Raw genomic sequence first — 104,064 nt, 5'->3', positions numbered from 1 at the left:
CTTAAATCAAACAATTTTGATCTCAGTCTCACTTTCCACTTTTAATTCCTTTGGTAAATGTGGGACTGATATCAAAAGCATGAAAGGTCTTGAGGAAGGGGTCGGGGGGGGGGGTCCCGGTATTTGCAGTTATTAAAAGTATATATATATATATATATATATATATATATATATATATATATATATATATATATATATATATATATTAGGGATGGCAACGAATATTCGAACATTCGAATATTCATTCGGTGAGTTGATATTCGAATATGAATTTAAGATTCGAATATTCGGTGTTTTTCAGATTTCATAAAAAGAAGTACTGTGATTAATAAATTTTGATTAGAACAGTGCTGGAATTATCCCTCTTTAATTTAATTTCACTACTTTCTTATCTTATAGAATTACTAAATTACATGGATTTTGTTTTGGGTGAGGTGTTAAAGAATTGTACAATAATGCTTAATGTATAATACAAAACGTACTTTCCTAGTTTTTATTAGTTATATACGATCGGGTCTAGAATCGAGGACAACAAAATGAAAACCTTCTTAGAATGTCTAAAAGACGTGAAGAGTATACTTATCAAAACAAATTTAATTGATCATTCAAATGAATGTCCACTGTAATTAATTTTGTAAAGTGCTCAGAATTTCAGAATAAATGATTATATCTTGGGTTGTACATAATCCTGAATTTTATACTCATTATCGGGAAATTAATTAATTACCTAGGAAAATTGTCTTTGGAAATATTTGTTTATATTTTAAAAACATTGTATCAAAGATTATAATCATATCTCTTATTAGGCAGATAATTGTAATTTATTACACGTATTGAAATCTGAACAGTATACCGTCTTGCCTTTGGTAAGACGACTGGTTCCTCAGTTGGAGCTGCTATAAATACATATGTTTTATTTGTTAAAATTATTAAATTATATATCAACTGGAATTTCTTATTGTACAACTACAAAAGTCTTCATACAATTTTACTTCCAATATAAAGTATACCTACGCTAAACCTTTCGTGAGAGTAGGATGATGCATATTTAAAATAAAACAGAATTTATTTATTTTATCGAATATTCGAATATATTCGAATACTTTCATTGAATATTCGAATATGAATTATTGACAAAATTGACATCCCTAATATATATATATATATATATATATATATATATATATATATATATATATATATATATATATATATATATATATATATTGCTTGTCAAGAATTTTTTTTGACTGGGGTGGATTCCTCTGGAAAAAATTCCTGGCTCCGCGCATGGAGAGTGAGCATTTTTTTAGCCTTATAACTCCGGAGCTAGATCCTTAACTTAACAGTCCTTAACAGAACTCAATATCTTTCAAAAAGGCTGTTACACAGAGTTTTGTTTTTATCATGATATTATAGCAAAAACTAGAATCAAGGTCATTGCACCCTTTACTCATGAAGTAGTCGCCAATGTGGAGCAGTGGTTAGAACGTTTGCCCTAGAGTCGCGGAATGAGGAGTTGATCCTTACGTCGCTGGTTTGAATCCTAATGCGGGATGTGGAGACGGGTGCTTCGGATGAGACCGTATAAACCGAGGTCCCGTGTCGCAGTAGGTGCTGGCACGACAAAGATCCCTTACTGCTCAATGGCCCGAAGTGCCGACTAATAGGTATAAATTTGAAGCCCTCCACCGGCAAGTGGTGCCGTCTCTATATGAGTGAAAAATTCTCGAAAGGGACGTTAAACAACAAAAATAAACAAACTCCTGAAGTATCTATGGTTGACATATGATCCAAATTCGGAGATCGAAGGGGATAACATGAACTTCGGACAAGTTATACTGAAGGAACATACTGATCATTACAGCTCGCATGATAAAAAAAGTGCTCAATTAAGGTTAGTAAAAAAAATCAAAGTAATTTTACTCACCAAAACAGTATGCTGAGTTGCACAGATCCAATGGTGTCAATTCATATACATAGAAATTCCCACAACTCTTAACTCTTATGGTGCGGTCCTTTGAACAGACACTACTAAAACCAACCTGGCAGACTTTCACATTTTTTATTTGTCCTGAGTCTGGTAGTGAATCTATTGAACAGGAAAAGACAACGAAGTAGATATAATTTGGGCTTTATTGTGCATTAAAAAATTAATGTTTTCAAAAAGTTATGAAATTGGCATAAATAAGAGCTGAGTATATGAATGTGATAAATCATAAAAGATGAAAGAAAAAATGAGCACGCTCACTTACACCACGCCCCCCCCCCCCCCAAATTTGACAATGCAACACAAAATGAATGGTACGGTGCACTTTAAATACACAGTATAATTCTAAAAGGGGCATTTTACTTGCAAAAAATCATCACATCAAAACTTCTTGCAAATAAAGACATTCAAATCTTTGTCTGTTACAAATTTAATTGGGCTGACGTTTCTAAATAAATAATGTTATCAACATTTCTTGGTAATATATAAATCACACATTATATCTGAAATACCTAACAAGTTTTGGGAAATTCAGTGCAGGAGCTATGCTAACAAACTGTTATTTAAATTCCTCAGTGATTTTGATTTGTAAATGAGTGTAAGTCCATGTCCAACGTATGACAATTTTCAAATTTAAATAACTGATGTAGTCATATAAATTTGTTTATATACTGTACATATGAAATTATTGAAGGCAAGGCACTAATTCGAGATGTGGGGGGGGGGGGGGGAGAAATTTTGTGTACTTCTATCCAAGATTCTGTGTGGGTGTATGTTGAACCATTAGTATTTTGATCTTAAAATCAATAGGGGTTTTTAAGGTCATAAAATATTTCACAAAAAAATTCATTACTAAAGCTAATTCCAATGGATTTCCTTATAACTTAGCTGGAAAGTTTCTTCAATAATATCCAAAACTCTAAGGGAAAAATAATGGAATTGGAATTTCCTGGCAATATGCACATCTATATACTGTGTCCTAAATATCTGCAAAGTATGGCGAAATTCTGTGCAGCGGTTTAGGAGGAGTTGTGCTGACAAACTGTTCCTCTCTATATTCAAGTTTTGGCTAAAAATCTAAGTTGAAAAGTACCGAAATTCCAAGAAAAATAACGGAGTCGGAAATTCCTGGGAATATGCATAACTACACACTGTGTCTTAAATATCTGCAAAGTTTGACGAAATTCTACAGGCGGTTTAGGAGGAGTTGCGCTGACAAACTGTTCCTCCCTATATTCAAGATATAGCCAAACATCCAAGTTGAAAAATGCCGAAATCCAAGAAAAATAAAGGAATCGGAATTTCCTGGGAATATGCATAACTACACACTGTTTCCTAAATATCTGCAAAGTTTGACGAAATTCTGTGTAGCGGTTTAAGAGGCGTTGCGCTAAGAAAACAGGACTGACGGACTGACTGACTGACGGGTCAGAAACATTATACCTCACGCAACTTGTTGCGTGGGGTATAAATATGGCGTCGCCCGCGTGGCGCAGTGGTTAGAGCGTCTGCTCTAGAGTCGCGGAGTAAGGATTTGATCCTTACGTCGCGGGTTCGAATCCCACTGTGGGACGTGGAGACCGGATGAGACCGTATAAACCGAGGTCCCGTGTCGCAGTAGGTGCTGGCACGAAAAAGATCCTCATTGCTCAATGGCCCTGAGTGCCGAGTATAGGTCAAAATTTGCAGCTCTCCACCGGCAAGTGGTGGCGTCTCCATATGAGTGAAAAATTCTCGAGAGGGACGTTAAACAACATACAATCAATCAATATTATCCTGGTTTTGTACTGTTCAACCCATTCGATTTCTGAATAATGTCCACTAGGCCAAGGTTAAAATGAATATGTGGCCGAAAATGATTGAAAAATGTATTCTTCAGGTTTTCCAATAAAGACGTAACGTCTGGAGCTGAGGTGAAGTAGCAATCCCTGGCGACATCTTTTATGTGGAATGATAGCTAGCTAGAAGTATTCTGTAATGGAACATTCATCAGAGATACAAACGTCATGAGCTGTGTAAAAAAAACTGGATGGCATATGTTTTTCTTCATATTTTTCCAAAGCAATATTTTCCTGTTGTTGTAGGGTAGGAACATGAACTATCTGGATGACTCGTGTCTGATATGCAACTGGTGCAGAGTGTGTTGAATCATCATTGGTTGTACCGTTGGAGGTGATCGGTGGCATTTACTGTATATTTGTTTTTATCTAAAGGAGATGGGTGAACAAGGCGCGCAGAATGCATTTAGCTTTACATATAAAAATCATAACCAGTTTGTGAATTTAGTATTTAGAGTAAAGTTCTCATTATTGAAATTTATGAAATTATGATAAAACTTTTCTGAGGAAAATTTTCTCGGAAAACATTGTGTTTTTGAAATAAATAATGTGGTATTCGTGGGGTTCGAGGGGTTCGAACCCTGGCAATAAAAATCTCGAGTACCATTTTCCTTGGAGACTAACACGCTAACCCTTACGCTACACAGCTCTTGACGAATTGCGGCTTTTAAATCATGTTTGTGATATGACACTTGAATGGTCATATTGAATGGACTGAATGGACTTCCAAGTTTTTCTCTAAAAGATGCGAATGTTGTGTCATAAAAGTGTACTTTTAAGGTATAGTGGGTCTTTGCTCCATGTTTTTGTTGACCAGGAAATGTATATTTTTTCGCAAACTTTGAAGTAAACCTTTGAAAAATATGGAGCGAAGACCCACTCATATCGAAAAATTGTGTTTTAGTATGAGAAAATGATCATTTTTGCCATCTCTAGTGTGTGTGTGCTATTTCATAGGCATATAAATTCAATCTTAGTGAGATTTTTTGTAAATTGTGGAGGGATTACATAAAGTTTACTTTAATTTTAAATGAAATATCCAAGAAGATTTTGTTTTGAGATTTAATTTTTCACCTTCATGCTTGTTGCATTATAGGCACTGCGCTCGCCTTGTTCGCCCATCTTCTTTGTATCACATTCAGTTATTCTGTAGGGGACCTACATATGTATTGGACATTCCTAAGAGTTATGGTTCAACGCTTGGTCAGCCGCCAACAGTGGCATCATATTAGAGGCATGAGACTCGGTGATGGGTAGCGTTGGTGGCTGTAGCTGTAACATTTTGATTACTCGGAGATTAGGATTTGGAGTCGAATGTCTCAGAAGTGTATTGTTGATAATTTAATGGTACATTACATGTAGGTTTATAGTTGGAACGTCCTGGCAGGTTTGACGATTGATTTCTTAAAAATGGCATTTTCACTTCTTCACGTATTTTATTGAGTTCTTTTTCTTGATATTAGGGAATTCTTGTAGAGGTGGGGGATCAAATGGTAGAGATTGCTAGGCTGTGAGAGGTTGAGATCGAAGACATATGTATACGCCACCTTGTCTCATACGATTCGATATGTTTAACCACTTCGGTAATGAGACACATATTTGTTCTTGTCAATTAGATTGTCATCGTAATGATTAATCCTTGACCTAGAAAGAGACGATGTGTTGGAATAAGTTATGAAGTTATTGTACAAGCGCAATCAGATAGCCATGCACGTCGCCCAACTCTTGCCTGTCGACAAAATTAAGTTCATTAAAAGTTGACCAATGAAAATTCTATGAAATTGCGGAATACTGAAACAAAAAAGAATAAATGGACGATTGACGCTTTATGATAAAACCAATTATAAGTGTGAATCTATTTTTTCCTAAAGGGCTCAACTTGAAACATGACACTTGTTTTTTTTATAACCAAGTAATCGGCATCCTTGACCACAAAGAAAATGTACACATCAAAAGAAAATCAATGAATCGATAATTCTATCTGTTGACACAGAGTTTACACCAAAAAATTCCACAATGTAAAACATTTGAAGTAAAACAAGAAAAATATATAATAATCTGTAAATAACTTAATGTTATGAATGTATTTGCATCATAATTAAAATCAGAGCTTTATAGCGAATGAATAAAAATGGCAACAATTCAAAAACCCTCAAAAGGCGAGTGTTACACTAGTATTCGATTATATTACTTTTTACATCTTCAAATACAGAGATCATATGTTCGAAGGTGGTAGCCTAACTTTCAAATTTATGGAGACGGATTCAAACAAAAAATATTCTCAGAGTTATGTTAGATAAACATAGATTAGGTAAACAGCAGGTGATTTTTCAACACAGAGATTCAGTAAGTTGGGTCTGGGGATGGTGATCAATTCTTAACAGTTTTTGTTCTTCAGATGCTCATATCTTCAAAGGCAGTAGCGTAGCTTTCCAAACTAACGGAAAAGGATTTTGAACAGCATTTTCTTATGATAACCAACTTCATCATTTATACAAGAAGGGTGTAGTTTTTAAAATAAATCACACATCAATTAATTACATATTTTTGATATTCTTTTAGATGATTTTGCAAGTCTCTTACAGAGACGCATGATAACTTTGCATAACGCAACACTCTCAAAACGCGATCTCTGAAGGTAATTGATGGTTTAATTCTTGAGTGGGTGCGTTTTCTTTTTCAAAGGATTCAACAGCCTAAAATTATATTATGTATTATGTGTCAATGAGATTTTACTTTAATAAACAGTTATTTCACATTTAGGTTTATTAATTACTTTTCAATATCTACCTACATAAATAAAAATTTCTGTTGAACTACAGCATTATACACTATATATCATAATGTCTGTTTCAACGTTTCACTTTGTATTACTGTCGGTGTTGGAGATTGCCTCTGGTTTTCTAGGTCCTCCGTAATTTTGTGCTGTACAATGTTATATAGCAGAGAGATGCAAAACATGGGTTGTGTATTTGCTAGAAATTGTACAGGTATTTTTTAAGTTGCCTTTGTGATTTGTCATTATCTTATTTTTCTTAGTCTAATCTTCTCCTATATAAATGAATAAATGTTGCCTCCCCGGTTGAAGTATACAGACAACCTTTAACATGTTCTTATATATATTTTTAATTATATCAGCCATGTCTAACAATCCTGTTTCCTTTAGTATTGGTATGATTGATGCTTAAATTTATTGGATTGGCCACGAAAAACAAAGAATCGGTCATTTCTTTCATCAGTGGCTGCGGCTGTAAATAGGCAACATGAAATTGAGGTTCTATCAAATACATTTTTTTCGGTCACTTAGGTGGACGAATCAAAAAAATCTTGCGCTCATCTTCACCTTTTAATTGTTTTACATTTAAGGAGGTCAGAAATCTGTGTCCTTCATCTCCGGTCCAGTGACCTAACCATTTCCTGAATTGTCTGACTGATGTTTTTGAGGACCAACAATTTCAACTGTATCTTCAGACCAGATTTTCCATGTATATTTTCAAGGATCCAGTAAAGAGTGTTCAACCTTCCTCCACCAGGAAAGCGAACATTAATAATGCATTTATTCATAACTGTAGCAAAATCGCAACTTTCAACAGCTACTTTTGTCAATGGGCAACATAACACAGTAGTCACAAAAATAAAAGTTGATGTTTCCATAGTTTATGCGCAATGTGTATCCTTCTCAAATAATGTTAGTCATGCACTTTTCTACCTTGAAATGGCAATTCCTTAACAGTTTTTGTATAGTTTAAAAACATATTTGAATATAGAGAAGAGAAAAAAAAGAAAATAGACATACTAAAACTAAAGTAAATATGTTATCTTCAGATGTTGGCATATTAAAAGAGACGGGGCTATTCTTAAAGCAATTTGAAACAAATGTTTTCAATTGATGCAAAGATACTTAGACACTCATTTGTCTTAAATTTGCTCTGTGTTGAAGGTACCATATCTGTACACAAAAACTGATTTTAACAAACTGTTTCAGCTTATGTTTAAATTTACAACCAATGATTGCAATGCCTCTTCATCTTCAAGAAGTGGATAGGCCTTATAGGACAAAGACGTACACTTTTTAACTAAAGTGTCAAGCCTTGTAGCACTTCCTAATTGGCAAAACGTACTTTAGGTAATGAACTACATTAACAATTTGAACAAACTTTCAGCAAAATGCTTGAATCGAATCCCAATCAAATTGAGTATAACCAGTTAATAGTTTGTTAGATTATTTCGACCACTCAGTAAACTCTACTATACATATTTCAATGGAGAAACTTTCAATCTTTTTCTCCTGATGAAACATTGAACCACTGATTGGTGAATGAAGAATAACATACCTGTTAAAAGTTTCTTTTCGACCACACATGTGAACTGAGTGATATCACAAGAATATTTTTATTTTACAAATACATCATGAACACATAATCTGATATGAATTTTTGCAATGTCTTGAAAATTGCTCTTATTATACATAGCATAACTTTGATTTCGATTACAACAAAGATAATAAATATAATGTACCCAAAAAAGTTAAGGTCTTTTGTCCATTTTCCACTACTTTTGGTGTTGGTGGCTCGGGTGTACTTGGTATTTCCTGTGTGTACCATAGAAGCCTAGGATGCACACCAGTCTCCATATCGAGAATGGTCCCCTTATACACGTAATGGGATAGCCCTTAAATTACTCTAAAAGGATTGATTCCCTCTTTATGCAAGTGGTTTTCAGCACGTTACATTCCAATAATTTATCTTTGCAAAGTTACTGGAAAATATTGAATAATTATTGATGGTCACTTCTTTACCTGGAGTCCTTTCCGTGTATGAGGTCTTCTAACATCGATAATAAAACTTGCGTATTATTTTGCTTCTTAATTACTGCATCTGACTAAAAGAAATTGTTATTGTTCTTATTTCATAATAAATGCATTTTCAGCATTATGTACATTAAATATGCAATTCACTAGTATTCATCTTCAATCTTATGAAAAAAGTCTTAAAAGAAGCTTTACCTCTATTGCCATATCAGCTTGAATTGTTTTGGATGACTTGTCCCAATATTGCTGCATTCATGTCCTTTAATATGTTCATCATTAGCACTTTGACAAAATCTACACGTTTTGTACAAATTTGAATAAGCCAGGATTTTCCCTTATTCATGCCGGTCATACTTTCATGAACCAACCCCCCTCCCCCCCCCCAAAAAAAAAAAACCAAAATGTGCAAAATATTTTGAATTTTTTGTTTTATTTCATTCATATATTCCCAGTCAGTGTAGCCTAGTGGTAGGGCGTTCGCTTCGTGCTCGTGAGGCCCGATTTTGATTCTTGTTCGCCGCGTAACATCAAATCTAAGACTTAAACATAGGTTTTGACTGTTGCTCCGCTAAGCGCCCGGCATTAGCAGTGAAAGATCACGGGTCTTTCGGATGAAACTTTAAAATCGAGGTCCAGTGTCACGGTAGGCGTTGGCACGATAAAAAAGCCCTCTCTGCTGAATGGCCCTGCGTGCCGAGTATAGGTGTTAACTTGTATAGGTCTTAACTTGAAGCCCTTCACAGGAATATGGTGACGTCTCTTTATCAGTGAAAAATTCTCGAATGGGACGGAAGACATAATCATTCATTCATCCTTATATTGTTTGATTGATTGGTTGATTGTATGTTGTTTTACGTCCAATTCGAGAATTTTTCACTCATATAGAGACGTCACCATATACCGGTGAAGGGCTTCAAATTTTGACCTTTACTCGGCACTTAGGGCCATTGAGCAGTGAGGGATCTTTATCGTGCCAACGCCTGCCGTGACACGGGGCTTCGGTTTTTAAGGGCTCATCCGAAGGACCCGCAACTTTCACTTCAAAGTGCCGAGCGCATTTCGAAGGAACAGTTGCTACCCATTTTTTATCGACTTAGGTCAGTCGCGGCCGAGATTCGAACTCGCGACCTCCCGATCACGAAGCGAGCGCTCTACCGACTGAGCTACCGTGAACGGTGCCTTATATTGTTTGACAAATGAACTTATGAAGTCCAAAGTGTATTGCTTTCACAATGTTGAAATACTTATTTTAAAAAAGTCATATACTAGTCACTAAAGGGGTTGTTCAAGTTATTTTTTTGTAATTTCTTTTTGAAATAGGTTTTCCTTGCACGAGGAAGCAAGTCCTAGTGTCAAAATACTGTGTATTTAAAGTTTTCTTGAAGAAAAATATACCAACCGTATTTATCAAACATGTTTGTATGGCCTTGCGCCATCTGCGACATATTTAGTAAGTGTTCAAGAGTAAGAATTCCCGATTTCGTTTCAAATTCACGTTTTCATGCAAAAACAGCTGATAATCAATGTTATTCAAATGTTTGAGTAGTGAGAATGAGAGCATATTCGGTGTCTTATTACAAGGTTATTTAATCTAATAAGTTGTTTAATGAATAAACAGTCAGTCAAGGTAATAAGCGCAAGTAACACAGAATATATAGTTAAAATCCTTGACAGAATATAAATGTTAGGTGCCTCAATTCCATTTCTACAAATATTTCGGTATAATTCTAATATTGTAGATGTAAGTCGCTGTGGCTAAACGGATAAGGTAACGGGACCATCAAGAAGTTGGAAAAACAAAAAAGGGAGAAGATAACGTATAGTGATCATCTCTTCAAGCCTAAAAATAATACAAATTTGTGAACAGGGATTTGTGAATAAAATTTGTGATTTTATTTAAGGCATGCAAGTACATGGATGAAGACTTTCATTAAACAGAAAACCTTCACAGGTGTTGAATAATGGAAAATAGAAACGCCACTGTCTAGTTGTTGGGCATGCCAGGGCAACGTAGGATAATTTGCATACATGTAACAAGCTGATCCAGTAAAAGCATTTCAAAGTAGAATTTTATCATCTTTGATTTTTATTCTCTCGTAAGTTTGAAAGGGGGTAGGTGATATATAGTAACTGCTTTGTGTAGGTGAGTGCGTGTGTAACAGAAGTAAACATTTACATCGGGATCGATATCATTTGCTGACTCTCTTTCGAGAGAAAACTCCGCTTTGCAATGCGCTTTTTTTTATTCATTTCGTTTTAATATGAACGGAAAGTGATGGTTAGAGCAAGAGACCCATGGGTGTTGAACATCATAGAAATACAGTCAAATCTCATTTATCGAACTCCATGGAACCTGGAAATTTGGGGATTCGAGATATCAATGATAAAATACTAAAGAAATATCGACATATCCATGGTATTCCAGATGGCGGCGTTCGAGATACTGAATTTCAACCGTATACGAAATAAATTCTTCTCCAAAGATATAACTGATTAGCTACAAATAATATTAGTTTTCCACCTATGGATGCTTTATGGCAAGTTCGGATGAATATGGCTCAGTGGTTCAAGAGAAGAAGTATAAAATACGTACACGTATATAAAAATTGATAACGTACAACAGAGAGATTTGACAACGGAGACTTTTCATTGAGAAAAGCTCACTTGAGCCGTTGGTTCAGGTAAGCATAAAGGGAATGTCTTTTAAATTCCCATCTTGGGTATAGCTATTTATTTCGTACATAGTGGTTTGTCAAATATGGGTTGCTAGGAATGAAAACGTAATTTAAAAAAATACAAGTCACATCAATAATGTATGAGTTTTAAGTGTTTATTTGATGTCATTTTAACTAAAATTCAATCATCAGTATATAATTACAAAGCCGTTTGATAATCTTTAAAGATATGTACTGATTGGAATTAATGCTAATGTTCGGAATACGCACAAAGCATATGTAGTCAAACAGTTTAAATATAAAGAAGTTTAAAAAAGAATCTATAAATTAAAGCTCTATCATTTCACAGAAATACTATTTTAAATTACTATTATGTCATACATGACTGACATATTAGCATGCATTTCTGCAAATGTGTTTATAAAATAAAAAAAGAAGAAATTCTGTATATGATTAAACTTACGTTTTGTATACAGGATAGAACTAATAAAAAAAACATGCAAACATACAAGAAATCTGTCCTGACAGAAAGTGAACAGAAACAATAAACTCACACAACATGCAAATATAAGGGAAGAATTTACTACTTTATTAGTAGTCTTTCGTTTTCTTTTTAGAAATTATAATGTTCTCGTTTACTTCTTAAGTAATAATGGATTCTGAATGAACCTAGAATACGAAGCCATTTACAGCTGACATGATATTTTTATTAGAACAATGTTTACAACGAATCTTCACTTTTATAAGTAAAGCTTTAAATGTATTTAAAATAAACATAGATCGGCTGGTATTTTTAATGTTGAAAGACAATACAATCGAATTACTCTGAGGATTTAAGTCAGTTCAGAGCACTGATAGTTATTTTCACCGTTCGTGTAATGCTGACCAGAGTGTCCTCGACCTCTAGAAATGTAAAACTCGTTGAATTATTTCCCCTCGTCAAAGTATGTCCTCCACTTTGGAAGCTCTAAGCCCTTTGTTGAGTCAACCTCATTTAAGTGACGTCCAGTAGACCTATTTTTATTGATAAAATACCTTATGAGCAAGATAGAAATTCACATTTCTGCCATGTCTTTGTTTTGTGAAGATAATAATATTTGTCTAAAGGATATTCACAATATATTCTAAGGAAACTGAGCAATACGAATTTTTAACTTTCTATTCTTTAGAAATTTTCTAGAAAATCGGAAAAAGTTTTGACATTTCACTGGTACTAAAAGAGGTTTTGTAGTTTTCGTAGATTTTCTGTTTGAAGTTTAATTAGATTTATATACTTACGATCGATATCGCCAGACAAGAATGACAACTATTAAAGTCACAACAAATATAAAGGAAACAGCAGAGACAGTTATGATGAAAGCTGGACTGGATATTGGAGATTTGGTTGTTGGTGACAACGTGGTTGAAACACAATCTTAAAAAAATTATTTTAAGTTTTCTGTAACTGTTTATGCCGTTGAAATTTTAACTTAATCCTTGACCAACTTTTTGTTTATCATTTAGAAAACACATCGAAGAATTTACTTGGAAAACTACAATCAATTCAAATAAAAAAACTGAAGTAAATGGTACTTTTACAATAACAAAAAGGAAACATCCATAAAAAGAGACACATAAAGCAACATATTCTTTTCTCACATAACATTCACCTAATAATATTAGAACGATAACTTAATAAATTCATGAAATGATTAAATACATTACCATAAGGCCGAAGGAGAAAGTCTTTACCCAAGTCACATTTTTGTCATTAAAAACTTGTTCAAACAAAACGTCATTTTCATAAAGTTCATGCAATACGTAGTCGTTGAGTTAAATATATCTCGTTTATATGCAGCTTTGGCCCAGTAGATTGAGAAAAAGAAAAAATGAATTCCTATCAGATTATGTGACAAATAAAAGCATTTACCTTTATGCAATGACCAGTCAAACTTTTGACTTGAAGGACTGCAAACCTCACAACTGTTGCCCGGATTTGAAGTTTCTCTTCTTACGCATTTGTTATCAATGAAACAGTACCCTGCCTAGAAGGAAGGTTTTGAAATAATCTACTGCTTAGTTTTGAGATGCACATTTGCAGAAATTCATACTTTGTATTCCGTTTATTGATTTTTTTTAAAAACTGAAGCCTTGAACAATTGTACCAAATGTAAATGTTTTTAGATTACCTTAAGTGAAAACTGCTCAACACCCCTATCATAAGAGACCTCCTGGCATTCCGACTGATATTTATACACTGAATATGTTTGAGTGAACTGTTTTCCATCGTATGATATGTTAAATGTGAACTTGGTTATCCATTTGGTCCGTCTGTCATCAGGCAAAGGACAGGCCCCCTGGAATAGGGTTCTGTCATCCAGAGGTTGTTCAATGCCTTTGGTATCCATGACAGTGTCATCATAGTGAATCTTTAATAGAAATGGAGAGAATAAAAGCTACACAAGACAAAGGAAGAAATTCAAAGGTAAAAGATGGTCTTTTAGCGCGGCTGAAAATCAGGTTTCTTCTTTTTTTCTCTTAGGAAATAAAATGACGACTGAAGTAATTTTCAGATAAAACGTTTATAAATTGTGATCCTACATACCAGTATTCTGGTTATGAAACATGTTTTGTTAATATTCTGTAGGAAGTATCTGCCCTCCAGAAGAACTTCGGAACAGGTGCGCAAAGACATGTCACAGGTTCCGTTTGGAGCTGTTCTTAGAATTGTTGGTGGTGCTCGGACATTGAAGGCACAATCGCTTCCTCCGAACCCAAAGTCACATGTGCAGTTACCTGTTAAGTAAGATTTAAGTTTTAATTTTTTAAACATTTTTCTCAAGCATCAAATGGTGACCTGGGGTCTTCAGAGATTTAACCCTATAGTGTGGATGTTAACAATGATTTATGTACAAAAAATCAGACCAAAAACACACAAGGCTATCAAGAAACATAATTATTTAATAATTTAAGTTAAGCATCCGTATTGCTCATATGTAAATAGTGTGCGTCGTTAAAAATACGATTTTGTTCACCAGTTTAAATGGCACCTAATCCAGTTTTCAAAATGTTTTAATAATTTCATAATTTATGGTATAAAAATTAAATGATAGTGTTGTACACGATGAGTCAATCATTTGCCAAATCCAAATGAAAATTTGAATAAACGTCATATAAATATTATAATTGTCTGTCCATACTATGAATCATTTTTAGATATACTTGGTATATTATATTTCAAAATGAAATCGTATATCATATTTAAACTAACCATCCTTGCAAATGCCATGACCACTACAGTTATTTGAGCATAGCGACTGAAGTTGATACGTGACATCCGGTTGCTCTGTTTTCAGTGTGGTATTCAGATCTAGAAAGTTGACACACTGCTTAAGAGCAGCTTCGATATGGATAGCTGTTATGTTTTCATCCCCAGTCAACTAAAAAATAAATGTCAAATTCAGATTGGTCTTTTAACACTTCACTGATAAATCATATTTAACTTATCTTTGTGTTAAATTGCCGTTAAAGGATAGTTACTCTAACATCCATTATGCAGTTCGATAAAGAGGCATTGGTCATATCACTGACATACTGTCTACATGTCTGGAATGGCTCTGAACTGTTAAAGGCAGATTTACAGACATTCTCTGCTTCGGTCTCTGTTCTGACATAAATTGATTGTGCCCGTTTATGTCGATCCTGGGAAGTAAAAATATTATTGCATAAGTAGTTCAAAATTTAAAATAAAAAAAAAACAGGTCATATTTTTCATGAACAAGACTTAAATTTAGCCTTATTAGGACGTACGTGTAAAGATGGAAGATTACTATTCAGATGAACTTCCCTCTTTTTACGTAGTGACTGTATCTGGTTTGCTGTTTGAGTGCAATAGTACTGCTTCCCTGTGGCTTTTGAACATTGTGAATATGTATGATAAGAACATTGATTTCCGCTTGGAGAACAAGTACAGATCTTATCGAGATTGGAGGATATTGGTGGTCGATCTGACGGTGCGCTGTTTAACAGATTTTCATCGTTCTGGACCCTGTAATAAATTCAGTGTGTAAAAGCAAATTATTTATAATTCGGTACACCTTACATTTTTAAAATTATTCTGCTTTTGACAAATTTCTAGTGCGATAAATAGGTCTATTTATTTGTCTCAAACAGCATTATTTGAATAAACTAAATCATATGCCTTGTTCCCAGTAAAATATGTATGTCATAATATGAGATATATGTTTGAAAAAAAATATATTACATCCAAGATCTAGAAAAATTATCAGGATATTCCAACGCCGAACTATCGCTGCTTCCATTCCGATGGGTAAACTCGTTTCCTCTATCGCCGTCCAAGGTTCCACAGAGACCATCAGTGTTGTTTGCGTCAGCAAGTGATGGGTAGATATCTATATCTATCTGCCAAGACCCTTCAACAGGCCACTCCACTAAAGACACAATCACAGTGGTGCCAGTCGGAAGAAGAACCTGCAAGTTAATCATGTTTCTTTTAAAGAATGATTTTAATTATCTACAAATTAAGAGTTATTGTCTTAAATAATTATTACATTTCAATTAACTAATATTAGAAACTCCAATTTTTTTTTTACATGTATAACAATTTGAACTATCGCTCATAAAAGTAAATGTCAAACTGGCGAGATATAATTATTATTATTTATAATTGATACCAGACCTTGTAGAGTTTATCTGTGATTTTGTATACTTCAATGACGTTATCTTGACATCTAAGAAAATCCATAAAATTATTGTTTCCACAAATGTCAATCATAAACACGTCGTTTCCTGACTGTACAGAAACAGCACACGTGCATTGCGGGAAAGGGTAGTTCGTGTGGCATTTCTCGTGACGAGTTTGAATCTTGCCAAAAAAAAAAACGTATAAAGATGGCTCAAATGTTGCAAAGAAGGTATTAGCAGAACTTGTTCAATATTTCACAAATTAATCAAATATGATATCTTTCTGATATTTTAAATCCATACGAACACAAACAATGGTAAATGCACAGCCGCTATGTCTTACCTCTTGATTGTATAACGAATTACGATACAAAATGAATTCTCCTTCAATGTGGCTTTCAAATGCCCTGAAATTTAATGTTCAACTTTCTTAATACGATAAAAATCCTTTGTTATATAAATATCTATCTCGGAGGAACAATATTTGTTATAAACATCTTCCTTGCTATGTTCATTTCTCTAAGTAAGGCGACCATAATTTGATTTTTAGTTTTACGGATTTTTTTTTCAAGACAGGTCAAGTCGGAGGACGGAAAAAAAAAAGAAGAAGACAAAATTCACAGTTTGTTATTTATTGATACATAATTTTGTGACACTATGTATTTCCCCAACACAGTCTGTTGTTTTGCATTTGTTGAATTTGTTAATCAGGGATTTATCAGCCTATTTTTGGAAACACCATTTTTGGGGTATTGGGAAAAAAATAAAATGTTGCTTAAATCATATACTCAGGTGTATTTCATTTAACATTTCAGCATGAACTCTAATTTGGGAAACCAAACAGACAATTAAATATGTTCCAACTTCATCATACAAGATCAATTATGAATAATAGACTAATAAAATTAAAATTGGCTTCAAAACTGAGTATAAAGTATTTATACAACTTAGGTAGTACAGGTGTGTATGAGATTCCAATTTAGGTCGTTACAGAATCTGTTTTTGGAGATTATAAACCTCCTGCAAAAATTATACCAAGTACACATTTTCTATAAGTCCTCTTTTAATACATGTATGTATTAAGGACCCTCTGTACACCAGTGCAAAATGTTTTTAGGACACTGAGAAAATTATACTGTATAAATGTGTAAATATTGAGCTTATCTAATTAATTTTCAATATATGGTAAGTGGCATTTACCCCCAGGAAAAATGTTCAAAGACAACAAAGTATAATATGAACAGAAATCACTGTTGTTTACTTCAGTGGAGAAAATACATGCAAATAAAGTGTTCAATTAATTTATCTTGGCCTTTTGAAATATTTAGAATACTTGAATTGATCACAAATTGAGTAATACACTGAAAATTTTAATTTATTTGAATTCAGATCTAAGGGCAGATCACTCTAACTGCAGAGAAATACCACAGAATCAGAACTCTTTAGTGTGCAGTGTAGAGAGGGTTCTTAATGCATTGAAAATATGTTTTTTTTATCTGAAATAATGCCTACAGTCCTTACTACTCATTCGTAGATCAATTGAATAGGTGGAAATAACTTAATACATCTATATAATTACACAATATCACCATTTTCAGAAAAACGGAGGAAATTCGGATTAAAAGTTGGCGATGTTTTTACAGTGTTTTTAAACATGTGTTATGACTGTAGCTTTGCTAAATGAGTTAAATAGAGGAAAATTACAGACAATATGACAATTTTACTCTGTGTTTTCCAAGATAATTAATTTTAAAAGCATTGTTCACCTATTGGGAAAAAAACTGCCAAATTGGAAAAAAAACTTAACTCATTTTCAATTGGGAATGGGGACGAATTTCGGCCCAAGAGAAGGTACTGATAAATCCCTGAACTGTTTAAAAGTGCAGGTTGGTTTTTGAAAACATTGAAACGAAATCCAACGATGTCCACCATTCTGCACATGTGTTTTTACATATCTGAATGATTTGGTATTATAAAACACGGGTTTGACACAAGCGGCTTGAACATTTCCGGATTTTTTTTTTTTCAAAATGCAAATTTTTAGAGTCGGCGGATCCGTAAAACTAAAAATCAAATTATGGTCGCCTAATTTTTTTTCATTAAAGAAACAATCAAGATTTTTTTTTTCTCTTAGACGATACATTTAGACGTCATTTTAGTCTGAGTAAAATTTTAAAAAAACTTACACTCCATCAAATGTGTATAAATGAGGATCGGTTTTTGACCCGCATGATTTTCCCTTCCAAATTTCCTTCGCTTCGAAGATTTGTATCTGTAGAAAAGACATGACATATTCTGACTAAGTAGAAATGCATTTTAATTCATATACTTGTATCTTATTATAATTTTTACAAAATTTTACCATTGTTTCTGCTTCAATGCTTACCGACGTATTGTCTAAAGATATGTTATGGAAAAATCCATCTTCGTTTTCACTTGTCCTCAAGTAAAGAGTGGCTGTTGTGTCGATGCTATAACCGTCTGTGTCAATGTGATACACTGTGATGTAGTGCACTTTTCTCCATTCATTTGATTCATACCTGTTCTTTTCATTATAGGAATACGCACTGATTTCTACAGAACATTGATCCACTCCTATAGATCCTTTACAACCGTTCTCTGACATGGGAATAATGTTACTGTGAACCGTCAGGGGGTGGAGTGCCTGTACGGTATCATTTAAGATGACTGTTTGTGTGACGAATGGAACAGTTAAGTAAAATCCAACATGAGCTTTGCCTTTTCTTGGAAGACTGAGTTTAGTGTCATTCATCTGTAAATAATAGAATGACTTGAAATCAACGTGAGTTTGAGGCCAAACTCTACTTACTGTTATGGACAGGGTGTACATGCGCAAATTTATGTACTGATAAGCACCCTCGTGTCATTTCGCAATGAGTCCAAGGTTAGTAAATATTGAAAAAAATATGTTTGCATACAAAAAGCTCGTGAGCTTTGTTATTGGAATGTTCGAATGATTAATTTTCTTTTTTAATAAATAATTTGATACAATCTGTGATCTTGATCATCGTTGACAAATTATTAAATGACCTTTAATATGCTTAATATTGAAAATTTATAATAAGCGCATAATTGACTTGCATGGAGAAGTCTGCGTAGGTGAATTAAGAAATTACCATCATCCCCGCTAAGAATGGATCACTTTCAAACATTTCGCAAGGTGCCATAAGCTTATCTTTCGTGGCACCAACCTTGCATAGTACCTAAATGATGAATGAAGGAGTAAAGAAAATTTAGATATCATATAAGTATACTATATCATTTAATTATTTTTCAAAATAACTTCGATTGCAGATTTCAAATTCGAAATAACAACTTTAAAGGATTTATTTTAAGAATAGGACTCAAGAAAATAAATGTTACCTGAATTCCAGATTTCTTGTTCATGGAAATCAAATCATATAACGATAATATAGCATATTTGTCAGTCGATCCTCCTAGCACTTCTGATTTGACGAGTATGTGTTTGTCAACATACCACTCCACTTTGTAGAAGAGCAGATTGTCAGAGGAGGAGGTAAAATTACATTTTAAATTGACAGAAGGATCGTGTATGGTCCGCTTTGTTGCTCCTTCTGTTTTGATTGATGTGTTCCAAGAGACGTCATAATAAGTTACGGTAATATTTTCAATGTTCATTTCAACACCTAAAAATTATCAAATAAACCATAATAAGGATACTGTTACATGTATAAACAATGAAATAAAAAAATGTTTAAAAAACAACATTTTCTTCTTACAAGATGATGTGGTCATTCTGTCCTGAGTTGTTGTCGTTGATTTACCGATGGTTGAAGTTCCCTCAGTTGTACTTGTTGTTGTAGGTTCAGTTGTACTTGTTGTTGAAGGTTCAGTTGTACTTGCTGTTTGTCTGGTTGTTGTGGGTTCATTTGTACTTGTTGTTTGTCTGGTTGTTGTGGGTTCACTTGTACTTGTTGTTTGTCTGGTTGTTGTGGGTTCATTTGTGCTTGTTGTTTGTCTGGTTGTTGTGGGTTCAGTTGTACTTGTTGTTTGTCTAGTTGTTGTGGGTTCACTTGTACTTGTTGTGTGTCTGGTTGTTGTGGGTTCAGTTGTACTTGTTGTTTGTCTGGTTGTTGTGGGTTTACTTGTACTCGTTGTTTGTCTGGTTGTTGTGGGTTCACTTGTACTTGTTATTTGTACCGTTGTTGTTGGTTCAGCTGTGCTTGTCGTTTGTACCTTAGTTGTTAGGGGGCAATCTAAATTGAGTGGAACAGGGCATTTTTAACAATAGAACACTAACAATAACCGTATGATTTTCAGTTCAATACCTGGAAGTATTTTAATATTTTATTAAGAACACCGTTGCTTTAAATATTGTATATAATTATCTATCCGTTTCTGTAGTTAAAGTATATAACATGAAAAAGTTATTAAATTTGTGTAAACTAAAATTTACCCATATAAAAAAGCAACAATAGCCTCCTTTGTATCAGAAAATATTACCATTTCCCTTCGGAACGAAATTGTACTTCTTGCTTAACATACTATTTACCACTTTCCAAATTAATATATTCAGATATTTTATGGAATGTTGAAATTACATATTACAGTTATTTGTGACATATACATGTAGTGGAAAGTAAAGCATAAAGAAAAAATTCTAAAAATTTCAAAACATTCTTTAACCTAAATTGATAAGTAACGAGCTACATTTTTTTAAATTCCAATATAGAACTATATGTTAGTAAATTTATACCTTGAATGAGCGACCACACACTTCTACCCAAGGATGTGTTACAATAGAAACATTCACTGGATGAATTCTTCTGTCCATTGGGAATACACATGTTATCTACCTCGCAGTATGCTATAAATGCAACAAATAATGAAAACAAAACATAAGTGATTTGTCAACTGAAAGATTCTCAAAAATTGACGAATAACTTTCTTTTGCTCAACTTTTTTCAATATAAATGCAATTTCTATACAGAAATAATTCAAACGAAATTTAAAGTATATATGTTCTTTTTTTTCAGAAAACATAGAGAAGCTGGATACAATAAAATCGATTTCCTCTGAATTAAGCAAAATTTATAATAAAAAAAAAAAAACAAAACAAAAACAAAAAAAGGTAATGTATAACATGTTATTTCTCACCATTGTTAGGCGACCACGTGTATCTACTCAGTGAGATGTTGCAGACATCACATGGGTAAGTCTTGTTCAATTCTCCATCACGAACACACATATCATTGATAAGGCAATAATCTGGGGGAAAAGTAACCATACCATTATTACATTTCAATTTTTAAAAAAAATCCTACAAAAGATCTGAAAAATACATAGGTACATCTAATATTGAGCTTTTCCTAATACGAGAGAGGTTATATATTTAAAAGCAGGATACTTTTCCCTTAAATTTCAAGTCAATCAGTTGCTGTTGCAATCACTAACATTTATCTCCCCTGACCTGCCCTTAACTGTGCAATATTGGAGTTTCATTTATAATTTTCTTATATCCTCCATGTTTCCATCGCAATGGGACCATTCCGGAAATTTTTAATGTCACATGCAAATCTAAACTTGGTAATTAATAATATTTAAATTGCCAAAAATCAATAATTTCTCCGACCGATAATAATAAAAGAAGAGCTTCTTTGCGAAAAACCTAAAGAAAATATACGTAACGGAAGATGAAACCAACTATGCAGAATACCTGCTACTATTGTCCAGTTGCCTTTGTCCTGAGTAGTATCACACACTTTGCAGCTATAAAGGGTGTGGATTTCTCCTTCTTTAATGCACTTTTCATCAATGTTACAGTAACCTAAAATATTGGAGAGAAGATAAATAATACGGAACATGGACATAAAATCTTTACAAAAATAAAGTATATAATGTAAAGCACACACGGAAGGACATGTTTTACAGCAGGCATAATCATGTCCTTGTTCATTCAATTTCGACGTAGGTGTTTGATGTATTCGACCAGTAATAAGCGAAAGATTATTGTTTTTGGCCTGTACACTTTTGTCTAGAGTGCAATTTCATAGTTGTACACAATAATTGTAGGAAACAGATATAGAATATCTTTAAAGAGATAATATTAAAAAATAATGTTCTAAGTTTACCCTCAGTAGATCATACCTTCACGAAATGACCACGAACCGTGTCCAAGAGTAGCGTTGCAGTAAAAACATTCATTAGTTGCATTTCTTTCTCCATTAGCAACACACAACTCGCCGATTTTGCAAAAATCTAGGACAACAGAGCATAAACATGAATTATTTATAAAATAACTGCGGGCGGCTGTATAAGTAACCGATTTCGGCATATGACTGAAGGAGTACTTTTCATGTTTTATAGATCAAAATATTTAACTATCAATTATTTGCCAAATATGAATTGAATTGAAAATTTTATTTTTAAATCATCTGTTGACGACCAACTTTTAAACAAGTCGCATTCCAATTTTTAAGATCTTTCAAGGAAATTATTAAAAAACTGTTACTCACCTTGATTTTTAGACCAAGAATAATTGCTGATAGAGATGTCACAAATATCACATGGGCTAGAAATGTTTTTCTCTCCATGTGAAACGCATTTATCAGCTATGATGCAATATCCTGATGCAAACCAAAATTTGAAATTTAACTATAAGGAAGCATCAATTTAATATTACAAAGTAATCGAATTATGTTTCACACAGAAAGAATTAAAATGAAATTCAAATTCAGGAAAAATTAAAATCAATTACCTTTCTCATACTGCCATAAAGCAACAATTTGAATATCAAATCAATAGCGAACATGAAACTTTTTTTCCTCTCAAGAATGAGAATAAACATTTTTTGAGGTGTTACAAAAGTTACAATGGTATGTGTTGTTGGATTCCCTGTCCATTGCACACACGTTGTTTATTAAATAATATCCTTAATTTAAAAAAGACAAATTTAAAAAATAAAAAATAAAATATACGTTGAATAAAACATGTAAAGAATGGAGTAACAGTTGAAGCATCGTTATAAATCCATTTGAAGATTTTACATTTTCAGAACAATTTTTAAGTGTCAATTTAAACGTTCGGGTTGAAAATAAATCAAGGAAAAATAACGAAGGCGTTTTTAATATGGATTCAGCAGTAATCTGGGCGCACTTGCGGTGAAAATTTTATTGATCCGCTGCTTTTTTTGTTTTTTTAACCTCACATTCAATATTCAAATGCAACGATAGCACAGTAGTATACGTTACCTGTCCATGGCGATAAGGAATCAGTACGTTTTGGTTCGATCCTCGCTTTTGGCATTAATTTATTTTTTTCATTAACAAACATTTTACTAATTTGTGAGTTAAATATAATATATTGATTTTACTTTTTAAGAAAAAAAATAGTAAATTTTGATTCTGTTGCACAGAAAGCAATTCTTCATGACCATTCAAACCATTCTGATTTAACCGATCGCTATTTATTAATCATATGAAATGTTACCAGTTTGTTATAAAATGTTAAAATAACAAACTTAACATTATATTTATTGACAAAGTACTTCAATGTAAATAATGAAATATTTTCTTATCTACGTAGCTCTCGAAAAAGTATCTTATCTGCGGTCAGCCGACCAAATCGTCTGATTGACTGGATACAACGCTCACGATGAATAACAATGACCCTATTGTTCATCATCAGCATATTCTTTACCTTATATATTGTTATGTAACATTTTAATCACATGTAGGAGCCCCACCCTACCCAAGGGGATCATGATTTGAACAGATTTCAATCTGCACTACCTGAGGATGCTTCTGTAATACATACATGTACATGATAATTATGTGAAGAGTTTATTACCTTCGGTAAATGACCAACTGTCTCGTCTTCGAGATGTATTACAATAGAAGCATTCACTGGATACATTCTTCTGCCCATCGGCAATACACAGGCTCTCAATGTTACAATAACCTTTTCATAAAACAAAACCGTGCCTTTATAAAATTTCAGTAGTGCTTTATCGTGTAAAAGCTCTCAATAATTAATGATTTATGTACACTTTAGTGGCAAATGTAATAGAATGAACACAGACTTCTTTTTGTTAAGAATGGTACCAAGAGACAAATTTATGTTGTTTTCAGAATATATATTTATTCAGTCGAACTCACAATTCGCACAATTAGTTCCAATGTTAATTAAAACTGTAATGTAATAAACACATCATAAAGTTCACAAATCTTACCTGGATTTTGTGACCACGAGTGCATGCCATTTGAGACATTACAGAATTGGCATGGATACGTTATGTTTGAATTGCCATCCAATATACACGTATCAGCAATGAAGCAGTAATCTAAAAAAATATTCAAGTCATTGAATTGCATTTATTGCAAAAAGGGAAACCTTAACACAAATTTTGGAAAAAAAGGACACAGATCTTTATATCAACATTCATCATAGAAAGGGTACAAAAGCAAACATAAAGCACATGACCTAGAAATAAAATCCTCAACATGCTTGATAGTTTATGACATGGGAACGAAGATCTATCATCAATTTTTAATGCAACGTCTCGTGCATTTTTAACCTTATTTTTTCAAAGAATATTGGCCGTCTCGGTAGCTCAGTCGGTAGAGCGATCGCTCCGTGATCGGAAGGTCGTGTGTTCGAATCACGGCCGCGATTGACCTAAGTCGATAAAAAATATGTAGCAACTGTTCCTTCGCCAAGTACTAGGCACTTTGAATTGAGAGTTGCGAGTCATTCGGAAGAGACCTTCACCGGTATATGGTGACGTCTCTAAATGAGTGAAAAATTCTCGAACGGGACTTAAAACAACATACAATCAATCAATGAAAGAATACTGATTTGGAAATATAATAATGGATGTTTTTCCATAATGCCTGTTTGGTCTCTCGAGATTCTTAAAAGAAGGATTATTAACATATGTTTGGTAAATACCTTGGGTTAAGGTCCATTCGCTTGTGTTCACTAAAGGATCACATATTTTACAACCAAACTTTGTGTGATTTCTGCCTTCTTTAATGCAGGTTCCATCAATTAAGCAATACTCTAATGTGAAACAAATCAAAGAATAATTATGAAAAACAAAGATGAGACAATTTTTTTTTCAAAGATTATCATGCTATTGTAATTTTTTCTTGGCTTCACCAAATGTCCGTTATTCCTATATTAGCCGAATAGCAGATTTCACTCTAAAATATACCTGGACTAAAAGACCAGAAGTTATGTCCCTTAGATGTATTACAATAGTAACATTCATTAGAAACATTCCTTTCCCCATCACGGACACACAATCCATCAATGTAGCAATATCCTAAGTAAAAAATAAATTGCCACTCTGTTTTATAATTGTAAAAGAGCTCACACTTAATTTAAATGTAAATATTATTACCATTTGATTTTCTGCAGTGTATATCAATGTAGCAGTACCATACAGATAATTATCAGAATTTTTTTAAACGCGCATAGGATTATCCAGTCATCATACATGTAAAGTTAAGATTTTTTTACCTTCACTAAATGACCAACTGTCTCGTCCTTGAGATGTATTACAATAGAAACATTCATTGGACACATTCGTCTGTCCATCGGCAATACACAGGCTCTCAATGTTGCAATAGTCTTTCAAATAAACGTAAAACTTGAGTTTATCGGGTTTCAGAACTTTATATCAGTTCTTACAAAATAAAGGTTTATTACTTTCAGTTTCAAATTAGGAAGAATATTCAAAACTGCTCATTGTTAAGGATGGCAGAATGGAACATATTTAGATTACATACATTAGAAGTTATTCTGACTTGAAACAAATTCATAATTTATATAATTAAATATCAAAAATGAATTGATATATTGGAATTTTGTATATTAACATTTTTAAATGCATTGATTCAATAAAAGGATATATATATATATATATATATATATATATATATATATATATATATATATATATATATATATATTATTTTTAGAGGCGTCTCTACTAATTTCAATTAATATATCTAGCAGCAATATTTAATATTGCAATTTTATTATAATGTCAAAGGGTTAAAGGTCTAACCTGGGTTTTGTGACCAGGAGTACATGCTGCTTGAAACATTACAGAATTGGCATGGATACGTTATGTTTGTATTCCCATTCAATATACACGTATCAGCGATGAAGCAGTATTCTGAAAAATAATCAAACGAACCAATAAATTGTATATGATGGGAAATCTTTACACAAATTTTGGAAAATATAAACAGATCTATATATTTATATCCATTGTACTTTCATTGTACAGGTACAATTTCAAGCATTAAGCACAAGAAATTAGAACATGCTTTATAGTTAATGACATGGCAATGAACATACATAATCAATTTTTGAAGCAAAATATTGTTCAATTATAAACTTATATTTTCAAAGAATATTGATTTGAAAACACAATAATGGATGTATTTAAAAAGGCTTGTTAGACCTCACCTTATTTTTATAGAAAGAATATTTATATATGTTTGGTAAATACCTCGGTTTAAGATCCAGTCGCTTGCGTTTACTAAAGGGTCACAGATTTTACAACCAAATTGTGTGTGATTTCTGCCTTCTTTTACACAGGATCCATCAATAAAGCAATATTCTAATGCAAAACCAATCAATGAATAATCATGTAAAACAAAAAAAAGAGACAAAAATGTTTTTAAAGATTATCATGCTCTTAAAATTATCTCTGGCCAGCAATCAATGTTCATATTTTTTTCATATGCTGAATACCAGATTTTACTCTAAGAATATACCTGGATTAAATGACCAAACGTTCTGTCCCTTAGACGTGTTACAATAGTAGCATTCATTGGACATATTCCTTTCCCCATCACGGACACACATTCCATCAATGTAACAATATCCTAAATAAAAACAAATCACCAATCTTATTTATAATTGAAAAAGGACTCACACTTAAATAAGAAGTAAATAAAAATTGCGAGAAATGATTAGCATTTAATAGTTGTAACTAGACTAACTTTCATCCTGTGTATATCACTGCAGCAGTACCGCAAGGATAGTTATGAGAATTTGTTAACACTTACGGAATGTATCCAATCATTATATATATAAAGATTTTTTTTTACCTTCACTAAATGACCAACTGTCTCGTCCTTGAGATGTATTACAATAGAAACATTCATTGGACACATTCTTCTGTCCATCGGCAATACACAGGCTCTCAATATTACAATAGCCTTTCAAATAAAAGTAAAACTTGGCTTACTCAGGTTTCAGAAGTGTTTTCGCTGTATACAAGCTCTCAAGATATATTGATTTCTCTGTGTCAAATTAATAAGCGGGTACAATAAACGACTCATTGTTATAAATGGTAGGAAGGAACAGCTTAAGATAAATTACTCTAGAAGTTAAGCTATAGTGACTTCAAACAAATTCATAATTTATATTTTGATATAGAAAATATATTTACATATAGCAAAAAGTGTGTTTTAGGGGGCATGTTTAAAATGCATTGGTTCAATATAACTATATTTAATTTGTTATTTTGAGAGCTATGTCTTATAATTAGATTAATACAATTATTTCAGATATCATCATATATTGTAATGCTATTACGACATCAAAAAAGAAAAGATTTTACCTGGGTTTTGTGACCATGATTTTATGCTGTTTGAGACATTACACGATGTGCATGGATACGTTGTTTGTATCGCCATTCATTATACACGTATCAGCAATGAAGCAGTAATCTAAAATAAAATCATGTAACTAAATTGCATTTCGTCCATATAAGAGTTACATGTAAGGGTGTCTTAACACACATGTTGGAAAAATATACACTGATCAAAATTGTTACATTCATTGTTCTTTCATTAATATGATATAAAAAAAAACATGAAGGCCAAGAAAATCCAAGTCCTTAACATGCTTTGCGTTGTTGAAATGGAAATGAACATACATATTTTTTTCATAGAAAATATTGATATGAAAACACAATAATGGAATTATTTTTAAATGCTTGATAAATTCAGGTTAATTTTATAAAAAGAATATTTACATGTATTTATGTTTGGTAAATACCTCGGGTTAATATCCAATTGTTTCTGTCCACTGCTGGGTCGCAGATATTACAAATTAGGTTTGTGTGATTTCCGCCTTCCCTTATACAGTTTCCATCAATAAAGCAATACTCTAATGTAAAACAAATCAATGAATAGTTATATAAAAAAATAACTATATTGTTTTTTTCAAAGATGACTATACTCCTATAATCATATCCCGCCAAAAATCAATATTCGTAATTTCTTCATAAGCTGATTTCACTCTAAGAATATACCTGGATTAAAAGACCAAACGTTCTGTTCTTTAGATGTGTTACAATAGTAGCATTCATTGGATATATTCCTTTCCCCATCAAGAACGCACATTCCATCAATATAGCAATATCCTAAATAAAAAGAAATCACCAGTCTTACTTATAACTGCAAAATAATTTAACTTCAAATATTAGTAAATTTGGCATGGATACATAATGTTTATATCGCCATTCAATATACACGTATCAGCAGTGTAGCAGTAATCTAAAGGGAAATTATGTTAGTCACTTAATTTCATTTTGCACATTAAGGGAAATTTTAACACACATATTGGAAAATATTGTCCATTCATTGTACAGGTTCAAAAGCAAACATATAGTGCAAGAAATTGGAAATCCTCAGAATGTTTTACAATTTGAAAAAAAAAAAATACTGATATGAAAACACATTCTTTATACGCAGAATACACTCTTCACTCTTAGAATGTACCTGGATTAAATGACCAAACTTTCTGTCCCTTAGATGTGTTACAATAGAAGCAGTCATTGGACATATTCCTTTCCCCATCACGAACACACAATCCATCAATATAACAATACCCTAAATGAAAGGAAAAAAAAATCACCAATCAGATTTAAAATTGGAACAGAGGTCACGCGTCATATCAATGCCTTGAAAACGTGAGTGAAAAGAGCTTTTTAACTTCAGATTTCTGCACATAATAAGAGTAATACATAAATCAAGAGATATCACACCCGGATTTTTTGTCCAAGTGTTTTTGCTGGTGGAGACGTCACAGTAGTCACAAAGGTGTGTGCTGTTTGCCTCTCCATCAATAACACATGAACCATTAAGGAGGCAGTAATCTATGAAAAATGCACATGATAAAATGATATGTGCAGATAACGAACAATAATCATGCTTGAAGTCCAAATAAAATGTAGATTGTGAGCAGGGCAAATACAGCCCTCTGAAATTAGAGGTGGGATCAGGTGCTTGGCGGAGTGAGCATCCTCTGCCGAATGGTCACACTGGCCATGGATTTATAATTCGTTTTAAAGATGTCAGTCAAGATTCGACTACGATAGATTGTAGTTGCAAACAAGGCCATTGTAACAACCATAGAATTTGCGAAATGTTGACCTTATTGTCAGTAGTCTGTCTCATATAAAGAGATTGATCATAAGAAGAAAATGCTCTTGCGTATAGAATCAACTGGGAGACCAACCCCACACGCGTATGATAATGACGCATTGTTATATAAATACTGATTGTATGTTGTTTTAGGTTCCATTCGAGAGTCTTTCACAGATATGAGATGTGCCAAATACCGATGAAGGGCTTCAAATTTAGCCCTTCAATCGGGACTAAGGTACATGTACATTGAGCAATGAGTTCTTTATCGTGCCAACGCCTACCGTGTCATGAAACCTAGTTTTTCATGTATCATCCGCATGACCACCGATTTTCACTTATAGTACCAGGGGCTTGGTAAAGAAACAATTACTACCTATGTCTACGTCTTAAGTTAGACGCAGAGCTTGGATAGAAGAATTCGGGACCTCCTGATCACAATGCGAGCGCCCTGCCACTCAAAGCTACCACAAACAGTATATAAATAATGGTAGTTGACAACAAGTTAAAGTCATCCCGTTTATCAGAAATTTGAGTTGTTAATTTGCCATCAATGTCTTCAAACATCCAAATATGAAATAGATGAGTTAGACTAAGTGGCGCTAAGTCTATTAACATTATATGCCGATTAAACGTAGAAATGAAGATGAATATTTTTAATTGATAAAAAGAATCGTCCATATATCTAAATGCCGAATTAAGACTTTTCATGCGGAAGTTTTTAAATAATTTTTTTCACGAATATTTTGAGCTTTACTAATATGTATATTCAAGCTAAGACTACTTTATATACTGTTCAAAGACTGCAAAAAGGCTAGTTGATTTGACTGTTTTACAAATTATTTAATTGTGTACTCTTGAAATTTCTAGGAATCAATATACATCTCACAAATAATAAATTGCCTTCTGATAATAATTCAATTTATCGTTTACAAGGTTCTTCTTAACATCAAGTTTTTTAAAATAAGAATATTATACATGTACTTAAATTTTGTCAGAGTAAAACTTACGCAGGTTCATTGACCAATTATTCAATTCTAATGACGTGTTGCAATAAAGGCATTCATTGGATGTGTTTTTCTGTCCATCACTTACACATAAGTTGTCAATAAAGCAATATCCTGGGGATAGAACAGTTATAGATATGACTCATTTGATACAAGCAAATAATTTTAGAATTAATAAAATATTTCCTGAATATCCTTCAGATCACAAAGAAAAAAAATGAGAAAATAAAAACTGTCTCAATTTGACCCCCATATAGGCAATGTTCTTGAATTTCTTTGAATAAAAATACATTTTCATTCTATAACCTTTAGCTAATGTCCAGTTGTCTTTTTTTACAAGTGGGTCACAAAGTTTACAGCCAACAGAAGTCTGATTCTCGCCATGCTTGAAGCACTGCCCATCAATTATACAATGACCTAAAAGAAAGAAAGAGTAATAAGTGAATATGTTATCAATTAATTTAACTTATAGCATTAAGAAATATAAAATATCTAAACTTTTGTTGATACCTGGACTAAAAGACCATATACTTTGTCCCAGAGATATATTGCAGTAATAGCAGTCGTTGTAATTGTTTTTCTGGCCGTCAGCAAAACACTGGTTATCGATTTCACAGTAAACTTTGAAAGAAAAAAAATTATTTTTTTTCAGGAATATTATTTTATCAACGCATCAAAAGTCTTAAAAGTATCAGACTTCTGACGTATACATGAATGCTGCCAAATATTAAGAAAAAATATTATCGATGCATAAGACTATTTTCATGTATGTATTTTGTACGTTCACCTTCTCTGTATGATTTTTTCTTCTCTTTTAATAGCATGATTGTATAATTATTCTGATGAGCCAGTTGGCTTAAGGAAACAAGGAAACTATAAACTTGAAACTTCTTAATCACCCTTGTTAATGAGATTGTTAATTATTTGGACAAAAATTACGGGGATACATGTACTTTAATCATGCTGGACTTACAAACATAAGATTAATTAATCTTCGGTCAATATTATACCTGGGTTTTTACTCCAGTAGAGCTGACTTAACGAGACATTACAAAATTGACAGGGGTACGTGGAATTTGTGCCTCCATCCACAACACAAGAATCTTCTATGAGACAATAACCTGTAAAATTCTTTTCGATATGAATAAAGGCTATTGAGAATTTCATATATATTTTATATTCTTTGTATGTTTATGTAGCATTCTGTTAAAAAAAACATACTTTAAAATAACTCGTGACAGCAATCAAGAATATTACGTTAATTTAAGAGATTTGTTTTCAAAACCTTCTACAAATTTCTAATGCAACGTATTACTTCATTGTCTTGTATTATATTTTCTGCTTTAAATTGATTTTTTTCAACAAAAATACTGAATTGAGTAATATTGGGATTTTTCTAAATATAGTTAACATGAAATAAGTACACGTGACGTCAGCAAAACCACTAATAATAAAGTTTATTCTTTACCATTCTTTATTTGCCATGTGGTTTTGTTTACACCAGAGTTACACATTTTACAGTCCATAGTGGCATCTGAAACTCCGTTCTTAATACACAGGCCATCGATGAGGCAGTAACCTTGGGAGAAAATTAAAACCACATTATAAAACGACAAGCTATAAAGTTATTACCTTTCTTTTTGCATAACTGTTTGTTTGTCAGGATTTTTACCCTTTAAAACTCATAAACTTCTAAATCTTTTAAACTTTCAATCTATGGTCTTGAGCCTTTACATCAATGTTTAACGCAATGAATGTGTTTCAGTTAAAAAAAAATACCTTCATTGAATATCCAGTCACTACGTGATACATTTGACTGACAAACATCACAGTTGTTTCTCGGATTAACTTGACCATCAAAATAACAGATGCTGTCAATAAAGCAGAATCCTAGATGGAAAAGATTTAAAATTGAAATTAAACTCTGCTGGATTAAAAAAAATAATGAAAATGATCAAGTGAATATATTTACATTTTCCCCATATTTCTCACAATAAGTATACCTGGATTAGGAGACCACGCTGTTATGTTGAGAGACGGATTACAAACGCTGCAAGGATTTGTTTCATTTATTGCTCCAGCTGTGAAACACTTCCCATTAATAAAACAGTGCCCTTAAAAAAGGAACAAGGATATTGACCATATATTGAAAAAGGATACGTTGGAATTGATTGAAAACATAAATGCCAAGGATCAAATTCAAGTGATATTAAAATACCTGTGTTAAATGACCATTGATATTTATCACTTGCAGTATTGCAGATATCACAAACATTGTCTTTATTTGTATCTCCATCAGCAACACAAGTATTATTAATGTAACAATAACCATCCTACAAAATAATTATAATATACTTTATTTTCCTAGATAAGTTGATTTTATTTGCGATAAAAACCACGAATCATGCGATATTGAGAATCTTTTTCAAAACCTTATTGTCTTGGATAAGGAGATCAAGATAAGTGTAATTTTCTTTTAAAAAAATAAGAAAAGTTTTTGAATAAGTCGATTGTAATGAAGGTGAGGTTAATTTCATGAAATATGAAGATAACGAATAGTGATCAAGCTCAAAAGTCAATTGAAACAATAAAGTTTTGGAACATAGCAAACGCAGAGCTCTAAAAACATCAGATGTTGGATCAGGTGCCATTGAGGAGTAAGCATCTCCTGACAACCGGACACCCACCGCGTGTGCTCCTTGTCATGATCGCGTAAACGGAAAAAAAATCCGTAGACAATTCAGTACGGAAAAAAAAATGACCAAACAGTTTGTATTACAACGTCAGTAAGCATTTTACTTAATGATAGATTGTATTTGCTGAGAATGTCATTGTATCGACCATAGATTTTTAAGAGTTATATAGCAGAAATCCATCCAATCCCAATAGAGATAACACTAGATGCGTTTGATATTTGAGTTGATTCAAACACTGCGCATCTTTTGGAGAAGTTTGGTCCAAACGTGTACATGGGTATAAATTATTCATTCCATAAAAAGAATGACAGAAAGATCTGACTTGACCTTTATCTTTGAATTAAACATTGGCTCTGGTTGATTGCAAAGCCTTTAGCCATAGTAACTCCCTAGGCGACGCAAGAACCAGATTTACTTGCTCTGTCCTGCTAATTTATATTGAAACTTAAAACAAGGTCAGATTCTGGTCTAAGGGCAGAAAATGTATCGTTATACTTCAGAAGAACAGCTTTAATCTTGACATTATTTTCAATGTACCATTCTCATGGTATGATATTTCCAAACTGGTCAAAAGAGAGAAAAATTATTCTGCGAAAATAGATTTTTATCCGAAACCTGTTTCGATATTGACTTTTGTGAAGTTAACTTGAATCAACTGCTCACCCTTTATCTGTTTTATGAGCCAGAAAGAAAATATGTTCCAGGCATGCAAGAGTTTTCTACTAAAACAGACCCAATATAGGTAAAATCTTATATCAATCTATTATCAAAAGAATAAAAATAAATTATGAATCGGTTAATGCAAAAAAGAGAGAAAATATGCATAAGACAGAAATTTTACCAAGAGACCTGTTTTATATTTTTTTTCTCTCCTTAAGACATTGCATATCCCCTTTAGATCACCGAGTGTGAGCCAGATTGGGCAAAGACAAGATAATATATGCTCTGAAAAAAGTTTTGTACAGAACCTGCACCAGAAATACCTTATTTGAAAGTATACCTTTTCAAAATTTACCTTAAATATAAATGTTATGTTCCCGGTATCATTTTTGAGTTTCTGACAGAGGGACTGGTAGGTGTAAATGTTATAGTTATCCGTATATCGACTGCCGTCGTTTGATACGTTGAACCTAAATTCTGTGACCCAGTTGTCATCTGTGTTGTAGTTAAGGGGGCAGTATCCTTCAAACAATGTCCTTTCTTGCAGACTGGATTCATAATTTGTTTCTGACAAAACGGTACCATTCTCTGCCAGCTGAAATATATGATGAAATATTTAGATTTAATATTCTTTTTCCAATAACCTTGCATAAAAATATGAAACATTTTTTATCATATATTTATCAGTGAAGATGAACACCTAATACCGTTTTTCTCCTCAAGTAACAAGTTGTATTCATATTTTCAAGAAAGTATTTTCCATACAGAGTTATTTCATCACATGCTTCAGAAGACTTGTCACAGATTCCGAAGTCGGAGATATGCGTTATTGACGGAGGACCGGACAGATCAAAGGAACAATCGCTGCCTGCATATCCACTATTGCAAGTACAGTTACCTATAAGAACGAATGGAACTTGCATATTAAACACACAGATTAACTCCAAAGGATAAAAAATGTTACATTTCACGTTGGTTTTACGACCACAACTTACCGGTATTGCATATACCATTTCCGCTACAGTTGTTTTCACAAAGACTCTCAATTCTGTATGTTATGTCTGGTTCGACTTCTTGGAAAGTACTGTTTAAAACAACAAACGTGGAACACTGCTCTAATGCTGCTTCTATATGGATCTTTGTGATGTTTATGTCCCCAGTCATCTGATTAGATATACAAGATAGGAATACACACAAATCCTCAATAAAGTAATTTATAAAACTACATGTACATTTTTCCTACTTTTAGTACATTCTTTTAATCAAGTCCCCCTGTAGTAACCATATTTTACAGTTTTCAAAATTGGAACCCCAATCCAGAATGTAAAATACAAACTATATCTACACAAAGTCATGTTTTTGCTGATCGCTGAATAGATCTTGCAAATAAATATACACCATATTAAAGCGCTTTGGACTTTTTGGAAAGTTACATTTTTGCACTGCGAATTAAGAAAGATTGAAACTCAAAAACTAACTGTTATAAGGTTTAAGCATATTGAAAAAACATAAAATATAGTTCAAATCAAAGCTGAGCGCAAAAATCAATATTTGTATACACATTAGTTTAGTACTATGCATATTACAACGATCTTTTCATTATTACTATCAAGAGTCGTATATTTAGGCAACGTACAACGAAAGTCTTTCAGAGCAGACTCATATGGGTACATACCATTACATCAGAAATACAATTAACCAATGATGTATTTGCCAAATCACTGACATGTTCCTGACACATCAAATACGAATCAGATGCTTCAAATGCTTTATGGCAGATGATCGTCGCATTTTCGTGTGACACCATATCAATATTGGTTTGTCTTTTCACTCGACTCTGAAAAAAGACAAGGAGTAAATTTAGGGAATGCTGGTTAAATTTGATTCCACAATTAATACTTAAGAAATTGCCATGCTGTACCTCGTGCTGAACCACATTTCCCCCAGGATCATTGATTCTTAATGACTGCAAATGACGCAAATCTCTTTTTCTTCTCAACTGGCCTTCAGGATTTAAGATACAGTAGTATTTTTTCCCAACCACAAACTTGCAATTTTTGTAATTCCCGTAGCTACATATAATATCTCCTTTTTGTTGGTTGTCTTCTCTTTCACATGTACAAGTACGATCAAAGACTGTTGTAATGGAGTCAAGATTATCATAAACACTATTGTCAAAGAGGTCTACCTCACCATTTCCAACTCTACAATGAAGTCATTAAGGTAAAAACGATTTATAAATATTGCAAAGCGGACAATTTACTTTGAAATGCTTTTAAGAAGTGTTGCCCTCTTTTATAAGATTTATTATTTATATAAGGATCAAACCTATATGAGAGTTTTTTCAATACAAAAATAATTTGACAAAAGAAGGATAGGGTTACAACTTATCACTTTACTGGTAAATGATGGACTATGTTATTGTACTTTTTCCCATACAATTTATATCAACAAAGAAAGTTGTTTTCACGAATGGTTAACAAAATAATCAAGCGACTTGGTTCAAATCTGCAGAAGTAGTGGCCAGTGTTTTTAGGAGAAATTTAGCCACTTCATGGAGGACTATGTTATCCAGAAAATATTACCTCCAGGAATTAGAAAACCCATTGGGAGGATTGTAATAATCGTAGAGATCAGGAATGTCCTCCGTTTTTCCAGGATTGTTCCAAGTAAAGTCATTTCTGTAATTGTTATCGAGGATTCCACAGAGTCCACTAGAATTCCCTACATCAGAAGGAGATGGGAAAATGTCGATGTTTAATTGCCAGTGATCCTGAGTCGGCCAGGAAACAAACCTGATTTCAACTAATGTTCCTGTTGGGAAAATAACCTGAAATTGACATGAAAAAAGTTGACAAATTTGAAGATCTCATGAACATTCATATTCGAAAGGAAACGTATTAGGATAAAGATGAATCTTATAAAACAATTGTCTCTCATTTTTAAAAAAGATAATTGATGTTGAATCAGTAACTATGCAGTCTAGTTAAAACAAGAAGTCTGTGAGCCTATGCTCACTAATAATACCCCCGCTCTGACGTGAATACACAAGTTCAGTTATGGACAAACACAGTGATAATCAGGAAATTGACATTGGATTAGTAAAAAATGAATCCCAACATATGGCATGCCTAAACAAACATTGTGTTAAGATTTCAAGCACCTAAACATTGTGTTAAGATTTCAAGCACCTGCAATGAGTAGTTGCTGAGAAAACTGTGACCAAAATTTGTTATGTATGGTACAGACAGATGCAGGGATAAACAGGAAGTTGACATCGGATTTGTACCAAAATGAATTCCATTATATGGCATGCCTAAACAAGATTGTGCTAAAATTTCAAGCATCTGCGATGAGTAGTTGCCGAGAAAACTACGACCAAAATTTGTTATGTATGGTACAGACAGACGCACGGATAAACAGGAAGTTGACATCAGATTCGTACAAAAATGAATCCCACCACACGGCATGCCTAAACAAAGAGTGTGTTAAAATCTCAAGCATCTGCAATGAGTAGTTGCTGAGAAAACTGCGACCAAAGTTTATTATGTATGGTACGGACAGACACACTGATAAACAGGAAGTTGACATCAGATTAGTACAAAAATGAATCCTTCCATATGGCATGCCTAAACAAAGATTGTGCTAAAATTTCAAGCATCTGTGATGAGTAGTTGCTGAGAAAACTACGACCAAAATTTGTTATGTATGGTACAGACAGACACACGGATAAACAGGAAGTTGACATCGAATTCGTACAAAAATGAATCCAACCATATGGCATGCCTAAACAAAGATTGTACTAAAATTTCAAGCATCTGCGATGAGTAGTTGCTGAGAAAACTACGACCAAAATTTGTTATGTATGGTACGGACAGACGCACGGATAAACAGGAAGTTGACATCGAATTCGTACAAAAATGAATCCCACCATATGGCATGCCTAAACAAAGATTGTGCTTAAATTTCAAGCATCTGCAATGAGTAGTTGTTGAGAAAACTACGACCAAAATTTGTTATGTATGGTACGCACTGACATCAGATTCGTACAAAAATGAATCCCACCATATGGCATGCCTAAACAAAGAGTGTGTTAAAATTTCAAGCATCTGCGATGAGTAGTTGTTGAGAAAACTACGACCAAAGTTTATTATGTATGGTACGGACAGACACACTGATAAACAGGAAGTTGACATCAGATTAGTACAAAAATGAATCCTTCCATATGGCATGCCTAAACAAAGATTGTGCTAAAATTTCAAGCATCTGTGATGAGTAGTTGCTGAGAAAACTACGACCAAAATTTGTTATGTATGGTACAGACAGACACACGGATAAACAGGAAGTTGACATCGAATTCGTACAAAAATGAATCCAACCATATGGCATGCCTAAACAAAGATTGTACTAAAATTTCAAGCATCTGCGATGAGTAGTTGCTGAGAAAACTACGACCAAAATTTGTTATGTATGGTACGGACAGACGCACGGATAAACAGGAAGTTGACATCGAATTCGTACAAAAATGAATCCCACCATATGGCATGCCTAAACAAAGATTGTGCTAAAATTTCAAGCATCTGCAATGAGTAGTTGTTGAGAAAACTACGACCAAAATTTGTTATGTATGGTACGCACTGACATCAGATTCGTACAAAAATGAATCCCACCATATGGCATGCCTAAACAAAGAGTGTGTTAAAATTTCAAGCATCTGCGATGAGTAGTTGTTGAGAAAACTACGACCAAAATTTGTTATGTATGGTACAGACAGACACACGGATAAACAGGAAGTTGACATCGAATTCGTACAAAAATGAATCCCACCATATGGCATGCCTAAACAAGGTTTTGCTAAAATTTCAAGCATCTGCGATGAGTAGTTGCTGAGAAAACTACGACCAAAATTTGTTATGTATGGTATGGACAGACGCACGGATAAACAGGAAGTTGACATCGAATTCGTACAAAAATGAATCCCTCCATATGGCATGCCTAAACAAAGATTGTGTTAAAATTTCAAGCTTCTGCAATGAGTAGTTGCTGAGAAAACGGCGACCAAAATTTGTTACGGACAGACAGACAGCTAGACACACAGACAGACACACAAGGGTAAAACAGTATACCCCCCTCTCCTTCGGAGCAGGGGTATAATTAAATGTTCTGAATCCGCTACCACTTCTAAAACATCTAAATGATCCCGATCGGGGTCACGTGAGAGCGACTTTTAGATTATCCAATAAAATCGCCTCCGCGGAAATATTTGCATGCAGTTCGGATTAGTCAAGGCTAAACATGAGAGGAGTTTCGTAGAAAACCTGACTATGCCTGAAAAATTATATAGTTTGTGCATTTTTGTTTGCGTTCCTCGGGTAAGAATGCTGATAAGTGGACTGTACATTCAATTTAAAACACAATTAACTTAAATTTACGTCATGTAGACTACAGAGCATAATAAATATTTAGATGATGCCGCGGGACTATTTTTAGTGTTGAATACAGAAGCTTGAATCTGGTTGGACAAAATATTATTGTCTATTCATAATTGAAAGGGCGCGCTGACCTGACAATGCATGGAATTTTGATTGATGTTTAAGGAGCAGTAGCGGATTTGGAACATCTCAATAGGTCACCTGAGTGACTCAGGTAACCTATTGCTTTCCGTTTTTGTCTGCCCTCGTGTGTCGGTCGTAGACTTTTGAATACGTTCAACTTTTCATGCATGAACCACTGAACCTTTTTCAACCAATTTTAGCATATAGTATCTATGGGTAAAGGGGAAGAAACAACATGAATTTCATGATCCCCGATCCCCTTTAAAATATTCCTCTTAACTCATGGACATCATGCAGTCAAACAGTTGGCATGATTACAATAAGCATCAAGCCTTCTACCAATATTGTGAAATTCAAGGCCCCATCGTCAGAGGTTCTGGAGTTATGTGAGGGTCTACAGTGATCATACATTAAAAATCAATAATACTTTTAAAACTTCTCTCCTTCTGTACATAAAGCAGACAAAATAAATGCATGGTTATGATGAGCAAGGTCACTCTAAAAATTAAGAAATTTGTTTTCCCAGGGACACTGGTTCTTCGGCTAGGGGAGTCAATCGATTTTTTTGTGAAAATGCATTTTTTCTTTGAAAATCTTTTCTTCTCCTGGGTATTAAACAAAGAAGAGACCCAAAGACCTAGAATAGCTCTTCTGATAATTTGTACAACCTCCTCACTTCTAATAAAATAACATAATATTTAGTTGACACACTCCGAGGACCCAAGATGCATCAACTAAAAAAATTAAACGACTCTAAGCCAACTAGTATCTGAAATGTTTAAATATGTCCAAAACTAGGTTATGGGGACTTTCTTTTTGGTTGACACACTCTGAGAACCAAAATGCATGAACTGACAAAGTTTGATGATTCTAGTCAAATTGGTATCTGAAATTGTTTACTATAGCCATGACATTCTAAAGTAGGTCATGGTGATCTGCATTTTGGGTATTATGCTCCAAGGCCTTAGAATGCATAAACCGACATGGTTTGATGATCCAAGGCTTCGCAGTGTCCAAATATGCCTCGAGAACAATTTGAAAATGAATGCCTGCAAAATTTAAGGGGGTCACTGTGACAAATATGTTTGAAGGCCCAAAGATGCATCAACACCTTTCCGTATCTAATATAATGACCTTAAATGTTTTGAAAATGATTTGCCATAAAACTCAAAAAGTAGGTCACAGTGATCTCATTTTTGTTTGATACACTTCAAAACTCCATGATGCATCAACTGACATGATTTGTTGATTATAGGCTTTAAAGTTTCCAAGATCTGCATCAAAACAAAATTGAAATCGAATACCTGTAAAATTCAAAAATTAGGTCACCGTGACCTACTGTTGAGTCAACGTGACATGGGTTCCTACGATGCATCAACTGAAAAAGATTTGACCATTTTAATCCTTATGGTGGGCAAAAAATCAAAGTTTTAACAAAACATCATTTAGGTCAACTTTGAAGTGACCGTGAGACTTTTTGACCAGTGTGATGCCTCGAACAATTTTCAATGTTCTTTATATCCTCATCCTTATCGTGCAAGTTTCGTGATAATCTGCTGAGTGGTTCTTGAGAAGATTTTTTTAGCAACCATTACTTTTGTTTTTACTTCCCTGATTATCTCCCCTTGTTAAAGGGTCACATCCCAATTTTTAGTATAAATGAAAGTCAGTGACAAATATGACAAAAAATGACTAAGGGTTTCTCGAGATATGGCCCATACTCCAATAAAGTTTACACATACCGTAGAAATGGCAATAGATTAGCCTTTGGCTCTTTAAACCTTTAGCTCAGGAGAGCTAACAAACTAAATGCATTTGTATGAGCAATGATAATGAGTAATGATTAGCAGGATTGTCTCTTCTGACATTAATTATAATTTTTATGGTCCCTCCCTTTTCCACCCGTTCGGGATGGGGCTTAAGCATAAAAAATAGTACTACCGTATACTAGATTCTGTCATAATACCGTATTAATACCGTATAATACCCGCATTAAGGTGTTTGCCTCTAAATGCACACTCCTTCATATTTGGATAACCAAGGAAAAAGCCACAATAATTCTATAATTTATACAGTAAATGTATTTGTCATATCAAGCATAAAATGCGCTGGTGAACTTGTGGCCCATGGGTCTCTAACGTAAGTATTTCATATACTTAATTCATTTCCAGTTTGAAATTACAGAATTAAAGATATATATATGTTTTTAAAAAAAGAGGGGAGATGTAAGTTTTAACCCATAATTGGAACATTTTTATTTATTTTCAAATCAAATTTAAATATTTTAGTGCATATACTTAATTCATTTCCAGTTTGAAATTACAGAATTAAAGACCTAATATATGTTTTTAAAAAAAGAGGGGAGATGTAAATTTTAACCCATAATTGGAACATTTTTATTTATTTTCAAATCAAATTTAAATATTTTAGTGCATAACGTTTTTGATGAACTTAAAAAACGTCAGATACCAACTTTCAGAATTGATAAAATTGTACAAAATTTGAACAGTATTTGTGTAGGGAAAAACCCTCTCCAAAACCCTACACACGATCAGTCAACTAACCCCCATCCCCACACAATTTGCCTGCTTTTTGAAATAGATAGCGCAAAGTTATGTAAACATATTGTTTGTCATTATAATATAAATTTTGTACATGTACCGTATTACACATTTGAAAATTTCTAGACCCGCGCCTCACATTGGACTAGCCTCACCCTACAAGTACTAATTTTACCATTATCATTATTGGATTGCACATGTTGTACAAATCATAACATCAGGAGGAATTAATTCTTTGTATGTTTTAATTGGATTATATTTAATGAATTTGACAGATCCTATGACAGGTGGTAAGTACATGTTTAGGTATAGAATGGGGTAAAGTAATCTGAAATGCAAATGGTTAGGCTACAGTTTATAAAGGGTCAAAGATCATCGTATGCCAGTTGCAATTTATACATTGAAGTAAGTCCCTGGGGGTCATTTCTATTCCCTGGATATGGAAACAATTAAATAGCTTTATAAAATCGGAAACCCCAGAGCCATCTTTGTATAATGATAGATCAAATGGTATAAGGAGTCATGATCCCCCATAGGTCTCCCCGGAAATGTTAAAGTTTCACATGAGAATCTGTAGGAAAAAATCTTCAAAAATCATCTCACGAACTACTAGGCAAGAAAAAATTAAACTTATATGAAAGTTTTGGTATTTCAATGACTTTGTGCACAATAAGCCTTTAATAATGTACATAATTCAATCTCTATCAGTTTTCTTCAATGAATGATGTTGTCATGATTACTAAAAGTAGATTAAAAATGCAGAAAAAAAATTTTTTCGACCCAAATCCCCCCCCCCCCCCGATGAAAATGAAAATTCCGAAACCTTATTGCACATTTACAGGACACTATCAATCATCTTCCAAAAAATGATTAGGCTACTGTGTGAAATGTAAGAGGAAATCTGGAAACCAGGGGTTTTTTTTTTATTAACACGTCACAACCCCCAGTTAACTCCCAGGGTGAAAAGGAAAATTCCGAAATCTTATTGCGCATCTAAAGACACCATCAATCATCTTCCAAAGATGATTGACAGGCTTTTTTAATATAATTGATAGCAGCTTTTTCAATAAAAATGAACTCTTAAATTTACTTACCATGTCACTGGTCATTTGCAAAATTAATTTGTTAAAAACATTCTGATTGTACAAACAAGTACTCTGAAGTTGATAATAAAAAAGATGCTCGAGTTTCTGATTAATAATATCTATGTGGTTTTTGGAGACCAGGTCTTCCAACAATCTATTGGAATTCCTATGGATACCAATTGCGCCCCGTTATAAGCAGACCTGTTTTTGTATTCATTTGAAGCAGAATTTGTTCAAAACCTTATATTTGAAAAGGAGAAAGCAATTGCTGTGGCCCTCAACTCGAAATTATATATATATATATATATATATATATATATATATATATATATATATATCGACGACGTATTAACTATGGCTATTTCCATTCTTATGTCGATACAATATATCCCAGTGAGCTTGAAATAAAAGATACCACTGAGTTTGACACATCTGTTTCATATTTGGATATTTTTCTAGAAAATGACGTTAATGGTAATCCAACAACCAAGCTTGATGATAAACGTGATGACTTTAACTTTTCCATCGTCAACTTCCCTTACTTATGCAGCAATATACCTTCGTCACCTGCATACGGAGTTTATATCTGTCAATTGATCCGAGACGCAAGAGCATGCTCTACGTATGAACAATTTCTAAAACGAGGTAAGCTATTGACAAACAAGTTGATAAAACAAGAATATCAACAGTCTCGTTTAAAGTCCTCATTTCGCAAGTTCTATGGTCGATACAATGACCTTGTCAGGAAATACAATTTATCATTAAGTCAAATGCTGACTGACGTTTTTCATACTAATTGTGAAGCCCTTATTTACACACTGAATTGTCGACGGATTTTCCCGTTATTTCCCGATCATGACAAGGAGCACACAGCGGTTGTGACCAGTCGGCAGTGGATGCTCACTCCTCCATGGCACCTGATCCCACCTCTGATGTTTTAGAGGTCCGTGTTTGCTCTGCTCCAAAATTTGTATTTGATGGACTTTTGAGTTTGAATACTGTTTGTTATCTCCAGATTTCATGATTAGGCTACTGCGTAAAATTTAAGGGGAGTTCTAGGATCCAGTGTGCTTTTAAAATGAATAACGTCATTTTTCGACCCCCATTTAATCCCTAGGGTGAAAATGAAAATTCCGAAATCTTTTTGCCCATCTACATGACACCACCAATCATCTTCAAATAGATGATTAGGCTAATGCGTAAAATATAAAGGGAGTTCTGGGAACCAAGGTCTTTTTGTATAGAAAAATGTCATTTTTCGACCCCTATTTGAACCCCCAGGGTGAAATTAAAATTTCCGAATCTTATTTCACATCTATAGGACACAACCAATCATCTTCCAATAGACGATAAGGCTTATGGGTAAAATGTAAGGGGAGTTCTGGGAACCCGGTCACAGTGAAAAAAAACCCCATCATTTCCGATTCCTCATTTGACCTCCAGTGACAATGAAAATTTCGAAACCCTCTTGCACATCTACAGGACATCATCGATATCTTATAAAAGATGATTAGGGTACTGCATAAAGTGTTATTGGAATATTATAAAATTTCTTGTATAATTCTGATATTCCATTTACCTTTTAAATTACATTATATACGTTATTTTCCGACCCCCATTTCACCCCTGGGGTAAAAATGAAAATTCCAAAATCAAAAATTTCACATCTATAGGACACCATCAATCATCTTCCAAAAGATGGACTGGAAAAAAAACGTTAGTTTTCGACCCCCATTGGGAAAATGAAATTTCCGAAACATAATTGCACAGCTACAGGACACCACCAATCATCATCTAAAAGATGATCAGGCTAATTTGTAAAATATAAGAAGGTTTCTGGGAACCATGTCATACTAAACAAGAGATGTTTATGAAACACGTATGCCCCCCCCCCCAATAATTGGAATTTTTCTAAGTTCAAGGGGCGTAACTCTGTCAAAAATTGCTCGATCGTACCCAAACAAAACGTGACCTAGATATTCCTATGATAAATCTGTATACCAAACTTCGTTTCAGTATATGCAACCTCTGCGAAGAAAATGAACGGTAACTGCAAATAATTGGAATTTTTCTAAGTCCAAGGAGCATAACGCTGTCAAAAATTGCTCGATCGTACCCAAAATAAAACTTGACTTAGATATTCTTATAATAAATTTGTATACCAAATTTCATTTCAGTATCTGCAACCTGCGAAGAAATGTTGGTGGACCGACAGACAGACCCACAGCAGCAAAGCAATATGCCCTCTTTTTTTCGAAGGGGAGCATAAGAAGATCATCTCAAATCATCATCAACAAGCACCAAATATCTTCCAAAAAGTGATTAGGCTACTGCATAAAATTTAAGAGGAGTTCTGGGAACCATGTTTTTTTTAAAGAAAAACGTCATTTTCCGGCCCCCGTTTGCCCTTGGGGTTATATTTATAATTCCAAAACTTTATTGCACATCTACAGGACACAACCTATCATATTCCAAACGATTAATTGGTTATTACTACTTAAAATAAAAGAAGATTTTGAGGAAGAAGAAAATGTGGCAAGCAAACGGACGGACGGACCAGGATAACCACAATATACCGAACTTTCTTTAGAACGTTTGGGTATGAAAAATCTTTTTCTCTACTCCTGGACATCAAGCAGTCAAACTGTTGGGATGATTGCAATAATCAACGAGCCCTCTACCAATATTATGAAATTCATGGCCCCAGGGTCAGAGGAGGTTCTGGAGATAAGATAGGGTTCTATTGATCAGATAGTTAAAATGCAAAAATTTCTTAAGAATCTCCTCTCTCCCTTTATATATAACAGAAAACTTGATGCATGAACATGGTTTTGTTGATCAAGGGTGCCTTTACAAAAATTGTATAATTTTTGCACTAGAATGAGGGGTTCTGCGAGAGGGGGGTCTATTGATTATATAGTGAAAATACATTATTTTTATAAAATTTTATTAAGCCATAAACAAGGGCACCGCTAAGCGGAGCATCCCCTCGCGGCAGAAACTTCACTCGTAATGGCAAAGTCTCCATACGAGAGAAAAATTCTTGAGAGGGACGTTAAACAAGATACAATTATCTAGTACTCAAGGGCTCCCAGTATAACTATATAAAGTTTAAAATAAGGTAAAGAAATTAAAATGTATTGCAACGCTAATTAAATTTTTAACAAAAGTAAAGGTGGATATCATCCGGGGTGGAGGGGGGTCCATTTTTTACAAAAAACAAGGTGCATATCATCTTGGTGAGGGGAGATGGGGGGATAACATGCATACATAATTGGGCAGTTTCCCTTATTCCTAGCAGAAGCATATCACGTATGCTCTAAATTTCAGTAATTTACCTACCTAAGTATAGTGGCTGCAACGTTATTGAAAAGCAAGGGTGCCTCTTCCAAAATTGTAAATCCCATCCCCCAAAGTCAATAATTATGATGAGCAAGTTTGCCTATTCATTTTTTTGGTTTTAATTTCTTTGCCCCTGGATCAGGGGCTCTAGTGTTAGGGTGGGGCTTTGTTGAATACTAGTATATTTTGAAAATGCGTAATTTATTTGAAAATTTTCTTCTCTGCTTCTGGGCATTTAGGAGGGTTATAATGTATATTGAGTTGTAATAAGCAAGTGTTTACCCTTATTTGGACATAGCAACGACACGTACCAGCTTTATTATACAATCTACATATAACATGTAAAATATGAAACTCCATAATATATGTATATCGTAATGTTGGACTAAATTTTTATCGTAATCTACGTGTCGTCCTAAACTGGCATTTAAACAACTATTCACCTCTTATATAGGCTTGCTAACGAGACCGGTTATATACACGTGATATAAAGAAGGTATTCAAATGAAAACCTTGTTATTCCGAACATGTAATTCATTATAACACCAAGTAGAAAATGGTTTCTGTCTATTTCGATCCTCAATCGAAAGAAATCATATGCCTCGAGATTTCAAAATGCACGAAATCGAAATAAACCTCGACAGTTTGATGACATGCGATCACCGGACACTTTAATTTTACAAAGTCACAATATTGATTGATTGATTGTATGCTGTTCAACGTCCCTTTCGAGAATTTTTCACTCATATAGAGACGTCATCATATACCGGTGAAGGGCTTCAAATTTTTACCTTTACTCGGCACTCGGGGCCATTGAGTAGTGAGGGATCTTTATCGTGCCAACGCCTGTCGTGACACGGGGCCTCGGTTTTTAAGGTCTCATCCGAAGAACCCGCAACTTTCACTTCAAAGTGCCGAGCGCATAGCGATAACTATGAAACTTTGAAATACTTTAGTGATCGCTATGAAAACTTTGATTTCCTAAGGTTATCAATCTAATGAACATTATATATAATAACTCTATACATGCTGTTTGATGTACTAAATGCTATTAATATAATGTGATTTACTAATATAAAAAGACCACGTAAAATGAAAGACAAACTAATTCATTTTAAAAATGTAAAGCCAGTAGCAGTCATTGAAAAAAACATGAGGTGTCAGAAACAATCATTAAAAATAAAATTTAAATAAGCTGTACCTCTTGCAATGTGCATAGAATTATTTCAAATACAAGACATCAACAAATAACTTTGGTAAAATGAGAAAATATGTAGAACTGGATATTATCAATGTTGTGCAATTAATGTGGAACTAATTTAGACTTCTATCACAGAACATTATATACAGTTGTGATAAGTTTTTATCTTTGATTTACCATAGTGATCACTTTGACACTTTAATTTACTATACTGATAACTTTGAAAACTATGGTTAGATATAGTGATAAATTTAAAAACTTTGATTTACTATAGTGATACATACAACTATGACACTATAGTGAAAACTTTGATAATTATAGTCATCATTATTATACCTCTACTCTTATTACTCTATATAAAATCAATACCATAAAACTGTCTATTTCCCCGAGAAGATACTATTTCCCCCATCTGAGGACTACTCCCTGAAAAATCATAGCTACTCCCTGGGACTACTCCCTCATGAATATTATTTTATTATTAATTTTAACCAATTAAAATTAACAGAGGGCGGAGCGTTCAAGGAATCTCGAGTCCGTGACGTAATGTTATTAACAATGTAACTATGACGTCAAAACATTTCGACATGCGATGTCAAAATCATACTTGAATTTCTAAGCAAAAAGAGGACAACGCTAATCCTTCGAAATACTAGTAAAATTTATAATTATTATTTTTTTTAAAAATAATTTTATTTTTTCCTTATTGATGCATTACATATTTAACAAAATTGGAATCGCATGCATTTATTATTATTTTTATAAATGCCTTTATATTGTTTTAAAAATGTCTAAGTCTCTAGTTAATAAATCTCCTTTGTTTGTTTCGGGATAATAAAACAGTTATGGAATGGGTATGAGGGAAATAGCAAATTTATGGTTCCTCTCGGCAGGAAACTATTTCCCTCGGGAAATAGTTTCATCCCTCGGGGAACCATAAATTTGCTATTTCCCTCATACCCATTCCATAACTGTATACTGTAACTTTATAGTGATATAGTTTACTACTGTTTTATTTCATATTCAATATATGGATCCTTTACAATGTAACATATTATTAAAGTGACCGTCGACTGTAACTAGTTAAACCCTACAACTTATGCAGTAAGGTTGGAAGAAAAAAATGGAACACATTTTATTTTTTTTTTACACAAGTACATCTTTGTAAAAGAGGTATAAGAAAGAATTTTCTTTCTTATGGTTTTCTTCAGTGCTGAAGTAAACTGCAGCTCTTAACAAGACAAAATAGCAGAGCTACAGAAAGTCGAGAACCTAGCTTAATTTGTAGTAAAAAAAATCGTTTTCCATTTTGGATATATGATCCTGCAAAAAAGTATTAAAAAGGATTTTTATTAGTTTAATCACCAATAATAAAAGCGCTTCTTTTTTTTTTTTAAAATACCACCAGTTCTTTTATGTACACTTTTAAATCACTGCAACAGTCCATTCTATATTGTATATTTGTAATGAATTCATAGAAGTACAAAAATGTCTCCTTTCTTTCAGTACGTATATATTACATGGTTTTCTGTAGAATGTTGATAAAGAAAAAGTACCAAAAATAATCCTTCGTATATTTACCACTAAGAGATCTTCACCTATTAATGTGGGATTATAAATGTTTTACCTTGTACAATTTGTCACTCGTTTTGATGACTTTTAAAACTTTATCCTCACAAGTAGGAAAATTGATGATCGTTTGGGTATTACAAATATCGACGATAAAGACGTCCTTTCCCGATCTTACAGCAACAGCACAAGTGCATCTTGGGTAGTTATATGCATGGTAACACTTATGGTGTTTTTCTTGTACCTAAAATGGAAACAAGATGTGTTTGTGAAACACTGATGCCCCCCGTATGGCAACTTATAGCGAAGGTTAAACTTTCTCAAATGCAAATCAATGTTGGTACCCAAAATAGCGTCTTGTCCCAAGAATATACCTGTGAAATTTGAAGGCCCTAGCAGCAAACATTGAAAAGATATGGAAAGGGTTTTTTTCTAATGTAAGTCAAACATCAAACAAGAGGCCCAAGGGCCTTAACGGTCCTTGAGTATAAAACAACAATCCACAGAAGTATAAAATAAACTGAAAGGAACTTTTGTAAATCTTTGATCGTCCATTGAGGCCCCACCCTATCCCAAGAATCCAGAGTCATGATTTGAACAAACTTGAATCTATACTACCTGATGTTTCCATGTAAATATAACCAATCATGGATTTGCTGTTCTTGAGAAAAGAATTTTTTCAAGATTTTCCCTACATATTCCAATGTAAAACTTTCATTGTCCATTGTGGCCCACCCTACCCCTGGGGATCATGGTTTTAACAAACTTGAATCTACACTACCTGAAGATATTTCCACATTTCATCTTTCTTGGCCCAGTGGTTCTGGAGAAGAAGATTTTTCCAATGTATTCCCATGTAAAACTTTGATCATCCACTGTGGCCCTGCCCTACCCCTGGGGGTCATGATTTGAACAAACTTGAATCTACACTACCTTAGGATGTTTCCAGATAAGTTTCATTTTTCTTGGCCCAGTGATTCTGGAGAAGAAATTTTTAAAATATTTTTTCTATGTATTTCTATGTAAAACTTCTATCATATCAAACTGACTTATCATGACTTTGCAGTTCTTGAGAAGAAATTTTCCTATATATTCTTATGTAAGAATTTGATCGTCCATTGTGGCCCCGCCCTGCCCCCGGGGGTCATGATTTAAACAAACTTGAATCCACACTACCTGAGGATGCTTGCATATAAATATGACCAATCAGGGCTTAGCTGTTCCTGAGAAGAAGATTTTTAAAGATTTTCCTAATATATCTCTATGTAAAATTTTGATTGTCCATTGTGGCCCCACCCTACCCCTGGGGGTCATGATTTTAACAAACTTGAGTCTACACTACCTGACGATGTTTCCACATAAGTTTCATCTTACCTGGTCCAGTGGTTCTTGAGAGGAAGATTTTTAAAAGATACCATTAATTTTTCACTAATTCTTAATTATCTCCCCTTGGAAGAAGGCGTGGCCCTTCATTTCAACAACCTTGAATCATCTTTACCCAAGGATAGTTTGTGGCAAGTTTGGTGGAAATTGGCCCAGTGGTTCTTGAGAAGAAGTCGAAAATGTGAAAAATTTACGCACGACGCACACCCGCACGCCGACGGACGAAAACAGATAGCAATAGGTCACCTGAGTGACTCAGGTGACCTAAAAAAAAGAGGTTAAATTAGCAAAATTAATGGTGCCCAAGGAAAGGCCTTCTCACAAGAAATACACAAGTGAAATATGAAAGCCCTAGCACCAACTATTCAAATGATATGGCCAAGGTTCAAGTTTTCAAAAGTAGCTCAAACTCCAAGGTCAAAGTTGTTGGTATCCAAAGTATGGTCTTGTCACAAGGATTACATATGTGAAGAATGAAAGTCCTAGCACCAATTGTTTAAAAGTAATGGCCAAGGTTAAAGTTTTCCAAAAGTAGGTCAAACTCCAACTTCAAGGTCACAGGGTCAAAATTGTCAAATATGATGGTACCCAAAGACAGGTCTTGTCACAAGGAATACACATGTGACATATGAAGGCAATAGCTCCAACAAATCAAAAGTTATGAGCCATGTTAAAATTTCTGCGGACAAACAGACAGACGAACGGACAGGGAAAAAACTATATACCTCCAAATTTCGATACGGAGCACAAAAATATTACCAATATATAGAGCTTGTATCTAACCCCCCCCCCCCCCCCCAGAAAAAAAAGATAAATGAATTAATAAACAATTAAACAACCTTTTCTGTATCAAAATTTTCATTTTTTTTTTATACATGGACCCAAAGAACAAAATTGTCAAACCTCTTGCTGGTAGATCTTGTTTCGGTACAAAATAAAAGTCCCATCCATCTGACATTCATAGTATCTACAATGAATTACGATTTTTCTCGTGTAATTTTTTTTTTAAAAGTACACGAGAAAATTTGAAGCAAAAGCAAAACATGGCTGTTTATCGAAGTTTCTGCAAATTGCAAGAAAATGTAGTCTAATATACATATTGAATTATATGTTAAAATAAATTCTCTACATTCTACAGGTAAGTTAACGTTCAGTCGCATTTCTGTCGGTATTACTGAATTGCCAGTTGACGGGTTTTTCAACCTTCAGATCCTTCTCCTCAGCGGATGTACTGATTTCGCTTTGGGATCTCCGCCGTGATTTGCATATTCACTTAATGCCTTGATAAGGGTGCTTGCATTTTAATTTGATTTTATGTAGCCCTACTCTATGGTGAACCTGATTTATAAAGTATTTTAAAAATAAAAATGTATACGGATATCAGCATTTGACCCCTATTTTGGCACTATCTTTCTAGAGAGGTCTTTGATTGAACAGAACTGTATTTTAAACTGCATGAAGATTCTTCACTGTTCTTTGACAATTTGTGACCGTACTACTCTGCTAAGGAGGCTCTTTAAAGATTTTTATTCTAATCCTGTAAGGATGATCACTTTGACGAAATAGAAACAGGAAATTAGCTAATCATATAATTTACTTGCTATACCGGCGCACTTCAAAGTGCGACCTTTACTCGGCACTTAAGGCAATTGAGCAGTGGGGGATCTTTATTGTGCGAATACAGTTGCAACTTTTTGTTTTGATAGTTCTGTCACTTACGGGACATGAACCCACGATACTCCTGTTACGGAGCGAGCGCTCTACTGGTCAACAAATTAACATATTGAATCCCATTCAAGCAAGGATCTTTTTGCGACAAAATGGGTTGAAAATTGCACGGTTAAGGTTTAAAATGAAGGAAATATTATGACAACTGCCGAAAACATTTGTCCACAAAGGCTTTCTTTAACTGTTAGATCAGCTGAATTAAAATATGTCTAGAGATGCCTTTACTACTGTCAATGAGAATGGATAAGAACAGGCACCTAGTAAAAATGGGGAGACAGGGACTCCCCCTCCTTTTGCCCGGGTGTTTTGCTATTAAACAAGAATGATTTTTTTTTCATTATAAAGTTGGTTGTCCCCAAGTTTTGTTGCAGTAAATGATTTAAGTGTATTTTACGTCAGTAACCCCACTTCCCTAGATTTTTTTGTGATTAGGTGATTAGTCAGTTTCCTTTTCATATTTCGCTCGTCAAAGGTTTTCATGTATCAAATCAATTTTTTTTTCTAACTACTTCCCCCGCTCCGCCTTTGAAAACCATGCTACGTGCCTGTTGAAGAAACACAAATTACAAGCACGTGAGAAGAAATGAACTTTTGTCGATGGGCCATAAAGCTTCATTAACATATGCATGTTTCCTTACTTTCCATCAAATGTTTTCATATGTGGATCTGTGTGAGACTCGCAATTTTTTCCTTTCCATGCGGAATCACTGTCCTCTATATAAACCTTAAAAAGAGTGCACAAACATTTCAACAATTATGAACTTACAGAAAAAATTCTGGGGAAAAAATGCTTTGTGATTTTGAATATCTTTTTTTTCATGTTGAATGTTTCCCTAAATTCTTATATTTGATATCATTTACGCTTCATATTGGATATTTCTCTTCTTGATGAATGAAATATGGAGATAACTAACAGTAATCAAGCTTAAAACCATTGAAACAATGCAAATCGGGAGCAGAACAAAAACGGACCTCTAAAGATATCAGAGGTGGGATCAGGTGCTATGGAGGAGTAAGCATCCTCTGTAGAAGTGTTTAAATAATGACCTAACAATAACTATAAGGCAAAGCTATTTTGACCCCAAAAAAGAAATTTAAAAAAAAAACAGTAACCTGTATGTCTGGCAGGGTGATGTCTTCCCAAATTTTGCTTCCTGGTCCATTTGTAGACCCAGTCTCGAAACGCAAAGTAATGTGCTTGTCGATAAGCTTGAAGTCGCCATCGTGTTTATTTTGGACTTTTATTTCATGTACCACTTTCCAGTCATCCGTGTTGTATTTATCCCTTTCTTTGTATTTATAAGCGTTGACTTCAGTATCACAGGATTTTCTATTTGGATCGTCACAGACTCTAGAGGAGCTGTTATGTACGGCCATTTGTATATTCAGTTTGGATTGTTCGTCATTTGGAGGAGTCCCCGGAATAGTTATAATTAGGTTTTGATTTATAAATGGTATTGTAAACTGTAGTTTTACCTCTGCGGTTTGACCCCTACTTATCCGAAGAATTGGTGTCAAGATCTATTAAATGAAAAAAAAAAAAAATAATCAGTCATCTGGAAAAGTTTGCTTGAATACTAGTGAAATTACATTTTTTTCTAATTTGAAATAAATTTACCTTTATATTCTTCATTTAAAGAAAATTAGAGTAATAATTTACGGAAAAATAACAGTTATCTTCTTTGTTTCAAATATATGTGTATTTCCTCCTTAACTACTTTTTAAAAATCTTTTTGCTTAGGTAATAATAAATTTTATATTTAATTCATATCAATAAGTTATGAGTACTTAAAATGGTTGTACAAATAAATAATACTTAATAATAATAATAATAATAATTATATATATATATATATATATATATATATATATATATATATATATATATATATATATATATATATAAGTTTCCTACTATTTTGCAAGATACCTTTATTCCTGCAAAGAAGAGTGAACTAGCATTGGTTTCGCATGGACTGCCACCTTCATTGAATTTTGCCCCTACCACGCAATGGATCTGTTAACATTAAGATAAATAAGTATCAGAGGGATATACATACATGTATTATGAATCATCATTCCATAAGTGTCGATATTTTAAATGGGGTATGAAGTATTTTGGCGAATATTTAAGCAATTTCCTATTCTTATCAATACAAAGGATGCACGTAAAAATGCTAGTAAAACAAAGTTTACATAAAGTGTACATAAAAAATGAATGTGTTAATGAGTATACTTAAAAGCAATTGATTTGTTCCTGATTCTAGCTGTAGAAAATAGTAAATAGGCATATTAAATAACTCACCATTGAGTTTGCCTTTTTGCCTTTAGCAAGTATCTGTGTCCCCGATAACAAGGCTACATCAGATGCGTTCGAAGAGATTGTTTGATTTCGAAGAACTTCGGTATTATCAACATACCACGTGATGTCGTAAAAAAGATTTTGGTCAGCCAATCTTTGAAACTGACAGATTAAATTGATATCAGGTTCGTGTACCTTCTGTTTTATTCCGTTTTCTGGCGGTTTTTCTTCTGTTGTCCAGGAAACGCTATGGTAAGCTACTGTTATGCTGGATGGAACTTCAGAAACACCTTCAACGCAGAAATAGAACACAGTATAATTCTTCGTTATAGTTTTTATTTGCGATTATCCTGCACTGACATACAGTGAATTCCTAAGGTACAAAAGGACATCAAAGAGGGTCAGAGGAGAGATTAATTTTTACTTGCTGCCTCTTTCTCGACACATGATTTTTTTTTCATAAGCATCACTGCATGATTTTTTCGTTCATTAATAAAACATAAAAATTATTATATACCTTGAATAACTGTTTCTGTTATAGCACATTAATACCAGATAAAAATCTAAATGAGATAAGGTGGCGTATATTCTATATAGGCTAAAGGCAATAGGCTACACATAATTTTGTCCGGGATAAAAATTTGGTTAAAAAATGGGGGAGGGGAGTTGATAATAAATCTTACCTAAGTTTTAATTATATTTTGAATATATATAACTAAGAATGCTTAGCAATCCGCACTTTTATACCCAATGTAAATGTTTACAGTTTTCCTTTATATTTAATGACAAAACTACTCCTTTGGCTGTAATTTTTTAAAGCCGAAATTCAATGTTATATTAAATCTGTGTCACTTATTTCAAAACCATCGACAGCAATAGGATTAATAGCAGGAGATGAATTTGATAACTGGAAATGTTTTTGGTAAGTATCATGTTGTAAATTTTGAATTTACTAGGGGGAGGTAAATGCAAAATTTATCATGTTGTAAATTTTGTTTTAACCTCCCTTAGTAAATTCAAAATTTAGAACATGATATAAGAAGGAAATTAAACGTATTATTGGTATTTTGATTATTCAGTAACGAAGTTTCCATATTTTCTAATCAGAGTAAAATGATAAGTTAAGAGTTCTCAATTTTGTTAAGTGGTCTTCATATTATGCTATAAACTTAAAATATCATTTTCACTGGTCAAATTACAGTCGTAGATGTCTTCGAGTTTGCAAAAATGCTCCCTTTGAACCCCCCCCCCCCCCGGCCAATACCTATCGAGAGAGGGCTCCTTGCCTACCCACATGTTGCGCCTCAGGTTAAATCTGTGACTTCACACTAGCCTACACATCAGCAGAAAGTAATATACGCCACTAAAGATATTACTCTATTACAGCATGTGCTCATTGCGCTTTTCGTTTGTTGCCAAGCGTGTAGACTATCGTACACCACATGCATTTCGTGCAGACTGAGTTGCGTTTCTTGAAAACATGCGTCCTTCCGTGTTATTCCAAGACGTTTCATGTAAATCTTTTCGCAAACGTTACAAGAATCGTCCAAGATTCAGTCAAAAGTCATCTAATTTTTATTTTTATATTTTAGATTGGCAGGTACATAGGTGTCTAATAAAAATGGATTTAAAAAAATAGAATGAATGCAGGGTTACATAACATGCAATTTTTTTTTCTGCATGACCGAATCTTGATTACCTTGGTTACTGTGCTCAAAACTCGGTGTTCAAAATTACTCAACCGTGAAATGTATGACGTCACGTAGGGAAAGTAGTAAAAAGACATAGATGTTGACAGGTTTGTCAATAAGTCTTGTAATACATCTTGATGCACTTGAGGTATGCACATCGTTTTCCGATATTTCGTAAATAGGAGATTGTCTTCCGGATTATTAAATGTAAAATAAATTAATAAAAATATGAATCTACTTTAAATACACTTAAAAGTTGTTAAAATAAGATTCTGATACTTCAGTCAAGAAAAAATCACGTTTAAAAAAGACGTACCACACCTATATATATAAACTCTACGAGGGACGAAAGCTTTCACCTTGGAAAAAATACCCCCACCCACTTCAGCGCCTATTTCTGGACTCTAAAGCATTCATTTATTTATTTGTTATGGTTCTGTTCCCTACAGTGACGATTTTCCTAAATGTTGACAGGCGTTTAATCAACGTGATTTTTCTTGACTGAAAGTGTCAGAATCTTTTATTTTAAGGATATGTGAACCTGACGATTTTGAACCTACCGCGCAACTCGAACTGCTGAAGATCAGGTCAATGTCGTGATCATACGTAGAGCGTTTGGTTTTGCTATTAAACTATTCTAAAAGATCGTAAACACCAAATTCCTTGTGAAATAAAGTCAAATTAAATTAATATTGCATGTTTTTCATAAATTTTTGCTTTTTGCTTGTTCTTCCGACCTCGGAGCATTTACGACATACCCTTGCCGTTTTGCGACACCATGTCGGTAGAGAGGGACGCAACGATGCATTTGCACGGAAAACACAGTATATATTCCAGTAAACGGTTACATTTAGGCAAGAAATATAGAGATTGATGCTGTCAGGTTTCGTGCAACAACTTGCCAAGCGATGTCACCTCTGAATACAGTATCACGATGCACTACATGGTTTCAGGTTAGTAGAAATAAACAGGTATGGTACTAGTTAGAATAATCTAACTGTGTCTCGGAACAAGCCCTCACCACAGTTAGAATACGTCCCATATACTTGCAATGTAGCAAATCGGAGTGGATCCACTCTGAAATGATTTTGAAGAATACAAAATGAGTTGCACTGAAAATAACTACCAAATCAATCATAACAAACCTTTTTGAGATTGTATATGCCTTTTAACCTAAAAAATAATCCATATAAATACGAAAATTCAATTCATTTTCTCATCGTTTTTTCCTCGCTTCAAATTTAACGCCATGTTGACATTCGGAACTCTCTGGATTGTTCATAGAAAATGCTCAGAGTACGAGTTATCGCCCGTGTTTATTTTGCAACATTGCCAATACACGGAACGAATTCTATCGTTAAACCGGGTCCGTAGGGCAATATCATTTTAACGATAGAACGTGCTATCTAGTCTGGTACAATCTGACAATCACTAGATTTAGCTACGTAGCTTGATTTACATACATAGCTTTATTTATCTACCTGAAGTAGCTTTTTTCAGCTACTAAATCAAACTTATTTCTTAAATTAGCATTTTTCCCAGAAAGTGCAGAAAATTGCACTTTGATGCAGTGATAATTTTCAACTTTGAACTCATCTGAAAACAATTCATGAAAAAACACTCTTGGAGATGTGTCTTTTTCGGCGCAATTGCAATCAAAGTTCTAAAAGTTTTGGGGCTATATACAACAGTTAATTTGTGATCTAACAGCTACTTCTTAAGTGACATAACAAAGAAAACCAGTTTTGGTTAACATGAGCACAATGTGAAGTAATCACTCTTATCCACGCCTCATCGCACACAAGGTGGTGCACAGTAAAACAATGGAAATACATATTTTCCTTAAAAGTGTTCAAACGCAGCAATGTTAAAACTATCTCTGCTTTAGATTGCTTTTTAAATAGAACCTAGAATAAATATTAGTAGACATTTACTTGCGACTTTTTGTCTTTTTAAAATAAAAAGCAAAATTGTCAAAAGTTGTTTTGAAATAGCTAAATAAAGCTACTTGAGGTAAGTAAATAAAGCTACGGTAGCTAAATGTACTGATTGTACTGCACCTGATAAACAGCAGAATAAACATGCACCAAACAGAATGATAACTTCACACCTTATATACTTATTCTTTGGTTGTAATTAATATCATTATAGCATCATCGACATTCATTTTCTTACTAACCGGGATTTAAATCATTCACGTCAGTTTAAACTTTTTAATTCAAGCCTTAATTTAAAATTTCAGAAAATCTGCCAAATTTTCCTATACAGTTACATATATGTAGATATCTCGCTCATAAATTCAAACAGATGGGGAAAAAACATCTAGCATGACATCAGTGAGCTCTGAGTATAATATTTGGTGCCAAATATTTTGTACCTGTGTTTTTCAGACTTGAAAATATACAGTTGCATAAAATATTTACTTCTCGGGGTTGCTTTAAAGTCTTTAAATTCTTAGTGGGGTCAAAATTTTCCTTCATTTATGAATATTGAATTATAATATAGTCTGAAGTGACATTTCTAAGATAAACATTGTAATTACTTTTTGTTTACTAGAGTCAAACTATCAAATTACACTTCCCTAGCCAAGTGACAACCTTAATGATAAACAATTCAGTATGATGTATGTCTGTGCAATACAAAATATGACTTATTAAAAAATGATGGGTTATGTACTTAGCCTAAGAAATGAAGTAATGTGAGGAAAAAAGACTTGATCAAAAAGTGTTCATAAATTTTTTTAAGACAACAAATTGACCAATTTTGTTCTTATTTCAAAAGAACAGGACTCCTTTTCTTGAGTGAGCTTGAATACTGTGGTGACTTTACACATTCATTCATTAGTCTTTGTTGTTGGTTATGGATGCTTATATGCTGCATATTTCTTTTAGAATTTTGGAATTGTATGAAAATTTTAATAAATAATAATTAGCACTTTTTATTTTTATATCAATTTCAGATAAAGGAAGGAAGATGTTTTAGAGAAAGATAATTCCCAAAACAATGTGAGATTACAGATTATGAAAGATTGCTGGGCATTATGACAAACAAAGGTCTGATTAAACATTAAATAATATCCTTTTGCCATTCAATCATTTGCAAACAATTTAACTTCAAGACCTATATGGCTTTGGATCTCTACTAAAATAAATTTTAGCAAATGAATAATTATACTGCTTTAAATGATGTAACTGTTCTATGAAATTATAAAAGCAGATATTAAAGTTAAAACTAGCCAATTTTTTATACTCTTCTTAAGCATTAAGCTTTAAAGATGCATATATTGTCATAAAGTGTCATATGTCTACTTGTACTTGTTTATATAGGTATGTCTGTAAATGATCTTTTTTTCACATACATTTAAGGCCTTTTCCTTCTTATGTTTATTCCCTTTATGCCCATATTGGCACTGAATAAATAGTAATAGAACATATCTTATGTTATCTCATATTTCTCAACATACAAATTGACCTCAATTTTGCAAGGGAAGTAATAACAACCAAATTTGTTTTGCTAACATTGATTGAAATCATAAAAGCTGTACATGTAACATGAGTTGCTTTGGAACTTGGCACTTACTTTTCATTGTTATGCTAAAGCTTTTTACTTACTACCGGTAATAACTAATTGACATTGAATGTACATATTCAAAGAATATCTATAAAATTTACTTGTAAATTGAATATATTTGTGACTGATTTGTACAGGTATCAAGGTGGTATATGAACAATGTAGGTCAGCAGTCAAAACCTCCCATCTTATTCAACTCTTAGCAGCATGTTCCTATGGATCAAGATGCATTAAAAGATTTCTATTGTGTGGCAACCAATGGAATAGGTAGGAATGAATTAATGTTATTAAAATAAAAAAATGGGTTCACTATGCATTCAATTCTGGTGGTGGTGGTGATGGGGAGGGGGGGGGATTAATATATTTTCTGGCCTTCAATAAGGACAAAATATTTATTTCCCAAAGACAAATTATGACAGCAAGATTATTATTTTATTTTCACTGGAATAAATTAGTCAAGAGGCCCAAGGGCCTTAACGGTCACCTGCACAGCACAGTTAAGGCTACAAAAAGGGGGCGGAGCCTAATTTGTACGGGAAATGTTAACTATGACATCATACAAAACCAACGATTCTTAAAAATACTACAAAATGAAATGATTTGCTATTTTAAACTATAGGAAACCACCAAACTACATCTAAACTTACTATAACACGCTGTTTTGTCTTTAGTTAAATTCCACATAGCAAGGTATAAGCAAGTCGCTGATCGCGATGCACTTGTCGATGTGACGTCATTTCGTAAAACCTGACGCAGTTTGTATGCAGTGAGAGGCGGATCAAGAGATATTTTCATAACGAAAAATGTATTCTATAATTATATGAAATATTATTTAAAGATATTTAAGAGGCCATTAACTTGGATGCAATGTCTTCTTTATGATTATATTCATATATATTCCGTATATTTCCTATTTAATTGATACTGCCGTATATTTGTATGCAAGTACGTCGGAGGGTAATGTAAGGGTCTTAATAAATCGATCTAGTGCAAGGGGATACATTCAATGGATGAAAGTAAGCTTTTACATATAAACTCTAGAAGTATAAAGGTATCTGAAAAGTGCTGCGATCCTGTTGAAATCTTAAAAATGAATTAATTATATCTATATTTAATGACGTTGACCAGCAAAAAATACAGAATGCGGTCATATAAATATGATTTTAACAATGAAATAGCAGAATCTATAGAGGATCACAGCACTTTTCAGAAACTTCGAAGCGTGTTGAAAATATTTATACTCTACATTTAGAACTTTAACTTGATTATGCCCTTGCACTAGTGAAATTTATAGGTGACCTCAATATTGCCAGTATACAGTGGCTGCAACGTTATTGTTGACAACTTGCACGAACGATCACGCAGGTATGTTAAGGCAGTACCCAGATCATATTTCGGCGAATTTAGACTTTTTCGTAAAATGTAACATTGATAAATCGGAAAAGTCATAGATAAAACATTTACTATAAGTATCCATTGTATAGACGTCATTGAGTTTTAGGCTAAAAGGAGCACTCCACTACGACGTCATCAGGTGACATCTATAAATAGAAAAATTGCCTTAATGAAAAAGTAAAAAGTTCAACACTACCCCGGGGATAATTCAATTCTTTTTGTGAAAATAATTATGTAAAAACATCACTGGATCATGAAAAGTGCTGCTAGAATCCTACTCTCCCGACACAGAAAAAATTATTCCAAAGTTTCGCATGAAACCTTACCAAAATTATTACATTTTGTACAAAGGATCAAGGAATTGTCATCAATTCATGTTAATCACACGATTCTAGCAGCACTTTCCAAGTACTATAGAATACAAGCTTTCGATACAAGCAAAAATTATGTCTCAAAGTATGCGGCGTAGTGTTGAACTTTTGCAACTTTGTTGTTGTAGAACGACAGAGGAAAGGCTGATCGGGATTTCAAAGCATTATAAGAAAACATGATTAGAATATATCAGCATACCTGATTCTTAATCTTTAATTCCTTACGAATCACACATAACATTCACGGTATATGCTTTAAAACTCCTATTTTACATATTTGTTTACATGAATTCTCGTCACGTTTAATTTTCACTCGGCAAATATTTGATCAATAGTTATGACGTCATGGGTTTGGTATTTAACCCCCGTGATAAATACTTAGCTGTTTATACCACCAAAAACGACATGATTTTGTTTATATTATATTTTTGAATGATTCCAATTATTTCTTGGACCTGAAATTAAACTTTAAATATAGATATTAAGAAAACATTATTTCTAAACTTCACGTCATACTGCTTACTATGACGTCATATTGTAGAGGCAAGTAGGATATCTCTGGGTGTAGCCTTAACATACCCGCGCACGTTACACGAACGATTCCGCACGATTAACGCACGATAAAATCTGTTACACGAACGATCCTTCACGCACACGATTCTACACGTTACACGGTCTTACAGGATTGCTAACGCAAACGCACGATTCTTCACGCAAAATTGTTCAAATTCTTTAGGAATGGATATTTTCAAAACGAAATAAGGCTTAATACTTATTTTAAATTTCAAATAATTATTGATATTATTTCATCGACTTTGAAAAATGAAAAAAAAAAAAAAGAAAAAAATAGAAATGGATATTTCTGGAACTAAATACATGTACATTCGCCGACTAAATATCTATGTAAGCATTGAGAATTGTTTATTTATTTATTTGTTAAAATATTGATTTTAAAAATATCTTGACCATAATTAGAAGTAAACATAATTAACATCAGAGAAAAAATCCTTAAACAATCACAAAAATCACGCTATTTGACGAGAACACAATATTGTACGACTTACTATATATTGCTTATTTCCAAGCGATAAATAGTTCGTTCTGATTTCAGTTATGTAAATCGCGCTTCATTTATTTTATTTGGATTGAAAAAATAAAAAAAAAGAAAACAGACAAGCGAAATGCTTGTTTAACAAATAACATTCCGATAAAAACCTACAAAACGAAATTTACACGTTTCTTAACGCACGATCACGCACGATTAAAACCGCAAACGATTGAGTCTGATACATGTACGCACGATCTCGCACGTTACACGAACGATCACGCACGTTACACGAACGATTCTACACGATTGGTTTGTCAACAATAACGTTGCTGTTGCAGCCGATGTATGTGCTATATCACGTGACTGCCGCATCACGTGACAAGTCTAAATATAAAATCTTATCGTTCTCAATATGTAGTTATTAACCATAATTACATCTGTCGGATATCAATAAAGTACTGAAAAGAATCGCCATCCTGATTAAGAATATATTTTTAATCACAAAAATTGCCGATATTTCCATTGCGCACCTTAACTATACTGCGTGAGTATAATACAACAATTTAGAAGTTAAATACACTGATAGATGAAGCTTTGTTGCCCTAAAGCAAGAGAAGTAGGAAGATCAGGATCAACAAAATAATTAGTCTAGTATTCAGTATCAACTCATAAATTAAGTTCAATCTGTCCCCCACTTAACACTATCACCATGCAGACTATTAACAAACTATTAGTGCTTCTGTACTATTTTTAAACCCATATTAAAACCTCTAGCATTGACCTCTCTTATGGTCTTTGAAGAACTTTTAATAAGATAAGTTATTTTTGTCTCATTTTTATTTATCTATTACTTACAGGTCCACCTGATTATTAAAACTAAGAAAGTACTTTTTGAATTATACAATAAACATTCTTGCATAATTATCTTATTCTATTAACCTTTCAAATACATTATTTACAGTGATTAATTATCAAAGGTGAATGGAAAGTAGTAGTAGAGCCCTGCCCAGGACCAGAATGCTTAGACAAATGGTCCAGATGTTCAAAAATCTGGTAGGAATACGCTTACTTATATCATTTAAACTTTTACTCAGTTTGCTTCCGATATGCCCAGAAGCAGAGAAGAATTTCACAGGTACAATGCATTTTCACTACAGATTCAACAAAGCCTTACCCTAACACCAGAACCCAAGACCAAGGGTCAAGAAATTTACAAATTTGGAAGAGTTACCCTCATCATCATAACTATGGACTTTAAAGAATTAAAACTTTTCTACTATATTATCAAAAGCCCCCACCCCCCTCGTTATGCCAGAACCCCTGACCCTAGGACCTCAAGATTTAAAAATTCTGTTCGAAGCTCCCATTTTCATCATAGCTAAGCAATTTATTTATCAGCTCAACACTAAGGAGCAGACAGGATTAATCAATGTTTAATTAATAGAATTAATGAGTTTTCAGTATATAATCAATAGAGCCCCCCCCCCCCCTCAAGAACCCCAAAAACTGAGGCCAAATATTTAAAAATTTTAAGAGGCATCTTTGCCTATCATAATCATGCACTTACATGTAGTTTGTTTAAATAATCTCCACTAGCAGAGAAGAAGATTTTCAAAGAATCAATGCATTTTCACTATATAATTAATAGAGCCCCGCCCTAACACCAGAACCCTTGACCCTGGGGCCATGAAATTCACAATTTTGGTAGAAGCACTCTTGCTCATCATAACTATGTACTTAGGTACTTTATTTAATATTCAGGAGCAGAGAAGAAGATTTTCAAAGAATTAATGCTTTTTCACTATATAATCTATAGAGCCCCGCCCTAACACCAGAACCCCTGACCCTGGGGCCACGAATTTCACAATTTTGGAAGAGGCACTCTTGCTCATCATAACTATGTACTTAGTTACTTTATTTAATACCCAGGAGCAGAGAAAAAGATTTTCAAAGAATTAATGCATTTTCACTATATAATCAATAGAGCCCCGCCCTTACACCAGAACCCCTGACCCTGGGGCCATGAATTTCACAATTTTGGAAGAGGCACTCTTGCTCTTCATAACTATGTACTTAGTTACTTTATTCAATACCCAGGAGCAGAGAAGAAGATTTTCAAAGAAATAATGCACTTTCACTATATGATCTATATAGCCGTACCCTGGGGCCAGAACCTCTGACCCTGGGGCCATGAATTTCACAATTTTGGTAGAGGGCTCAATGCTTATTACAATGATGCCAACAGTTTGACTGCTTGATGTACAGGAGTAAAGAAGAAGATTTTTAAAGATTGCATTATTTTTGGTGGTTTTAGCCCCACCCCTCAGGCCCCAGGGGGGCAGGGACCATGAAATTCACAATTTTTGTTCCCCTTCACCCATAGATGCTATATGCCAAATATAGTTGAAATTGGTTGAGCGGTTTCAGAGAAGAAGCTGAAAATGTTCAAATGTTAACGCACATCGCACGACGCACGCCGACGGACAAAAACGGATAGCAATAGGTCACCTGAGTGACTCAGGTGACCTAACAAAAGAAAAAAAATCTTCCCGTGGAGAAGGATTTTTTTGTATTTTATTAACATCTTCTAGGTCAGATTATTTCCAAAATCTGCCCTCAAAATCAAAAGGTCCTCTCTTTAACTTGCTAGCATGATAATAGAATTTTTAAAAATATAACTTTTTAAAGCCTCAATAGACTAGTAGTCATATTTCATAAATAACTGGAAAGGTGTCAAATTATTAAAATGTTATATAGTAATGTAGGTAATTTTAAATAGGTATTATATACAGTTGAACTTTGATATCTCGAACACTGATATCTTGAATACCATGGATATGTCGAAGTGATTTGGAAGTCCCAACTACTTATCCTTAAAGTATTTTACCCCTTATATCTTGAATGCCCGGATATCTCGAAGTTTTTTTCTCAGTCCCATCTAGTTCGAGATAATGAGGTTTGACTGTATTTACAATTTTACTTGTATACTCTCTCTCTCTCTCTATATATATATACCCATAAGATAAACCTATGCTGTATCCATGGGTATGTGCTTTATCAATAGCATGTCTTCCGGTTTCGACACAATCCCTAGGCCTCGCTTCAAGATGTAAACTTATCGAAACTTCTAATTGTGAAAGTTCTGTGTTATGAAATGAATGCTAATGAGCAAAAATGTTCAACAAAAATGAGAAAAAAACTAATTACACTTCAGTGAAATGTCAAAATTTATCAATGAACTGGCTACAGCGATAAAGGATGTTACCCCCCCCCCCCCCCCCCCCCACACACACACACTTACACAATTGCTCTCATAGGAAATGTTAGACCTAGCAGTTAAGTTGTAGTTGGACTATATTGGCAAGCCTCGCGAATATACACCATTCAACTCAATGGATAAAGCAAATATCAAATCACACAATATAGATATCCTCTATATATCCATGTCCACTTAACATTAAGGTTAACACTAAAATGGATTTTATTTTCCAGGCTAAGAATCACACTGTTTTGCCTCTGTCACCAAAGACTGAAATGTTTACTTCAAAAGACCTTCACCTGCAGTTATTAATATTTCAACAAAGTTCGTGACCCAAAAAAGCTTGCAGTTGAAAAGGAAAGGAAAGATAAAAAAGATTCACTATGTCATAGAAGCTAGCTTTATTAGAACTGTGTAGACACTTTTGTCAAGGTTAAAGAAATCATTTTGTATAAACAGAACCAACAGTTATGGCTCGAACTTTTTAACAGGGATATTTTAAACTGGTGATTGTTATCTTTATATGTTGTACATTTTGATACTATTTCCAATTAGATTATGCAAAAATATGTCATTTGTATCAGATAATGCTTATGAGTGTTAATGTGAGTTTAAACAGAGGAAATTCGGACTGCAATTTTTGGGAAATTAGATTTTGAAAATACACTACTTTTATATAGGATTTAGATCCTTTTGTCCCATATTCTAATACATTGTACATTAAATGGTTAAAAGTTCCTTGAATAGATATTTAATGGGAATTTATTGTTCGTTTTTTCTGCCATCATTCAGAATAAAAAAGTAATGTTTAAAGGAAAATATCAAATCGGGGTGATAATTATCTTAATTATTAAAGACCCATTCATAATTTTCTTTATATGCATGATTTTTAGTTTTATTTCAAGATAGTTATATATTTAAAATCAAATTAAATAATTTTTTTGTTTGATTTTTTTATACATCAACACAGATAAATGTGCTCTAGGAATCAGTTTTCTCAGATTACCATATCTTTTTTTCGATTCATGTACACACCAATTTTTTTCCTCTGTTACATAGCTATATATCACTTCTTTAAAATGAAGTTGAAAAATAAAATATTCAATTATACCCAGTGTGATTTTATAACTTTTTGTAGTCAAGGGCAAGGAAATATAGTCAAATTTAAAGAGGGCAGAGGAAATTCAGACTGTGATAGTGAGCTATATAAATATGATTGCTATGAAAAAAAGCTTAGATCACTAAAGTTGTCCACAGACCTTTTAAATATTTGCAAAAACTACTTCTACTTATATTTTGTTTCCATTTTATAGCCTTTTTTACAGATAATTGTGTATCAGAACCAATTTTTTTAAAAGTGGTCAGAGAAAATTTGGATTACCATATCTTTTTTTTCCGACTCATGTACATACCAGTTTTTTCCTCCATTACTTAGTTGTATAACACTACTTTTAAATGGAATTTAGAAATTAAGTTTTTAATTATAGCCAATGTGATTTTATATCCTTTTTTATAGTCAGGGTCAAGGAAAAATAGTCAAATTTTGAGAGTGCAGAGGAAATTCAGACTGTGATTGTGAGCTATATAAATATGATAGCTATGAAAAAAAGCTTACATCAATAAAGGTGTCCATAGACCTTTTATATATTTGCAAATAACTACTTCTTCTTATGTTTTGTTTCCATTTTATTGCCTTTATTACAGATAATCGTGCATCAGAAGTAATTTTTTAAAAGAGGTCAGAGAAAATTCAGATTACCATATCTTTACATACCAATTTTTTTTCTCTGTTACATAGCTCTATAACACTACTATAAAATGGAATTTAGAAATTAAGTTTTTAATTATAGCCAGTGTGATTTTATATCCTTTTTTGAAGTCAAGGTCAAGAAAAAATAGTCAATTTTTAAGAGGACAGAGGGAATTCAGACTGTGATTGTCTGCTCTCTGAATATGACACCTATAAAAAAAGCTTAACTACATTATGCACATTAATAAATCTTTAAGATAACTGCAAAAAACTAAAATTCTAATAATAATTTTTGAGATTTTCTTTAACTTTAATTAATTACAGTAGACTTTTCTTCATAGCTTTAATCTTTTTAAACAAGGGAAAGTTCAGAGGTTGTTATCATGGAAACCAACTCATGTACATATATCAGAATTGTTGTTATTTGAACAAGGGACTTGTCCTCTATGCAACGGTACCTATATTTTAACTTTCCAATTACTTTTATTTCAGGTTTACATATCCAAAACAACTTTTAAGTGTATTAAAAGTAGAATCAAAATTTTATTAATTTATTTTAAAATTTAACAATCCGGAAGACAAGCCCCTATGATTTCGTACAGTCAATTTGAATTTCTTGCATTGATGGTACGCCTGACGGAATTACCATGAGTATTAGATTTTGCATTGCCTTAGTGAAGAAAAATGCACAATAGGTTTCTGTGCAGTTTGTTGTGTATTCTTCCACTATAGAACGTCTAAGCCGCGTCGGAGATGAATATGGGGGGTTTCCAATCAGTGAAGTAAGCGCGTAACAACGCCACATTAAAGATGGTGTAACATGCAACGCGGCCGAGCTGGTGTGGGGTGATATGTCTTGTATCTCCGAGGCTTTACACTTAGGTTCGTTAACCTGTTAACTCGGACTTTTGTTGACCAAAAACTATTCACAATTACAAACGGTTGCAAAGGAATTCTTCTTGATTGGACAACCAATAACTGTGGTAAACGGGTATCTCCTGCAAACAAATTTCTTCGGTCCTGCCCTCCATAGGTAATTAAATCACCTTGCAATGACCCCGCCTTTGTGGTATGCCACCTCTCTCCCAAAACCAAGTGAATGCCTAATTCAGGTCTTACGCGTTTGCTTATCACTAAACACTTAACTGTTTATCCCCCGCAACTGTTTGCCTTTTCAGGTCTTAAAACAGTATGAAGGAGAATAAACGAGCCAAGGTATATTACCTCCGTCACCAGAAAGGTATCAAGAGCACTATAATACAGCATGTATTAGCCTATTGGAGTCTCAGTACCTCGGCAGTTTCGACCTACTTAAATGATCGTAGAGTTAATATCTAGTGTTGAGGAAACGAAATAAAAATGTATGTCCAACGTTTTATACGAAACTAAACGACAAAAACCATTTCCGTTTCAATTGGACTATTCCTCCTGTAACCTGTGTAATCGCCATATAACTACTGTTGAAATCGTTAATAATACAGTAGGCATCCATAATCGTTACATTCACCTAAAAAATAAATTAAACCGATTGTTAGAATTTGCTTCATGAGCTCGTCAACTTTATGTCGGTGTTCCTTTCACTCGTGTTGAATAATATCTCTGTTGAAAAATAAATGCACCGATGAACTCCATGCAGAGAGGAATCAAATCTGCGACAGTTGCACAAGGGAGAAATAAAAGATAATGGGAATTTTTTTTTTAATTTTCACTTTTGCAGGATTCCGTCTTTTGAGTTTTCATCAACTCAGGAATTTTCAGTCAAAATCAGAATAGATTTTGATTACTTAAAAATTAAAGATATAAAGCTCTGTTTAACTTGTAGAAAGTTTAAATATACAATTTAACACGTTGACTAAAATTATTTTTTTTTTAACTTTAATACACCTCAATCAGCAATTCTAATCATTTTACATTACTTTTTTTCCCGAAGGATTCCATTAAAAACTAAATTTTATTCCTTTTGCACATCATTTCATATACATACTGCTGAATGTGACGTATAAGTGGAGTAGCCTGTACTGTGCAGTGTAAGAAACGAACTGCACTAATAGCAGCAGAAGTTGCGTTCATGGTGCTATGAACGCAACTGGTGAGTGCAGGTTCGTAGTGGGAGAAAACAGAGAGTATGCAAATATATAGCGATGGGCGTGTCCGTTCGTACGCTCTCATTCCATCCGGTACACTTTGGGTAGCCATCTCTTATCAGTAACTTCTCTTTCAACACTGAATGCAATGAAATGAAACTTTCAAAAATTATTTTATGTAGTGGCATTGTGCATTTCCTATCGTACGTTTCAGACGGAAACGTATCGTACGTTTCAGACGGAAACGTATTTGGGGTTTATCATAGCAAAACATTGACTTTGTCATTGTTTAATTAAAATTCGGAGGAACCAATCTTGTATCCGAATCTCCTCTCGTACCACTAAATAAAATTTAACGAGACTTTCACAAAATCTCATCCTGTATTACTAAAAAAAATTAATGAGACTTTCACGGAATCTTAATATTTTGAGTTTCTTTTATTAAAACATAGACTTTTCCATTGTACTCAATAAAGGGAGTACCTATTTTGTTAACGCATCGACTCCTAAACATTCATTTTGTGGCTCAGTGATCACAGTTCCTTTCATCTCCCCCCCCCCCTTTTTGGCATGTCAAATATTTTTGTGCCCTCCTCTCTCCCTGCACACACAAATACTTTGAAAATCTTTGCTACGAATTTGAGAGAGAATCTGAAAAAAGCAAGTGTTCAAAATGTGGTTAGCCAACAGAGTTTCGAGTAAATTTTCCTTCGTTTCCTGTTAATTTGGCCTTCTTTTGTGCCAATCCTGGGACTCGCGCAGCTTTTCCTGACACCCGCAATTCGCATGATACGTGTTACTATAAGGCAGAACGGAAAGCGGAACGGAATAGAAATCAGAAGATACCGAATGGATACCGAAATAATTCAGAAAAAATAAGACACAGCATTTATATATAAAATATCGCTGTGGTATAAATATGTACGAGTGGAATTCAATATTAAAGGCCACTTAGCAACCAGAAACTTGCTACAGTACTCACAGTAGCTGCTATCATTTTTGACTTTCTCCATGTACCACTTATGTATTACACCAATAACTCATCAATGTTTTTTCTTTGATGGATATGTTTTATTTTTATTTAAATCAGACTTAGACATGTGAGATGAGACATTCATATAGATATTTGTGATGCGATTCCAATTTTATAGACCATCGCATGTATATGCGACAGGAAAAAAAATCATGAATAAACCATTTTGTAAAAATCTTTAGTTATATATGAACTATTAGATATTAAATACTGGTTCCTGTCTTATTTATATCTGTACTACGTAAACAAGCATTCTGAAAGTATTGTATTAGCAATACTAGTAATCTGGTTCCCATTAAAAATTGAAAATGCCGTAATTTAGTCAAAAATCATTGAAGCGGAACATAATACAAGCTTGACTCATCAAGGTAGATTCACATACCAAAATCAGCTCAATATCTGCAAGCGTTTAGAAAAAAGCGCGGAAAAAGAAGTGAGACAGACTGACAGACAGACAGAGGGACATACAGTGTTACAAACAGACAGACAGACGAGAAGGTTTCACCGGTAGGGGACTAATAACTTGGTGTAAGATTTTCTGTTCCGCATTATAGCAACACTTACATGTATTGCATGAATGGGTGTAGTATAACCTTTCAGATTCTGTAACTTTTTTTGCAGTATGTTATGGGATAATGGGGATATTAGCTTTGAAACTTAAGAGCCCCTTGAACATAAGAAATATCTTCGGTATGTTGGTACTTATTGAAAAAAATGCTAAAAAGTCACTACTTACATGATATGTCAGATTCTGAAAGCAAAACAAGAAGAGATGTATCAGTAAGAATTCTTAGAAATTCAATGACAGTCTATATGCAGGAATCCTACATATACGTATTTTTAATTAATTAAACTTTCAAAAGTAAAATACAATAAATTTTTAAACACTTTGAAAGTAAAAGCATTTTATGATGAAATCTTTGAAATATAAAAAAAAATTCAAAATGATAATTAAATGAGTAAATTTGGATTGGAAACTGATGGCCAGTTGAGCATAACTTATCATGATTTCAAGAATGTTAGACTTTTGCCAATCAGAGAGCTAGAAATTATTCAATGATATATTAAAAAGATTATTTTAGAATGACTGCTAGTTAGAGATTTCGTTTTTAATTTAATTTTAAAATCATTAAACAGCTCTTGGTGTAGAATTTTATTACTTTTTATAAGTTTAAATTATACCGCTCAAAAATACAACCGTAGCAACGGAAGTGAGGGGATCTAGAAACTGAAACATAGGCCTAGCAGCCATGTTGTTATTTACATGTGGAAAGATCGAGTTATTGTTTGAAGTTTTAAGGTACAGTTATTAAATGTGGAATTTTCTACGAATCACGGGGACTGGAAATGAGAGGATTGCATGGATACACATGACTCAGCTGGTAGTCAGGGGTGTGTGTCCCCATACCAAACCAGGTTATACAGATTTAACGGTGTTCTTTTTTGGATATTAACCAATCGGAGGCTAGAATACAAACAGAATTAAATTATATAAATTTAAGTTCAATATACTAAAGTTTGACAACATTTTTATTAGAAATAAAATATTAACTATCCCCAAATCAAATACATTATAACTAATGTACGTGCGTTTTTGAATCTTACTATCACACTATCCTGATAAAATAAAGGTAAACTCCACCATTATTCCCCAAAGAGAGCCTCCTAATTCCTCTGCATAATTACAGGTTTTCGGCGAGTAGTCTTTTTAGGGAACACACCAAACTCACACAAAACATACTTGCCGTATTAATGATACTTTTTAAGTAACTGTTATTTGATACTCAAAAACTTTAAGTCTGGATTTAAGAAGACTTGACTAACTGAATGATGTAACTAAAAAAATTATCCCTTCTATGGAGTTTACACAAAATACAACGGAGATAATTATATACTTAACGATACGACTTAGTAGAAAGATTAACTTTTTTGAACTCAACTTCTGATCTAACAGTTCTTATTAAGTTGCATCAGTTGGCTCCGGTCCAAAAAAAATTAAATCAGACAATTTTGATCTCAGTCTCACTCTCCACGTTTAATTCCTTTGGTAAATGTGGGACTGATATGAAAAGCATGAAAGGTCTTGAGGAAGGGGTCGGAGGGGAGGGGGGGTCCCGGTCTTTGCAGTTATTAAAAGTATATATATATATATATATATATATATATATATATATATATATATATATATATATATATATATATTGCTTGTCAAGAATTTTTTTTGACTGGAGTGGATTCCCCTGGAATAAATTCCTGGCTTCGCGCATGGAGAGTGAGCATTTTTTTAGCCTTATAACTCCGGAGCTAGATCCTTAACTTATCAGTCCTTAACAGAACTCAATATCTTTCAAAAAGGCTGTTACACAGAATTTGTTTTTATCATGATATTACAGCAAAAACTAGAATCAAGGTCATTGCACCCTTTACTCATGAAGTAGTCGCCAATGTGGAGCAGTGGTTAGAACGTTTACTCTAGAGTCGCGGAATGAGGAGTTGATCCTTACGTCGCTGGTTTGGATCCTAATGCGGGATGTGGAGACGGGTGCTTCGGATGAGACCGTATAAACCGAGGTCCCGTGTCGCAATAGGTGCTGGCACGACAAAGATCCCTTACTGCTCATTGGCCCGAAGTGCCGACTTATAGGTATAAATTTGAAGCCCTCCACCGGCAAGTGGTGCCGTCTCCATATGAGTGAAAAATTCTCGAAAGGGACGTTAAACCACAAAATATAAACAAACTCCTGAAGTATCTATGGTTGACATATGATCCAAATTCGGAGATCGAAGGGGATAACATGAACTTCGGACAAGTTATACTGGAGGAACATACTGATCATTACAGCTCGCATGATAAAAAAAAGTGCTCAATTAAGGTTAGTAAAAAAAAAATCAAAGTAATTTTACTCACCAAAACAGTATGCTGAGTTGCACAGATCCAATGGTGTCAATTCATATACATAGAAATTCCCACAACTCTTAACTCTTATGGTGCGGTCCTTTGAACAGACACTACTAAAACCAACCTGGCAGACTTTCACATTTTTTATTTGTCCTGAGTCTGGTAGTGAATCTATTGAACAGGAAAAGACAACGAAGTAGATATAATTTGGGCTTTATTGTGCATTAAAAAATTAATGTTTTCAAAAAGTTATGAAATTGGCATAAATAAGAGCTGAGTATATGAATGTGATAAATCATAAAAGATTAAAGAAAAAATGAGCAAGCTCACAAACCCCACGCCCCCCCCCCCCCCCAAATTTTACAATGCAACACATAATCAATGGTATGGTGCACTTTAAATACACAGTATAATTCTAAAAGGGGCATTTTACTTGCATTTTACTTGCAAAAAATCATCACATCAAAACTTCTTGCAAATAAGGACATTCAAATCTTTGTCTGCTACAAATTTAATTGGGCTGAAGTTTCTAGATAAATAATGTTATCAACATTTCTTGGTAATATATAAATCACACATTATATCTGAAATACCCAACAAGTTTCGGGAAATTCAGTGCAGGAGCTATGCTAAAAAACTGTTATTTAAATTCCTCAGTGATTTTGATTTGTTAATGAGTGTAAGTCCATGTCCAACGTATGACAATTTTCAAATTTAAATAACTGATGTAGTCATATTTATTTAAATACTGTACTTATGAAATTATTGAAGGCAAGACACTAATTCGAGATGTGGGGGGGGGGGGTGAGAAATTTTGTGTACTTCTATCTAAGATTCTGTGTGGGTGTATGTTGAATCATTAGTATTTTGATCTTAAAATCAATAGGGGTTTTTTAAGGTCATAAAATATTTCACAAAAAAATTCATTACAAAAGCTAATTCCAATGGATTTCCTTATAACTTAGCTGGAAAGTTTCTTCAATAATATCCAAAACTCTAAGGGAAAAATAATGGAATTGGAATTTCCTGGCAATATGCACATCTATACACTGTGTCCTAAATATCTGCAAAGTATGGCGAAATTCTGTGCAGCGGTTTAGGAGGAGTTGTGCGGACAAACTGTTCCTCTCTATTCAAGATTTGGCTAAAAATCTAAGTTGAAAAGTACCGATATTCCAAGAAAAATAACGGAGTCGGAAATTCCTGGGAATATGCATAACTACACACTGTGTCTTAAATATCTGCAAAGTTTGACGAAATTCTGTGAAGCGGTTTAGGAGGAGTTGCGCTGACAAACTGTTCCTCCCTATATTCAAGATATGGCCAAACATCCAAGCTGAAAAGTGCCGAAATTCCAAGAAAAATAAAGGAATCGGAATTTCCTGGGAATATGCATAACTACACACTGTGTCCTAAATATCTGCAAAGTTTGACGAAATTCTGTGTAGCGGTTTAAGAGGAGTTGCGCTGACAAGAAAACAGGACTGACTGACTGACTGACTGACGGGTCAGAAACATTATACCTCACGCAACTTGTTGCGTGGGGTATAAATATGGCGTCGCCCGCGTGGCGCAGTGGTTAGAGCGTCTGCTCTAGAGTCGCGGAGTAAGGAGTTGATCCTTACGTCGCTGGTTCGAATCCCACTGTGGGACGTGGAGAGCGGATGAAACCGTATAAACCGAGGTCCCGTGTCGCAGTAGGTGCTGGCACGAAAACGATCCCTCATTGCTTGATGGCCCTGAGTGCCGAGTATAGGTCAAAATTTGCAGCTCTCCACCGGCAAGTGGTGGCGTCTCCATATGAGTGAAAAATTTGAGAGTGACGTTACACAATAAACAAACAAAAACAATATAAATATGGCAAGAAGGAGGACCATTCTGGAAATATGACGTCATTAATTAGGCATATTTAAGTACCAGTCCGTGTAAAAATCATGCAAAAGTGATATTTAAGTGATTCACTCAGGTTCTCAGAATTCAATGATTTTCCACACATAGATTTCTCTTGCACTATGATCCATGTATGCAAAATGAAAAATGTTTTGGATCATGGTTACTATGGAAACCTGGTCAAAGTAATTTCCTTAGCAACCAGCCAATTTTTCCATGTGAGGGGGCAAAAAATCACTTATCTTTAAGGCCTGAAATTATATACAAAAACTTTGACAATTATTCTTATTTACTGGTATGATAAAGACACACACTTTAGGTGTTTAAACAACACAAGAAATTGATATTTTGTTTAAAGCTAGTACTGTGGTAGACATTAGAATATATACATGTTTTTGCATTTTTGCTGACTCAGCATTTTCATTGATTTTGACAATATTCAAGGTCAATTCAAAATTAATACCAAGCTAATACAGCTGTTGCATGACTTTCACGTTAAAGTAGAGGACTTTCTCTTTTAGAGATTGACTTCGAAAGCGCGGGTTTTTTTTAAAATCCTATCCGTTGCCTAGCAACAATATTGGATGTTTTGGAAAATAAAAAGCTAAAATTGGTAGTGTTGTAACAATTATCTTATAGAATAAATAATTTTTTTGTCCAAAAATCAAATTTTCAAGTAATAGGATATAACTATTATTTCTAAAGAAATGCATTGATAAGGAATAATTAATTATCTCCATGGCAACAGCAAATTTCCCATAGCAACAAGGCCGATATTCAGAATTGAAAAGAAAATGTAAGAAATTGTATAAATGACCTTGCGAAAAATAACATTTTTATGTATGAAAAATAAAGATCATTCTGCAAATAAAACATAATGAAAATTTTACTTTGGGTCTGCTAATTAAAAAGAACATGGGGAAGTTTTCCATATTGCTACATTTATCACAGAAGTGAGCAATGTTAACACTGTTGTTGTCTTGAAGAATACTGATTTCATCAAGAAAATGAGAAAGTATTTGAGGATTCAGTAGAATAATTAAAAGTATGAAATATATTCTTTATATTCTTTATTTTAAACATTTCTTGAATCATTCATATAACACCTGGTATTATTATCCCCCTTGGTAGAACTCTTTGGTAAAGGAAATACATTTTAGTGTATTCAGTAAACAATGGAAGCAGACAACACTCTCTGTTCAGATCAAACTTGTAGTTTTTCGAATTTTCACAGGCATATTTGTGGACCATCTATATATTATCCATCAGAAAGCAGCCTCAGCCCCATATCTAACTGTTTAAAAGATATTTCAAGTCATTTAAGGTCTTTAAATTTATGTAACTCTCACATTCCAACTGAAGGGCATTTACTATGTTTCCGAGTGGGCATATTTTCCTACAAGTCGGCAGAACATTTTTCTATATGTCCCAAGTTGCGTGCAGAGTTGGGAGTTATGTGGAAAAAAGGGCATACGTGTGCATACCCAGATCATATTGGCAAGGCGAAACCTGAGAGACCGATAACTCCCTTGATGTCACATTTCATACTGGCCCGCAAAGGGGTCATGGTGCCAGTTGGATCAGGTTAGTAATGTTATTTCACTTACTCACTATCAATCTTTATAGATCACAAGATGAATATGAATCATATCCTGTGCTTGAATTCTCCTGAGCTGAACAGGTATAAACTGTTTATGATACAGTTCAGTATTTTTTCACTTAATATCACATAATGCAGTGTAATGCAATCCTCATAAAAGAAAGTTCCATCTTTCATGTCATATGTTGCCATGGCCAAAAAATCCTATCTTGGTCTTTCACTAAATCTGAAATAATTAGAGGGTCTCTTCTGGCTATATGGTTTCAAAAATCCTGCTTATCTGTATTCAAAATAAATCCACATGATCCAAGGACTTCTTTAATTACTCAGCATTTTTAACACACTTTGAACTATATCACATTTTGTAAAAACAGAAATCTTGAGATGCTTATCCAGATCTGGTCTTTCTTTTTGCACCTTTTAATTTTTTTTACTTTTGCCGGACCTTAACAGCTGCTCAGTGTCCTGATATTAAAAGTGTAGGCTGTAGCATGTAGCTGACCAAGTTATCTAATCCACATTTTGAATTTCACATTTTCTTGCCTCGTCTGATTCTCTTTCTTTCACTGAAATAAAGTTAATGGTACAATGTCATTCGAGTTAATTCTAGACGTACAACATAACAACAATTTGACAATATATCAATATAAAAAACAACAGAGAAAATTCCACCACAGAGTTAAATACGCATTAACAAAAATAAGTAGAAATCTTGTTACTCTGTTATTCTAATGGAACTAGTTCAAAAATTTCATATAATGACCTTTTAAGCTACTGAAACATACCTAAGTGCCCAATATTTGGACAATTAATTCACCTTGCCATGCTTGCCGTGGCTTCCACCTTTCGAAATTTACTGTATATTGATTGGCTATTTAGTGTGGGGCGGCACCACGTTTCACTTCCAGAGTCTTGACGATTCGCCCCAGGAAAGAGTTTTCGCCCCAGGAAAGAGTTTTCGCCCCTTTGCGATTCACTTGTTTTGTTTCTAAATAAATGGTAAACACAAAACACTAATATACACGGCAAGAATACAATAAATAACCAAAAGATAGACATTTTTTTTCCATTGGATATATGGATTTGTTCTAAACAATATATTTATTTATCACTGCGGTACGATGTGTTGGGGGGTGGGGGGTCGGGGGTTTGGGCTAAATCAGGAACACACACACACATACATATATATATATATATATATATATATATATATATATATATATATATATATATATATATATATATATATATATATATATATATATATATATATATATTCCCAATAATTTATCCGTTATTGAAAAAATTTGTAATGAATCATTTTTTTAACTATTCAATTTAAAAATTCAATAAAAATTTATTTATTCACTTGATAATTTTTCTTTCCAAATAGTATTCCAGTGATGAAATGGAGGTGTGCGTGTTGAGGGAGAGGGGGGGGGGGGTAAATCATTAGAAAGATATGATTTTATTGTTAAATACATGAATTGTTTTCATTTTCATTTACTAGATGCTATGAAATATGAATATATATATATATATATATATATATATATATATATATATATATATATATATATATATATATATATATATATATATATATATATATAAAGTAATTTCTAAAGTTAAAATTTCTACGGGGAAAAAAATCCTTTTGAAGAATTATAAATGGTGTACTTGTGTTTATTGATGAATCACATTTGTGGATTGTAAAACACCTGTGAACTTCTTTCAAAAGTATCTTTGGATCTTATTTCAGGTATTTGTCGCAAATGTAGGGGAGTAATGTATGAGGAAATGAAAAATACCAATATGTTGAATAAAGATGTGAGTGATACCATATATCATTTTATGAAAAGAGGATGCCTCAGTATAATGTTTAATATGTAAATCCAGGGTTAACTGGCTGTAAGTCAGTAGAAGATGGCAACCCTCCTTATAAAAATCATTTTTATGCAATGGAAACCTCTGTGTAATAAAAATTACAGAGAATTGAAGAAAAAATGCAATAAATTATTCTGACTTCTTTTCTTTTAAAAATATATGATTATCTAATATATTGATTTCAAATAAATTACAAATGACTGAATTGTATTTATTTTATTTCAGTTTTGTGGTAATGAGGAAGACAGTTGTCCAGATTTCAATTCTGAAGTCAAATCTGACCCACTTTGTCTGGTAAAAGTTTTCAAAGTTTGACTGATTAATTTGCAAAAAAATAAATACCAAGTTTTTATCTTGTGGATGTATTTTATAAAAAAAAAATACACTTAGTAAGAGAATTAGAAATCTCTTATCTTAATTTATAAAATTATATACATCATGATACGTCATAAATATCATGATACATGCATTGTGAATTTCTTATTTTAATAAGTTAATGATGTTAGAATTTTTTCACATATCACAAGAGAGAATTTATCTCTTGTATTTTCTTGACCCAGATACTTGCATCAATTATAATTGATTTTTCCCACATGTTGTGGTTTGCTCATGAATCATATGATTTTGTATGTCTTTTGAAGAATCATCAGCAGTCTACGACATGCACTCTTCAATGTAATACAAACAGATGCAAAGAGCAATGTTCTTCAGACTCTGTTTCAAGAAAGGTATATTTTAAGGAATTCTGATTGATATTACAAAAAATGACATTGTACCATTAATGTTTACAGTATTTTTACATAAATAATCAAGAAACTCACAATTTTGATTTTTTTTTTTTTCATCTAAATTGCATATATACATTTGAATTCAAATGATTGATTATCTGTTTTAGGAAGAAGAACAGAGAGACCTGAAGGGACATTCAGAAGAAGAGTCTGTAAGTGCCTGCATATCAGTTTTAGCTCACCTGATGAAAGGGTGTTCCGTGTCTGTCTCTATTCTATCTTCTGTAAACTTTCCTGTCTTCTGTAAACTTTTCATATTTTTGACTTCTTCACTAGAACCACTGGGCCAATTTCAGCTAAACTTGTGACAAAAGCATCTTTGGGTGAACGGTAGTCAAGTTTTTTTTCACAAGAAGAGCCACACACTCTTTCAAGAGATGATAATTAAGAGTTCTTGAAAATTTTGTGACCCCAGGGGTAAGACAGGGCCACAACAGGGGATCAAAGTATTACAAAGGAATATATAGGAGAAAATGCTAAAATATTTTAAAAATATTTCTTAAAAACCACAAAGCCATGAATATAGCCATATTGATAAAGAAATATCCCCAGAAATTTTCAAATTATGTCCCCCTTGGAATAGGGTGGGGCCACAATGGATAATCAAAGTTTTAATTGGGATTACCTGGTACATTGGAAAAGTTTTGAAAAATCTTCTAATTCTCATGAACAGCAAAGCCATGATTAGTCATATAAATATGTATTCAAAGTTCTACAAAAGAATGTGTAGGAAAAAGAATCTGCTGATGAAGAACAGAGGGGCCATGCTTACTCAGGTTAGCATTGTGGCCCATGGGCCTCTAGTTAATAGAGCTGTCATGAAAGAAGGTAGATTTTGGTTACACTGAGTGTGTTTATTATAATTCCAGTGAATTTATGATATTAAATGAGATCAAATATTCAATTCATCAATAAGCTTAATTTGAAGTCACTTCTTGTTGCAACACCTTATTTATGACTCTTGTTACTCATAGATACACAGTTCTCAACCTTTATCACAAGTATCATCCTGGAGTGAAGAAAACATAGAAACATCACTTGATGATATAAATAAGACAATGGGTTCTCTTAGTCGAGGCAGTTTTAGTCCACTGAAATATCAAGTGCGAAGAAATTTAGATTCCTTAATGCCAAACACCCTTCGTACCTTGAAACGGAAAACAGGAGAAGCTATAAACCTAGTCTTAGAAGGTATATATAATCATCAATATAATGGCTTTCATAAAACCGAAATTCATTTTTTGCAGAATCAATCTTTATTCATTTCAAATGGGATAATAGGGTGTCCATTAAGTTTCTCTTTATAATAATGCTTTGAAGTTAACTGTTTAAGCTCTAACATAATTAGCATGTGTATACTTTCCTCCTTTAAGCACTAACCATCTGATATTAAAAAAAAAATCAATTATCAGATTACCAAGTATATGCTCATTGAAAATAATAATGTATATATAAATATATATATAAACTTCCTTTTTCTTAAGGTATAGCTCCAGGCCAGGGAAATAAACTCTTGAAACTGATCCAGGAGCCTTCAAATGCGGAAACAAATTGCGACTTAGAAAAGGTTGTGGTAAATCTTTACCTTGAAAGCAGTGATAAAGATATTAAGAAACAGCTCCTGTCTTTGATTTCTTTATCTCACACAAAGAAGGAACTACAGCAACTCATCCCACAACTCTCAATCTATGCCATTGATGAAGCACGCACATATGCTGCAGATCATAGTAAAGGTTTGTATTCTATTTCACATGCTTAACAAAATTCAAGTAAATGTGAATTTAGAATTAGCAGCTGTGCATGGATAAATTTAGGGCTTAGACAAATGAACATGAGATTCATCATTAAAATTATACAATCATACTATATGTACTACTACTTATTATACCCTCCGCAAACAAAGTTTGGGGGGTATATAGAAATCACCTTGTCCATCTGTCCGTCTGTGCATCTGTCTGTCTGTGCAAATGTGTCCGGTCCATATCTTTCTTACGTAGGAACATTAGAATCTACTACTACACACAAAGATTGTTCATGTCCTGAGAGTATGTCATGACCTTGACCAAGGTCATTTGGACAAGTTCAAGGACACTGACAGAAAAATTTCATTGTTAGTGTCTGGTCCATTTCTTTCATATGATTAAACTTGAATCTACTACTTCACACAAAGATTGTTCATGACCTGAGGATGCGTCTTGACCTTGATCCAAGGTCATTTGGGCAAGTTCAAGGTCACTGAAAGAAAAAGTTCATAATTCGTTTGTGGTCCATATCTTTCTTATGGATAAACTTGGTGAGTTCCCATTTTACACAAAGATTACTTATAAGCTGAGGGTGTGTCATGACCTTGACCCAAGGTCATTTGTGTAAGTATTAGTGTCTTGCTACCTTCTCTGCAAAACCCAGCAGGGGGTATTTGTCCATTTGGGACAGTTCTAGTTTGTCAATAAATTTATTGCAACCAAAACAGTTTTTACAAATTTCAATTTAAAATGTATTAAATGTATCATCATGTACTACATATAATAAAAAAAACTGTCATTTTTCTCTATAGTTTATCATTAATCATATATAGGAACACACAGTCACAAGAGGCCTGTTTTCCATCACAGAATGGATAAAGTGAAGCTAGATCATGCCTTAGATTTTTTCTTCAATCCTGCTTTTCACCAGGTATGGTAATAAAGAAAAGAAAAATGTTAATAATAGTAAATCAATACTATCTTATTATGTAATTGGGTACAACTTTATGCATTTTCCTGAATTTATTTGCACAAAAATACCATGTGCCAAATATATTTTCAGGTTTCATCTGTAGGCACAAAAGAAATAAAACTGGATGATGGGTCTTTAGTTACTATACCAGAGGTTGTCAGAACTGTTTGGAATTCAGCACTCGTTAAAATGTATTTGTCTTTCTGTGAGGAAACTGAGTTTGCCCCATTATCAAGATCAACTCTTTTCCATGTTTTAAGTGTCTGCCCAGCCTCAAAATGTACAAACCTAAAAGGTCTGGACAATGTTGCTGCGGAAGGAGGACATGCATATGAGATACTATTGTCGACAGTGGCAGGTATATTCTATCTGTAGTAAACATACTTATAGTACAATGTACATGTATTTGTTGACAATTGAAATGATCAATGACAAATGAAAATAGAGCTTAAATGAATACATCTTCTTATTCTGAGGTTATTTATTGAGAAATATAGCATTTCTAATTATACATCATGTAATGTTCTATTTGTCGGATTTTTACAGATATGGAAAAATATGCACCAAATGCCCTGTTGCATACTGAACTAAAAGAGCTTAAGGATTCTCTACTAGCTAGTAGGATGTACCTTAAAACAGAATTTAAAGCACATTTAAAGCAGGTATTATATACAAGTACTTATTCTTTTTGGTACATTATGAATTATGCTTAGTTGTCTCAGCATCAAACCAATACAAACACATCTGTCTGTATAATTAATTCACAGAGGAGAACATAAAATAGATTTCATGCTAATTGAAAAAAATTGTGATAAAATATGTATACCAATGTTAATGTTATGAAGTATTCATTATGATAACATGTTTTGTTGGAATGATTTATCTATATAATAAAATCCATGTCAGAATTAAAGAACCCATAAAACCTGATGCAACCAGCATTTTCTTCATTTATGGGAAAACCCAGTTACATAACTGACTCCTTTTTAAAGATTTAAATTATAGGCATAGAACTATACATATTAATTGTTTAATAGGACATATTGATTGCATTTTTTTTATTGATTGCATTTTTTTTATTTAAAAAAAGGATATTGTTATGACTTTCAAGATTATAATATTCTTTACTTTAACTTTACAGTTTGATTCTTGTGCTGACCACTGCATCAGTTTTGCACTCAGTGACCCAGGTGATGAGTGTCTGCAGCAGAATTGCCTTGATCACGACCATGATGTTCTTTGTGACAAATGCAGCTTGCTTCCTCAGACAGTCATAAAGTTGAAAGAAATTATGAAAAGATTTGGTAAGAATAAATAAATGTTTCTTTTATCCTCCACAAACTTTTGTTTGAAGAGGATATTTAGTGTTTTAAGCTGATATGAATTTATTGATGAATCTTCTCTTAAATACTTAGCATTCTACACTAAATTGGGACTGAATTTTTATGAGATGACAAACTTAATCTATAAAAAAAATTCCTGATTTCAACAAAATCATTAAAAGTTTGGGGTTGCTGATTTTTTTTTAATGCCCCTGTAATGGAAGATTAGAGAGCATATAGTTTCCATCCATCTGTAAATTGTCTGTGAAAACTTTAACCTTGCCCATAACATTTGATCGGTTGGACTAAAGCTTTTAAAATATACGGGTATATTCCTTATGATGATTTTCTTTTGGTACCAAGATATTTGACCTCTTGACCTTGCAGTTTGACCCACATTTGAAAAATCTAACCTTGACCATAACTTTTGAATAGTTAGTGCTAGGGCTTTTGTATTCAAATGTGCATTCCTTGTGACAAGCCATCCCTTGGATGCCAACAATTTTGACCCTTTGACCTTGGAGTTTGAAAAACTTTAACCTTGGCCATTACTTTTGAATGTTTGGTGCTAGAGCTTTTATATTTCACAATTTTTTTTGCAGTTCCATTTAAAAAAACTGGAGAACAAACAGTTATAAAAATATTAATAAAAACTTATTACAGACATCTGTGCTACAGTGAAGGAAGACATGCTTGCAGATATTGATGTTGCAGAAATCAAGATCAGTGAGTGGAAGAATCACATTGTGAGGGGCATGAATCAAGATCTAGCAAGGACACACCGCCTTCAAGAAATACAGCATGGAGATGTCCTTCTAATTATGGACTGGGCCATGAAGTTTTTACCCATTTCCTATCGTGAGAAACAAAGCGACTGGTATGGACAAAAAGGGGTGAATTGGCATGTTTCAGTCTGTATATACAAGGATGAAGCACTGAATTTAAAGGTGAGACTTAGTTCATTACATATTCTTCACTGTTTTTATCTTCAAATCATTATGCAAAAATTGGCGTTACAAGAGATACATGGGTCAATAAATTGCTAAATTTACTTTGACCCGAATAGCTATATATACATGTATAGCCTAAATACTCTTCACAATTTTTTCTCTCTCTAAATATGTGTATAATTTCTTTGTTAAAATTTGAATCTTTGGTTTAAGTGAGCTTAAACTGTTCTTTAGTTTTGACTATGAAATTTAATTTCAGCTTGATTAAGGAATTGCTATTTCAAAATTTAAAAGAATACTATATATAAGACAACATTTTAAAACAAATTTTTTGTTAACCAAATTTTAGCACAGGACATTTGCTCACATGATGGATGGAGTTCGACAGGATTGGATGACAGTTGCATGCCTGTTGGAGCATACCTTGTCAGAAATAAAGAAACAGTTGCCTACCATAAGTAGAGCATATATTCGCAGTGACAATGCAGGTTGTTACCATTGTGGGAATTTGTGGCTAGCCATTCCAGGAATAAGTGAACGAACAGGTATTTAAACATGTATATGTATTAACACATACACACAAAGGGTATTCCATGCAAGTTATTTATGTTTAACTAACATGGGTTTCACTAAATCAAATATGTTCTGAATGCAATCATATCTGCTGTGACATTTTTTTCTGGTTTTCTTTATTTTTAGCAAGCTATTTTAAATACTCATTCCAACTGTTTCAGCTGTGTCCATTGCACGATATGACTACAGTGAAGCCCAGAATGGCAAATCTTACTGTGACGCTAAAATTGCCCATATGAGGAGTAAATTCAGAAAAGTTGCAGCTTCAGGATATGACATCACTACAGCAGCTGACATGAAGAGGGCCATTGATATGTTTGGGGGTACAACAGGGTGTCAAGCTGCACATGTTGAGATTTCTTCTGGGATCACAACAAGCAAATGCCCTATCAAGGGGATCACCAAAATTTCAAATGTGCAGTTTGAAGGCAACTCACTGCAAATCTGGAGAGCTTTCAGAGTTGGCAAGGGCAATGTTTTGGCCATACCTCATGAAAACAGTGTAAGCTTTATAGTAAATGCTCAAGAAGTTCTATGACTGAAATGTTTAAATTAATGTCTCTATCTTAAAACTTTGATAGATTTCTTAGTGTGACCATTCCAAAAATAATATTCTATTAGCTAACAATTTATATCTTAGTTTAACATTATACACGTACTACCTTAGTTTATCACTATTGTTTTATCTCAGTAGACTACAAAAACATAAATCTTCTTTAATTTAGTGTTTTAATTTGCAGTCATTCTGCCATGTCTATAATTCAAAAACAAATATTACAGGAGCTTTCCACCATAAAAGAAAAGGCAGGCTTCACAACTATAAGTCCTGAAGGAAATATCAGAGAACCAAAGCTTGAGGAATGCTGCTCTGAAGAAAGAAAATTTCCCTGTTCTGAAGGAGGATGTACAAAAGTATTTTCTTCATTCAACGATCTTCAAAATCACATATTGATTGGAAGCCATGACATTCTTTCACAGATGTCAACATACGATGATATCAAAGTTAGATGGAAGAATGTGTGTTCTGACCTCTCTGGAAAAATTATCAGTTATGCATGTAAAGAAGTAACTGAGGGAGAGTCAAAGTGCTGCATGGGATGGGCCTTGAAGAAGGAAAGAAAATCGGTCAGATATTCAGATGATATTAAGGACTATCTTCAGGAAATTTTCCATGCAGGGGAAAGCAGTGGAATGAAATTGCACCCATCCATCGTTGCACAGAACATGAGGGTAGCCTTAAACAAGGAAGGAAACAAGCGATTTAAACCACAGGAATATTTAGAGCTTGGACAAATTTCTTCATATTTTTCAAGACTAACTGCTGAGAGGAAAAAAAGGAAGAATGTTGAGATTAGTGAGGAGGAACTAGAATCTATCCTTCTGGACATCAGAAAAGTGGAAACCACAACAATTCTGGAGTCAGACACGTAGATATATGAATCATCTAATACAAAACATTATCACATCAAAATGTTTAAATTTTTTTGTGAATATGTAAATATTTTTTCATCTTTTTTGTAATATTTACTATGTGAGTGTTCTATCGGGGGCGGTAACTGGCCGCTCCATTTGTAAATATCCTTTTGTTCCATTTTTATATGTTATTTACTAAGTGAGTGTTCTATCGGGGGCGGTAACTGGCCGCTCCATATGTAAATATCCTTTTATTCTATTGTTATATGTTATTCACTATGTGAGTGTTCTATCGGGGGCGGTAACTGGCCGCTCCATATGTAAATATCCTTTTGTTCTATTGTTATATGTTATTTACTATGTGAATGTTCTATCGGGGGCGGTAACTGGCCGCTCCATATGTAAATATCCTTTTGTTCTATTGTTATATGTTATTTACTATGTGAGTGTTCTATCGGGGGCGGTAACTGGCCGCTCCATATGTAAATATCCTTTTGTTCCATTTTCATGTTAACTTTGTGAGTGTTCTATCGGGGGCGGTAACTGGCCGCTCCATATGTAAATATCCTTTTGTTCTATTGTTATATGTTATTTACTATGTGAGTGTTCTATCGGGGGCGGTAACTGGCCGCTCCATATGTAAATATCCTTTTGTTCTATTGTTATATGTTATTTACTATGTGAGTGTTCTATCGGGGGCGGTAACTGGCCACTCCATATGTAAATATCCTTTTGTTCCATTTTCATGTTAACTTTGTGAGTGTTCTATCGGGGGCGGTAACTGGCCACTCCATATGTAAATATCCTTTTGTTCTATTGTTATATGTTATTTACTATGTGAGTGTTCTATCGGGGGCGGTAACTGGCCGCTCCATATGTAAATATCCTTTCATTCTATTGTTATATGTTATTTACTATGTGAGTGTTCTATCGGGGCGGTAACTGGCCGCTCCATATGTAAATATCCTTTTGTTCCATTTTTATATGTTATTTACTATGTGAGTGTTCTATGGGGGCGGTAACTGGCCACTCCATATGTAAATATCCTTTTGTTCCATTTTTTTATGTTATTTACTATGTGAGTGTTCTATCGGGGGCGGTAACTGGCCGCTCCATATGTAAATATCCTTTTGTTCTATTGTTTTTTATGTTATTTACTATGTGAGTGTTCTATCGGGGGCGGTAACTGGCCGCTCCACATGTAAATAATCTTTTGTTCCATTTTTATATGTTATTTACTATGTGAGTGTTCTATCGGGGGTGGTAACTGGCCACTCCATATGTAAATATCCTTTTGTTCTATTGTTTTTTATGTTATTTACTATATGAGTGTTCTATCGGGGGCAGTAACTGGCCGCTCCATATGTAAATAATCTTTTGTTCCATTTTCATGATAACTATGTGAGTGTTCTATCGGGGGTGGTAACTGGCCGCTCCTTATGTAAATATCCTTTTGTTCCATTTTCATGTAAACTATGTGAGTGTTCTATCGGGGTTTACTGGCCGCTCCATATGTAAATATCCCTTTTTTCCATTTTTATATGTTATTTACTATGTGAGTGTTTTGGGGACAGTAACTGGCCGCTCCATATGTAAATATCCTATTGTTTCATTTTCATGTTAACTATGTGAGTGTCATATCGGGGGAGGTAACTGGCCGCTCCATATGTAAATATCATTTCGTTCCATTTTTATAAGTTATTTTCTATGTGAGTGTTCTATTTGGGACCCTACGTAACTGGCCGCTCCATATGTAAATAATCTTTTGTTCCATTTTCATGTTAACTATGTGAGTGTTCTATTGGGGGCGGTAACTGGCCGCTCCATATGTAAATATCCTTTTGTTCCATTTTTATATGTTATTTACTATGTGAGTGTTCTATTGGGGGCGTTAACTGGCCGCTCCATATGTAAGTATCCTTTCATTCTATTTTTATATGTTATTTACTATGTGAGTGTTCTATTGGGGGTGGTAACTGGCCGCTCCATATGTAAATATCCTTATGTTCCATTTTCATGTTAACTATGTGAGTGTTCTATCGGGGGTGGTAACTGGCCGCTCCATATGTAAATATCCCTTTTTTTCCATTTTTATATGTTATTTACTATGTGAGTGTTCTATCGGGGGCGGTAACTGGCCACTCCATATGTAAATATCCTTTTGTTCCATTTTCATGTTAACTATGTGAGTGTTCTATCGGGGGTGGTAACTGGCCACTCCATATGTAAATATCCTTATGTTCCCTTTTCATGTGTTATTTACTATATTAACTGGCTGGTCCATATGTAAATATTATTATATTTTTTTTGCATGTTGCATACTTTATGTGAGTGTTATATCGGGGGCGGTAAGTTTCAGAATGTATTAGAGTGTCATACACTGTTCAGGGTGCACTTACCCCCCCCCCCCCCCTTTAATATGAAGACTTTTTTCTTTAAGTTAAGTTTTTCGTAATATGTCCAAAACATGGAGTCAACATTTTTATGAAATAAAGGAAAGAAATGGAAAAAAATCTGTTAGGGTGAAGTGTTTCACGTGAGTTTTGTGGCCCATGACTTTAAATTTTCAAAAAAATATTCTGTGAGTTATGTTTAGGTTGCATTACAGGTACATGTAGAGTATTATATTTTTTAATTCTGAGCTTAAATCCTATGCATGTGTCCAATTGGATGTGGTAATTAGCTTTTGTCAACATTTGACAGTATAATACTAGAATGTGTCTTGCATAGAATAAATTTCAGTTTCTTTATATTGAATAAAAAAATGTCTTTGCAAAGCCAAGATTTCTTCTGCTTTTTTAAACAAAAACATGGGCATTGCAGTCTTCCTTTTAGGTATGACAAAATTTTCATTGAATATCTGATTTTATATCTGTAATACATATAAATATGTATAATTATTTTAAAAATCTTATCATTGATTACTTTTCAAAATAGCAAGTTTTAAAAAAAAAATGAAACACCAAAAATTGTGATATTAGAAATTAGAGTGATATTAAATGAGATTTATATATAGAAAAAAATAAATAGTACCTTGCAGAAATACCTGGAAATGTATCCACATTCTTTTGTGAGGAAACTTGTTAAAGTTGCAATATGTGATAATGTCAATCATAAATTATTTGGAAAAACATAAATTAATGAAGAACGTCTCATCTGTCCTTAAGAAAGAAAGGAACAAAATGCATACACTGAGAAGGAGAGAGAGCATAATCCATGCATCATGCTTGATTTTGGGAATGAAATTAATGTTTCTCTCACATACTAATTGGAATGGATAAATAATATTTATACATATTAATTAAATATGTATGCTTCAAAAATGCAGGTGTATCTTATTTCTAAAAGCGACTGAAAAACTATAACTAATGAAGGCCATTTTAAAAATAGTTTGCATACAATTATTTTGCCTGCTTGCCAGTTTGCAATATGTTACCATGGCAACCTAAGTATTATTTTTATCTAGAATCTTGTTAATAATACAAATGATTTTTTAATGATAATACTTTTTAGGTATTTAGTTCCTTTTTGAAGGTTATTTCAGAAAATCTTATTTCAGCCTCAAAATTTAGGAAAATGTGCCTGATTGAAATGGGTAAAGTGATTATAAAATTGCTTGTTAATAGTTCAGAATTGATGTCATGGGTTAATTAGGTACAAAATACTTTTATTAAACCCATATTACTTAAGCAATTTTGCCTATCTGCAATTTTTAAGACAAAATAATTTACTATAATATATCTTAACTGTATACATGTGTAAACATACCAAAAAATCTCTTAATTTTCACTGTTGCTTTGGGAAATTTGCTGTTGCTATGGAGATAATTAATTATTCCTTATCAATGCATTTCTTTAGAAATAATAGTTATATCCTATTACTTGAAAATTTGATTTTTGGACAAAAAAATTATTTATTCTATAAGATAATTGTTACAACACTACCAATTTTAGCTTTTTATTTTCCAAAACATCCAATATTGTTGCTAGGCAACGGATAGGATTTTAAAAAAAACCCGCGCTTTCGAAGTCAATCTCTAAAAGAGAAAGTCCTCTACTTTAACGTGAAAGTCATGCAACAGCTGTATTAGCTTGGTATTAATTTTGAATTGACCTTGAATATTGTCAAAATCAATGAAAATGCTGAGTCAGCAAAAATGCAAAAACATGTATATATTCTAATGTCTACCACAGTACTAGCTTTAAACAAAATATCAATTTCTTGTGTTGTTTAAACACCTAAAGTGTGTGTCTTTATCATACCAGTAAATAAGAATAATTGTCAAAGTTTTTGTATATAATTTCAGGCTTTAAAGATAAGTGATTTTTTGCCCCCTCACATGGAAAAATTGGCTGGTTGCTAAGGAAATTACTTTGACCAGGTTTCCATAGTAACCATGATCCAAAACATTTTTCATTTTGCATACATGGATCATAGTGCAAGAGAAATCTATGTGTGGAAAATCATTGAATTCTGAGAACTTGAGTGAATCACCTTTTGCATGATTTTTATATGGACTGGTACTTAAAAGTTTTAACGAGGCTCAATCTACTTGGTTTGCGCATACGTTTCACGCAGCGTTGTTGCAGACGCGTCGCAGTACCCTTGATTGCCGTCACAATTGAATATAATAACGTCACAGTTAAAATGACGTCAATATGCGCTAAAATATTTTGCCATTCTTGCATTCCTGGTAGGTCCTTACTGTGTGTGTGTTGAAAGGTCATCATTCTGGCATTTCTATCAATTCTTGTGTTTTAATAAATAACTGTTTTTAAAACTTCGGGACATAATTTATTTGAGATATTGTGAATTTCTAAGTAAATATTTATGTTTTATTTTGAGTTTAAAAAAGATGCAACCTCAAGTAAACACATATAGTCTTTCTCCATGAAAATGTTTATTTACTAAATGAATTTTGTTGATAACTATCGTGCAGTAGCTTGATTTAGATAGATTCCGAGTCATTTACATGTAAATGCAACAAAAGAAGAGGAAATACTCTACTTTCCTACATATTCACAAACTTTGTAATTTTATTGCTTTTACCCCCCACCCCCACCACGTCCTCTTCTTTTTCCACGTTAAACAACGCATTGTGTTAGACAAAATAACGATTGGAGAGAAAATTCTTTCATAAGATAACGAGCATTCAATTTTGAGAAACATATACAATACAACAATCAGTTCTTGATATTATGTAAACCTACTGTGACTTATAAAGTATCTTAGCTATAATTTAAAGTTCTATTTTGGTGTTCTGATATGTCCCCTTTTCACTACAATAAAGGCTACCCCACTTTTCTTTTCATTTTTAAATGAGAAATGGATGTTGCACAATATATATGAAAAGCAAAACATTTATCAATTCCATTGTTTTTATGTAGTTCTAGCATATAATTGTGTGTAAAACCACGAAAAATTCTCCATATTTTGAAATTGTCCCCATTCCACTTCAATCAAGACAAGGTAACAAAATTTCGCATTCTTCTTATCATGGTACATAAAAATATATATCAAAAATTCAAAAATCTTTGCCGGTCCGTTTTCGTAATTTCCAACTAGATTGGGCCTCGTTAAGCAGAAAAAGACTCAAAAGAACGCATTTCTGCATTTGATTTTCTGAAGAAAAGTGTCCACAGCTGTTGCCCACTTCAATTTTCGGATATGTTGTATAAAATCATTTGAAAAATCACATTTCCTGAAATCTTTGTGGGCGATGCATGTGCCATAAATTATAGGAGAGAAAATTTCACTGAAAATTTATCTCTTCTACAACTTTTCAAGAAAATGCGGGAAAATGCATGTTTATGATGTCACAATTAGCATTTAGGAGGTCATTTGAGAACAACGATTTGTATGTTCTTACTGCATGGAATTTAAGCGAATCAGAAAGTATGAGCTTTAATTTCTTTCACCACTTTCATACTTTAGAAAAATACAGGGCCAGATTTGTATTGAAACTGTACCTTGTTCTTTACTAAACCATTATCACAATACTGGTAATTAAAGATAAACTAAATAATTTACCGAAAAAATAATTTTCATTCAAGAAAGTCACTACATAAATTCACTTTTACTTTAGGAAATGTTCATGAGTTCATATAATCACTCAGTTTGTCTGTGAAAGGTTCAAAAATAGATTTGTTTTCAAACTAAGCCTATCTACTATGGCACAGGAATATTTAGAATACTTATTTGTTTTATGTTGTGGCAAAGAAAACAATTTCCTGCATTTTAAGCTAGGCCTCAAACTTACCTGAGCATATATCTCTTTAGGCGGCTCAATGCTTATAAAAACATGCATGCATTTTTTTCAAAATACACCTACATATTTTTAATGTTTACCAAGCTATATTTTATCTGGGGAAAAATGTTAGTCGCTATACAAGTGCCAAAATAGACTTTCTTTAAGTACGAAGGCCTGGATCTGGATTCGGCAGAAATATGCGCGCACTTGAAAAGTGAAAATGTTATTAATTGCAATTTTTACGAGGACAGAAGAAATTCAGACTGTAGTAGAGTGCGGTTTGAACGTAATATATATATATATATATATATATATATATATATATATATATATATATATATATATATATATATATATATATATATATATATATATATATATATATATATATCGAATAAGAGGACGTATTTGCATTAATTGGACTCCGATTATAATTCATTGGTTTTTATGTCATTTTCTTTAGTGGTTGTGGGCTTTTCTACATAGCTTCAACATTTTTAAACAAGGGGATGGTCAGAGGTTATTGCCATGGAGAAACCCATGAACATATACCAAATTCTGTGGTTCTTAAACCATAAACTTGTCCTCTATCTGAAGGTACCTATTTTTATGCCCCCGGATCGAAAAATCCCCTTTGGTATATTGTTTTTATCCTGTTCGTCTGTTGTCAGCTTTAACCTTGCCGATAACTTTTGATTGGTTGGAGCCATGACTTTCATATTCTTGTGACAAGACCTTTCTTTGGGTACCATCATTTTTGACCTTGGAGTTTGACCAACTTTTGCAAAATTTTATGAGACTTTAACCTTGGCCATAACTTCTGAACAGTTGGTGCTTGGGATTTCAAACTTTACATGTGTATTCTTTGTGACAAGGCCTTCCTTTGGATACCAACAACTTTGACCCTTTGACCTTGACGTTTGACCTACTTTTGAAAAACTTTAACCTTGGCCATAACTTTTGAACGGTTGAAGCTAGGGCTTTCATACTTCACATGTGTAATCCTTGTGACAAGACCTTCCTTTGGATACCAACCACTTTGACCTTGACCTAGGAGTTTGACCTACTATTGAAAAACATTAAGCTTGACCATAACTTTTGAATGTTTGGTGCTAGGGCTTTCATATTTCACAAATGTAATCCTTGTGACAAGACCTTCCTTCGAATACCAACGACTTTGACCTTTGGCACTTTGAAAGGCAATTTTTCCTAAAGAATTAATTGCTCGAGCCTATGTTATTTTTGTAGTCATATTTATTGTGTGGACGGAATGAAATCGAGAGAGATCTGAAAAGAAGTGTTGAAAGTGGAGGCCTTATAATGATATAAATACCATTCATCCAGTAGGGATACAATGTTCCACAAAATCCCAAAGATGGTGCAGATGTTGTCATCTGGTGGAAACCAGCCCTGTACCATTTTTTATCAATATATCGGTCACAAACCGGGACGGCATCCTGGACATATGTTGGACTTCTTTTCGCCAAATCACCCAGTTCTGTATACACCGATGCAGAACAAGGATCTTGGGCAATAACTATTATGAAAAAATAAAATATAAAATACTTTCATTTAAATATCTTCTGTTGAACTGGCAATATAACAGCGTTTGTAATACGAAAAAAATATCTTGGGACACATCTTGAAAGGAAGTGGAAATCTATCAAATCTAGAATTTAAAAAAACATCATAAACTTTTAATATCATATATAAATCTGACATATGCTGGTTCATTTGACAAGACTACAAATAGAGGCTTCTATATAAAATGTTAATGCTGCTTTCTTTTCATCTAGTAGTAATTAAAATTTCCATGAAGATGCAAGTATCCAAAATTGAGGAACTTATTACAAGGGCAATATCAGTCCAATGTATCAGCCGCAGTGGTTTATTTTAAATATTCATAACAATAAAGAATAAATGATTTATGTAAGATATATCATTAGATCTTGATTTTATATCTTTAATAATATTGTTATATCTATTCAAAGTTTATTTTATATACATACTTAATTTCAAAACCGTACCTATTGTTAGGCTTCCGCTCATTAGCACCAGAATAACTTGGAGATTTGTCACTTTCATTTCTATTAAAAAAACAAAACGTTGATGATATTAAACTATAAAGTATTTCAAGTAACTCTTATGTATACATAGAATAAGTATTGTTAATTTTTAGAACAGGTGCAATATATCTGCAATCAGTGAAAACAGATAAAAGTAAGTAGGCATACTCCTTTTTTTGTCTGTTGGATCAAATGGATTTCCGAAATCGATAAATGGGGCATTGACATATTTTTTAATCGATTAAAATAATTAATAATACAAGAAGTCGGTGAGCCAATGCTCATTAGTAATAACCCTGCTTTGATGTGAATATACACTCTGAAGTGAATATACACAAGTTCAATTACGACAGACGCAAGGAAGAACAGGAAGTTGACATCGGATTCGTGCAATAATGAATCCAATCATATGGCATGCCTAAACAAAGTGTGCTTAAATTACAAGCACCTGCAACGAGTAGTGGCTGAGAAAACTGCGACGAAAATTCGTCATGTATGATACGGAAAGATGCAGGGATAAATAGAAAGCTGACATCAGATTCGTACAAAAATGAAATCCACCATATGGCATGCCTAAACAAATAGTTTGCTTAAAGATCAAGATACGGTTTCAATACAAATCTTGCCCTGTATCTTTCTTAAATATGAAAGTAATGCAAGAAATTAAAACTCATGCTTTCTGAATCGTTGAAATTCCTTGCAGTAAGAACATGCAAATCGTTTTTCTCCAAAATGCTAAAATGCTAATTGTGACTCATGAACTTGTGCATTTTCCCGTTTTTTCTTAAAAAGTTGCAGAAGACATCAATTTTCAGTGGAATTTTCTCTCAGGTGATATAGAGCACATGCATCGCCCACAAAGATTTTGAGAAATGTGATGATTGTACACAACATATCCGAAAATTGAAGTGGGCGTCGGCTGTGGACACTATTTTCTTAAGGAAAATATCCCCAGAAATGAGTCATTTTGTGACCCTTTCTGTTAAAATCTTACGAAATGTACCAAATAAATGACGTCATATTTCGAGAATGGTTCTCCTTCATGCCGTATTCTTTCACGATTTATCACATTCATATACTCAACTCATATTTAAGTCAATTCCATAACTTTTTGAAAACGTTAAAATATTTAGGGAAAATAAAGCCGAAACAGTACCTTCTTTCAAGCACCTGCGATGTGAAGTTCCTGAGAAAACTGCGACGATAATTTGTTACGGACAGACAGACGCACAAGAGCAAAACAGTATACCCCTTCTCCTTCAGAGTGGGGGTATAGTTAAAATAAAATTTTAAACATTTTTCGGTTATAGAAGAAAAGATATGTTTAAATAAGTGGATTAAAAATGCTTTACATTAAAGGATGTACATGTACTTCATATTTACAATAATTATTTTACATTACACTCGTACCTAAATGTAGCCGTAAACTCGGCATTTATAGGACAGTTAATGGTTTGCTTTGGCGAAGCCACATGCACAGTTAAGTGTTTTTCAACATTTAGACATGGGATAATTTTAATAATCACATAAAATGCTGATAATAAAAACTGACGGTCCTATCGCTGAAACGGATAAGCCAAGGTCTTGACATCAAACACATTAACGGACATTTTTGTACTTTGTAAACAATAATGCCATGCATCGAATACTGCATGTCATTGATATCCTGTTAAATCAGGGCTAAAGGATTATTATGAAGAAAGTCTTTATAGAAGGTATCTGTTTAAATGCAATGAGAAAATATTAAATGTATTATCTACATTAAATTTGGTTATAAAAAAAAATTAAACCCATTTAACGTATTTAAAAGTTGAAGTCTTCTTCCTGGTCTATCTAAAAAGCTGTCGACGTTTTATTAAGATTGCTTAAGGTAGCATAACCCTGTATGACTAGCAAGAACAAAACCCATTTGAAATTAGACTGGAAAAAACGACTGAGAGATGCGATATTTGATGCCGTTAAAATGAGTTTCAGAAACGTCCCAAACAAGAATTTCCTATAGTTAACTATAGTTTTCTCTAGTTAACAATAGTGAATAATTAGATTTACTATGACAATTTACTCTAGAACATTTTAGAGATTTCAAAGCTTATAATCTCTGAAATTTGATAACAATCGTGTAAAATTTGGAAATATATGAATAAACAAGTAATAGTTCCATTTAATATAAAAATGCGCCTGTATGAATATATACTATAAATAAACTATAGTCAATCAAAGTATTTTTGGTTAGGTGTACCAGGAACAATGAAATTCTTCGTTGAATATTGAATGCGCGTTACGTATTAATGTTCTTCTTTTGTATTAAAGTAGATTTACATGTATATACTTCAAGTTGTTACAGTCCAGTTTTTGCTTTATTTTGAATATTTAAACAGTGTTTATTTGAAATATACGAGCAGTTTTATTTCTTGTATGAAAAAGGGATGATTGGGGTAAGTGAGGGGTTAAACAGCGCTATACTAGTGTCCTTAAGATTTAATAACTACACGAAATAGTTTTGTTCCAGATAGGCATGAGTCCAAGTAGCAAAACTAATGCATATAAATAAAATTAAGTACTTCTATCCTTGTTATATGTAATCTTCCTATGACATTGATTAAAAATAAGAATTTTTAAGATACCTGTTTAAATAAGATAATCATTGAATATTTGATAAATAGACGATTTTCATCCATATGTTAGTTACTAATAAACCGATGATAGGTCAGGGTAATTTTAAAACAAATCACATCCAGGTCTCGACTTTAGAATACATAAACATACATTACATAGGCCTTTCAACTGCCGCTAGGGTTCGATGTTAAGAATGATAACTCATTACCGGAACTTGTTCAGAGCAGTTTCGGGGATCTAATTGTTTTTAAGCAAGTCAGTTTTTAGCGTTTTCCAAGTCTTTATTTGCTGTCAGTAGAATCCAGTGGTTTTAAAATTTAGCATAAAAGTGAAACTTATTTACCATGTAGTTACGGACACTGTTTAATTACATATAAGTAAAATTTTAAATTAAAATATAAAGTGAAATCTACCCCCCTTCCAAATTTTAACCTGATTAAATTTTTATACTTGGTCGTTCTTCTTCGTGCTTAGTAACACAATTAAGATAATTAATTGTTGCATTTACTTGTAGAAATATATATATTTATATAGGAAGCACAAAATGCACTCACAAAAACATGACATTATATTTTCTTCTTCATAACAATCGACAAAGAGAGTTAAAAATCTTGAATATAGTCCGTTCCCCATTCATTTGATCCCGTTATTCCAGAGTGAAGACATTCTCCTTCTTTTGGTCAATACTTTTGTGTACAAAACAATGTAAGGAACCCTTTTGTGTACATAACAATACCAACTGAAGCAGCCTATATGTCATTCCTATAAACGATAACTCATAAATCGGCACTTAGTTGGTCAATTTCTACACTTGAGTTACCTGTCCTTAAAACACAACATCGTACAAGTTAATTATTAATAAATCAACTTTTTAATGATTTAATTTAAGGTATGCATAAGTAATTATCTTTTTTGATAATTTCTTGTACCTATAAATCTATCTATGAAATTTTTTACCATATACGCAACTTGAAAAATTAGTTGAAAGGCCTACATTACATGAAAAGCGTCAAAATGTTTAACCGAAACAATACAACTATGATGAAAGCACACTACAAAGAAATATATCTACATAAAGCGCATTCAGAAAAATTAAAAAGAATATCTTCATGACATTTGGTTGCCAAAATTTTGAAACCAATGAATCATACTTTTGTTCTTCCTGGTCTATTTAAAAAGCTGACAAATTCTTACATTAAGATCAGTTTACAATAGCTTAAATCTGTTTTACTAGCCAAAAAATATTTTGAAATAAAACTGAGAAGAACGATAGAAATATGTTTTATTACATTTTCAACAGTGAAATACTGTGATTTATTATTTGAATAAATGTGATATTCTCTCACAGTGTGAAAGAATACCAAAATGACATTATCAAAATATAGTGCGAAACGATATCAAAGTAAGTAAAAATAATTTCTGACCCGTAATAAAATAGAGATAGTAACTAAATCATCTTGATAGAGACTAAAACTGCCAATTTCTTCCCAAATATGTTGCTAAAATTTACATTTGTTGTGTTTTTCTACTAAGCCAACTGTGAAATAGATTTGAAAACCATTTTTGTGTATACTCACGCGTAGAAATGTACACGGAGAAACTCGCACTAAAATGACGTCACAATGAGGCTACAGGGACGGTAATAAAAATAATGACGATATAGTGCATCGACAAATTCAAACATAGAGTATATTTTTGGTGTATTTTAGCGCGCTTCATGAAATATGCCTACGTGACAAGTCTGTGTGATTTACGCACCAATAACTCACACTAAACTTAAAAACATTCCTTAAATGTTTTCCATCTAACAACTGCTGAGTAAGCTATGACATCTCAACTGCTCAACTATGACGTCATAGCCTATGACACTGTGTTAAAAAAAGAGAGGCAAAGAAAATGTAATAAACAGAAAACTCAATGTTTTGTCGTTGGATATGGAATTTATTTCACTTGTGAGACAGGATTTTTTGATATTTTCACGAGTTCGAAATGTGGAATAAATTCCATATCCAACGACAAAAGACAAAGAAAATATATTCAGATTGCCTAGTCTCTCAGAAAACGGTATTTTGTATGTTCTAAGCCTCTTTTTTTTAAATGTATGATTGAATATATGTACTGGGATTACTTTTCACATGATTACAAATTTAATGCAGTGAAAATACTTTATTTTTTACATAATTGTATTAGAACCATAAAATTCAGGAAAAAGAAAGTTTAAATTGATAATGACGTCATAATGGATCTAGCACCAAAAGACATTCTAAAGTCATTTACTAGATCTTGACCTTAAGTTTAGTTTTTAAAAAAAATTGATTTTGCTTAACTGAAAAATGAAGGCCTAAACTTCTCCACATAAATTTAATATCCGCTTATCGTTCTTGATTTTGTGGTTTTATCGCGGGTATGTTAAGGCTACACCCAGATATATCCTACTTGCCTTTACAATATGACGTCATAGTAAGCTGTATGACGTGAACTTTAGAAATAATGATTTCTTAATATCTATATTTATTTAAAGTTTAATTTCAGGTCCAAGAAATGAATGGAATCATTCAAAAACATAATTCAAACTAAATCTTGTCGTTTTTGGGTGGTATAAATAGCTAAGTATTTATTACGGGGGTAAATACCAAACCCATGACGTCATAGCTATTGATCAAATATTTACTGAGTTTAAATGAAACATGACGAGAATTCATGTAAACAAATATATGAAATGGGAGTTTTAAAGCATATACCGTGAATGTTATGTGTGATTCATAAGGAATTAAAGATTAAGAATCAGGTACGCTGATATATTCTTATCATGTTTTCTTATAATGAACACAGGCAGTGCTTTGAAATACCGATCAGCCTTTCCTCTGCCGCTCTATAACAACAAAAATGCAAAAGTTCAACACTACGCCGCATACTTTGAAACATAATTTTTGTTTGTATCGAAAGCTTGTATTCTATAGTACTTGGAAAGTGCTGCTAGAATCGTGTGGTTAACATGAATTGATGACAATTTCTTGATCGTATGTATAAAATGAAAAAAATTTTGGTAAGGTTTCATGCGAAACTTTGGAATATTTTCTTCTGTGTTGGGAGAGTAGGATTCTAGCAGCACTTTTCATTTTCCTCTGATGTTTTTACATAATTATTTTCACAAAAAGAAATTAATTATCCCCGGGGTAGTGTTGAACTTTTCACTTTTTCATTAAGGCAATTTTTCTATTTATAGACGTCACGTGATGACGTCGTAGTGGAGTGCTTCTTTTATCCTAAGACTAAATGACGTCTATACAATGGATAATAATAGTAAATGTTTTATCTATGGCTTTTCCGATTTATCAATGTTACATTTTACGAAAAAAGTCGAAATTCGCCGAAATATGATCTGGGTACTACCTTAACATACCCGGGATGACGTCACAAAGACCCATTGATGTAAATAACGCATTAGATCTGATATAATGGTACCGTATTTTATTGAGTTATTTTTAGTCATTTTTGTTGATATAATGTGATTATGTTTTCAGATGAGCTATCTGATTCTAAAGCACAGATAACTCAGTTTGAATTAATACTTAATTAGGCACAGTAACTGAAAACGAAAGCTTTTCATCGTAGGATCATCTTGATGAATATCCCATAGAAATAAAGATGTTCCCCCTCCAACTATGATTACTTATTTTAAATTAATACGTTAGAAGCAAAAATCTTATTTTTGTTTGATACGTATGTGATACATGATGTTATTGAAACGCATTATGAAAATGTGTTGTTTTTTTTTTTCATTCCTAGTTTAATTGTATAATTAACAACTTTAATGGACCTATAAAATCTGTAAAATTATATCGAGAGGGGAAAATATCCAGCTCAAGAGTACCCCCTCCTTTTTTTCCCCCACATAAACACGGGGATATTGAATTTCATGATAAACGAGGATCAATAAAAAAAAATGTCGGTGTATTTGAATGCGTGCTTTCTGCAATCTGAAGCACGAGGATTGATGTCACAAGAGACATGATTTTTAAAAAATGGCTCAAAACGTACCGGCATTACGAGTATTTACATGGATATAGATATGCACTGTAATGTTACGGTGCTGATACTTCTAACAGTATGGCTCAGCAATATCATACAGTTCGTGCATAAATTGATCAGTTGATTGATTATATGTTGTTTTACGTCCCATTCGAAAAATTTTCACTCATAGAGAGACGACACCATATACCAGTGAAGGTGATGTTGAAAAAAATCCATACCCCCATTATTTGCGAGACTGAATCTGAACATTTTTTTAATATTAATATTTTTACAGTTAAACATTTTTTTAAGGAGACTATATAATCTGTGTTAAAATAAACTGATACAAATATAAACAATTCAGTCTGTAAATACGAGGGGGAGAGCGAGAAAGCGATTGAATCATTTCATTTCCAATAAATAAATGAAATCATTTATTTCCAAGTTTAGTTTCAATTTCACACACCGCTGTCAATCAAATATTCAGCTTTACTTAGAAATGCGCGTGCTACCGAGTACATAGATAGCATCATCTGATCATGGCTTAAAAACATTGGTTTAGAAAATTCAAAACCAACGCAAAAAAAAAATTGAATAATTTTCACTTCCTGGTTTATTTAAAAAGTCGACAAATTTTTGCATTAAGATTCGTCACAGTTGCATTACCCTGTATGACTAGCAAACCATAATATTAAAAAAATTGTTCAGGTTCAGTCTCGCAAATAATGGGGGTATGGATTTTTTTTCAACTGATCACCTTCACCGGTATATGGTGTCGTCTCTACATGAGTGAAAAATTTTCGAATGGGACGTAACAAAACAAAACAATAATACTGAAAAAGACGCTAGAAAGATATAAAAAGATTTTGAAGTGATTTTCAGAAATATATACCTGAAACGTGAAAATTCTTGACGATAGAATGTGATTTACGTTCGTACTCATTTTTCTTATTAAAAAGATAAAAAAAAAAGTAATATTTTTATAAGTGCTAATGATAAATACTGCTTCAAAGGTTTTGTTGTATATGACAAATCTGATATCTTTAATGAAATAAATATCAATTCCTAGCAAATTAAAACCTGTGATTTTCTGAGCAAATTTGAATAACTGGTTATTACATTTTGTTGATTTTTTTAAGAGCACAGTTATCAATATTTCAGCATTTCAGTAAAATAGAAATACAATCAAATGTGCAGTTTCATCGAAAGCATTTATTTGTTTTCTCTTTTGCTTTAGACTTTCGTATTAGATGACCGGAGGGGGAGGGGGACAAAGGGGGGGGGGTAGTTCTAGAATGAAACCGTTCTTAAGTGTTTCCAAACATAATATTTTCAATAACAAAATTAAAAAAAATGTCATGTTTATCGTTCTGAACTTTTAACCTTCTAATAACCTCGACTTAATACTCTGTTGCTCTTCCTTGTCTATTTAAAACCCTAACAATTTTTTTTTTCACCAATGATAGTCTACATTGGTATGTCATTGTATTCTTAAAAGCTGTTTTTACCTTTTTTTAAAAAGTGACCGAAATGATGATTTTAAATAATGTTAAAAGTAACAATGCCTTCTTTATTCTATGAGAGCATGAATCTAAAATGTTACGGATAAAAATAATTCAAAAGTTTTAGTATATTTAAGAAGTCAGATTTCTTTGTACGCTTTAATTATCATAGTGTTCAACACATTGAGACACATCGAGGTAATGGTTATTCTTTGCACGGAAACATGAAGAAAACGACCTTATACACAATAAATTGAAATTTGGATAAAAAAGTAATCATGGAATTTTCTTAATAACTGTAAATACCAAGTGTCTCATTTACATTTTTTACCAATAAAAAGAACATTAATTCCTTCAGGGCAGGAAAACTGCTAATGAATGCTTCATTTCGTCTAAGTGCTGTTTGGAGAGGGTACAGATTTTTTCTTTTTAAACTTTTATTGATCAATAAGACTCTCCTCTTTCAGCGTTTGCAAGGGAAGTCACCCCCCCCCCCCCCAAAAAAAAGAACATCTTCTCTCTTATCTGATATGAACAAATTGTTACAGTTTTTTTTTATACTTGATATCAAATGTCTGTTTAAGTCGTTTACAAATTGAAATTTAAAACTTTTAAAAGAATTTTATCTCTTAAGACATTGGAACAGCTGAGTGGAAATCAAAAGATTCAGATTCGTAATCAGAATTGTTTTGATTGAAATAAAAGATACCACTCTGACACATCCGTTTCAGATTTGGAAATTTTACTAGAAGAAGAATTTAATGGTAACCTAACAATAAAGTTTTATGATAAATGTAATGACTTTTCAATTGTCAACTTTCCTTTACTTATGTAGCAATATACCCATGTTACATACATAT

The 104,064-nt window shown here is 33.2% G+C and overlaps 1 protein-coding gene, 2 long non-coding RNA genes and 1 other non-coding gene across 4 annotated transcripts; 1 reads left to right on the top strand and 3 right to left on the bottom strand.

Annotated features, from left to right (window-relative positions):
- Nucleotides 1-9,738: 9,738 nt before the first annotated feature.
- Nucleotides 9,739-9,812, bottom strand: Trnat-cgu (transfer RNA threonine (anticodon CGU)). The gene has a single exon. It is a non-coding gene; the product is annotated as a tRNA-Thr (tRNA).
- A 2,427-nt stretch (nucleotides 9,813-12,239) lies between these two features.
- LOC133176126 (uncharacterized) lies at nucleotides 12,240-95,091 on the bottom strand. Its single transcript, XM_061311289.1, has 51 exons — nucleotides 95,034-95,091; nucleotides 94,340-94,543; nucleotides 73,628-73,789; nucleotides 71,456-71,470; nucleotides 54,522-54,808; nucleotides 54,147-54,233; nucleotides 53,330-53,737; nucleotides 52,855-52,940; nucleotides 51,392-51,455; nucleotides 49,164-49,349; nucleotides 36,378-36,622; nucleotides 35,714-35,996; nucleotides 35,468-35,662; nucleotides 34,788-34,956; nucleotides 34,500-34,690; nucleotides 34,148-34,387; nucleotides 32,655-32,769; nucleotides 32,440-32,550; nucleotides 32,216-32,326; nucleotides 31,905-32,015; nucleotides 30,743-30,853; nucleotides 29,051-29,161; nucleotides 28,785-28,895; nucleotides 28,316-28,426; nucleotides 27,105-27,215; nucleotides 26,769-26,879; nucleotides 25,501-25,611; nucleotides 25,193-25,303; nucleotides 24,928-25,038; nucleotides 24,209-24,319; nucleotides 22,494-22,604; nucleotides 22,126-22,236; nucleotides 21,695-21,805; nucleotides 21,136-21,246; nucleotides 20,735-20,845; nucleotides 19,758-20,234; nucleotides 19,381-19,664; nucleotides 19,134-19,220; nucleotides 18,383-18,769; nucleotides 18,183-18,268; nucleotides 16,340-16,403; nucleotides 15,992-16,177; nucleotides 15,557-15,783; nucleotides 15,103-15,340; nucleotides 14,833-14,994; nucleotides 14,564-14,732; nucleotides 13,898-14,088; nucleotides 13,482-13,721; nucleotides 13,223-13,337; nucleotides 12,592-12,727; nucleotides 12,240-12,327 (listed from the first exon to the last, which is right to left on the bottom strand). Exons 1-51 carry the CDS (start codon nucleotides 95,089-95,091, stop codon nucleotides 12,240-12,242), a joined length of 8,130 nt encoding a protein of 2,709 aa, XP_061167273.1.
- LOC133176108 (uncharacterized) lies at nucleotides 76,653-78,018 on the bottom strand. Its single transcript, XR_009719386.1, has 2 exons — nucleotides 77,894-78,018; nucleotides 76,653-77,674 (listed from the first exon to the last, which is right to left on the bottom strand). It is a non-coding gene; the product is annotated as an uncharacterized LOC133176108 (long non-coding RNA).
- Nucleotides 82,807-83,722, top strand: LOC133176109 (uncharacterized). The gene is made up of 3 exons (XR_009719387.1): nucleotides 82,807-82,856; nucleotides 83,045-83,160; nucleotides 83,640-83,722. It is a non-coding gene; the product is annotated as an uncharacterized LOC133176109 (long non-coding RNA).
- Nucleotides 95,092-104,064: the final 8,973 nt, after the last annotated feature.

The sequence above is a fragment of the Saccostrea echinata genome, unplaced genomic scaffold, assembly GCF_033153115.1.
Source record: "Saccostrea echinata isolate AGI-Se365-2 ecotype Australia unplaced genomic scaffold, CSIRO_AGI_Sech_v1 ptg000066l, whole genome shotgun sequence".
Classification (NCBI taxonomy): Eukaryota; Metazoa; Mollusca; class Bivalvia; order Ostreida; family Ostreidae; genus Saccostrea; species Saccostrea echinata.
Note: the sequence above shows the minus strand (reverse complement) of the source record. Positions and strands in the feature narration are given on the sequence as shown.

Coding starts and splice junctions, on each gene's coding strand:
- LOC133176126 (XM_061311289.1), bottom strand. CDS start 95,091: ATGAAAGTGACAAATCTCCAAGTTATTCTGGTGCTAATGAGCGGAAGC. Junction 14,995..15,102: donor GTAATCTTCCATCTTTACAC/GTACGTCCTAAT, acceptor TTTACTTCCCAG/GATCGACATAAACGGGCACA. Junction 12,728..13,222: donor TGACTGGTCATTGCATAAAG/GTAAATGCTTTT, acceptor AATTTTTTTAAG/ATTGTGTTTCAACCACGTTG.